The following is a 112,314-nucleotide window of genomic DNA, read 5'->3' on the forward strand; positions in this document are numbered from 1 at the left end:
CCCCTCGGGCCGCGGAGCCGAGCCCTGCCCGCCGGCTCCGTTCCTCGTCGGGGGCTGCTCTTCTCCCTCCTCCCGCCCGTCTCCGAGCCCCCGCGCTGCCGGGGGCCGTCGCAGCCTTTGGCCAGCAGTTGCTAGGCCCGGGGCGGGAGAGGACGGGGCTGGAGGAGAGCCTCCCGCGGGGCTGGGGGCGGCACGGCCCGCCGGCCCCAGGTGCCGGCTCTGCGTGGGCTGTCGGGGAAGCCGGAGGAGGAGAAGGATCAGGTCACGGCTGGTCCGAGCCCTGGGATGATTAAAAGATTACATGAAATGCGTTAGGCTGTGTAAGCTTTCCCTCCTCCCTGTGGTTTACCCATGCCTTCCCAAAACTTCTGCTTTCTGCCCTGTGTTATAGCATATATCCCAAGTCACTTCTTTGTTTTACAACTTGCAAAGTCATTTGTGAGCCTCCAGTTGTAAAGGTGTGGCTGTAAGGTATATTTGCTAAGGGTAATGTTTGTCTGTAATTTTCTGTTCTGAAAATTATCTGACGTATTTGTTGTCCTTTTGGAAAACAAAGTTTTATATTGTTAGTTCTTATAAAAGCTGTAATTATATGGTAGACAGAAGTACAGATAATGTCAGAAGAATCTTTTTCTGGCAAGGCTGGAATTAAGTATTCTCCACTTGATGAAGTAGTTGGCACAGCTAGTAAACTGTTAAAGCATCTAGTGTTTAGCATCTAGAGTTCTTTGATGTAAAAGTATAAAAGGATACTGGATTATGTGTGTCATGAGAGGTAACATTCTTAATCTTCTTACCATGTTTTCAGAGATATTGTCCAAGTGCTTACAGAAGGGTATCTTATTTGATTCAAAGTCTGGGCAGTCTGCTCTAACTTTTTTTTTTTTTTTTTTTTTCCCCGACTGCCAAAGCCAAAGTGTCGGGTGGTCTATGGACGAATAAGGAGTGAAAGCAGGAAGCAGTTGTCACAACTCGCCTGTCAAAATCAATTTACTAGGTAGGTAACAGTCCTGTGAACTGAGAAGGCTCCATATTGGGGGAAGTTTTATTTAGTGGTAAAAGCATTTCTGCAAATGTTTAGCCCTTTTATGTTTACATAGCACTTCTCAGCCGGGAAGATGCTAGGGTAGTTTAATGCTGCTATACATATGCAGTTTTGAAGGCAGCCATATGTGTTGAGCAGTGTGATATACAAAAGCTTTGTAGCATTTTGAGTGTGGGGCATATTTTATACCTGAGAAGTCAACACAGGCTTTTGGGAATGGGATGGGGGCAAGTGCCATTGGCTTTCTGTGTCAGGGCAGATCAAACCAAATGTCGTCCTCTAATCTTTCGTGCATTTATTGTTTACTGAGTCCTAAGCACAGCAGAGATGATGAAACAAAACTTATAATTCCAGATGTCTCCAGTTTTGGAGAAGAAATGTAGAAAGGAATTAAAAGCCCTTAAAATGGATGGGAAGTATTACTGCAGTGGATTCTTGTTTGATCATTGACAAAATGCTTAGTTGTGGGTAGCTAAGAGAGCTGTCTTTTGAAACAAAAGGTAAAGATGGTGATTTATTTACCCCTCAAAGTTTAAATGCTGAAACTGTTGTTTTGGAAATTAGTATTTTGATTATAAGGAATTTGGGTAATCCAGATATGTTTGCATTGATTGTCTTGTTCAATAAATGATTTAGATTAGGAGTAGGAGGAATGAAATTTGGCATCTCTTGAGATTTTTTTTTTTTTTTTGCTTATAGCTCTCAAGAAAAGCAGCAAATCACTAGGCTACCTCTAATTTCAGAATGCTTTTAATTAACTTTATGTTTATTTTAAATCTTAGTTTTTAAACTCAGTTGTTTGGAACGTGACATCCAGTTGCAGATTATGGCTCATCGATTTTCAAAAGAAGAATTAGATGAGCAGTTCGAAGAGTTTCTGAAAGAGGTATGTTTCAGGGAAAGGTCACATCCCTTTTCCCTGTTAAAATACAGGAGGAAAATTGAGTGTGGAAGAATATGAAATGGAAGATGCAGCTGTGCTTTTATCACATAATTCACATAGCTGTCTGGGTGTGTGTGGGTCTTTGTAAGGTCTTCGCTTCACTGCTAAACTTAATTCATACTGATTTGCTGTATTGAAATCAAGAGAACAGTTTTGTGATTAAATAAATATTTTGTTCCTGCTACGTTGTATCTTCAGAAAGAGCCCTTGCTTCTTGATTTTTGTTTCAGTTTAATTGTGTGTAGCAGATGTAGTAGCAGAAGCTCCAATAAAAATTGCACTTTGTACTGTGTAGTAAAGATCTGTAGTAACCAGAGGCTTCTTTTTCAAGAAGATTTTAGCTTTCCCAGGTGGGTCTGTAACTCTGCTTTGACCATGCAGCTTGTGAGGTGTTTTTACAGATACGGAGTAAATGTAACCTCAATGAGCAATACTAAATTGAGAGAATAGAAAACCAAAATGCCATCTGAAAATTAAGATTCACAAATAACTTAAAGGTAGATTTTGGCCTTTAATTTGATGATGTAATTGAGTTAACATTCTTGAATTCACTGAAATTATTAATGTTAGCAAAAATAGAAAATTAGGCTCTGCATTTCTGTCAAAGTTCTTACTGTTGTTATGAAGGGAGTTGCTCTGGGGAAGAGAAAGGAGATGTATTCTTTTATTTATTTTGCACATCTGACAAAGCTCTGCATATGACTGCTTCTAGTACTTTGTTCCTTGTTTGACATGCTCTTCTTGCTCCTCAGCTATTGCCGACATTGAGAATGTTCGAGTTAGGAAAAAAAAAATCAAAATAGCTGTATTGAATTATTCTAAGTAGTATTTGGCATGTTTCAGAGAATGTAACTTTTAATAACTCATGTCTTAATTGTTTTTTATCGTTTCAAACTAAAACTGTTTGTAAAGTGTTTAAACTTGCTTAAACACATAGACTGCCAATCCAGTCATTAAAAACATGCATTATTTTATGTTTTGCCAGCTAGATACAGACCCAAATAACAATGACATCATCTACTCTCTGTTACTTTATATGCACGCATCTTCTGTTATGTCCCTCCCTTTGCTTTTGTTTTTTATAAGAAATGGGCAGCCTTTTAATGTTAGAAGGATGAGAAACTGGTGTGCTCCATTGTTTGAAATCGCTGTGTAGGTGATGTTTGTGTTGAGAGTATAATGGTGGTGGGGGGCCAGGAATAGCAAAAACTGTTTCTTAGTAGTTTGAGGAAGACTTAATGTTGTTTAAGCAAATCTTTCTGAGAAGAAATGGATCAGGATGGTTTTTCCCTTTTAAATAACTCGTAGTTAGTGAAACTGCCTTTGTTTGGGGAGAGGACTGTGTGTATGTTTGCAATTAAAACATATAAAGTTAAAGAAAGACTGTAGATACAGTTGGATGATGCAGGTCTAATATAAGGATTAAACTGAAGTCTTGTGGCGTATGCACTATGAGTGAAGAGGATTTCTAGGCTTTTATCATTATACAAAAGGAAACACAAATGTTTGCCTGGTCACACTTATTCCCAACCCTGTGCGAAAATGGCCTGTTGTCATCCATAATTCTTCTCTTCCTCCTCCATTGTCTGTGTGCCTGTGATCTTTCCGCTCCCCACTACCAGTATCTTGCTTTAGTGTACTTCCCCTGTTGTCACTTTGATTTACGTATCGTCTGCCATATTGGCTTGACAGAGTTTTCTGAGTGTTGGCTGTGAAGTTCCCTTGGGACGTGCAGTGTGAGGAACTCTTTCTAATACACTGTGCTTCAATTAATTGCTTTTTTTGATGACACTTCAAGCAAAGCAAAGTTAGGAAAAAGCCATTGCCTGCTTCTAGTCTTCTAGGTTGACTTTTGTTCTACTTGATGTTCATGGACAGCTGAGAAGGAAGACTTTCAGAAGGAAAGGCTATACCATCATTATTAGAAAATCTGTAGAATAGTACCTGGGAGAGTAACACTACACATTAAACCATGTTTGAAAAACGTTTTTTATTGAAAGATCATATATATTAAAATACTATTTTCTACTAAAAATATAATTTGGACTAGACTTGTTTTATTGAAAAAGACTTGTTTCATGAAATAATTAGGACAACTGGTCGTGAAAGTCTGAGTGTTTTAGATCCAATCCTGTATTACCTATCTACTTTCTTAAGTTCCTTCATGTGTATAGGAGGTGGTAAGCTGATTATGTGCCATGTAGTTGTTCCAGTTCTTAAAATTTACTCTTTTGGCTTTTAAGTTGAGATTAAACAACTGACACTTCTTTTTTTTTTACTTTTCTTTTTTTTTGTGTGTGTCTGTGTTCCTGAAAGGCTGACAGGCTGTGTTATAGAGGAGGGGAAGGAAGAAATCGGTGCCACTTACTGGCACTGAAAAGCCATTACTGGTCCAAAAACTTGATTAATTGAAAAGGAAGGAAAAAAAACCTGTAAGTTTTGCTGTTGAGACAACTGACATGTTGGGAAAAATGCACTAGTATTTTTGTGTCAGCATTTCTTTCCCAGCTGCTGCAACTTTACTGTCTGCAGTTGACAAGATGGCTGGACATAGAAAGTTTCCAGAACTTGAGACCAACCTGTGGGAGTTTCAGTTTCTTTAGTTACGGTGCTCTAAGGAATATGAGCATCGTTGAAGTTCTGCTTGCAGAGTAGAGGATGCTGTTAGTCATGAAAGAAACAGCAAGCTATAACAGAGCTTGCATCACGCACCTGTCAGTACTTCTAGCTAGCAGGAGGCAGTCCGAGCTTTGGGGACAATGGCGCAGGTACTTGTGTTGTGACTAGTGTAAGGAAGTTCTTATTTATAGGACATTTATTAAGAACGTAAAGCTGTTTTGTTCTACGTCACTGAGACAACTTAAAGAAATTGCAGTACACCCTGTTGTCTAGCAGTTTCATAATTTATTAAAATTGTGTTTTATTAAAGTGCAAGGCTCAGAGTGCTTACATTTTCTTTCTGAGACTGTATGACAGGCATTTAGTTTTCTCAAGTGAAACTGCAAGCTCTAAAGATGTTATTGGTCAGAGATATTCATAAGAATATTGTTTTCTTATAATTATTTTTTTCTTAAATGGTAGTTTTGGATAATTGGCATTTGATTTATGGATGTTCTTGTTAGGCCCATATAAATTGAAGTATATATTGAGTATATAATAAAGGTAGGCTTTTATGGTAGTGCTTTTTATGCAACAGGAATCAGGCAGTGGACTGCAGAGGCTTGTTTTAATAAAACATCCTCTTGTGTTTTACATACTAAGTACCCACAATCCTGTTGCCTCTAGTATTCTGTTTATATTATCACATTTTCTTATTTGTGACTATTACAAAAGTGAAGCTTTTGAAATTTTCCCGTATGATTCATTTCATATGTGAATTCTTTGTTTCTTATGCTTCATGGCTTTTGCTAACTCTATTCACCGTGTTCTTTAAGAGACTTTAGGACAATTGGTTTCAACAATTATGGCTAAAAAATTAGATAAAAATAAAAAGTATGCCACTCCCCTTAACCCCATGTTTACAGAGTTTAAGCACAAAGAATACATAACAGGTAAGGTTGCAGTGCATTAGCTTAATGAAATATGTTTCCCTGTTCAAGGTCTGGACAGCTAATTATGGCTCTGAGCCTGCTGTAAGCCCCAAAGAGCTCTATTAAAGGAAAAGAGCAGAGATTAGTTTCTTTAAAAAAAAAGCTGCATCACTTCAAAAGAGTGCTGTTGTCTTGTGAAGTGTCCGTAGGTCTTTTCCTCCCTGTTACTCTTCAGTAATTTAAATTCATAGGATGTTCATATTCAGACTTTTTTTCTCCGTTGATTTAAGCCATCAGTCAAAATCAGCATGGATGATGAAAGCTTAATACAAAGAGTTGGAATGGCTCTGTCATTTCTATTAATTTCCATGAATACAAAGTATAAAATTAATTTCTGAAATCTGATTTGCTGGGAGCTGGAATGTTGCTTGTGAAGGTTTATTTTTAGAATATTAATAATGTTGTTCATGTACAAAGCAAGGCCACGGCAAAACTGTTTCTGCTCTACTTCATTATCTTTAGGGATGTAGTCAGGATTTTGGTTCTTACATGTTGTAAGTAATTAAAAGAGAGCTGATTATGCTGTTCATTTGAACATATACTCTACTAAGAGGTTAACTTTTAACATATCCAAATTCTGGCAGTGGGGTTATTATAATATGCAGTATTATGCCACATGAATATAGATATTGTTTCTTACTCAACTTTGTTATGCATATACAAAAAAAGCAGGCAGCGGGGAGTAAAGAGAGGCATCTGAACTCAGAAGTCCAGAATTGAGTGGCTGAAAGACAGTTAAACAATGTGAAAATATAAAAGCTGTCTTTAACCTTGTGTCCAATTGACTCAGTCTCTTTCAGATGATTCACTTGGAAATTCAAAGAAAAAATCCAGTATTCTTGAGACATTGGGACAGCCCAGGAAAAAAGAAACGAAGAAAAAGGATTCAGTGCCGTGGTGGATATCTGAGGAAGATTTGGATGATGGTGGTAAGTAATGTAGTTTTGCAATTTTTTGGCCACAGGGGGTCAGGCTAGTTCTTTCTCATGCTTCATATAGGCCTGTTTTCAGATTAAGTTGATGCCACTCAAGTGCTTGATAACATTACAATGCAAGTTTGTGAAGTATAAAACTCAAATGTAATTGTATTTTTTTAAAAGAGATCGTATTCAAGCTCTAAGCAAGCTTTCTGCTGTTTTTTCTGTAGCTTTCAAGTTATTAAAACTTGTAAAGAGTAAATACATTATAAATAGTAAGATAATTAGAAAATGTAACTTATGAATTCTGCTGAAATATTTTGTTTTGTAACAAACCTGTTCCTTGTACTGACATTTTGTAGATTTCTGTTTTCAAAACTGGAGAGGAAAAAGACCAATTTGTATAATCTTATGCTAATCGCAACATTTGTAATAGGTTGGGGAAGCACAGAAAAACTTTTCAACCGCAGCTGATTCAAAGCCATATGTCTGTCAGTATTCTCAACGTTTCACTTACCAAGAACCATGGCTCAGGGGGAAAAGGGCTGTGATGACATGATTGCCAGTTCAGGATGACTTGGTTACATACTTCTGGAAGAAAACATATTATTGTTTGCAAGCTTGCCACCTCTAGTTTTCCATTTCTTCATTGTTTTCTTATTGGGTAGTAAAGCGTATGGGTAGCTAAGTTTCCACAGGGTGATTGCCTCTTGTTCTTGTAGCAATTGGTGGCTTCTTATTTTCATGATTTGTATAACTTATAACTGGAGCTTAGCAGAAAGTTCCAGAAATCCGTTTTTCATATGACAGAGTTAAGACACTGCTGGTAGTCTCCAGTTTTAAGCATAGCACTGTCCTGTCAGTGTTGCCATAGTTAGGAGCCAAATTTTAGTCAGCAGTTGTGCCATTTAGGCATAACCCTAATAGGTGTTGTCTGGACTGCTTATCAGTTTCTGGCCTTTTAAGAGGTTGCTGGAAAACTCGGATGGATATGAGAGAGTTCCTATCAGGCAGTGCAACTACATATCAGGTAGTTATGAGACATTATGATGTCCTTACAAAAAAACAGAAGGACAGAGTGTTCTTGCTGGGCAAAGTGTGAGAACTAAGCAGTTAGCATGACCTCATTTTTCAACATACTATCAAAGAAAATTTTCAGGGGACTTTAGAAGTTCAGCATTCTTCCATGTTTTTTCTGAGGTGCTTGAGGCAACCCATAAAGCACTTTGATGCTTCTCATGTTACTTCAACCAAAAAACCCTGGAATAGGTACTTAAAGGGCAGGGTGATTTCAAGTGTTAGAGAACAGTGCTTGTATGGGTCAAGTACAATGCAAAGCAGAATCAGAAGAAATAATGTAATCATATCAAGTTGTTCCCATTCGAACCAATTCTACCACTTTTATTTTTTTAAATTAAGAATATCTTACCAGCTTTGTAGTTTGACTAGAGGTAAAGCTATTAGAACTGAAACATGCTTGATCTGCAGTTGTGGTGGGTTGGCCCTGGCCGGATGCCAGGTGCCCACCAAAGCCGCTCTATCACTCTACCTCCTCAGCTGGACAGGGGAGAGAAAATATGAGGAAAGGCTCATGGGTCGAGATAAGGGCAGGGAGAGATCATTCACCAATTACCGTCACAGGTAAAACAGACTCGACTTGGGGAAATTAGTTTAATTTATTACCAATCAAATCAGAGTAGGATAATGAGAAATAAAAGCTAAATCTTAAAACAGCTTCTCCCCACCCCTCCCTTCTTCCTGGGCTTAACTTTACTCCCGGATTTTCTCTACCTCCTCCCCCTGAGAGACACAGGGGGATGGGGAATGGGGATTGTGGTCAGTTCATCACACGTTGTCTCTGCTGCTCCTTCCTCCTCAGGGGAGGACTCCTCGCACTCTTCCCCTGCTCCAGCGTGGGGTCCCTCCCACAGGAGACAGTCCTCCATGAACTTCTCCAGCGTGGGTCCTTCCCACGGACTGCAGTTCTTCACAAACTGCTCCAGCGTGGGTCCCTTCCATGGGGTGCAGTCCTTCAGGAACAGACTGCTCCAGTGTGGGTCCCCCACAGGGTCACAAGCCCTGCCAGCAAACCTGCCCCAGTGTGGGCTCCTCTCTCCACGGGTCTGCAGGTCCTGCCAGCAGCCTGCTCCAGTGCAGGCCTCCCATGGGGTCACAGCCTCCTTTGGGCATCCACCTGCTCTGGTGTGGGGTCCACCATGGGCTGCAGGTGGGTATCTGCTCCACCGTTAACCTCCATGGGCTGCAGGGGGACAGCCTGCCTCACCATGGTCTTCACCACGGGCTGCAGGGGAATCTCTGCTCTGACACCTGGAGCACCTCCTGCCCCTCCTTCTTCACTGACTTTGCTCAGAGCTGTTCCTCTCACATATTCTCATTCCTGTCTCCGGCTGCAATTGCTGTTGTGCAGAAACTTTTTTCCCCTTCTTAAATATGTTATCCCAGAGGCACTACCACCGTCGCTGATGGGCTCGGCCTTGGCCAGCGGTGGGTCCATCTTGGAGCCGGCTGGCATTGGCTCTGTCGGACACAGGGGAAGCTTTTAGCAGTTTCTCACAGAAGCCACCCCTATAGCACCCCTGCTACCAAAACCTTGCCGTGCAAACCCGATACAGCAGTTTATTCACGTATAAAATAAAAAAAGAGTTCTGGTAAGCTTTTTAAGGTCTCTCTTAAAAAAAGCTTCTCCTTTAACAGGAAAGCATTCAGAAGGTGAGCCTACCCAGTTTTGCCAGTATGGAATCCATTTACTTGCAAAAGAAGCTAGCCTGTTCATATTCATACTCTTCATGATGAGGGGCTGGATTTTTTCGCAGAGAATTGAAAGTAATCTGTGTGTAATGCTTTTTGAATCAAAGGTCCAATACTTCTTGGCAGTTGGACATAATAAAATTGAGAACACAAGAGTAGTATGGTGCTCAGATGTATTAATAATTGATTATTATTATTAATAATAAGTTACTGCACGGGATGACTGAGAAGGAGATTATTTAGATTTTTAACTTTTCATAAGGTTATTAAATGTGCCCTAAATAGCAAAATAGTTGTCCTGCTTAAAAAAATAATAATATTGCTGTGATGATAACAAATACGGTAATAAGCTGAATTTATTTCTCAAAAGGGTAAGGTTGGCATTCTTTGAAATTTTCTGGAGATTCCTGTGTATTCTCCTAGTCTTGAACCTCCACATTGGTTGTTGATAGGACTCTTATTGACAGGCTGTCAGCTAATAGAATTAGTTTTTAAGTATTTTGTCAACATGAATCAAACTTACGTAAATGTATAAATCTTACGTCCACCCCCAGTGTGGCACTGCATTACAAATATATGCTTCATATGTATGAGTTGCTGTGTTTGGGTGGCACTGTATAGAGATGCTGTTATATTAACAGACTGGCTAATTAGCTTGAGTAATGCACTGACCTGATAAATTGTTTTCATTTTGAGTTACTTCAGTATCTATATCATGCTTTCTTAAAAGATGCAAGACAGATGACTGGAAGACAAAATATATGCTATACATTTATTTGTTGTCCGATTGTTTTTTCCAAAGCATCTTGTTGCACAAGTGCCAGGAAACAGGTAGAGATATAAACTAATAGCCTGTTTTCACTTGGTTTTGTAGATTGATGGTAAACAGCATAGACTATTTCTGTTCATTTGGCTAAGCAGTATAAAGTACATTTTAAAATAACTGAACTTGTTATTCTAGGCATGTTTGAACTCTTTGTTCTTCAGCTTTAAACTGAAATGTGCAAATTATGATTCAAGATACTGTCTTCCGTATTTGACAGGTTAAAGACATATCTCTAACTAATGTCCTTTCTACTTGCTTTTGTCGTTTAAATGATAAAAAGAAATTGGGTAATAAGAATTCCTGTCCTGTCTTGCTTGCCTGTCTGTTCTTGCTATTTGTCTTACTTTTCAAGATTCTCAAACAAGATTTGTTAAACTGAGAAAAGAGAAGAAACTGATGGAAAGCCATGCTGAAATAGTGGAAAATAGTGAACAAAAGAGTACCCATTCAGATTCCCAGTCTGGTATTTGATTAAATATGTTTTCTTAAATTTAGTCAATATCAGCCTTGTATTACTAGTGCGTTTCCTATAGAAAATCCTTTGCAAATCGTCCATTTGACCATAGTGTTCTTGCTAAAAGCAAGCTGCCACTTACTTCATTTGTCATTTCTAGAAGAAAGTAATAACTATGTGAACTTTTTCTCAGTTGTCATTACATCATGCATCACTACCTATAGTGATGTAGGAGGACAGACAATATTGAATGTAAGCCAATGTGGGGGGAGAATAACTTTGAAAATCTAAACAAAGTTCAGTATGTTTAGTAAACAGAAGATGTCTTACACTTTCTGTATTTCATACTCGAGAAATATTAATATTCACTGTTCTACTTGTTTAATTTCAAAGACTCCAGTCAGAGAAGCATTCTGTTTATTTGCTATTGATGTGATGCTTTTCCCTCTGCTGACCAGCAGGCTGCTCTGTGCATGCTGCCCCTGGAATAGAAGCAGTACAGTTGGTGTAATAATGACAAACTAAGTTGTTTATTCTACAGTATTATTTTAGTCAACCTAACTTCAGATTCAGCCGTTTACGTGAAGTCACTTTTTATGCTATCTGAAGAGAAACTCCAAAGAATAATAGAGTTATAAATGTTGATCCATTAAATAGTTTTGTGTGAATGGCAATAGCAATTAACTTGTATGTACTAGTTTAAATGTGGCTTTGGTGTTAAATTCAAGCAGATCAATAATATGTTGGACAGCCATGGCAAAGAAATATTTGGCATTTTGTCTTTAGATTGTGTTGGTGATCTACTATGTAGCCTATAGAACGTTTCCCTATGTGAGCTTTCTAGAGCGTATGTGCTGCCCTGTTTTCATAAGCCTCATTTGCATAGAATAGCTATAAAGCATCTCGGTCTGGCAGATAAACACTAAAACCGAATCTATTTCTCGAATTAGGCTTAATATTTGAAATATGAGCAACATAGGAGTTTGGCAGTTATTTCAAATTACTGTTTTAAAAGACATCAGGTGTTAGCGTTATTTACAGCAGGAGGCATGCTGTCAACACTTTCAGTTTCCCAGTAAATGTGAGAGAATATAAATCTAGAGAAGTGATACCTCACTAGTCGTCTTGGACATCGGTTGAGGGAATAAAGGACCTGACCACTGTATGAGCATGGATTTCATACTGTTTCTCTTTTCGCATTGCACCTGCCATGTGCTCACCAGCTTCCTTGAGTCATTTTGGATGTTTCTGAGTTGTGTTAGTTTCCAGTCACGTCTCCCCATAGTCCTGTTTCTAGATAGCATAAGTATTTGGCCTGATCCCCTAGACGACTCTTGCTCTCTCTTGTGTCAAGGTAAATTCAAAAAACCTGTAACTAAGAGTTTTCTCTGAATTAGCCAATTTAGAAGCCCCTTCCACCCTGACAACTTGAACAAGGAAAAGTCTAATACAGCGCATATGGCTACCCTAAGGTATATAAAGTATGTAGTGTGACTGTCGTCTAAGTATCATGAGAGAGCAGAGTTTTCAGCATAGGTGCTGTTACCTAAAACTTAATTCTACTAATGTGAATGGAAGGCATTTGGTTGTGTTTGCTTCTAAGCAAGTCCTCACAACGGTTTGATCAAACAACATGCAGTTCTTATACCTGACAGTGATAAAGACAGTAGTAATTCACATTTATGTACCTATGTTTTTCCACTTTTCTTTGAACGGATCTAGATGCTTTCTTTCAAAATTTGTAGTACAAAACTTCTTTTATTGTTGAAGTACTTTTACTAGTTTTCTTTGTTTTCAGGTAATATATTGAGCTAGAACAGTGTACTTGAATGCAAGGTATATGTGGAGCAAGAAGGAATTTGTCTTTTATAAAAATAAAGAGGAAAAAGTTTTATTCTCGAAGCTCTAAATATTAACTTTAATTTTTAGTTATAGCTAGAAAACTGTAGATAGTTCAATCTACAAGAAACTGAACTGCATTACTTTTTCAGAAGTGGCAATTTGAATTCTCACATCTTACTTTTCTCTTTATTCCCTGTCCATTATGTATAAAAACTGATATATGTTTGTGTACACTTAAAAGTAGTTCCCCCTAAACCTTCTTCCAGTGCATCTCGCAGCAAGGCTTTGTCTAAATTCAAAATGCTGGAAAAAATTCATAAGGACAAGAAAGATTCATACTTAAACAAAGAAGAAGGAAGCCTCACTTCTGACAGTCCAGACAATTCTGAGGGTAACAAATTTATTGTATTTTATATCATATTAAAAAACTCAGTTCTGACAGTCCTGGTCAGATTAAGGAGAAAAGAAGTTACTTTTTAAATAGATGTTTGTCATTGTCTGTAGGTTTGAGTCCTTTGTATTTATGTTTTTAAATTTTTCTCTGCAAGTGTGCTGGTTAAAAAAATATTTCTAAGTGAAACTCAGGTTCTTATTTTAATGAATTACAAGTGGCAGGGTTTTAAAAAAGAATACTGTATATGATTAGTCTTAAAAAATATTTCATGTGAAGATATGGGTAGCGAAATCTTTGAAGTTCAAGAAAACTGCTGCTTCAATAAGTTTTTATGAAAAGTAACAAATACCCCCCAAAAAACCAAATCACTCTTACAAGCTCCACAGAAATCAGTAGGTCTGTTCAAACAGCCAAAAAACACAGTGAAAAGAGACTTTGAAATCCATCCAAGTTGATATTTTTTCAAAGTTTGATAAGTTTCTCAGAGTTCAGGTTGTGTAGGTCTAGTAAAAAGACATTTTCGCCTTCATTAGAAATGGTAGTATCTCCTGTAATTGGTGGGGGGGTGTCTAGGAATTGGGAGTGGCCGAGTTGCAAAACTGAATGGCTTCAAAACAGTGTTTGATTTTCAGATTAGTCTGGGAGATGCTTTTCTAAAAAAGCTCTGGTCTGATTTAAACGGGCAAAATACTTCAGAAATACTAGCTTACATAAATCTCATGAAGCCTTCAAGATCAATGTAACTCTGTTCAGAAAGTTCATTGAGTTTGAGATGACTTAAGTAAAACAACTCAGGAAAAAGTTTTTCTCTAAAATGTTCTTTTAAACATTCTAATTGTCTTTTTACTGAAGTATATTCCCATCTCCTTTTTTGTAAATCTTACACAGGAGGGCAGTGACAGTTTATCTTTGATTCTACTAACATACTCTCATTGAAAAACGGGGTGTTGGAGGTCTGGTGGGATTGTGGCTAATCTAAAACTCTGCAAAAAAACTTGTGACCCAGCTGCAAGCTCCTGTTTGCTGTCTTGATAACTAGAATAGAGCGCCATCTAGGTAAATTACTTTAAATTACAGCATTTAGCTGCCAGAGAAATGGACTATTCGTGCTTTTTCACTTCTGTTCAGCACTTTGAGCTTTCCATTTCATACTTTTCAATGTAGTAGAAAAATGTATTTATTTAGACATTAACTTTGTACACAATGTGGAGCTTGACCTTTAATCAATGTCTCTGACATTTATTTGTTGCATGCAGGACAAGTCAGTCAGAGCTCTGTATCAGGGACGGAGCTGAAGTTAGATACAGGAATGTGTAAGTCCTTTCCAAGATGTAGAATCTTATGCACTTAGCCTCTCAAGAAAATGTGCGAGGGGACTTTGTCATTGCAAGTCAATAAAAAAACTCTATTCTACTTCTTAACAAGGAGGCTCTTATAATCAGAGTGCACGTGCTGAGGGCTGCCCAGTAGGGAAGGAGAAGGTGCTCAGACTCTTGCTTTCCCCACCCCGCCTCACCCTGGGTACATTTTTCAGTACTGAATGGAGAGGATTTTCCATTGTCAATACAGGCAAACATGGCATTTCTTAACAGGAACTTGGTTGAACCTGTATAGAGGACAGCGTAACAGCCCAGAGGTGAAGCACTTGATCAGCATGTGGAAGACTGGTTTAGTGTTCTTGATCTGAAGGTTATTGATGTACTCTTCTCCTGCAGTCTTCTGACAGCAGGAAATGAGCTGTTGTCAGTGTCTTCACCCCTCCTGGTACGTTCAGTACAAGGACACAGCTAGTCTGGATGTCATTTGGCTAGACAGAACAGAAAATTCTGAGTTTATTCTGCCAACTGGAGATTCATGTTGGAAAAGACGGACATGGTTTCTGTTCCCTTCTGTGAGAACAGTTAAATCATTTCCTGTGTCATTGGATAAAATGCATAAGCAGCTTTTCTCCTAGCCCTTCTCCTAAGAGAATGTCTAAAGAATCTAAGTATAGATGTGTGTGTTGTAGGGGCAGGCAGAAGGGACTTGGTACTGCTTTTTAACTGGTAATGTCCTGAAATATTTGGCTTTTAGTTTTCCATAAGGAAGTAGATAAGGCAGCGTTCTGTCTGAGAGCAGAATTCACATGTAAGGTTGGTAAGGTGATGATGAACCCTTACAACGATGAAATTACAGTGAGGAGAGCAACTGCCTGTTGTAGTTGCATAAACGTACAGAATGGAAGAACTGGGTGTTCATCAGTGATCTTTAGGTAACTTTGGTTACTATTTTTTTCCTTAAACCATTTAATTTGTAACAAATGAAGAGGGGGTGCTGGGCCAGTGGCTACAGTTTTCAAAAGTCTTTGGGTAGTAGATCAAATAAAATTAATAGGCTTTTAACAACGAAATGTTAATTTCTGTACAGGGTTTGTGTGTGTGATTGTCTTCCATAAGTAATGTTACAGTAAGTCAATTTTTACAGATGTTATATTTGCCCCATGCTGAACTATAGGTTTGTGTGCAAATATGAAGGATGGGAAGAAAATGTCTATAATAGACTAATTAATTGTAATTAAACAAGATTTACATATCTGGTAATAGAAACTGAAGATGAATGTGATTTGTGAGACTGGGTATCTTTGCAGTTGCAACATGGGCTTAAAATTGGTGGTTCTGGAAGATGACTAAAAGACTGAAGCGTCATACAAATAGCTTTTAGATGATAGTCAAGAATATTGCAACTTTTTTCCTAGGAATGCTTGGAGCCAATGGAAGCTTTGTCAAGATACAGAACACTTCACAGCCCATGGGGGAAACTGATGAGGATATGCATGTGGAAAAGATACAGCTTCAGAAAAGTAACGGGGTTGCTGTCTCCTTAAGTAGAGACAGCCTGGAGACAAATGGTGAGAACTGAGAGTGCAGCCATTTCATGAAGTTGGCTAGCTCTAAATAAACTATTATTATAAACTGTTTCCCTTTATTCATTGCAAGTCAGGATTCTTCACTTCTGTCAGCTGCATCTTGTGAACTGAAGGCTCCTGGCACTAGCTTGTGACTATTTGATACTGTTAATATTTTGTGAGTCTGTCTATAGTTGTTGTTAACTAGTACGACTATTCTATGTGGACATACAGCACAGACACAATTAGTTTATTCTTTGTGTTGAAATTTAGATTCAGTTTTAGCTTCTGGGCCTAATCAAAGTATTGTGGGAGTTGGATTGGATACCTTGGAAGAACAAGAAGAAAAAGACATCTTCTTTGCCAAACTTGAACGAGAAGCTTCCTCTACTATTGATTATTCAAGATTAAACAAAGAGCTGGATTCCAATGATTCTGTATTACTAGCACCATTTGTACGGTAATTTAGAGGGAAGAAAAGTTGTGGACTGTATTAGTGGGCACATGTGGCTTGGGTATCTGAATACCATGGCCTCTGAGATTTTGTGGGACGGGATCGTGTCTGATTTCAGTCATTTTTTTGTTTGTTGTGTGTTTTTTGGTTTGTGTGTTTTTTGGTTTTGAAGACAAGGACAGAAGTGAGCTTAATAAATAAAAGAAAGGAATAAGGTGAGAGCCTGACTTGGTGATGAGTGGACGTAGCTCACAGTCTTGTACATAACTTGATAGTTACAAGTTGATTTAACGTTGTAAGGTGTAATTAAATGAAAAGTTAACAACTGATAATAACAAGGAAGTAGATCAGGAAAGAGTCTGTGTCCCCTTAGACATGATGTTACAAATGAATCTAGAGGAAAGATACAAAATCTTCATAGACAAGTGCAATCCATTTATAATCAGTTATGTGAAAATAAGTTCAAACATATGTGGGAGAAACAGATGAAGGGGCGATTCAGGCTGCTGTTGATAAAAATACTGAGTGCAAAGGAAACTTCCAATATGAAAACAGTTGGAGGGTCAGAATTCTGGGGAGTTTTAGATAAGGACAAAACTTTAACTTTACAGGAAAAGGGGAAAGAAAGGAGAGTTTTTTTGTTGTTAATGCAGAACAAGAAGGTCAGAACAGGAAGCAAACCTGATGCTAAAAATTTCTTTGAGAAGCTAATGTTGATGCTGGAGGGAATGCAGAAAGGGAGTGATTTTAAGAGTTAGATTGAGAATTTTAACTATGGACAGTTGTAAAAACTTAAATATTTATTTTAATAATTGCTGACATTTATCCACCTTTCTTACCTATGATTTGGTATGAGGGACAAATTCAGGTTTTTAATTTTATTGCTCATTGTAAGAGGTATCAAAGTTTGGAACTGGAGAGAAAAAAACCCTATATTTGTTTGCTGTCCAATAAGAGAGTAAAATTTTCATTTTGTTTCTCAGAAATGAAGAAAGTGAAAAAAGAGAAGAATCCAGACATGAAGAGAAATCTGGTAATACCATCTTTCTAAATCATTAATTTGAAATTTATTTTTTTTTTTTACTGTTTGTACATTAAGAATTGTGAGCACCTTATTAAACAGAACATCACATGAAAGCTGTGGATTAGTGCTCCAGTTCAAATGCAAAGTCTTCAGAAAATCTCGCAGCAAGGTGTCAGAGGATAGCGTAGGATCTTCATCGTTGTGGTGGGATATAATTTAAAGATCTGGAAAAAGGAAATTGTACTACAGTCTCATAGCTTATTCTATACTCTGTGTTGCCTTTGGAGCTAGTCAGAAAACTTGACTCTTTCTAGGTTTCAGATTCACAAGACCATCCAGCATCCTCACTGAACTTTTTTGTTCTGAGTAATATGTAAACTTCTGTTGCCATATCACTCTGACCGTTGTGGGTAAAGCTTTTATTTATCTGAAAGCTAATGTAATTTTCATATTAATGATTTGAATTTCTCTGTAGTTCTCACATTGGCCTTTTAGTCTGCCTTTGCATTATGACTGTGCAGCTGGTGTTCAGACAGAGGGTTTCAGGGGTTTGCTTTTGGTCTGTGCTTTTTTGTTTTGAAGTGGATTTTTAATCTATTGTGACCGATGTCTAAAAGAAAAACAACAAAAAACCCCCAAGCAACTGTCGATAAAGAACTGAATTAAAAATGACCCTGATGTTGAAATACATCTTAATGTTTGAATTACTCCAGTGTCTTAACTGTTATCTGTATTTTTGTACTATCTTTTCATACCTGAGTTTAATCTCTGTAATCTGCAGTATTACTCTTACCTGATCTTTTCCCCAAATTTCTGTGCTACACTCCATCTTGCTTATTTGTCTTTCACTTGTCATCTCTCTTTATTTCACTCTTCATTGCTAACATAAGATAGAATGTATTCCTGTAATTTAATCAACAGATTGTATTTTCAAATTTATATATTTAGCTGAACTTTTGAGAGGTCCTGTTGTCAGGCTTGAATTTCTGAAACATAAAGAGGCTGTGTTTGTAAACCTTAAGGGCAGGAAATCTTTTCTCCTTGCAAGTTTGCTTACTCTGTAGATTGCAGGAGATCATGATAGTTGTAGCAGAAATGCTACAACAATTTGGTAGCCTTTTTCTGAGGAAAACGGTTGAAATTACTTGATTGTTACCATCAGTTTTATGAAATTGATACTTCTGATTTTTAGGAAAACAGTTTCTATGGAGTACCTCTAATGAGCAATCTGTGTGTTACGTGTGGTTTGGTTTAGTCTTTGTCAAACTGCTATTTCATGAAATAGCAAACGAAATAGTGGATAATACGTGTGCAGGAATAGTATAAGCACTGTGTGTGTCTTAAGTCAGTATGAGAAAACTGTTTTCAGCTGATCAGAATTCTCATGGTCCAAAACCAAAGAGAATGCTGAAATAGTCACTTTTCATAGAGTAGTTTTTACATAGTCTTACACATAGTTAGACTGTGTGTCAGTTGTATTGGTGACAAAACACAGAAAGAGCACATTACAAAGCAGTGTTTTGCAGTCTAGATTTAGGCGTTATAGATAATGCAGACACTGAAGCCTGTAACCACAGGAGCTGAGTGGCGGAGATACGGCAACAGGGAATTGGAACTTGTGGAAGGATCTAGGTGACTGAAGGAAAAGCATTTGGCTTGCTTGTAAAATTCGTTCTCTGACATACTTGTGTTTTTAAATAATGCTTACTCTTGAGAGTGGCTGTTGGGCCACCAAAGCAGGTCAGAGGAAGCAGAATAACAGATTCTGTACCTAAAAACTGCTGGAGTTGTCACGGTGGATGTAGACAGTCCTTTGTCTACTAGGGGGGAAATTACATCGTTTCACCCCTAAGTGAGAGAAAGTGATTGGATAAAAGGGCCAATTCAAGTATGCCTTGAGGAGACAGAGGTAAAGTATATCATAAGACAAACTTCTTTTGAATTCAGAGACATTATGTGTGACTTTTACCATAGTTTTAGTACCTCACTCAGTCTCAAAACCTTTCTGTTGCCTTTGTGAAAGGAGTAATAGTGGCAGTAGCTGTTCTTAGATGAGAGATTGGGGAAGAGGAAATGGCTTTCCCTTACTGCTTTATTTTCCTTGAATATTCATTCTATTTGATGTTTATTTCACTCTTCAGGCAGCTACAGTGAAGATTTTGAAGAAGAAACAGATGATAATCCTGTCTTTAAAACTGAGGGAAGTCAGATGAATCAAAATATTGTGTCAGGAGTTGATTTAAGTCCTCAAGAACAGGTATAACTTACTAAATGTTTGTATTACTTGCATGAATTGTAAAAGCTCTGCAATGTATAACTGTAAAAATAGTAAACCTTTATATAATATGTGCTATCTGAAAGAAAAGAATATCATGATCCTGGGACTATATTGTTCTATTAAGGACATACACTTTCCTGTGATAAATCACTGAAAGGATTAAGTTCTTCACAGGGTTTCCTGCTTATTCCTCCTTTGAATTAAGAACTGTGTATGGGAGTGCACAAATGATGAGCTCAGGTTGGAGTCTCAGCCTCAGAATGCGTAGTGATTAATCTCTCTCTTGGAGCTATTAAGGTGGTGTCTACACCAGCAAGTGATGTAGAGTGAGGGAAGTAGTTCTGTACAGAAAAGCAGTTTGGACAGAGGTCCCAAAATCTACACTGTATGAGCTTTGGGGCTATTGCTGTCGACTAGCTTAGTCAGGTCTTTTGATGTGCAGCACATGTGACTGGAGCGCATTGGGTGCATTCCTGGAGCACATGTTCTGATTTGTTTTTTTTATGAAAGGAGTCTATAGAGTGTGACACGTTCATCTATAATACATAAATGGGGTTTTTTTTATTCTTTTTAAGTAAGTTTATTAGAGTAGTATTTCTATTAAATGTTTGAAAAGAACAGATAGAATGGAAGTGCAGCGTACTTACTGCTACGTTATTTTCTTTCCTCAAATTACAATATAAGAGAACCAGGAAAGTGCAAGAACATTATTCCATTTATGCGAAGTAGCATTTAGTTCCTGGTCACTTGTGAGAGGTTTGGAGTACAGGATGCTGAGGACCTTTTGGCATCCTAAGGAGAGTTTTAGGGACGTGCATATTCTTGGAGCACCAAGAACTGCTTAGTTCTAAGTTCTAAGAACTGTTTTTAGGTTTTGGACCAACTTTTAAAGTTCGTCAGTTGTTTTTTTTTTTTTTTCCCTGAAATTCAAAAAGTAATTTTTTTTCTTTATTTTTGTTAGGAAGAAGCAAACACCGGCATGCTGGCTAAAGGTAAAATATAAACTTTAATCAGTAGGAGAATACTAAATACAACTTTTTGAAACTTTCTTACCTGGTTTTTACTGTTTTGATATTTTTCACCTGATTTTATTGTGTTCTACTGAAAGTCTGTTGGGCTGAAATGGTTAAAAATTAATCTATATGCTAGCACTTCAAAGTGATCATCAGTGTAATTTTTTATTTTACTACATCTAGTCAGTAGTTAGATTTTGATGCCTGCAATCAAGAGTTAATCAGTTTACCATTAATGGTGTTAGAATAATCTATATAGCATTTTTGTATGTTTAGTACATCAAGATAAGCTTTGGTATACTTCTAATTCCAGTGTAGACAGAGTATAAATAAGAGAATTGTGTTTTCTTTAACATTTATCTTCTTGGTTTTAGTTGTATTACTTGATTCACAAGATTCAACTACAGAACTTCAAAAGGCCATTGAAACGTCAGATGTAGCTCCTGGTGAACATTATCTGCCTGAAGAAGTCAGTGGAATTGAAATGAATGAAGCGGGTAAGGGTTGCTTTAAAAAAAAAAAAAAACAAGAAAAAAAAAACAACCAACCAACCAACCAAAAAACCAAACTACACACACCAAAACCCAAACCCCAAAATCTTACTTTAGTAGAATAGGTGGCTCTGATGTCTTCATTTGTTCTTAGGTTATCAGTGAACATGAAGCCCGTAGCTTTTAGTAACAAGTCTTGAAAAGAGGAGGAAATATTTCAGGAAGAAGTCATGTTTCTGCTAAAAAGACAGCTTTTTACACTTGGTTATTCATCGTAGCTAAAATTCTTTGACAGTATTGAACGCAATTATAAAATACTTTCTCTTACCAAACTTTGTGAACAGTGTATGTCACTTATATCCAGAGTATGGCTCTGATGGTATCTGTTTAAAATAGTTATATCACATACGCTGTTAGTTTTAGTACTGATAAAATATTGAGGTGGGGGAGGAGGGTAGAGAGGCATGCAAACTGTAGATGAGACTATTTAGTATGTACTAATTAACTTGGCAACTGTTTATTTTTATAGTAAAAATGAGATTTTAAAATATTTTTTTCATAACTGAAATCACTGTTCTCACCACATAATAGACCAAGCTAGTAACTGAAACACAGGCTCCAGTGGGATGTTTCCCAAAACAGAAAATCCTGTAGTCTCTCTTACAAGCCTGCATTTTTCACAGGCACTTCCTATGGGCAAACCACCAGTGACATGGAAGCATTACACCAAGCATACCATCATATTGATCAGTCTTTGGGAGACACTGAGGAGCAAAAACTGCATGATTCTGCAATGGCAGTCTCGGAATGCTTAGCGCAAGGTGTTTCACAAAATAATGACATCTATTCAAAAAACATGTCAACTATTGAATCAGGTAAACACCTCAAAGGAAGGCATGTATTGTACAAGCACGTAAAATGAGTGAACTAGTAATATCTTTAATACTTCATTTATGAAACATTTTTAAAAGTTGTCCCTTTTACAAATATTTTTCTAAGTTGTTTTTCATTCATTTATTTCTTTATTCTATTTTGCACTTATTAGATTTACCTACTGTGGAAGAATTGATGAAACCAATTAAAGGACATTCATGTAATATCAGAAGTTTTGATGTGGAGCCTGAGAGGTATTTATTTCAGAATACATTTTAAGAATTGTAATTAAGTCCATTAGCTGTGGAAAAACAGCTTACTAAATAACTCATCTGTCTCTTTCCCTAATTAAACAGTGAAATGTCATCATGTCTTGCACTGGCGTTATGGCATTTGCAGTGAATTGTAAAATGAATATACAGGATTAATTGGTTTAGAACAGGGATTCCCAAACTTTGAGTGATAAGGAGCAAAGTTTGCCAAGTCATTTGGAGGAGTGTTCCTCACTCTCACAGCTATCAAAGCTAGGGTCTCTGCTTTCTCAGTCTTCTGCTCTTTCCCCTCATACATGGATTTCAGCCCACATCCTATCCTAGCTCTCCAACCTCCATAATCTAAGATCAAATCCTCTTATTCTGCATGCTGTCGTGATTCTTACTAACCTATGCTCCATACCTTCTTCTGGTTTGCTCCAGCTGTTGTGTCTAGAGCAGAAAGCACAGGCCCTGGAACTGTCAGAAATAAGTTATGCTTAACAAATGAGTTTCGGGAGCTTATCGCATAGCAGCACCCAGCAGAAATTACCATTCATTGTTTTATTAGCATTAATTTCATGCTTGCAGGTGTTCATCTTGTAGCCGAGTTTGGTACCCCCACAAAAACAGTCACGGCTGGGAAATAGCTCTTGTTCCACAGCGTAGGAGTGAATCTATACAACTAAATCTGCAAGGTTGTTCTTAAAAGGAACCTAGTGGCTCTTTCAAATTCAAGCAGTCTTTACAGCTGATACCTAAAGGAAAAATCATAGAATACCAGCTTAGAAGGGACCTCAAGGATCATCTGGTCAAACCTTTCTAGCACAATCTAGATGAGATGGCCCAGCACCATGTCCAGCTGAGTCTTAAACGTGTTCAGTGTAATGGAGTCAACCACTTCCCTGGGGAGATTATTCCAATGATTGACTGTTCTCATTGTGAAAAATTTACCTCTCGTGTCCAATCGGAATCTCCCTGGCAATAACTTGTACCCGTTACCCCTTGTCCTCACCATGTGACTCCTTGTAAAAAGGGAGTCTCCATCTTCTTTGTAGCTCCCCTTTAAGTACTGGTACATGGTGATGAGATCACCTCTAAGCCTCCTTTTCTCAAGGCTGAACAAACCCAGCTCTCTCAGCCTGTCCTCATATGGCAGGCTTCCCAGACCCTTGGTCATCTTGGTGGCCCTTCCCTGGACCCCCTCCAGCCTGTCCACATCTTTTTTTGTGTAACGGGGACCAGAACTGTACACAGTATTCCAGGTGTGGCCTGACAAGCGCCGAGTAGAGAGGGATAATGACTTCTTTATCCCTGCTGGTGATGCCCTTTTTGATGCAACCCAGCATCCTATTGGCCTTCTTGGCCGCAGCAGCACACTGTTCGCTCATATTGAGCTTCCTGTCCACCAGGACCCCCAGGTCCCCTTCCACGGAGCTGCTCTCTAGCCAGGTGGATCCCAGTCTGAGCTGCACTCCTGGATTATGTTTTCCCAGGTGCAAGACTTTACACTTGTCCTTGTTAAACTTCATAAGGTTCTTGTTAGCCCACTCTTCCAGCCTATCCAGATCTTCCTGCAGGGTGTCTCTCCCTTCCAGAGTGTCTACTTCCTCACTCAATTTGGTGTCATCAGCAAACTTCATCAGGGTACACTTGATCCCATCATCCAGATCACTTATGAAGATATTGAATAGCGTTGGGCCCAGTATCGATCCCTGCGGGACCCCACTTGTGACGGGTTGCCAGCTTGAAAAAGAGCCATTTACCACCACCCTTTGGGTGCAGCCCATCAGCCAATTCCTCACCCACTGCACAGACCACTTGTCCAGGCCATAACGCATCAGTTTCTCCAGGAGGAGGCCGTGGGGAACTGTATCGAAAGCCTTGGAGAAGTCCAAGTAGACAATGTCGACTGCTCGCCCCATGTCAACTGAGCAGGTCACTTTATCATAGAAGGCCACCAGATTTGTCAGGCACGATCTGCCCTTGGTGAAGCCGTGTTGGCTTTTCCCAATCACGTGCTTCATTTGACTCGTGATGGCCCCCAGGAGGATCTGTTCCATGACTTTCCTGGGGATTGAAGTAAGACTGATGGGCCTATAATTACCCAGATCCTCCCTTGAGCCCTTCTTGTAGATAGGGGTAACATTTGCCTTCCTCCAGTCCTCTGGGACATCCCCCAGTCTCCACGACTTCTTGAAGATTATAGAGAGTGGCCCCGCAATGACATCAGCCAGCTCTCTCAGCACCCTCAGGTGGATAAAAATGGCCCACTTCTTCCAGAGTGGTAGAAAAGCAAAGGGCAAAAGTCTTATTATATATGACTTTATTCCTTTCTCTTGTAGTCCTGTGAAACTGGTAGGCAACCCAGCAAATGACCTCATCAGCCACTCACCCTTTAAGGAGCACCAGAATAATATGGTTTGGGAGACAAACTTATTTGAAAAATTTAACAGAGAAGAGACCATCTTTCTGCAGACAGCTGCGAATGACGATAACTTGCAGAGCGTGACTGAGAAAGAAATTCAGACCAGTGAAGTACAGCCTGATGTACTAAGAGAAAAAATAGTACAAGACACTCTGCTTTCACAAGGCAGCAAAACTAAACAAGTAAGTAGTATCAACCAGGTTTTTTTTATATGGAAATACATTTTAAATGTGTATATTTTTAGACTGCCTGTCATTTGATTATGCTCTGATGTTTAGAAATTGAGAGAGTGTTGAAACTTTCTTGAAACTCTCATGAAACTCTGTTTTTCTTGAAACTCTCATGTTACCATTGCTGCTGTTAGCGGTAGCCAAATCCAGTGGGCTTTGGGACCCACGGGATTCTTCCTGTCCCAGCCCAATATGTGCAAGCCTGCTGCGGTTCCATGTCCCCAGCTGCAGCTATTAGCGAGTCTGAGCACGTGTTCCCGTTGGGGTGACGTATATAAAGACACACAGCCTCAGAATAGAGAGCATACCTACAGAGAGGACAGTTCGAAATACAGTTCAATAAGAATATAGGACAGACTGGAATGATCAGTGTGGGGCCTAGTCAGACAAGTGTACTGACCAGCAACCTGGTCATGTCACCAGCTTCTTTAATCTTATTTTCCTTCTGTTTCCCACACTTGTTCCTGCTTGATCCACCTTAATCTCTCCCTTTACCCAGTTTTTGTCCTTTCCCTACACATCCTGTAGGTTTTGCACATTCTTACAATCCTCTCAAACATTCCATAACAAGATTTACATAATCCCAAATCTTCTCCCTGCATCCCCAAATTCTCTTCTCCTTTCATCCCCTAAATTAGCCCCACACTCCTTTAGGCAAGCACCTGCTCTGTCTGCAAGGCATTGCAGGGAGAGAGGTTGTTTGGCCGATTCATCCTGGTGGACTTCCCACCAGGGCCAACAGGCTAAGCTTTCTCATTTGCTGGTCTTAAGAGTTGTGTGCTCTGGTTTTGATGATCAAGCTTAGTAGGGTTCTTCTGCCTGCTGTTGTTCCTTTCTTCATCGCTGGGTTTCTGCATTCACTGTGATGAGCCTTTAGTCACCAGCTACCTGCTTTGGTAAGCTAAAGATCCGGTAATGTAATACAACTTCCCAGAACAATTAAATGGAGCCAGTACAAAATACTTGCGCTACGTATACTTCGGAAGTAGTAAAATTCTGCAAAATGACATACTGTTAATTTGGTTAAAAATAATGCTTCCCTCCGCTCCGAGTCTTACAGCTGTGTAATTCTGTTAACTGGTTCTATGTTCTTTTAGCAGTGAAAGTTACCTTCAGATTACACTAGAGCCTAAAACTTGTTTTAAACAAATGTGCTCTATCACAGGCTCTTCAGTCTTGTTCCGTGAAGAATGAAAGATCAGAATCAATGACGACTAAACCAATGTTATACAAGAATATGAGAAGTCCAGCACCTTTACATAAAAAGAAATCTTCATATGGTCCTCATGGGGTAGTTAGAAGTTCTGGGTATGGGAAACCCACTTCATTCTCAAAACAGTCTTTTCCAGTTAATGAGAAGAAAACACCAAAAGAAACTTTCAAAAAGACCAGTGTGAAAGCCAAAAGTCCTGCAGATAGAGCAAGATCTAAAGGTAATTCTGTTGTAAGAAGCCAGAATTTTAAGAGGCAGAGAGCTTTGCTGTTCATGCTTCACACTTAAAAAAAAAAAAAAAATCAAAATGTAGAAGACATTTAAAGCCAAATGCAATTAAGTACTGATTTTTTTCTGTATCAGCATTAAGTTGCTGGAAGAGAGACTTTTAAATAAAGCTTTGCACTGTAGTCTTGTTTCATTTCCACTCACATATAGCACCACTGTGTTTGAGACTTACCTGTTGTTCACCAGTAGGACTAAAACAATAGAAAAAGCTGGTGTGCAAAATTAAGTATCTACAATGTATATTTTGCATTACAGTAAATGCAAAGATTTGCTGACACATTAACTTCTGTGTGTGATGCCGAATTTCTACTCTCAGCTTCTTTTTATCTTTGCTTTCCTAGAGTACAAAGAAAGCACTAAAAAGAAAGTCATATTTTCTGTTCATGTCTCTTGTAACACTAAGGAAAGGAGAATACCAATGCAGTCCTGTGAAAGCTGAGTTGCAAGTAAAGGACTGAACTTTTTTATTTTTGAGTGAAGCCTGAAGAGTTTCATAAGATAATTCAGCTTAGTGTCTTTGCAGGCGATGTTTGCTATCTCTGAGGCATGGGAAAATAACTCAACAGATGCCCAGGTTTTAGCACACTTCTAGCATGTAATGCTTTTAAAAAACCTGCAGGTAGTGTTGGGAAAAGCAGTTTCGGATTATGTTGCCCGTCTCGGGGAGATGCTTCAGTGGCAGCTGTCAAAACTAAGGGACCTTAGTTCCTCAGTGCATTGCTGTGGCGCTTCCTGGAGAAGAGGAGGGTGTACAGGCAGATGGAGGTGGTGAGGTGAATGATGAGTCCCAAGAAAATGAGGCCACTAGCCTCATTCAAACATGTTCTTCCCTCTCTAGCTATAGCCATTCTCCATAGCAATTTTAGGTGACTTGAGAAGTTAATCTCACCAGGATGCATTCTGCAGGGACTTCTAAAGCTAGGAAGAGAATGGCATTGAATCAAACAATCCCCCGATCATCAGTGCGAAGGGAGCAGCTTTGTGAGGGGATAGTGTGAGAAATGTAAAAAGTATTAAGGGAAATGATCATTGCCTGTTTGTTTCCAGGTATGACATTCCTAAGCTGGAGCTCTTAGCTTAAATTGGTATAGGCAGAAATGAAATGGCAGTTGTAGTTACTATCTGTATTTCAGAAGACTTAAGATGTGAATAGTTCCATCTATGTTAGTTACTCTCTAGGGGGAACTTCAGTCATTTTTAATTTCCAGACAGGTTGCTATTTGATGCAACAAATAAATGTTGCATGTCTTTGTATGCTGTCTGCACTCCAAAGTCCATTTTGAAAACTGCTGTGTCTTACCTTCACCATAGCTTGAAATATGTTGTATTTCTGTATATTTAGATAACTGGCCACTTCTTGAGCAGAGAACTGAGGTTAACCTTGTTTCATGAAGGATTTATTATCCAGATACTTGTTTCAGTTGTTCCCTTGGGTTTTGTTTTATCTTGTCATCAGTTCCTTACTTTAAAAAAAAAAAAAACAAACCTACATTTTCCATGATGTCTCATTGCTCTCAAGTTTCTATATTTAATTCAAAATTCAGGTTGTAGAATACTTTATTTATATGCCTAAGGGGTGGATCACGTGAATAGATTTTTTTGAAACGACATTAAATTCTGAATTTAATTTTGTTCTATTTTACTTTCTGCCTAAATGAAGAAGTCTTATTTGCTACTAGGATAATAAGATCTGCAACAAATGAACCAGCTTCAAAGGGAAGTATTAACAGAGTTATGTCTGGCCAATCAGTTGTTAATAATCTTGGACACCAGGCTATGGATTATTGCAGGCAGTATCAGCATGTAAGTAATAATCAGTGATGCTCTTAATTATAGTATGTACAGCTTGGTTTGCAAGCCTATTTTGTCAAGGCTTTTAATAATTATCACAAAATTGGAAAATGCTGAAATATTCTATTTACTTAAAGTTGGAATGCTTATTAATTTCTAAAAATTACTATTTTGTGGTAGAAAAGGGGAAATTTTTAAATAAAACTTTAAGTAAAAGTATTCTGTTATGAATGTTAAGTAGTACTACTGTTTGGAGTTTTTTTTTCTATTTTCATTGCATTGAATATTTAATAGTCTCTTCTAACATCTCCAAAATGACTGAATTTGCAGCACCATGATGGATTTTCCTTCTTCCTTATAAACTGTATAAAAAATTATTCATTGAATACCTAAATCATTACTGCTTTTCAAAAAGTAAGATGCATAATAGAATAATTCCAGTAGCTGTGTACTGGCTCTCATATGAGAAGTGTATATTTCTTGTTGGTTTTTTGGCTTGTTTTCCTCATACATATTTTGGAAATGAGAAAGTAGCTCGTTAAAGTAAATACAAGATGTTTTGCTATGTTGTTTGGGTTTTTTTTCTTTTCAAGTGCCTTAAGTGGTTGCTAAGAGCCAGACAATCCAGTTAAATAAAATTGATGAGCAGAATTTTTGGTAAACATTCAGTTCAGTGTAATGTTTCCCTGAATTTTTCTCTTCACTAGGATTTATCATTTTCTCCTATCAAAAGTTGTGATAGAGAACTATATTTGCTAAAACGAGTACAAGTTGCAGAGGAGGACCTGAACACAGCTCGTGATTTGATTCAACAGCTAACCAGCACGGTTTCAGAAAAAGAGAAAGAAATAGAGACAAAGATAGTAGAACTGAAAACACAGCATGAAAAAGAGCTTTCTCGGTTGGGTCAGGAAAAATATGTTCTTCAGAGTAAGGTACTTTATCATCTTTTATCCCATTACTACAGAACGGGAGGAACATTGCTTCTGAAAATTAAATTAATGTTATTTTACATGAGTTGTTAATGAGCAGAAAATCCAGATTTACACACCCACTGCTAGTTTGTAAATGCATATCTGCTGTTACGTTTATCGCCCATAAGACATGATCTTTTTTGTTTGTTTGTTTTCTACGGAGATAAACTATGTTATCCCGAGTTCCTTTAGTTTGCTATTTTGAGAGTTCTGCAGCAGGTTTTTTGCAAAGATTTAACTTACTCTTATGTAAAAAAAAAAAAATTAATAAGAGATTAACAGATACCACTTGTTATAGATAACGTGTAAGACTATGTTGAGATGTTGTTCATTTTTTGATGCATTTTTCAATGTTGTGTTTTGTCTATATGGCATATTTCCAGGGTTATTCCACTATACCCTCCTGTCTAGATACATAAGAATATAAGAGGGAGGGTAAAACTAACTTTTCCCAAACTTTTTATACTTTGTTCCTGCTTTGTAACGGTTCTGTAAAACTCCAATAATAAGACTGGCTCATTGGTTTGCTTTCATATCTTAATGAAAAGATTGACCTATTTATATTGTAAAAGTGTAGCCTTGTAGAGAATTTCGTATTGCTAACAAAACTTTCTTCTGAATTGTGTGTCTTTTTCTTTCTGAAAGTTAAGAAGTATGGAAGAGCTGACTCAAGAAAAGGGGTGGACCCATCATACAGCAACATTTCCTGTCACTGAAGAAAAACTGGCACAAATACAAAAAGAAATTGAAGATCAAGAGGTCATTATTCAAGGTTATCAACAGGTATACCACACAGCATATTGAGCTGTGTTCTAGACAGTTTCAGAAACAAAATTGTTTAATGGTTGCTACTTTTCTGTTGAAAATGGTTATCTTGCTATCTGAAAAGTGGATGAAATTTAGGTGTGAAGGGCAAACATACATGTTTTGTATGTACAAACATATATTTGCACATTTAAAAAGTATTTCAGACATGTCTAGTTTGGGCTGTTTTTCCACGATTCCATGTAACTGTTCTAAATTGTAAAAATATACTGACTTGTCAGTTGAGAACTGGGAAAATACTTTATGGCCAATGAAGAACCACAATTTTTTTGCCCCAAATGTAGTAGAAAACTAGTATTTTTAAGCAAAATTAGAAATTTGGAGGGTTCTGGTTTTGGTGTTTTTCACAGGATCTGAGCAGCTGATTTCAAGGAAACCTTATTAGTGTGCCTGATGTTTATTACTTAGTCAGGTGTAGAAATGGATAATGCAAGCTTTAATAATCCTTTTGAATACTTGCAGCTGTAAAATCAAATAGGTTAGTTTAACCAGCTTCCAGCTGGCGCTCAGCAGCATTTCTTGGTATAGGCACAATGTCTTGCCAGTATGGCTGTGAGCATCCCGAATTGGTGGCGGTTTGTGTCCACAGGATTGGAGCATGGGCAGGCTGAGCTCTGATCTGTCAGCACCCATCCATGTATGTGCTTTTAGAATATAGTTGGGATAGCTTTGCAGGGGAACTGGCCTAGGTTCTCCAGAGTGAACAGACACTTGGACGAGATTGTAGAGGTCACTGTATACTACTTTAGCATAAGGATAATGAAAGTAGATATCCATTTTAGAAACTTAGTAATAAAACATTTAGTGTTTGCTTCCACTGTTTCAGTAGGCAAACTATGCAAATCATAGACAATTGTTCTTGAACTGGATAAAACAGTAATTTATGAACATTCTTTAACTTTGTCTGTCTCATCTTAGGAAAATGAGAGGTTATACAAACAAATGAAAGAGCTACAAATCCAAAACAAGAAAAATGAGGAACGAATGTTTAAGGAGAATCAGTGTTTAATGTCTGAATTAATAGCCCTAAGGTAGGCTCATTTAAACATCTGACCTAAAATCTCTGGAGTTTTCAGCTGTGTTTATTAATTTATTTATGAAGAATCATTGCAGAGTCTGTCAGGTGCAGGTTTTCCAGTGTTTCTTGGGTTTGTGGTTTTGTTTCTTCTTTTGAGAATTGATTTATGTTGATTATGGGCACTTAATCCTTAGTCATCTTGCTGGTGTTGAAGACTTGTGGGAAGACTAGAGTCTTCCATTTGGTGAATATTTCAATGCTAAAATTCAAATACTTTTATTCATATCAGAATATGCAATACGTATACTACACATGTTCTGCTATTACAGCTCTGCGCATGTGTCAAAATGTTTTGATACTGTTGTAAGATACACAGTAGATAGGGGCCACAAGAGATCCTGGTAGTGGATGAACCATTAGATTCACTGCACTGTAGGTCCTGTAAGATTTGCATCCTGTGCTAGTAATGAGGAAAAAACCTAGAAGTTGGATGTACTTCTAATTTACAAATCTTTGCTTGGAAGAGGCCCGTAGATGAGTTCCACTGATACAGAGTAGGTTTTGTTTCTCTCCCTTGTGTAGTCCCAACAAACAAGTTTGTGCAAGGTGATTTCACCTTACAGGTGAAATTTTTTGGTATAAAGATGTAGTACCAAGTTGCTTCTTTCTTTGTTTTGAGCCTGTGCGGATTGACTTTGTGGTACCATTTGGGGGGGGGGGGGGGGGAGTGTTTGTTTTTTAATTCACCACTGTTTGTATGCCAAGTCACCACATTGCATAACTGTTTTTGCTGTTGCTGTTTAGAGAAAAGATGGAGAAGACTAATATCCAGTCACGAATAGTGCAGGATTCTGAACCAGCCAGAAATCAGAGTTTCACAGAATTGATTTCAGAGCTTCGAGCAGCACAGGTAGGTGTGTACCAAGCCTATTTGTCATGTGTCCTTACAAAAAATGCATAACCATCCATATTGTAGGCTAATAATGTAAGTTAAGTAGTAGAGCATGCTACTTTTCTCGTGCTGATTATTTGCCACACTTCTATATCACAAATGTCTCATCAAATGAACTTTCAGAAGTAATCCCCTAAGACATAGATTCACTGAAAGAAGGGCAGTGCTGCCATGTTTACTGGCAATTCTGAAATATCTTGTGAGAGCTTGCAGAAAGCAGTGATATCTCTATAGCTTTCCCGCATAAGAGAAATCCAGAAAAGTGTTTATCCTTGCTCTGTCCCAAGTAAGTTCTAGAAAAGAACATCAGAGTGAAAAGAATCATTTGTTATTCACTCATGTAACTTTTTATGTAGTCCTACAGATGCTTGTGTTTTTGAGGGAGCATGTTTGGTAAGCGTCATGTTAAAATTAAGTTTTCAGGAACTTCTGTTGCTCTGCTTACTGCAAGTCAGGACTGTTCTGGTACATACTTCCTCTGATAGTTAGACCAGAAATTAAAAGCTGCTTCTTCTGTTTTGGGAAGGGGGTGGGGGTGGTGGTGTTTGTTTTTGTTTGGGTTTTTTTGTTTGGTTGGTTTTGGGGTTTTTTGTTTGTTTAAAAACAAAACAAAAAAAACCCAAACAAAAAACCCCAAACAAACAACAACTGTTTAGGTAGGTGATAAAAGGATCTGGATCCAGTTAGCTTCAGGACCAGTGGAGGCGTTCCTGGTCTGATAGAGCTGACTTGGAGTTCTTAAGGCTCCAGGGGCTCCCCCAGTTCCAGCCTCATAGGTGCCGCTGCCACACTTCCCGGCCCTTAGGTCCAGCCTGTAATGAGACTGAACACGAGATCCAAAGATGAAGAGACGCACACAGACAACACTAACACAGCCAGGCACACGGATAACAGAGAGAACAGTGCCTTTGCTCGCACCATGGAAATACTAACAGTACTCTTGGACAAAACACAAGGAGCACATACGGATTGATCTTATTCAGGAGATCAGGATAGGAGTTCAGTAGCAGTGACACACATACATGCACATGCTGGCCCTAGACTCTTGGTCTATTTACTGGCCAGCCCCAAAATCTCAGCCCCCCCCACCCCGTTGCTGCTCCCCGTACCCATGGATCCCTAGGACCAAGGGCCTCCGTCTCCAGAGGCTGGCTCTGAGACCTTTCGTCCTACTTAGTCTTGAAGTTTGCTAGTGATCACACATAAGCAAACAGAGCAGAATGCATGCAGAAAATGGTGAGAAATAGAATGTAGTAAGATGAACTGTTGGACAATACATCTGTCCATTTAAGCGACAGTCTTAAGTCTTAGAAATAAGTAAAGCCATTTTCTTTACTGACCATCTCAAAAGGCAGATGTTTTCTACTTCTAAGACAGTTATGTAAGACTTATTTAAAAAAATGGTATTTTTTTTATGTTTAGCTTAAGTTTTCCCATGCTCTGCTATAGCAAGGCCTGAGAATAATACCAAAACTAGAAAACGTCATTGCTGCTGTGCTCTGACGCAACTGTTGTGATTTAATTTTTATGGTGAAAAAGCATGTTCAGGTTTTTTGTATGACAATTTGTGTTTAGTTTTTCTTGTCTTACTGTTTTCTCTAAAACTCAGAAGGAAGAAACTAAATTACAAGAAGAGATAAGACGTCTCAAACAAGATAAGCAAGCTCTTGAGGTAGACTTGGGACAAGCAAAGAAGGAGAGAGATTTAGCAAAAGTCCAGATTGTATCCACATCAGGTAAAGCACCATCATTTTGTTGAATAATTTTGCCTAGCCTGTGCTTCACTAAATAAATATGTAACTAAAACTTGTTTATTATTAAAATATTACTTAGTCAAATGCATCTAGACCATTTCCAAATATCATCTAAACTTCTAATAAAAGCATAGAGCAAAGGATATGCTACAGTACCTTTGGCACTCTGTTAGAAAGCCTTTTCTTGTATCCAGCCAAGCCCTTTGTTGTTGCCTAAGTTTGATTTCTTGCCCATCTTCCACTGGGCATGGAAAACAGACGATTCCATTTATATGAAAACTCTGTTCTTAAGAAAAGATTTACTATGTTGCATCTTAGTCTCCCATGTAGATCTTGCCCATTTTTTACCTATAACTTATGCCTTGTGACTTTTTTTTTTTCTGACATTCTTATCAGAACTCTTTCCAGTTTGACTTTAGCTTTCTTAATGAGAGAGGGCCAGAAAGTGGACTCTTTCACTTCCAATATCGGGCATCACAAGTGCTAAGAGCTGTGGTATTTACCTCCATGTCTCTTCAAAATGTTTGGCCCTTAAATGAGAGGAGTATGATCAATACATATCTAAGCATATATTCTATATTGTCAATCATGGTAAACTGTGAACCACTGAGTACTACTATGTATGAGAGAGAAAAGGTTTTTTTTCAAATACTGTTGCATTTAAAATCCTAATTAGGGTCTGGTTTTAAAACCTTACTGCAGTAACAGGATTGTCAAAAGAGTAAATGTATGAAATGTGCTGAGGAGGATAGTGTTGACTAACTACTTCTTCAATACATAATTACTAATAAAACAATACTAAGGATGTTTTATTCTTGTAGGTGAGAAGTCTTATGAATTAAAAGTTATGGAAGAATCATACAAACAGGAAATTACTCATTTAAAGAGACGACTTCAGTGGTATGCAGAAAATCAAGATCTTCTGGATAAAGATGCAGCCCGTCTTAAAGATGCAAGAGAAGAAATTGAGAAACTAAAACTAGAGGTGATAATATCTAGCTTTATCTAAGAAGTTGGAACTTAAAATTATTTCTTTTCTAGTGATGAGTATAATGTAATTCTATCCTTCATAATAATCCCATTTTTTTCAAGAGAAAAACGTGTAAACTCTTTATAACCTTTAAATCAATCGCGGAGTCTTTGTATGGAAAATTGATATTACTCGATATGCAGTGAGAGTTGCAAGTGCAGAATGCTTTAAACCTGGTTTTGCTTCTGTTGGACATCTTGATAATGCTTCTGGAAACAAAAGTATTGTGTTTCCTTAAAACTTGCGAATTTCTCCACTAAGAAGAGGAAGTCCATTGTTACATTAACAACCTGGAACATCCCTTTTGTCATTCTCTTGTCCTCCTTTTAACTCCATGGTAGCCTAGGCAACACTTTTTTTTTCTCTTAAGTACCGGTTCTAAATTGTTCTTAGAAAAGTTCTCTGGTTGCTGTAGTAGGGAGGAAAAAGCCAAAACACTGGAAATACAAAGCAAGAAAAAATTAAAACACACATCTTGAATAGTTCTGAGATTTGTATTGCCTGCTTGTCAGTAGATTTGACTTAGGATTCACAGAAATAAAGAATTTTACCAGTGATAAAATATAATTCATCTTGGAATTTTTTCATGGTGTTTTATTAGAGAGATCACAGATGAAAGGAGGTGCTTCTGGAGGAGCAGCCAGGGAAGGAGATCCCTTAAACATATCAAACTTCGACCAATGTATCATTGCTGTGAAAGAAAATATTTTTATTTTCATTTTCTCCAGGACGGACTGGTGTTTAAAAACAATAAAGAGCTTTGACTTCATAGAAACAATCAGATTAGTCAAACTATGCTGGCATAAAAGCATTACTTATGCTAACATTGCCAATGTGAGAGAGAAATTAAGATAGGAATACTTCCAAGTATACAAGGTGTAATATCCCTGTACAATGATCATAGTGGCTGATAAAGGTAGGAAATTTTAGATTAAATTTTAGATTAAAGCTCTGAGTCTTTGTGGCCAGACTTTATGGCAGTGCAGGAGCATTAGCTATCCAGTTCCTTCCACTGATCCTGCAAGTCAGCATTTATTTCGGCACAACATAACATTGCTTTTTGGCTGTTTCTACATCTCATCACGGAGCATAGCCTTGCAAATCACAAACTATTTCCTTAACTCACCCTGAATTCATGTAATGCGCTGTAGTACTTTGTATTATAAGTTGTTAACCAAGCCTGCACACTGGAAGTATAGGAGAAAGAAGCAGATTTACTGGTCTGAAGACAAGAATGTCCCAGAGCTGAAGTTCTCTTCTAGATTTCCGTAGCTAGTTTCAGCTCCTTTGATCTTAAGTGGCTTGAAGAAGCTGTAACTTAGTTTAAGAACCTGAAGAACCAGTTAGTACAGAAATTAGTATTACCAGTTTTTAAGTTGCAGAATACTTCCATTATATTGTGTGTGTTTGAAATGCTTACTTTTGTACTACAGGACAATGTCTCTATATATTTCAATTTATTTTCTCATAAATTGGATAGGTTGAGAAGCTCAGAGCTGAAGCTGGAGATCAGTGTGTGCAACAGAAGAAACGTTTGCAAGATAGAGCAGCAGATGCTAAAAGAATTCAGGATCTTGAGCGACAAGTATGCAATAATAGAACTGTGTTTCGTTTAACCTTTATTTCAGATAAGGTCTCTTACAACACTTACCAGCCCTTTCATAAGGATAAAGCATTGAATGAAGCCCTATGATAAAGTGACTTGTGCTATGGAACACTCTTAACACAAAAAGCTGCAATTATTTACTTAGAAAGGGCTCTTCTGCTAGTATGTTCTAATAAGCTATTTACTGATAACCCTTTTAAAATCCTTTAGCATTAACATACTGTTTAGAGTTTCCTGGAAAGGGGCAAGAGGGCAAAAGCACACATAAGCTTTCCGTTTATTTTCTAAGACTCCTTCTGACCATGTTCAGTAATCCTTTAACATTATGACCAATTTCAACCAAGTTGATTCGAGAGTAGGGTGTTAAGTTTTATTGGATTCCTACGAGAATCATGAAACTGGGGGAGTAGGGACCTTAAAAGCCATGTTTCTACTGAGGAAAAGTCAGGTGGAAGTGGGCCTTTCTGAATTTTAGAAGATGGCAGCTGCATTTGGTAGGGATGTGGGACAAATGGGAAAGAGCCCCTATGGTATTCTAATGTGATAGATAACAGAGGGGCTTGTTATTAGTCTTGCATGCAACGTGTTAGTTTTATTTTATTGCAGACTCCAAAATAAAAGGCATATAATCTGTTGTTGGGAGAGTAATTTCAATACTGTTATGAAATATCTCTGTAGTAGTTGGAAAAGTAGAACATGCATGTAAGTCCAGAAAAAAGGCAAATACTTTAACAGCATTAAGAGCCATATACAATTTAAGTGCTAAGAAAGTAAATAAAAAGTCCATTTGACATAAGACAATCTGAAGTCCACAGAAATATTTTGTTTAAGATGATGTTTAAGGCAGTCAGTAAGAGATGATGAGTCTTGCTTTTCTGTAAATAATAACCTAAATGTAAACAATGTAAAAAAATCTCAACCTGTGCATTTCTAGTTTTTATTCTTCACCCAGCTTAAGTAGATAACATTTTTAACATTCTGTCACTTAGTTCATTTTTCATTAGAACTTTATTCTTTTTGACTTCTGACTTAATTTTTTTTTTGATAGATCAGAGAAATGGAAGGAATTCTAAAAAGGAGGTATCCAAATTCTTTGCCTGCTTTGATTTATGCTGCTGCTGCTGCTGAGAAAACTAATGATCTTTCAGCTAAAACAAACACAGTTGATTTTTTGGAGAGAAGAATAAAAAAGTTAGAAACAGAACTTGAAGGTAAAGATGATGAAGCTAAAAAAAGTCTCCGTGCCATGGAACAACAATTTCAAAAAATAAAGGTAAAAGTTGGAGGCTTGTTGAGTAGTCTACTCTGCAGGTAACAGTCACAAGGTTACTGGGGTCTAACAAAGAGTAGTGGTGAAAACTGAAGGCAAAGACCACATTCAGGGGAAAAAAAATTGAAAGAATTTATAACCAGAATTTCAGTAGCTTCAGCACCTAAGATAAAAAGAGCATTGAAATTGTCAGAGTAGTATTGAAACTGAAGGCAAGTTCTTGAGGCATAATAATTTAATTCTTACAATTAAGGTAAGTGGGTTTCATCCTGTGGGTCAGGATGAAAGCAGGTTTAGCTGCTCACCTAATTCCTTGCTGCACCAAAGGCTGTGGTTTCAAAGGCCTGCTGACAGCAGGGAATGTCTGGGAACACTAAACATTCTATCCAAAAATTACATCATTGCAAGTCTTAACTTACATTAGGAAGCATGGAAGTCTAGCATTTTACTTCGAGGAAGAGGTGAACTGTGCAGGTGCTTAATGAGCAGGAAGGGAAAGCATTGGCCAGTTGTTCCTCCTTTTCTCCATGTGAATACCTCATCATGCTTTCCTCAAAGGCTCTCCAGGCTATTAAGAAGCGTTAGGTTTTCCTCAGCTCATTAAGAAGAAAGATTCTGTGTCTCTCTGAATTCATACTTCTATATTCATACTTCTAAATAAATAAAAATAAAAATCTGTCCTGTTACAATTTAAGATGTTTTTTAAAAATGTGAAGTACAATTTTTAGGCATGTGACAGTAATGTTTGCAAACTGACACATGGAAAATACATAATGAGAGATTTTTAAAAAATTAAAGACTTCTTGCTGTATTAAAATAAGATGTTACTTTGCCTGTCTGAGTTGATAACATCTGAAGAGAACTCAATTATATAAAAATGAAATAGTTTCTTGTCAACCTAATTTTATTTCCCATAGTTAACTGCATTCATTGTGAGTAGAGGATTACTTTGTAGTAAATGTTTTGAGTAATTCTGTTCTACAGCAGACTTAAGTTTGCTTCACATAATTTTTTCACTCACTGATTTCTGAACTGATTGAGTAGTGTTGTTAGTAATACTGATGTGTATCCTCTCTTGTGAAATCTTGCTTCAGATGTGCAGTAACTTTAAAGAATAATAGGAAGAGCTAATAATAAAAGTACACTTGAGGAAACTGCTTTTTCTTCCCCCCCTCCCTTAGATACAGTATGAGCAAAGACTTGCAGAGCTTGAGCAACTGCTTGCCTACAAATTTATGAGCGAATCACCAAAACTGAAGGGTGATAAAGCCGGTTCTACAGAACTTGAACAGGAGCTTCAGAATCTAAAGAAGACCCATCAGATCACCATTAAAAACCTCCAGACAGAAATTGAAAACCTTAAAAGTCAAAATTCCCAATTAAAACTCAGAAGTAAAAAGGATAATAAAGACTTAGAGTCCCCGGACTCTCAAATGAAACAAGGTAACACAAAAGATAGACTGCTAAAACTAAATGAAGAACTGGTCACCAAAAATAGAGAAATACAAGACCTTACAAAAACTGTAGAGAAACTTCAAAAAGAAAGGATGATGATGTTGTCTGATAATAATTTGAGAAATAAAACCGGTAATAAGGAAAACTCGACAGAGATCTTGAAAAAGAATACCTCAGATAAAAGGAATTCCAGCAACAGTGAACCCTTTCTAAGCATTTTCAACAATGACAAAATATACCAACCGCATACCTTTTCCGATTCTAATCTCTCGGAAGTTCTGCAAGAAAATGCACAGCTGAAAGAGGAGCTAGAAAGATTGTCTCTAGAAATGAACCAGCAGAGGGTGAAGTCTCAAGCAACACTGGCTTATTCTGAAAATAACATACGAAGGTAAATGCTCAACATGTTCCTTTAAAAACCTTGTTAAAGTGTTGGCTGATACAGCATTGAAGTGACACGTTAATATGTCAGCCGTGTGTGAAGCTAGCTCATACTTGGCCAATGTTCTCTGTAAATTTCATTTTCACTGTTTGTTTTTGGTTTGGGGTTTTTTTTGAGTTTTTGGTTTGTTTTGGTTTTTTTGTGGGTTTGGTTTTTTTTAGAACAGTGCACTGTCATGATTCTTTCTATAGGCAAACCTATATTAATCCTTCTTATTAATGCTACAATTCATCATGGTTTTGAGTAAAAAGATCTTGGTATAAATCATTGTATTTTAGATGCTTTGTATTTGTGTTGTATAGCATTAATATTTGGTACACATACCTTCCTTCAAACTGGGGTATGCTTTCAGTGGGATTTATTTGACCAACTGTAGAAACTTTACACTTCACCTAGTCTCCCTTAGATCCCTTCGTAGTCAAAGTAGAGGAAATTGGCATATTTAGATTGTGACACATTCTGTTCTAAAATAGATACTTGAAATAGGAGAGCTGAATTATGATTTAAAAGCACTTATTTTCTCTCTCTTTTTTTTTTTTTTTTTTTTTTTTAATAAGAGGAGCCAAAAAAGGTGATTTGGCTGAGTTTTCTGTATTCTAGCTGCCTCTGGTTAAATGAGGCACGTATCCAGCATTGTGGGCTTCCCACCCTGTCATGCCTCCAGAGCAGTAGAAGTAACGGTGGTGCTATCTTGCGAGGTTTTGTTACGGAATTTCAAAGATATGCTGCCTTTAACCTTTTTTTATATTTTATATGTTCAAGTGAGAAACTTTGCCGCATTTTTGAAGAACTGTCTGTAGCTTCTTTACTAGATCTTATTTTTGTCTCTCTCTGTTCAGGATACAGGAAGACACAGCAGAATACATTGCATCTCTGAAAGCTTCTCATCAGAGGGAAGTGGAGAAGATTCTTTGCCAGCACGCAAAGGAGCATTCTGCTTCTAAAGTAGCTGAACTAAACAGCAGAATTTCAACACAAGAGGTAGGATACAGTAGATACATTCATCATATATAGATATTTATTTCTAGATTACTATAAACATTTTATCTTTCTTTGAAGTAGGATCTATTGTTTCAAAAATGGGCCTGTGCCACTGTGTTCAGAGAATCACGGAATGGCTGAGGTAGGGACAGACCTCTGGAGGTCATCCTGTCCAGCCCCCCTCCTCAAGCAGGGTAATCTAGAGCCAGCTGCTCAGGACCATGTCCAGATGGCTTTTGAATATCTCCAAGAAGGGAGATTCCACAACCTCTCTAGGCTTAGAGACCCAAACAAGTGCTTGGTCACCCTCACAGTAAAGAAGTTTTCCTTATGTTCAAACAGAACCTCCTGTATTTCAGTTTGTGGCCTTTGCTGCTTTTCCTGTCACTGGATACCACTGGAAAGAGCCTGGCTCTGTTGGCTTTGCACCCTCTCTTCAGATAGTTGTAAACATTGATGAGATCCCCCTGAGCCTTCTCTCCTCCAGGCTAAACAGTCTCAGCTCTCTCAGCCTTTCCTTATATGAGAGATGCTCCGGTCCCTTCATCATCTTGTGGCCCTTTGCAGACTCTCTCCAGTAGCTCCATGTCTCTGTCCCTGGGGAACCCAGAACTGGACACAGTACTCCAGGAGTGGCCCTACCAGAGCTAAGTAGAGGGGAAGGATCACCTTCCTTGACCAGCTGGCAACGTTCATACTAATACAGCCCAGGATGCCATTAGCCTTTTGTTCAACTCTGTGTCCACCAGGACACCCAGGTCCTTTTCTGCAAAGCTGGTTTCCAGCAGGGTGGCCCCAGCATATACTGGTGCCTGGGGTTGTTCCTCCCCAGGAGCAGGACTTTGCACTTCCCTTTGTTGAACTTCATGAGGTCCCTGTCAGCCCATTTCTCCAGCCTGTCAAGGACCCCCTGGGTGGCAGCACAACCCTCTGGTGTTATCAGCCACTCCTCCCAGTTTTACGTGATCTGCAAACTTGCTGAGGGTGTGCTCTGCCCCATCATCCAGATCATTAATGAAGATGTTGAACAGGATTAGACCCAGAACTGACAATTCTACACACCACACACCACCCGCCCCCAAATTACTGGCCTCCAGCTTGACTTCATTGCACTCATTGCCACCCTCTGGCCTAGCCATTTAAGTCAGTTTGCAGTCCACCTCACTGTCTGCTCATCCAACCCATACTTCATCAGCTTCTCTGTGAGGATCTTACAGGAGACAGTGTTGAAGGCCTTACTACTAAAATCCCGGTAGGCAAAGCCAGTCATTTCATGAGGGTTACGAGGTTGGTCAAGCATGATTTCCCCTTTGTGAATCCATGCTTACTACTCGTAATCACCTTCTTATCCTTTATGTGCCTGCCAGGTTTCCAGGATTAGTTGCTCAATCACTTTCCTACGGCGAGGTGAGGCTGACTAGCCTGTAGTTCCCTGCGTCCTCCTTCTTGCCCTTTTTGAAGGTAGGAGTGACATTTGCCCTCAGCACACATGGTTGCAGCTCATCAGGGCCATGGGCTTATGTATGTGCAGTTTGCATAAGTATTCCCTGACCAGATCATCTTCCACCAAGGGTGTGTCTTCTCATCCCAGACTTGCCCCCTAGTCTCTGGCGCCTTGGATTCCTGAAGGCCAGTCTTGCTAGTTAAGACTTAGGTGAAGAAGGCATTCAGTACCTCAGCCTCTTCCGTGTCCTCGGTCACCAGGGCCCCTGCCCCATTCATCAGCAGGCCTGCATTTTCTCTAGTCTTCTGTTAGCCGCTTAGGTACTTACAGAAGCCCTTCTTGTTGCCTTTGCCAGTCTCACCAGATTCAGTTCCAGGTGGGCTTGGGCTTTCCTAACCCCATCTCTGCATGCTCAGACAGTGTCTCTATATTCCTCCAGGGTTACCTGTCCTTGTTCCTACCGTCTGTATGCTTCCTTTTTATGTTTGAGTTTTGCCAGGAGTTTCTTGTTCATCCATGCAGGCCTCCTGGTGTTTTTGCCTGACTTTCTGCTTGTTGGGATGGACCACTCTTGAGCTTGGAGGAAGTGATCCTTGAATGTCAGCCAGCTTTCTTGGGTGCCTCTTCACCCCCTCAGGGCCCCATCCCATGGGATTCTTTCAAGCAGATCTTTGAAGAGGTCAAAGTCTGCTCTCCTGAAGTCCAGGGTTGTGATCATGCTTTTTGGCCTGCTCCCTCCTCTCAGGATCCTGAACTCCACCAGCTCATGGTCACTGCAGCCAAGGTTGCCTTTGACATTCACATCCCCAACAAACCCTTCCTTGTCTGTGAGTTTAAGGCCCAGCAAAGCACCTCTCCTCACTGGGTCCTCTGTCACTTGGCTCAGGAAGTTGTCGTCAGTACTCTCCCGGAACCTCCTGGATTGCTTATGCCGTGCTGTGTTGTTCCTCCAGCGGGTATCAGGGTGGTTGAAGTCCCCCATGAGGACCTGGGACTCCGATTATATTTGTGCATTAAAATTTTGGGAGTAGTTTTACACACATTATGAAGGTAGAAAGAGCTATTGCATTCGGATTATTTCAGAACTTTCTTTAACTGAGGAAAGTAACTTGAAGACTGAGACTTGCTTTCATCTACGATGTATGTACATGTGCACCATTTCACAATCCACGTAGAGGATTGTTAAATAACACACATGCACACGTGTTAGAGGTAGTATTGTTAATATATGCACTGCTTATACCTGCAGTACTACAATACTGATTGTATTTTTGGTGTATTTTTCCTGTATAGGTCTTCACATATTGTTAATGATGACTATTTTTAACCTTTTTGTAGATATTAATAAAACATCTCCAAGAACAAATCAGTGAACAACAGAGGCATCAGGAAGCCCTTCTAGTTTCACAAATGCGAGAGGAACTCTTACAAAAAGAGGTATATTTAAATTTGGATTGGGGGTACCTTATACTAATAAAAGAGTTTTCACTTTCATCCTTGTAAAGCCTCAAATAATATATAGGAAATAAGTCTTAGATACAGTATCTTTGTCAGTTGCTTCTACATCAATTGTACCTGAGAATGCAATATATTTTTCTAATGTGAACAAGAGAACAGCACAGCACAGAAAGAGGAACTTTGACCTCCTTTGATGATGATGATGATGATATTGTCATTATTATTATTATTATTGTCATCGTTATTATGTTAGAAATGTCTGACATCTGTATGAAAATTGATCAGCAGGTTAATCCAAGCATTCATAGCCTCTTCTTTGAGAGTTGTGATGGGTAGTAAATAGACCACAGTACTTTTTCTCTATTAAGAGGATATTTTATTATTGTTTTCAAATTCTTTGTTCGGATAAAGCCTTCCACTTTTCATCCTTCATTGCCATAAAACTGACTTAAGCAATTATATTCTTGGTTTTCTTCTTTGATATCTATGAAACTTGAGGTCTCTTAAGAAGAGGTTAGTTGTAATAGTTCTGAAATTCACTGGTTTGTGAGAGATGTAGCTAGTTTTTTCCTAATCTTCTATTAGTAGCATATAATCTAAAAATTACACTTGTTCATGTTTTCATTTTTGGGTTAATATTGTGGAAAATGGCTGCCTGTCTCCTAGCTCAAGCTTTTTGAACTATTGGCTATGCTTTTGTCATTCTTAAAATGCTGCCAATCTTTTTTTTTATCACCTCGTGGTCAGGAGGAGGATATAGCCTGTCTTGGCATCGTGCCTATGCTTAATTCACCATCTCCTTGATGCATGAACATTGCTAATTTTAACTTCATTTTGATAATACGGTAATTAACCTGCAAGTGTTATTAAAAATAATTCTCCTATTCTGTAAGGGACTGAGAACTCCAGACATTTAATCTTGTTTGCTACCCTTACTTAAAAGAAATAAAAGAATTACCAGTATGTGTTTAGTACATGCTTAATATAATTAATCTTAGACTCACTAAACTCATTCAGGATTTATCTTATCCATGAAAAATTCCACCTCTGTTGTGAAGTATTTATAGAAGAGAGAGGGTTTGTAGGGAGAGAAAAAAGATCTCCTATTAAACAAGCTCTGTATTTGCAGAATAAAGGCTGGGTTCATATTATGAATCTAATGATAGATGCCGCCTTTCCATACAAAGCTCGTTTCACTCCAGTGACCTCAGTGTATATGTAATACTTCCTCCTGGGAAAACAGGGCGAGAGTACAATGAGACAAATGTTATTCAACAGATTTGTTTCTTCTATGCCTGTTTGCTTTACAGATTATTAATGACAGTGATGGTTAAGAGGATGGTCATCTTGTCTGACCCACAAGTTACAGACTGAGTTCGAGATGCTGGCATTTAAGAAAATGTAATGGAGTGCCTTTGTTACAAAAGTCATTGCAGGACTATACAGAGAGAAATATCAAAGTAAAGCCTTGCTTTTGCCCTCTAGTATGATTGCTTTATTTCAGTAACAATCTGTGCTGCTTTTAAAATACATTTTAAGCATTAAATGGTTAAATAAGTTGAGCTGAAAAAAGGCAACCAAACCTGCAAATCTAATTAGTCATGACAGGGGAAACCACTGCCATTTGTAAGAGGGTTGAGAGTCCTTTGTCTAAAATGGTGGTATCTCAAAAAAGGCAAGCTTTTTTCCTGAGGCTCACTGAAAGATTGCTATTTGAGTATTAATTTCAGAAATGCTGTTCAGGAATGTTTTCCATTAACTATATACTTCTCTTGCATAACAGCTTACATGTAGCACAGCTTTGTATTTAACATAGTTCTGTTGCTGGCAAAATATATGGAACCCATTTTCTCCTGGGGCTTCTTCCCCCTCATAACATCTCTCCTGCATGAATTTTTCTTTAATTTAATTACATGCTTGAGATCGCACATCAGCACTTTCCTTCAGTGGGGCGACTTAGCAGACAAGCAGTAGCCACTCACTTTCACAGAACTTATGAAACTAAGACTTCTGCTCCTCTGACAAATGTGGCTGAAATTGGCCCACAGGTTCAAAGCTGCTGGAGAAGTGGACAGGAAAAATGTAATAGAATCATAGAATCATTAAGGTTGGAAAAGACCCTTAAGATCATCGAGTCCAACCGTTAACCTAGCACTGCCAAGTCCACCACTAAACCATGTCCTCAAGCACCATGTCTACCTGTCTTTTAAATACCTTCGGGGATGGAGACTCAACCACTTCCCTGGGCAGCCTGGTCCAATGCCTGACTGCCCTTTCAGTGAAGAAGTTTTTCCTAATATCCAATCTAAACTTCCCCTGGCGCAGCTTGAGGCCGTTTCCTCTCGTCCTATCGCTTGTTACTAGGGAGAAGAGACCGACCCCCACCTCGCTACAACCTTCTTTCAGGTAGCTGTAGAGAGCAATAAGGTCTCCCCTCAGCCTCCTTTTCTCCAGGCTAAACAACCCCAGCTCCCTCAGCCACTCCTCATAAGACTTGTGCTCCAGACCCTTCACCAGCTTCATTGCCCTTCTTTGGCCACGCTCCAGCACCTCGATGTCCTTCTTGTAGTGAGGGGCCCAAAACTGAACACAGTACTCGAGGTGCGGCCTCACCAGTGCTGAGTACAGGGGCACTATCACCTCCCTGGTCCTGCTGGCCACACTGTTCCTGATACAAACCAGGATGCCATTAGCCCTCTTGGCCACCTGGGCACACTGACGGCTCATATTCAACCAGCTGTTGCCCAGCACCCCAGGTCCTTTTCTGCCAGGCAGCTCTCCAGCCACTCCTCCCCCAGCCTGTAGCGTTGCGTGGGGTTGTTGTGACCCAAGTGCAGGACCCGGCACTGAGCCTTGTTGAATCTCATGCAGTTGACCCCGGCCCATCGATCCAGCCTGTCCAGGTCCCTCTGTAGGGCCTTCCTACCCTCCAGCAGATCGACACTTCCACCCAACTTGGTGTCATCTGCAAACTTACTGAGGGTGCACTCGATCCCCTCATCCAGATCATCAGTGGAGATACTGAACAGGACTGGCCCCAGTACTGAGCCCTGGGGAACACCACTCGTGACCGGCCGCCAACTGGATTTGACTCCATTCACCACCACTCTCTGGGCTCGGCCGTCCAGCCCGTTTTTAACCCAGCGCAGAGTGCACTTATCCAAGCCGTGAGCAGGCAGCTTCTCCAGGAGAATGCTGTGGGGGGCAGTGTCAAAGGCCTTACTAAAGTCCAAGTAGACACCATCCACAGCCTTCCCCTCATCCACTAAGCGGGTCTTGTTATTTTGTTGTTACAGGCCTTGTTATTTTAGAAAACCACATTAAAAATTGAAATAATAGTAAGCCATCTTGGAGACACTTCTGAGCAAGAGTGGCAACATCTTATGAAATACACAGTGCTTCCAGCTACTTGAATTCAGCAGCAGAGAGCCAAGGGCGGCTGAGTGCTTGAAAAGGGTTAGCAGTTCGTAGATATATTGGGTAAGGGGAGCTAATGGTCATAAAAAGAATAAAAGCTGCAAAGCTTTCACTTTAGTTTACTTATACACATTAAGAAAGTGACCAAAAAAGACTTAGGATGTTACATGAAGAAATATCAAGTTACTCAAAATAGGCAAAAAATGAGAATAAACCAGTAGGGATTTATAAGAAAACTTGCCTGAATTGCTGGAGGATTAGGAAATCAGTTGAAAGCCATTGGTAGATTTCATTTGACCTGGCAATTATCAGACCAAAGGGGGTTTGTAATCCTGCGTGCTAGCAGCGTGTCTTTTCTTCGTTTATTCCTTAGAAACACACTGGTACATTTTATATTTGATCTTTATCCAGGGTGTGAGAAGGGATTGTGTAAGAACATCTAATCATAATATTCTCTATTAATTTTTTAGTATGTTTAGAAGTATAAAAACTGACTGTGAATAATCACCTCATAACATATTATGACCAGGATCGGATTTATCAAAAAGGACTACATTTTCATATCCTCAGGCCACTGCCTACAAATGAAAGATCCTAATCTAAGTCCCTGAGCCCCTGTTTAAGCTGTTGAATCCAGAATTCTCTTTTGTCTTCCTTTCTGCAGCTTTTGAATGGAATGATTAAGCAACACAAATACACTTTGAAAGGAATCTGTTTTATACACTCCTTAACACAATGACAACAATTTTCATCAATTCTCTCAAACTGTAGGTGACAAAACTGTTGGAAGAACTGAGAGAGGCTAAGGAGAGCCAGAGTCCAGAAATGAAACATTTCTTGTGCCTGGAAAAGAAAATCAAGCATATAGAGACCAGACATGCAGAAAGAGAGCAAGAAATTCAAAAGGTACACCAGAGTATATCTGCATTTACTTCTCAAGAGCAATTTATTGGTTTAACTCTAATTTTATGGTATTTGCACAGGCCCGTTTAGCTCACACTGGTGGGGGGCAGGTACTTTTTGATAACAGCCATGGTTTTGTCCTTGGTGCCTGCTGATGCAAGTGGCTGCAGAGGCAGTGCCAGCCGCCGCCTCCTTGCTGTGGTAATTAAGACTACTTGTGCATGACTCGCCTGTCAGGTGCGTAACTTCCTCGCAACCTGATGTGAGGAGGTCTTGCTTTGGTAGAGGGCTGGACCATCTGACCTCTAGTAGTCCCTGGTATCATTATGGTATTTCACTTCAGTTACACAATGAAAGCTAGCTATTGAAAAATTGATGAGAGTTTGTAATACAGAGTTTGTTAAGCTATGATACATTCCTCAAGTGAACTGTAATTTTATTTTCTAGTGCTAGAAGTCCCATTCAAAAAAGCTGCATTAAAAGTATAGAACCATCTTGCGGCAGTGTGCCACATACTGTTTTTAATATGCAAAACAACAACAAAAAAGCCTTTATCCTCTACAAATTAAAATTTTGGATTTTGACTGTTGGATCTTTGTGATACAGCTTCTTGTATGAGACATTTGCGTCCCTTGAATGGGTAAAATAATTTTGTATCAATTCTTTCATCTTATTTTACGTCATGGCCTCCATCCTGATTTTTCATGGGTCTGGGCAGCTTCTGTCATCTGGAAACAGTTTTCAGGTTCATACAGATTTTTTTTTTTTTTCTCGACACTTTCATCACTTAAATATGTGATTGTCTTTATTAGTGTTTTAACTTAGGTTTTACTTAAATACATGAAGTCAAAGAAGGGCAGTTGGACTGGAAGATAATCAAACCTGTAGTTGTTCTTAGTTTGTGGAGTTTGTTCTAGAGTTTTGAACCGGATCTCAAGGAATACACTTTGATTGATTTACAGAATTGTTGGTGATACGGCATTTTATTCTCATACATTTCTACATCAGATATTTCATTTTCTTCCCAAAAAGAACTGTGCGTAAAAGAAGTCTGTGGATTAAGAATGAACCCTGCCACCACTGATGATTTTATTATTTTGGTTTGCATTCTGTCCTGCTAAAGACAACTGTAATACTGTTACTTTTTTATACTATTCTGTATAGTATAAAAAATATATACTATTCTGCTTTTGTATAACGTGAGAATTTCTCTACCGTTTCTGTGATCTGTCTCTGCTGAAATCATTACCTGACCCACAGTATTTACTAAGATGTTTTGCAATGTATTTAAAAAAAAATAGAAATAATAGCATACGCAACAATTACTGCGAAGTAATTTCATCTTGGCCTTGTTATGTATTAAGCTTTGGGTTTTGTTCGTCCTGGTTTTGCACTTTTAGTCACCTGCAGCGGGTCACCGAACAGTCCCCCAACTGAATGCTAACGAACTGAACAACGTACAAAAACTAATTGCTGACCAAGGAAATGCCAGGTTACCCTTAGTATCAAACTACAAATACAATAATTACGGCCTTTAAGTGGTAGACCTTTCCTTAAGGAACCTATTACAATTCATAGTGGTGTGGAGATTTTGATACCTCGTGACACTTTTTATTTGAGGTAATTTAATAAGATTGTGCCATGGATTCATGTCAAAATTAATCAAACTTTTATCTGCAGCAGCTTCAGACCTTTGTGACTACAGGATATTTTCTGATAATTCATAGAACTTGTGGCTTTTAAAAGTACAGTAGTAGCCCAGAACATGCCATTCAGATTTGGTTTGTGTCTCTTGCAGAGCATTCTTTTAATTAACACACTTAAATGGCAATTCAAAAGGTTCATTTTGGTTATAGAGGGATTTATGTTATATGCTCAGCTTTGTCTTAAATATTCAAACTGTTAATTGCTGCTTTGGAGAGGATAAGTTAAATTCTCCTGAGGCTCATTAGTCAGTAATGGATTCTACCCTTCCATCATTAACGCAGCTATTTAAAGGAGTTTATTGCTATCAGAATGATTTTTGTAATATTCAGAACAAATTGTTTCCACTTAATGTGAGCACTGGGCCTTGAGCATCAAATATAATGAAGTAAGTAAGTAAGGAAGTGGCACGTTTTTGCAAAGGGGCAGCGCTGGCTGAGTATTTAAGTAGGAAGTCCCAGTGCTGACTTGCTTCTAATTTGCAGGCAGCCCAGCGAACACAACATATTACTGAAGCCAGGCAAACCCGTGAGGTTGAGAAGTGGCGAAGACTGGCACAACGGAAGAATCAAGAACTGGAGAAATTCCGAGTGGAACTGGATTCCATGTTAGATGTTTTACGTGAACTGCAGAAACAAGGGGTTGTTATTCCCGCACCTAATCCCAGTGGATTCAGCATGACGGACAGCTGTTGGAGGACATGATTAGGTAGGAGTTGATTAGAGAAGCAGAATTTTAATATTCAAAGTCACGTATAGAGAATATTATTGAAAATCATTAATGTAACACTCATAAATTGAACTACATTCTGATCTTATCTGGAATCTTGCTTGTCCAAAGGTAGATTTGCACTGAGCAACACCCCAGTCATATTGTATGTCTTTCTTATATTTTATTAGGACTAAACTTACATGCAATTTTTAAAAAACGTCAGGAATATTGAGGTTATTCCATAAACTCAATTACCATTGAGAAATTCCATGTGATGCTTTTTCAGATATTGTAGAACATGTCTGAATATTTTAAGCTTTTGTTTATAACTTGTCTTATAGTGATTCCTTTGTGAACACTTTGAGTAATATGCTGTTTGGCTTCTGTTTTTACTGTATAGAGTTGTTATTTTTCGTTTGGTAGGGCATGAAAATCCTCCTTTGCCAACGTTTTGCTTCTCTCCCTCCAATTCATAAAACGTCCCTTCCCTTAAGACCCCTTTCAGCTTTGTGACGGATGGGAGGGCTGGAGCAGAGCAGGCATTCCGTGGCGATGCTCAAATTCAGACTATTCTCTGTTTGCAGAGATTTCCAGCTGTGCCGGTGAGAAGGATGGCGGAGGGGTTTAGCTGAATTGTTATGGGGCAGGTATGAAAAAAGCCTATAAAACACAGTGGGAGAGCAGTTACTGGTATGCCTTTTAAAAGGGAAGTCTGTATTAAGATTTTTTACAACGGACATAGTAGTATCTTTGTAGATGATCTTGACAGAACGAAGAGGCCAGTCAAATGTGAAGGCAATGTAGTAAAGCTCAAACTGCCGGGATATGTTGGTGGGCAAATTTAGTTAAAATACTGGGCAAGCTGGAAAAGAGGCCAGAAAAAAAATACCCAAACAAGTATAATCTTCAGGAGTGACGAAGACGACTAGCGTGCTCAAGCAGGAATAACCCACTACCCAAATACCGACTGTGGATGTAACTTTGCTGAACTGACAGGCATCACTGCAGGTAACAAGCTGAATGGCAGAGAGACCGTTGCCTTCTCCCTCTCCTCTTAGGCCCCGCTGGAGTTACAAGCCTAAGGGTAGAGCCTGTAAGATACTGGATAGCATAGGAGCAAGTCCTACTGCATCACTAACGTGTAACTTAGTGCTAAGCTTCTGGTCCCTTGTTTCAAGAAAGAGATGGACCACCTGGAGGGGAAAGAGCAGTCAGCAGTCTAGAAAATGTGGCCTTAGGAACCACTGAAGCCAGCGGGGCTGCCCTGCTCCAGAGAGGAGACTGGGGAGGGAGGATGAGGATGGCTATTAATTACACGCGTCGCTTATGGAGAACCTGCCGCCGAAAGGATAGAAAAAGGAGCAGCAGTAAGTCAGGAAATTCAAGATGGATAGCTATTTGGTTGCTGGAAGGACAAATTACTAGTTCGAAGTCTCAGCACGGCAAGTCCTTAAGCATTCCATGGCACATATATTGAAGTTGTGGCTCAATCAGCTATACGTCTTTAGGGCAAAGAGAAGATAAAAGCTAGGAATGTACTCTTCAGGTCCCCGTAGTGTTGGCTTGCAGTATTTGAGTCAAACGTGAAAGAGTTCAGGTCTGTGTGTATGCATTTACATATCATGCTTCTTCAGCCACCAGCAGTAAACATGCATTTTTGTCTTTTACAAGCATGTGATTGAGCATGCATAAAGAACAAAATCGTGTAACAACTTATACCGTAGAGGCACAGACAGTAATTAAGTGCAAGGATTTTTTTTTTTTTTTTTTAAGCCAACGCATACATAAAGTGAGAGAGAGTGTGTACACATATATAGAGATATTAAAAAAAGGATGGTCATCTGGCAATTAATATAATAATCTTCATTGTTTCATATTCAGGTATTGTCAGTATTTTTAGTATGGATGTTTTGTCCCCCAATAATGAAGTATTAGTCTGTATTCATAAAAATGTGTAAATACAATAATGCTTTGTATATAAAGTATCAGCTATGTGTAAATGTGCTGTATTTTCTTGACTTGAGACTGTTTTGCACATGAAAAGGATAAAATTGAATAATTTCAACTTACCATTTATTTCCTGTACAACTTGTTATCTGCATAACACTGTATTAAAGTGTGTGACCTGAAGTGAGATTTTTTTTTTTTTTTTTTCCAAATTACAGTAACCCTTGTGTTCCCGGAGAGGCCAGGTTCTGGATGTAGGTACGCCAGGGCACTGCCTAGGAGGGGAAGGCCTAGGGGAAGCACTTCTGGGTGCTGGAACCTCTCTCTCTCAAACATATAATCCCTAGGTCAGCAAGAGGGGGTTGCTGTAGTGTTCCTGCCGTTCATTCAAACACCTTTTAAAATTCTTATATTCAGTTCTCAGCAAATGCTGGTATCTTACATAGTTTGAATTAAATTTCAAATCAAATTCTCTCTCTGAGCCTATCTCACTGAGCAGGGACAGCATTATTTGCCATTACTGTGAGCTGTAATATGGTTCATACTGTGTTCTTACACGTATTTATGTTGTTGTACGCCCACTGAAGCATGGTCTTTTGTTTTTAGGCATTTACCACGAAGTAGGCGCTCTACACAGTACCAGACTATCTCTGGTCTTGAATGGCTGTAGTCATGGTGCTCTTTTTGGAGAACTAAGGTTCAAGTTTTAACTTCTCTGCTAAAGTTATTAGTTCTTGACTCTCCAGCAGGGGAAAATACCCTGAAACAGAGCAAAGGCTGACAAAACAGGGCATTTGCTTTTACTGTATTCCACTGAGGAGTCCAGTGGGATCTTTCAGATGATAGTAACAGAATTATAGACTCCTCATGTTTGTTTTCCCCCTTCTTATGCCATACTCCTTCATCGTGCATTTCCAGGAGGCATTATAATGGATGGATTAAAAGAATCTTAAACACCGTTTCTTTGAATCATTGCCTTATGTTTAGCTCGACTTCATTTGTTTACAGCAAAGCAGCTGGAGTATAATAATTTGAATTGTCATGTTTGAAGCTTTTGGGAAACTAAATGAGTGCTGGGTGACTAGATTACAGAGAAGACATCTGCTTCAAGAGAGGAAAACAGGGTGTGCAGAACAACAGCTCTCATCATGGCACTTGTGGCAGAGACATAAGCAGTGTGTTCTACTTCAAGTTCTCCCAAATACATGTCAAAATTGTTCATGTAACAAACTAAAATAGGTTATCATGGATGAAGACTTTATTTGATAGTACGCAACACATTTTGAAGTCTGCCACTATATCCAGCATTTAACCTATTCTGGAAAAAAAGAAGGAAAACAGATCTGTATACTAGCACTAACAGTGCAAATCCAGTTCTGCAGGGAAGGGGGCCATGCATCAAGGGCTACCCTGACTCTTGAACAGAAAGTCCTCTGATAACTTTGAACCATAATGTTTAGCCTTTCGTACCGCTAACTACATACCTCATGTCCAAAACTAAGAAAGCACAGGCCTCTTGCTCCTGTCGGAGAGCACGTGGTTCTCTGGCTCTGTGCTGCCCTTGCTGCCTGTCGATACCTGAGGCTACCAGGTAAGTTCAGTCCAGCTCTGCAGTATCTCCAGTCGGTTTATTTAGCTTTGTCATCTTTCACTGCCAGCAGGAGAGGGCAGAGTAGAAGGGAAGAGCACACCTGAATTCTTCCTTTGCCAGTGGCTTGTGACAAGTTTTGTGGGGTTCTCTTCATCACAGAGTGGCAAAAAATGTCAGCATTAAAGTATTCAAAATGTACAGCTCAGGTGCATAAATACTAAATTGCATGACAAATATACATCATTTACTTCACCTTTTAGTCTCAGAGACCGTGTATCATGGGATTTTAGTAGAGAAGTTCATGGTTTTACCTTTCCCTTTCTTTTCTCTATGAGCAAGCATTTTCTGATTTTACATTGTAGTGGTTTTTTTGGTTTTTGTTTTTTTTTTTTTTAAAAAGGTACATAACAAAGTTGTTTACACAGAAGAACATTTCACAAATATTCACCTTTGAAAACTGGAATACATAACATGACTTAGTAAGCTCTTACAGAATACACGTTGATGCAAGCAAACATATGTAATTATCTTAGGGGAACTCTCCATGAAGTTAAATCTACCACAGGTGATGGATTTATAGCGAGTTTTGAGAAGAGGCTCTGAAGCAGATAGCCCAAGCAGTAAGAAAACTTACAATAATTCCATTTTCAAACACCATTAAATTCCAAGTACTCGAAGGATTACCCTGGTCAAAACACTTTCTATTCACTTCATAGAGAACCAACTCATGTTGGCTGGAAAAAGACAACTTTTTTTAAACATGGTACACAAAGTTGGTTATTACACCAATCCCCTTTTCCCTGAGGCAAAACATCATGTCTATCAATCAGTTCTTAAAAAGGAAAAAGAATGAACAGCGTTAAAAGAACTGCTTTTGAAGACTGCAGAAAGTTTCTGCATTTGCCTTTGACTCTGCTTTAATGCAGAGGCAGAGCAAAAATCTGCATCAGACTGTATTGCTGCCACAGTGCTGCTGAAGTCACGTGGGGGCTGGGCAGCGGGGACTGCCAGGTCTTTCTTCTGCAAAAAGCAGCATGAAGGACTTTTTAAAGATAGAAGGGAAAGAAGAACCATCAGGGAAGAACAGAAGCAGGAACCAAACGCTTAAATACCTTTACAGGATTAATACGTGCCTCAGAAGGACACTACGAATGCAATTCAAGTGCGTTGTGAGTTAAGTTGGTATTACCCCTTGATCATCTTCTGAAATAACTTTCCCCTAGGCAGTGTCGCCAGCATCCATACACATGAATACTTCTCCTTTCTCCCCAAAATAGCAGTTATGCACCCAAACAAAAGCCACAAAGATTTCAGGTAGCAGAAGAAAAGCTCAGGTTAGCCCACTGGGAAGAGCAAGCTTTTCTTTTTCTAAAACCAGACCTGCATTATTTTGAAACCTAGTTTTAAATGCTTTAAAATTAAGGTCCATTTCTCGATTGCAGAGGAGAAGGATTCTACACAGCTTTCCCCCTCATTTAAGCAGCATTTCTGTTTTCAAGCATGGCAAAGGAAAAAAATAAAAAATAGATCAAACATCACTGAAGGCTGCTCACTCATCCAGAAATAGGCTATAAAGGCCACATTTAGAAGTCCCAGAGCTTGTTAGCAAGAACAATATTGAGCTTCAGTTCAGACAAAGCTTAACCATCAGATAGCTAACAATTGTTTGAGGTGCCTCAGCAGGAAGCAGTTGCCACATTCAGAAGGCAGATTTCCCAAATTTCTTAATTTGGGAAGAGAAAAGCAAAGTCCAGACCTACAGCCTTCATACTTGCGGTTAAGTACTTACTGTTAAAGGAGGCCTTTTCTGCACCTGAAGCAGCACACTGGAGCTATGCTCATTTAGAACGGCATTCACTTCAGTCTTCTCTTGGGAACTATTTTCAACAATATCTGCTAGTTTTAAACAGTCTCTGCTTTAAGTATAACCCCATTATTTTAAACACTAGGAAGTAGTGCAAGAACTACATTTGAAAACAGGAAATTTAGGTATAAGTGGTTTATAATAAGAGCACAGGAGATAGATAAAAACAAAAGAGGCTTCCCCCACTCTTTGTATTCTTTAAATGCACAAGCCATTCACTATTTTTTCTATTTGCCAGGGGAAGGAAGAAGGAATTAATCAATATTTAAGTGTCTGAAGGATGCATCAGCAGGCCATTGCTACATTTTCACTATGACACAAACATGTTGTATACAAAGCAGGCTAGTTTCAAGCAAACCCAGTTAGGCACAGTATCTTGAATCCACTAGTTTCATTTTAGTTAAGAACCTCCTGCAGAGCACTCTTACTCCAAATCCAGCAAAGGATCTGAACCCAGTTCCTCTGCATCCTACGTGCTTGCTCTAAAACCACTTGCCCATTAGTTACCATCTTTTGAAGAAAGCTGAAACGTAATTTAAGTACTGGCTAACGTTCAGAATCTTATTCTTTCTCTAAAAAATAAACTTAAAGGTTGAAATTACACCTATTCAGTTCCTTAACAAACCCTTCCCTGGGAGAACAGCTGTGGTTGCAACACTATCCCAACTGAGTACAAAAAGAAGATGGAGGAAGTGCAGCTCAGCCATGCTTTTGGAGCTGGTCCTCTCAACAACTCAAAGCCTGCTAGCCCTTCACTGGCCCACTGGTCAAAAAAAGAGCCATTTAGAGAGTCAAAAAGCATGAACCTTCGTTCAGCCTGTAAGCAAAGCGTAACACCAGCTTAACATGCCACCATCATTTTCATATAGTAACTCTGTTGGCAAAAGAAGAATAGCTTTTATCTGATTTCCTGTGATTTAGCTACTGAATCCTGCACTTACCAAACTGGAAGTTTGCATCAGCAATTAAAAAAACAGAGACAAAAAAAAAAAAAACCACACACACCAGCAAACAACCCTCAAATTACTGTTTGTGTGTAGAACACTAATTCCAGGTCATCACTGGGCAGCTGTCAGAATGTCACTCTGAAGTACTATAATTACAGACACCAATTTGCTTTTACTCAGCAGCAGATGGTGGTAGCATTTTGTAAACCTTGTAACCAAACAATTTAATATGCAAGGTATTCCCTCTGGAAGCTTTGTAAATTGGGTTTAACCTGTACCAAAAAGCAGTTAGGAATCAGAAATTGAACTTAACGCCAAGCAGATATCCATTGTGCCACTCAGTTTCACGTGTCCTTTTTGGGAGCGGCAGAAGCTGCAGAACCTCCCGAGGGGCTGCCTGTTTATTCCTTGCTTCAGTCTTAATTCGAGGTTTACACTTTTCTTGGCCAAGGAGTTTTCTTACACCTCCCAATGCCAGGCTCCAGCCTTCACAGTCCCTGCAAATTATTACGGTATCCTTCAGAAGCTGGACATAAGCAGTCATTTAAAAACAAACAACAAAACAAACAAACAAAAAAAAACATTAGGAAGCAAAAATAATGCTGGGCAAAAGGTTTAGACCACAGAAGGCATCAGAATAAAGTATTCAGTGTTTTACTTCTTGTCTAAACAGTTCTGTCAGCACAGCCAGTCTTACATACAATAACAAGCATAGGTCTGAAATACCTTCTCTATCAAAATACCAGAAGGCCAAGAAAGGCTTCAAACTGGACAATAATGGGAATGTTTACCTTAAAGTAAAAGACTTTTCAGTCAAGGATCCGATGGGAAGATTGCATGACCGATTTGCTTTCTAAAATGATTGGTGGCTCTGAGATGAGGAGATCATCCTCACCTAGTGAAGAGTTCTGCTCAGTGTTCACAAAGTTAGGAATGTTAAATTTTGTAAGACAATTTAGGTCCTCCTCAAACATTCCACTGCTCCTGGGAACTTCCTGGAAGTGGATATTACTCTCCCGACCTGGACCTTTCCGACTTTGTTTTGCTTTGTCCAAATGTTCCACCTCATTAATACTGAAATGGAAAAGTGACCGGGATTCTTCAGCTATTTGACGAGAAAAGACCCTCTCTGATTCTAGAGGTCTTCCAAAATCTGCCACAAAGCTATTCATGCGAAATCTTTTTTCAGAAGGTTCTGCATTGCTAAGGAGGAAAAAGAAAAATACAGTAAGCGAGAAAGTAGAACTATTAAGAGTTCTTAACACCAAATTTGGTTCCAGCAACCATTATGATCAGGAAGAAAGGAAACCCTACAGTTTATCAACAACAGACTTTAAAAGCCAGCACTATTATTTTCTGCTGAAGCTATTTTAAGTCTTGATTTGTTGTGATAATTTTCCATGGGAATAAGTTATCAATGCCAGCACTCTTCAACAGCACTTCTAGTCAATATACTTTAATAATCAGCTCACTGAATGAGCTCAGAAATACTCTTCAGTATTTCCTCTTGACATCAAGTAGTATCAAGTAGGAACAAGTTTTTTAAAATGGCTTATAGAACACTTTGAGAAAAATCTTTGATAGAGAATATCTTTCCGAGATACAGGCAGCACTGCTGTTACTAAAGGCATAATTTGAGTGGTTGGTTGTCCAGACATCAAACCATCTTTTCCACCGACTTCAGTCAATGACATTCAGATTTCCAAATCAGGAGAGCTGGAACTAAAGACTGCTATAAAGACTGGCAGTCTTAATTCAGACAGCCCAGGAAGGACATCTTAACGTCTGTCTTGGGAGTTTTCCAGAAGTGTTAGCTCAAACCAGCTCCAATCTGCATAGACATGCATGGCATGGAGCCATGAACAGCTGAGAGTGAGAAAAGCTCAAGCGAGATGGAAGTTTTACAGATACATTCTTTGTCAGGCTGAATTTATATGCTATCATCACAAAATGCAAGTTATTTGCATCTGAAAGGCAGCAGAGGCATTCAGAGGGTGAGTAGCAAAAAATCTAAACATTCTCACAATATAAGTTTTGTTAAGTAAGAATTAATAAATCATACTTTTTACATGTGAACATGTAGCATGTAACACTGGAGCCAGATAGTTGGACCCCTAAGGGTGCACACAGCACTTAGAGATTTTCAGAGAAACATGGTACTTTAAGTACCTCCAGCCTGCAGCAGGAGGTAAGTGCCTACATGCTTCTGAAAGCCTCTGAAGGCACCTTCAGAAATCTGCCCCTAAAACCTTCCAGTTCAAAGGATACCTGCCATTAGTCTTTCAGTTAACTTAAAGATCCTTGCTTCTCAAATGCTAATTTACTTCCATTACATGATACAAGAACTGTCCTAATCAGTTACACTAGCCTTCAAAGCAGTCCTATAGTTTATCAAAACTATATTGGCTTATTCTGCATTTCGAAGTGAAGCATGTAGAAGCATAACGTTTAAATTGATGCAAGACAGACCAGTAACTAAGTAATCATCTACTGTATACACACCAAGAGGCAAACGGACTGGAATAATACTGTGGTAGCCTTCAAACTGACATTTATGATTTATAATACAACAGAGATCACCACTCTGAATTTAAGTTGCATATAGTTTTCCAAGTCTGTCACCAAGAGTTTCTATGTAGTATTGTGGCACAGACAGTGGAGGTGGCAAATCGGCACAGAAAGACCGACAAGCATTATAAGCCTCGGAAGAAATAACTTTGGAAGAAAGCTTAACATGCCTCCATTAGAGAAGTAAAACCAGTTCATCGGTGTGGAAAGTGCTTTATAATCCAGTCAGCTATGAAAGAGCAAAGGCTGACTGTAGAGAGGGGCTCACAAAACTGGCAATGGCAACCTACTCTAAATGGAAGAATAGAGGATGCAAAGAAACTTTATAATGAACCAGGATGTTGCGGACATATGACAGAGAACAATCCTGTGCTAATGTGTTACCGCAAACCAGTCCAAAAAACCTTCTAACGCCAATTTGGCATTTAGAAAGTAGGCGTTCTTTATTGCAGCGCTGGATGCACGGGGGATATCTCCGCCTAACATGCATAGCGTCATACAAAACTACAGCATATTTATCAGGTTACATGATTAGTATAAACCTGCCTAAATTTACACTTACTGGTTAGTGACTAACATTGCATACACTATTGGTTTACTGTATTTAAATTAGCCTCACTTGCTATGTAAATTAGCATGCATGCTCCTTTCAGGTGTGGGGGGGCAAATCTTTTTGGTCCTGCATTGAGTCGGTGGTCGCGATCTCCCCTTGCCGCATTTACCTTTCAACCTTTTACCCAGTTCCTGCAGTTTTATCAAACGTCATGGTTCTCTAGCCACTGTCCAATCTTTGGTGCCAAGATGTTCCCTTTTATCGGTCTGTTAGCTCTTCTTCAAGGCTAGAGCTGTTAGCTTTCCACAGTTTGTTACTTATACACACACTTTCATGTCTTTTAGCTCCCTCCCAAATTCCTTTCCCAAGGCACAAGTGGCTAGTAGTTTTGCTGACTGGAAAATTACTGTTTCTGTTTAGCTTTAGAAACTATTTACAACAGCATGTCGGTTTGCGTGGTACGCCCTGTGTACTCATGCACCATGCGTACGCTATGTGTGGGTGCACGCAGTGTCTGTGAGCACTTCATGATACCCTAGCTAGGGTATCAAATGAGGAGAGAACACATGATCTAAAATGCAGTCGTATTTTCAGATTCTGAGATTCCCAACACCACTATCCTCCTGTATTTTGGGAAGGAATTTTTTTAAACTAGACCAGAAACTTGCATATTCTTGTTCATTACAGTATGCAAGTGTGCCTCAGTGTGTATCTTTTCAGAGCACTCAAAATAAGAAGTCCCAGTTTTTGTGTGGAAGGGAGCACAGCCACGTGGACAATCAAATCCCTTTTGCAATATTTGGGCCAACGGGACTCTCAGAGTCCCAGAAGCTGCCAACAAGAGATCAGGAAGGTGAACGTCAGACACCTTGAGCATCACACATCCTGAAAACCACGCAAAACAAGCAGTTCCCAATGAACTAACCCAAGCTCCCTTTTCTGGGAATCTTCCAGCCTACGATGCTGGGTTCTAGTCTGCTGGATTCAGTGTTCAGTTCTGGACTCTGCCCACTGGACTTTAGTGCACTGTCAGGGTACAGACCATTTTGCCCAGTATACCCTTCTACCAGAGGCATACTGGTTTGGGACTGACACTTGACATTCCTCTCTAGCTTAAACACCCGTTCTCTCAACACTCCCTGAACTGACCTGAGGTACTTGGCAAACCATGGAAAGGAATAAGTACCCAATCCTCCAAAATAACAGGGTTCGGCATCCTAAAGGGAACTTGGGGCATCTAAACAGATCCTTAATACCGATCCAGAAGCGCTACCATGAACCTGAGAAATCTTCCTGAATATGTTTTCAGCAAACACATGTATGTATCTGTAGAAGTTTTTGTTTCAGTGGATCTGCATTTCTGAGTGGATTTCACGCCAGAATCCTTAACCAAAACCAACTGATTTCTTAAAAAAAAAAAACATCAGTCATTTCACCTTTACTGCAACTAATTGTACAACCTGCCTCAATAGCTGCACAAAGCTTTGAGATTACATCAGCCAAGATTTTGTACAGATACGTTACATGAACACGTGCATTTGCTGCACAAATGTGTTTTTAAGGACATTTTTAAATGCAGAAACAAACATAGTGTACTATCTTTTCCCAAGCGATGAATGAGAGTACTTTTCAGGCAGAAATTCAGAAAGACTGTCAACGCAATTTTTTGTCGCACAAGCTAATGTTCTACACATACTAATATGCAAAGAAACAAGAGAAGTGCAACAGGCATCATTTTCATAACTAAATTTCTACCTCTCCCCATCCATATCCTGACCCTTTTCTTCTGGTCTGAGAATGTACCCAACGCTGAACATCTTGTACAATTTTGAAAAGTACATGCTATCATACCCCTTTATACTGAGCCAAGAAAAGCATGCTACTAGAAAAATCAGAGCATTCTACTTTGGATCCATCCATCTGAACCCAGTTACACTTATCTCTCACATTAATGGTACTTTAAAGAACAGCCAAATTGACTTACTGAAGTCAGAGACATGTCCATCAATCAGGCTGGCTTTCTCCCAAGACCCAGGAATCCCATTAACATCTATTTCTAAAGGAGGGCTGCAAGACAGCCCAGTAATGAAACAATGAGTCATGAAGAACCCAGTCAGATATAAAGACAGAAGATGCAGGCAAATTAAAACCACAGTCTGCACTGGTTTTTACAGGTAGGTATTTATGTTCTCCAGTTTTTATATATGTGTATAAAAAAAAAAAAAACAGGAAACAACAGTATTCACTGCCTTTAGCATATTCCTGGATGTTCTATTTCTAGTACCGTACACAGAGGGTTACCAAGTCTCAAAAAAAATAGTGCTCAAATTTTTTAAAGGTGCCAACTCAGCACACATAATAAGTGGGCAAGCATTCAAGCATACAGCTCGCAAAGCTGCATGGAAGTTTAAAACAAATACACAAAGGAAATGACTGGGCTCTCTTCAGCAACTGAAGAGAAATCATATTAAGATTTAGGCTGGAAGGGACCTCTGGAGGTCTCCAGCCCAACGCCCTGACGAAGGCAAGGCCAACTCTGAACTCAGATCAGGTTATCTGAATGTAGAGTTGACCAAAGATGGAGGTTTCACAAACTGTGAAACAGGCAGCCTGTTCCAAGAAAATTGATGAAGAAAGCAGGAACACAGTGGGAGATATCAAGCAGCCCTCTGCTACCTGAAAGTACATTTTTACAAGTGTACAAACTTTTGACAAATATCCATATTAAATTCTCTTTGTTGTATATTTGACTTCTTCGCTTCTTCCCCTCTCATATTATTCACGTGGGATACAGACTCAGATGCTCAGCTAAGAAAGAAGATCTCCAGGGAAAATAAGCAGCACACCAACACTTACAAGGACTTTAAAAATATATTTGGGAGCAGGGTCTGGCTACTTTATAACAATCTTTAAGGGAGGCAAAAAAAACAGCCATGAAATTCAGCAAGTCACTTCTGGGAAGCTGAATTCTTCTGCCTCTATTTCCTTCTCACAGAAGCAAAAATTTAGGAGCACAGAAGAGGCTCACAATAAACATGTCCTCCCTAATAGGGCTCTGCCTCTAGAGATGTGCTATTACATGAAGTTTCTGAGCCAGTCTACATATGACTAAATAGCAAAGGGCCTTCAGCAGGCAGAGATAGGCAGGCTGCTTTAGGAAGTCATAAGCACTAACGATTGCCTTTCACAATCAGCTTATCATTACTACCTGCCTGCAAGCAATCTCACTCTCCAGAGAGCCTTTTTATTTCTACTTTATGGCATGCAAGCCTGAGAGATGTGGGTTCAAACTTTCTCAGAGGAAAGGACGCTGACAACTTGTGTGCTGTGCAAATGCAGATAAATGACTGAGGCAAGGCATGGTCTGCACATACTTATCAGCTGGAAAAAGCAAGAAAAAGAGATTTCTTTGTGACTCTCAGGGGATCCTGGTGTTAAACACGTGTGGGCTGATCTGTACTTCAGCATCTACTGGAATTTCTCAGCAAAAACTAAGACACTCTGGCACTAGGGGAGCTATACGGTTAAGGGAAGATTTTGTAAATACTACCAATATCTACCTTTTGGACTTGAACACACAAACATGTGGAAACCCTCCAGACTTCAAACTTCCTCAATTTAACACCTGCACTGCATTTTATTTGTATATACTCTGTCAATATGCACATTGCTCTGTTCCACTCCATCATAACGTGAGCCTACCTAGAATGACCCCATTTATTTGCAGAACAGTAATCTAAAGCCACCTTTGGCAGCCTACCCACCAACTCCATTTTAGCATGAAAATGCATACATGCAGCTATTCCCTTCTTACGGCATGCCAACTGACTATTTGCTAAATAGGGAATGCATTAATAACAATTCTGCAGAACTGCTCTCCTAGAAGTGCTTGGAACAAAGATTATTTGAAACAATGACAGACAGCACCCTTTCACAAGAACAGAGAGGAACAAGGTGGTGCTAAGTCAGTGCAACATCAGTGCTGTCGCTGCTTGTGTGGGTGCTGCAAAAGAACAGACACACCATTCAGCAGGCTGGATTTGTTATTCCAGTTTTCAGACTCACTCTTGATGTGGTGTTCCTGTCTTCGTCAGCAGGGTCAGGACAAAAAACATGAAGATGACAAAAACTGCAAGACCAACCCAAAATCCAATCACAATGGAATCTGGTGAAAAAGAGAAAACAAGATGATCAGTATTTCACCTGCACTTGCAGAAAGTTCCCTTCCACATGCAGCATGACTGCAAAACCCAAAAGACTTTGCATCTTATTCCTGGATGGCAAAGAAGGAGGACAATCAGATTTATCTTTATCTATTTTTAAACAGAAAGTCGCCTCTGAAGCTCTCGTCTCTAGCCTGAATTTTACTGATGTCTGGACAAACCAAAAACAAGCTGAAAGAGGGAAGACACTGAATTCTCTTGGTTAGTAAAAGAGGAGCAGCTCCCTTTGTGATGCCTGGCCCATGTCCAAGCATTACTTTGGAAACAACTTCAGTGCTAGAACTCAGGAGAGAGGATTATTTGATTTTCATCAAAAACCTCTATCGCTGTAGAACTGAACTCCTGCTATTTTAAATTATTTAAAATGTACCTACTGTTCTCATTTATAGCAAATGGGCCTGTAGATAAATTGTCAGTCCTACTTAAAATAAATCTATGCCCATTTACAACACCAGAAAACAAGGAATCAGCTATCCTGCCTGTTGCTTAACTGCAACAGTTCATCACACTCCCACTGTGAAATATCTTCCACATTAAAAGGCAGATCTGGAAACTGGAAACCAATTCAAACCATTTGCTCTTTCTCTGCAAAGTCAAAGTGCCTGCTGCAACTTGAGATCTTCTCCCTGTGAAAATACTTTATCATAACCAAGTCACTCCTCAATCCCTTTTTCTGGTAAGCTACGGAGGTTAAGTTTCAAGTCTGTCACTGCAAGGTTTATTCCATCTCTCCTCTACCACATCCCCCCCCCCCCCCAACACCCTTTGTAAAATAACTGGAGGGTGGTTCGAGTATAGATTTCCATGATGGCGGGGGGAGTTCGTAATATTCCTTTTTGCTTAAAGCACACTGGTGTAAGTTTATTTCTGTAATTCCATGCATTATGAGCCCTAAATTATTTTCAGTATCATTCTATAAGTATAGCCTGTATTCAGTGGTTCAAGATGCATCTTGTGTTTGGCCTTACTAATACACAATAGCTCATGATTATCTACCATCCTACCGACTTTTCAGTACCTGAAAATTTAATCTAAAAAGAAATACTCGCATTAAAAAAAATCACCACTTAACCATTTACAGCTATTATTACCTACCAATTAGTCAGACATACTTCAATGATATGCAGCTGCATTGATAACCAGAATGTAAAGTCTGATCAAGTAAGACATCTTAAAAATATGCACACAGATTATATTGATCAAGCTGCAAAACTTAACTCATCAACTAAGGAAAAAACTAAAGAAAAAAATAAATCAAGATTCTGATAAACTGCTACTCCCCACAAAAATCACACCTGACAGCATTGTGTGCTCCTGTAATTCATGAATAACAAGCCTGTCTTGTGGTTTGTTTGGTGTTTCCACCCCCAACAGAATTCCTAAATTTACTGAACATAAGGCTACATCTTCCTTGCTTTATTGTGACTCCTGACACACTTCCAACCCTCTGCTTTATCAATTACATTCTTTGGATTTGGTTAAAATTAAAGCAGGTGGCCTGAGTTCTCTTCAGTATTTCATTTAGGTCTCACTCATTTAAGTGCAAATTATCCAAACCTACTAACTTCTAAACATTTATTCAAAATAAACAGTATATAACACAACATTCATTCAAAAAATATGGTATGTAGGACAACATTTATAATACTGTCCCAAGCTACAAATAGATTGGGAAAGTATCCTATGACTTTCCCAAGTTACAATATCAGCCTTCCTTTCCTTCCTAACACAGACTCATAACATCCTGGCAGCAGTTCTGATCATTCCTACCTATTTGACCTCTCTCTAATGTTACTGAGGTTTCTTCTGATCCAAAGGCACAAAAAAGGATTTTGTTTGTATCTCTGCCACTCACAGATATTTCCTGGCTATCTTTGTCTACTTACTTTCTAAATTTTAATTTACAAAGCATCTGGTGCCTGCTTTTCTGGATTTTTCTGATTTCTAGTTCCTGCCTTCACTTCTCCTCAGGCAGAACATACTTTTTGATTGTAAAACAGGTGATTTTTTTTTTTTTTTGCAGTCATATATTTGAAAAGTCACTGTGACATCTGAACACCTCATCTTCTCCCCATCTGCCCTTTTTTTTTTTAATAAATGTATTTTTTTGTATTATATTGTTTTGTGAGTATTTTTTCTTCACAGGTCACTTTGCATAAATTTTTCTCTGCTTTCAGAAAACAGGCTTCTGAATTCCTTTGTACATGCATTAAATTATTAGGAACCTCCACTTGCCTACAATTAATTAAATCAACATTAATCCAAAAGTGGCCTCCAACTTGTGGAATTCATCTTGCCGTATGGTTCTAAACAGTGCCCTCTCATGTTGGGTAAAATACCTTGTGTATCAAAAATAAATTTAAAAAAAAAAAAATCACATACCTCTAATTTTAAGAAGGGCCAGTGATGTTTTACAGCTGGCCAACTGCCAGCCTGCATCACTGAAACCGGCATCCACTCCCTGTTAAGTTCTCCAAAGTAAGTTACAGGTATTCATTAACACTCCTTCTCCACTTTTGCTGTTTTATTCTCTCTTAGACTCTTTTCTGGCCTTTGGTAGCGTTCACATTCATATATCCAACAGCATTCAAAGACCATCCCACCATAAAGGTGCTTCCTGCTCTCACAGCAGTGCAGTAAAAGTGCCCTACTCAGCCACTTCTAATTTTCAGTACTCGGACTGGATGAGCTGATGTTCCCTAAATGGAGTGGTACCACTGACATTTTCTCCCTGCACCACACACCTCCCCACCAACTGGCCAGGCCGTTTATCCCCTTGGCTTCGTTACAGCTCACAGTACAACCGTACAATATACTTATGAGCCAACAGCACCATTTTAACTTTACACTGTAAGCCAGATCACTGAAGCAGCCTCTCTCATTGCTTTCACCTCAGTTTATATTACTGATTTGAATTCCACCATTACTAAAAGTTACAATAGCACACCTGAAGGAGACAGTATTTCCAAGTGGTAATATGTCTACAAAGCCTCAACCCCACCATTTGTGACACCGCCTCTACAAAATTTATCTTTGTTAGCAGAAGCTGAAACTAAGCCTACTTGTAGCTGTGCCAAAGGCTATGAGAGTTAAGATTTCTTAAATGGCCACAAAAAAAAAAAAGCCAATAAATCAAAAAATGAGCATTTGCAAATATTCAAAGTCTCCCTCCTAATACAACCCCAGTGTAATCTCTCCTCCTTCCTCCTCAGGTTAGGATTTCAGTGAAGTTATATGTCTGACCACATTGCCTGCACATTCCTCAACAGTCTCAACACAGCTGGAAATAGCTAGAACAAGAAACATACCAAGAACATACCATGTCAAGAAATATCATGCCATACACAACATAGACATAGACTGTTCCTTTACTAGGTTAAACCTAGCCCTCTGAGAATGCATGCTGTAACACCAGAGTAAACAGAACAAACTCCAATCTATCAGTTAAAAAAAAAAAAAAAAACAAAACAAACAAAAAAAACCCAAATCAAACCCCAACCAGAAGGGACTTCTTAGGTCACTGATTCAATACTGCTATTAATCTCTTTCTTTCATCAGTACATGAAGCTCCCCCTGAAAAGCAGCTTCTTCTGTCCCATTCTCTTATTAAAGTTGTCCAGAACCCTCCCGCTCTACAAACAGCACAGCCAGACAGCAAGGCTGAGCTGCCACACTTAGCATGGCAATCACTTCAATAGCAATCCAAGATCCATTTTGCCACTATACCTTCTGCAATCCAGAGGTAACTATCACTTATATTTTTTTCTCCTGTCACACTCTTCGGCACACCAAGCTAAAAAGAAGGCATGTACATAACACTGCAGCTAATCTTAGTAATCAGTAATCTTTGTCATCAGGTTTGGCCTCTGATTAAGTGGAAGAATGGAATATATATCAGAAACATGATAAAAGCTAACCTATATTTTTCAAGTACCTACCATTTGTAAAAATACAATCAGTAATCAGCAGACTTTGGAAAAAAGCAAAAAGGTGAAGTACAATTCAGGCTAAAAAGCAACTTCTGCTCTAGTTCTTTTAAAAGTTATTAAGAGTTTCTTCTGACCCTTACAGAGTCTCCCCAAAACCTTCTGACGGTGCACAGCCAAGGGAGATCAGCCTTTCTGGGCTACTGATTGCCACTGCAAGCACTCCTCTTCCCCAGCCTGAATCCTCATCACGATGAATGAGGCAGAAAGTATGTATTCCACCCTGGGCCAGTGCTCCAGCACTGGATGGAGACCCTTCCCCAAGACTTTCAAGACTGGTACTCAAACCCTCTCACAGTATATCCAGCTCAAAAACAAAGAAACAAAATGATTTGTTTCTCTTTGCTAAAGTGCTTGCAAGACACCTCCAGCAATTCTGAGTTAGTCTCTGTTACTTTTTTTTTAACCCACACCCATCTCCCCCCCCCCCCCCCCAAAAAAAAAAAAGATTTCATAAAAGTCAAAGCCATGGCCTTGACTTTAGATAAATGTTGGTCCAGCTGTACTAGCTTGTCCTAGCTAAATTTCCTCTCAATTCCTACCCAGTTTTTGCCTCTCTGGTCCCTGTCCTCCACTTGTTACTTCTACTGTAAAACAGCTCCAGTATTAGTAGAATGCTGAATTTAGCACACTCCTCCTATGAAGCCTCAATGACAAAAAGTTTCTTCAGAAAGAGAAATTTGTTCTTTTGTTTTAAATCTTTTATAGCCTCAAATTTATTTTCTATGAAGAAAAACAAAAGCAGTAAGGCTGCCCACCACTGCCCTTTCAGCATTAACAGCAACAAGAACAGAGCAAAACGCATCATACCAAGTAGTCACCAGAAGCAGCTGTATTTGCTGTTACAAACTGTTCCTGATCCTCTGATATTCCTCAGTATTGACAAATTTCTACCACAGGCAAGAAATCCATGGTTCTCATGCACAAGAAAAGCAGCCAATGAAAAGACATAGAATCATAAACAATTATAATAATCTAATAAACAGAGTAATAACTAATTGCTGAGAATCCAAAAAATTAGGAGAAGAGATATTTTTGTACTATAACCAGTTACAAATGAAGAGTAGGAACATTCAGATGGGCAAGCTCAGCTGCAATAAAGTGTATCTCTGCTGAACTTACATTTATGAGCCTTCAGGCCTTCAAAAGACACTGGTCCATACTCATAGTACTCGTACTCCCAGGTGTAATCAGAGTTAGACAAGGCCTGCTGGGAGGTTCTGTTAGAAATCAGCCTCAGGGCAGACATCTTGCACCTCAATAAATATATACCTGTGGATACGAAATGCGTTAATAGAGTCTACATACTTCTAGTGCATCTTTTGATTTTATACAGAATCCTTTCTTATTTATGGGATCTCTTCCTCACCACTGTTCCCAAGAAGAGCCACTCGTGCTCACAAAGGCTCTCTCTCACCTGTTCCTTTAAAATCCAGTATCACTGCCCCATCAGACAAGGCCATCACATTCCCTCCCATTCCTTCCCCAGTCTTTGCTGGCCAGCCACTGGTCAACACAAGAGCTTCTCTTCAGGGGAAAGAAGAGAATCTATGTTCACTTCCACACAGATGCCTGTCAGTCTACACAGGTATCAAACCCAGGCTCCTCAGATTGAATACAGCTTTTATAGGTCAAAAATAGTAAATACCAAAGCCCACCAGCCTCAGCAGCTTAGGGTGAATGCTGCCATGAAAATCTGGATGGAGAAACAGCTCAAAGGGTTATATCATCCATATTTGTATGGATGGTAACCAGCTGGCAGCTGGTTACCAGCAGTACCCCTCAGGCTGATACTGGGCTAATAGCATTTAACATCTTCCTTAAAGATCTGGACAATTAAATGGAGTGCACTTGTAGCAAGTTCCGGATTATATGGGGACAGTCAAGAAGACTGCTACTCGGAGGGACCTGGACAAGCTGGAGAAAGGGACTGACAGGAACCTCATGAGGATCACCACTGCAAATGCAAAGTCCTGCATCTTGGAGGGAGTAATCCCATGCAGTAGTACAGGCTGGGGGCTGGCTGCTGGGGAGCAGCGCTGCAGAGAAGGACCAGCGATGGACAAGCAGCTGAAAGTGAGTCAGCAATACGCCTTGTGACAAAGAAGGCCAAGTGTGTACTGGGCTGAATTAACAAGACTGTAGCCAGCAGGTCAAGAGAAGTGTTTATTCTTCTCTACTCACCACTGGTAAGACTGTAACTGGGGTACTGTTATCTGGTTTTGGTATCCCCAATAACAGAAAGACATGGACATGCTGGGGCAAGTCCAGTGGAAGGCCATCAGGATGGTCAGGGAGCTGAAGCACAGGATGCACAAGAGCCTAAGGGAACTGGGTTTGTTCAGCATGGAGAAGAGAAGGCTCCTGCGAGACCCTAGTGCTGTCTACAGTTACAATTCCAGTCAGAGGGTGCAGAGATGACAGAGCCAGGCTCTTCTCAGAGGTGCAGAGTAAGAGGACAAGAAGCAATGGACACAAATTGGGAAATGGAAAATTTAAATTAGATACAAGGAAAAATTTACCTGATCTAGTTGAACACGCTTTGAGAAGGAGGCTGGGCCAGATGACCACCAGAGGTCCCTTCCAACCTAAATTTCTCTGTTCTAATAAACAGCTTCAATATGCCACTATTGAAGGAAAATAAGGCAGGAGTGTTTTTCCCCACGGATTAACAAAAACTGCAATGCAACATTAAGCATCACTAAATTGTCTTGATAGATATTTCTGTCATTACCACAACGCTGCACTAGGGATTTGCGTTTTGCAGAGTAATTTTTTCAGAATATTAAGACAGTTTTATACATACCAAAAGAGAGCACATCTCTGTGCAAAACATCTGCTGCAGCAGCTGGAGTCAGGACATCCAACTTGAAACATATTACAAAATACTTTTTGTAAAAGCAAACTGAGCTTTGGGTAATTTTGCATTCAATTAAAACCCAGCAGGGTGAAGACTTCATGCAGTTCATAAAACTGTTGCAATTAGTTGTCCTGTAGACAATGAAACTTCTCAGAACAAAGTCAAATCCAGACGAAATTTCTCAAAAAGGGCCCTAAATAGCCATGCCACCCAAAATAACTGAATCTTCAGTCCTTCCTAAGGATAATTAGATTGACTAATGCTGTGCGAGTAAAGCACGTCATTCAAATGCTAAGGGAGCCATACATAAAGAACAGGAATCAGGCACAAAATTAGGAACACAAATTCACAAGGGGAATATGAACAGCTTTTCAAATTTGTAAAAAAGTTCTTTCTGCAACCATTTGACCATGAGTAAATGCTGGCAGGAATGTCCCAAAACAATTTTAAATAAACAGTGAAGTATGCCTGAAAAAGTAAACTTCATACCCAGTTACAATGTTTAGAACCTTAAACACATACCAAAACTTGACCAGCAAGTGATAAATCCTTTAAAACAAGAAATGGATCTATTTCTCAACTCAAACCAACTTGGGTTTCACAATGAGCAATTTCCCAACAGGAAGAGGGTGGGGGGAGAGCAGGGAGAGAAGTGACCAACCCCATTTGCTTGGGTAAGGATAAGGAGCTTCACATTAACTTCACTCTCCTTTAGCCACTCAGAAAGCTACCAGCAAGAATAAATAGCCCGAAGCATAGAGGAGGAAGAAAAAAGATGGCTGTAATGGACACTCCAGTTCATGGCTGAGGATATTTCCCACCCTCAACTTCCAACCCTTAAAGAACATGACAGAAAGAGGCAAGTGTAACTTTAAATGACTGTGTTAAGAATAAAGTTCCTCCTTTCCTTTCCTGGTGACTAGAAAAACCTTCTTATTTCCTGGAATCAAAGCAAGAATGTCTAATTAAGCTTTAGGCAGAGTTTTTCTTGGTTTTAATTAACTAAGGTAACCGCTGCCTTCTGGGAGAAGCAAGCCTAAGCACAGACAATAACCTAAGATTCTTGTTCTAGTTTGCTCCCATCTCAGCTCTGTCAGTTGTCTCTTACAAGACTTCGTTTCATATTGTGACTGAGCCCTAAGAGTCTACATGGTGCTGCACAGGGTTCCCACCATCTTTTTCCCCTTCTCCTCAATGTTTTGTTGATGATGTGTCTCTTGCCCAATGTTATTAGCACGTTCCTGTTTAAGCACTGCTTTTCTCTTTTATAGCCTTCTAGAGAAGCCTTTCATTTAAATATTCCTCATATGGCATCACCAATGTTCATTGTCACCTCCTTGCCTTTAGTATTACAAAAAGAGCTGAACAGTAATCTGCAGGCAGAAAACTTCAGAGTAGAGTATATGAACAGTACGAAAATGTTTCTTCTTCCACCTCAAGTGCGGGAAGATTGGATCAATTGGGCCACATGCAGATCTCTCTCCTGATCTAGTCACTAGTGTCCATTTATGATTTACAGGGAGAATAGCCACTTCTAGGACACAAAGAATCTGTCCTGTTTTAGTCTCAGGTTAAGACTAGAATCTCCAGCACCTTACCCCTGACTACAAGTGTTTCTAGACTTACTTCCAGTGTAGACAAGCCACTATCGGAGCGAGAGGTGCTAACTGAAACCTGGGTCACCAGCTCCCAGGCTAAACCTTTGCCTCAGGATTTGTGGGAAATATAAAATATGCCTCTAAATGATCCAGTAGAGCTAAGCATAAACATTGTCCCAAACTAGCTTGCAGCTCACTTGTAAGCTTTGTCTGTCCAAATGCCTCCAAAACCTCAGCCTGAAACACGTTAAAGCAAACCTTTTCTACTTAAAAAGCCAGCCTAGCATGGTGGAACAAGGACCAGCACAGCACAAGTAGTGAACATTAAGACCCTGCATCTCCCGAAGAAGAGCAAAGCAGGGTGAGCTGGCATGCTAGCAGCCTGTCACATGCATCTGCCAGGCTGCAGCAGGTCACGGAGGGACTGCGGGTGCCAGATAAGGGCTTCTAGGAAGGAATTCCCCCAGGAGATGCACTCAAGCACTCTTTCTGCCAGGAGTGGACAGCAGTGATTCATCCCACAGCTCTGAGTCACGACAGGGAGCTGCTCTAATTGACCTTGCTGAGGGTTTTTTTGTGGGGGCACTGGAGTTGTTTAAGGCAAACATGAAAGCCCCTCTGTTGACTTTGATGTGTAGCAGGGCTGTGTTCAACACTGCCAGCCAGGAAATTCAGGCAGGTCAGTCTCCTGGAAACTAAAAAGGGCAAGTGCTCATGGACTTCTTCTGGAGCATTGGGTTGGTCTCTGCAGATAAAGGATGTCAACAGGTACCCAGACACTCCCCACAGAGACACGACTGCAACTCCTGGAGTTGAATTATACCTTCATGAGAACTCGTGAAAGTTTGTAAGGTCACAGCTTGCCTGCCAGCAGTACCTGAGCAAGCCAGTTTGACCCTTGGGCTATATGTGCACAAAATCCACATCTTTGAAATGCAACAGTGGGGCATCAAACACTGCTACAGTTAGACTATTTGCTTTAATCTGGACATCATTAGCAGATTGCACAATGCTTACAGCCACTTACCTTTCAAACTGAGTCACTGTAAAGGCAAAACTGGGCACACACTGTATCTGAAGCACAACTTCATGGCTTATACCACCACTGGGGCCACAAAGGCAAATCTGGTTTTGTGTACATCTGGAACCGGCCTTGTATGTAATCAGCAACAACCACCTCTGAACCTGACCTGCATGCACAAGAATAAATCCACGTGGTCTGGTCAATGTACTGTTCATTTCTGGAGCAAAAGAAACTACCAATATGGTAGAAACAAGCAACTTGGTAAATTTACAATCAAAAACTATATTTGTTTTCTACATACTTCCATTCTGCTTACTGCCATAGAGTCTAAGCACTTTACAGTCTTCATAAAATAAATGAACAAACTGTTGGCCCCCTGCGAACTGTGAAGATCCCAAAAGCCAGGCAGGAAAAAAAAAAAAAAAAAAAAAAACCAAAAAACAAACAACCAACAAACCAAAACTGTGAGAAGTCCTAGCCTGAGAAAGCTTAGCACTACACCCTGATGCATCAGCTCCATCAGCTAGGCAGTACAATTAACCCAGAAGTTGTTTAGCTATGAGAAGTTAACAACGCAGGCTGTTCCCATACACTGTAAGTCCTCATACCAGCAACAACATTCCACATGGGGGAAGAAGGGAATCACTCACCACCACCACCACCACATTCCTTTTTACTCCATCCCAAGGACTAAGAGGTGAGGTCAGAGGGAAAGAAGTCAACAAGGAAAGCAAGCACAAACTTATTTACCCTGCACTGCCTGAGCTGAAAGGTAATACAGACCCCATCTTTCTACAACCCTACTACATGGCTACTGCTTCAAACAAGCTGTGCCACTCCCAGCCACTGACAAGAAAGGAGTCTGCAGGAAATACTTAACCAAACGGTCCTTGCTTCTTGCTAATTCTCAAGATCGTAGATGTGCAGGATTTGAGATCAAACTCGTGGTCTTTCCAGGGGAATACCAAATCTTCCTGCCTGTAACAAAAGAGAGGAAAGCAAGCTATACTAAACAAGTGAAATTTCGCAACAAAAATAGAAAGATAACTGAAAACTGACTGTACAATTAAAAAAAAAAAAAAAAAAAAAACCCAAAACAATCATACATGCTAACTGTGAGTGCATAACACCTGGGACTTTTCTTGGAGAGGAAAGAAAGTACCACTATTAATGTTTGTTATCTTCGTGATTGGTGCTCACCAACAGCATCATATGCATGAGCTGTTGCACTAAAATAGCAAGAATGACATTGCATTCGTCACAAAAGGACTTTATAACAATGGTAAAAAAAAAATGCTGGTTTAGTCACTGCTTATCCTGGGAACTAAGGATGAGAAATGACAAAGTTAGACATCTGTGCCTCATACCACTCTATTACACATCATTTAACATACATTTTATTATCCTTATAACTGTGCAATGTAAACTAGACTCCAAGAATAAACTGCTTATACACCACACATATAAATTCTCATGAAAATGTCTTATTTTCCATGTACTAATGCTTAATGTCTTGCACTGTGTGCACTGCAGTGTAAAAGGAGGTCTCCACGCCATTATATACAATTTGCATGCTAATTGTATAGCTACTGTTTGTACTTAATTTCAAAGCGATGACTTTATGACCTTAAAGAAAAATTTAACAAATAAAAGACCAAAACAGTTTGCCAAGTATTTTCCTAAAAGATAATAAAGATATATGCAAGCACTAATGCCTGCTTAGTAGTTCAACTCAAGTAGGGGCCACCTGGAAGTAAAGTAGAAACTAATATGAAAGCATACTGTACTATGAGTTCAAAGATAACTATATGGATTTGACAATAGATAGAGCAAACATTATACAAGCTCACTCATAAGCCTTGTCTGAGAAGACAGCTGAATTATACCTAACGCAGCATCACAGAAGCTATGCATTCCTTCTGCTCTTAAAAAGTTTCAGCCCTGCACTGACAGTCAAGGGACATGGAACAGCTAGTACAGAGCTATTGCGACTTGCTCCCAAAACGCACTGAAGCAAATAGCTTAGCTTAACTCCAGTACCAAAAGCCTTAAAAATTACAGCCAGAATATACAGTCTTAAGAGACAGTATTATCTACAAATAATAAAGAGATGTTAGCCATAATTCCATTTATTTCCTGCAGCTAGGGCAGAATTACACAATCAATCCATCATCCGGCTTCATTGTATGCAGTTGAGCTTCAGCTGAGCTCAGGAAACATTTCATTTTGACATGCAAGATGGCAAAAACTGATATATTACAAGAATTCACCCTTCCACCCAAATAATACATCTCTACACACAAAAAAAAAAACCAAACCACACAACCAAACAACTTGACAGTTATTATAGTCACAGCAGAAAACAAGGCTAAACCTTCCTTTTAAGTAAAGAAAAGTCTATTTTTCTAAAGAGAAAACAAACAGATAAAACCGTATCTGAATAACAGGTTTAAATTTCTAAGCATTTGTTAAAGAGGGAAGATTAACTTTTCAGCAGTCTTTTCCCCAGACATGCCCCAGCTGAACCTCCACTCAACCTACTTCTGGAGGGCAGCAGGCTCACAGACGTGGCTGCAGACACAAAGGCTGCAGTCAGAAGAGAGCTCCGGGTATTGCTGAGCCCATCTTCCTCTCCCCACTAAAAGTCGACCAGCTCTCAAATGCGCACATATGGCAGCTTCAAAACACAAGTTCCCTCAAGACCAACCAGACCAGAAGAAGCCCTATCAGTAAGCACTAAGGTACTGAGACCTTTCAGTCCTATAACATTACAAATGCCAACACCAGTGGTACATATAAGTATATTCAACTCTTTCCAAAAGAAAGTCTTTCCCTCAGCTGTTTATAATACTGCCATTTTTAACCTTTCACACTTTAGACTGATTTGTTATAGAAAACCATCCAGTGAACGAGCTCTGGCATATCCACTAATGAGGTAAGAGTAAACCATAGAGCAGGTTTGTAACTGGCCTGGCCTGAATGCCTCTGCTTTTCGGCTGCACTATCTTCCTGAATTTTCCTGGCTTGGCAAAGTAGTCTTTTTTTTTTTTTATTTTATTAAATGTCTCTTTTTATTAGCTTTATTCCCACAGAAAGCTCAGCACTGAGATGGAGATGTTTTGGTTTCCTTACTAACCCTTAAGTCTGTCAATCCGATGACTTATTCTGAGTAGAGAGAAAGGAAAGCTTCCCCCTCTCCACATTCTTACTGATCAGCCCACCGCAGGTCAACAGGAATGGCTCCATCAGATAAGTTAGCTGTAAGAGTTGTTTTAAAATACCTTCTATGTGTGTTATAATGTAGGAAACTATTTTAAAAAGCAGCCTCAACTAAAAGAAGACATTTTACATTTAAAAGGAAAAAAAAAAAAAAAAATCTCTCTGTGAAGAGGATTTACATCAATGCACGTAACCCTACACATAGGGTTACTAGACTAGATGTACTCAAATTGGCTAAGTCCACAAGTCATGAAGAAACACTGGAAGCATAGTACTCAGCATAGCCAAAAGAATAATTGAATCCAAGAACAGAGGCACCAGGAAGTATTTCAAATAACCACACCTAAACTGACCACTTGTAACAGGGGCAAGGCTGAAGGAAGGAACTACTCTTGTGTGATTGCTTCTGGGAAACTCGGCGCTGATCAACAGCTGAAATTACCCGGGCTCCCTTCGTGTCAGTTACCTGGGCCTGAAGACGCCCTATGCCACGCGGCGGAGGTGCTGCTGCTGTAGATGCCACCCTTACCAAACCTGCAGGGCACTCCATCGCAACGCACCGGCCCCTGGATTTAAATGCAGAGCAGATGTTCATAGGGTTGCACAGCCAAGATAATGGATGGGTGCATTCAGGCCTTATTTTGTAGCTCTGTTTTAGCTTTGCATCAGTGAAAAAACACCAAAGCACTGAGGCTGACAAGCAGAGTGGAAGCTGAGTACATTTCCCCTCTCCCATTAGAGAAAAAGAGTCTCATCTTCACATAATGTCCATCTGGTCTGAAGCACAGGCCACAGCACACCTCTCACAGCACCTCTTCACTTCTCAGTGGTTCTCCCCACAGAAATGGTTTTGTTCCCAGTCTGCGCTGAAGCCAGCAGAAGATAAGCTGGCAGAGATGAAAAAAAAACCCCGGTATGATAAACCATTTGTTCAGAGCTACTCCCACACTTGGGTGTCTCACAGCTGTGGTTTGACTGTGCTATGGTAGAAAAATGTTCGGTTTATGCTCTCTCCCACACAGGGTCTGTAAAGCCGTAATCTCTCAGACGTGAAGCAATGCCTGAGCTTTTCAATTTGAAAAGTCAGTTATGTATTACGTTTCCTCAAGAACTAACAAAATAAAATAAAAAAATACAGCTTTTCTTGAAAACTTCCACACTTGAATGACAAACATTTTCTGAACTTTTGTAGTTAGCCTACAATACGATGCAGAAATTTTGCCTTCATCGGTCCAGTGAGAATTTCAAACAGTCACTGAAATACAGCTCTTTATTAAAAGTCAAACTGGTTTGGGATTTTTCCAAACCAGAACTGGTTTTTTTTTTTCCTGTCTTTAGATCTAATTCGTCCCTCCAGTGCTGCTGAAGAAGCAAACAATTTACTGTAGTGCCTCAAATACAAATTTCTTTTCAGATAAATCAGACAGCAGTACACAACTAACAAGCACACATCTGAATTCTCCCATTCTTAATCCCTGCCATGTCTCTGTGCTACACCGGGCTATGAACATGTAACTAGAGACCAAGGAAACATCATTAAAACAGTACAAGCAAGGCCCGTTGCAGTGAGTATGCAGAATAAAGCCTTCATTTATTTGTACTAAAAAGTGTACTAAAATTTTCCCAGTAATAGTTCGTATTATTGGTTCAAAGACTGGAAATTTTATTTAAACTGTTGAACAAGCTGCAAGAGTGTCATCTGTGCTTCACCTTAAAACCTCTTCCACCACAAAGTGTATGTGGACAACCAACAAAAGAACAGGCAGTAAACAACTCTGTCCAGCTCTTAATATTCTGGATTTTTTTTTTCCCCTTCAAAAAAACCCCAGTATTCTCTTGCAATAGCTTGATTTATTTTATACATTCTTGCTTGCAATTGATACACCCAGAATGTCTCATTATTTTCGGCAAGAACGGAGCCAGACTGTCCTCAGCCAATGGGGAGTTGCCGTTCCCCTGGCATCTTTCCAGGTGCTTACTCCTGTGGTAAAAAAATGATCTTGACTCTCTGATTAGGAACCTGAATAGGAAACCACAAATGGACAAGAAAAAAACAAGCAGTATTTGAGACTATTACCTGATTATCTCCAAGCAGAAACCAAAACATCTATTTATTTCCACAGTAGTTACGTAAATCTGCATCCCTATGTACACAGCCTCTGGGCAGCTCAAATGAGAGTAACAGACAGGAACAGAGGGAGCAGCTCCAAAACAGAGCAGTAGGGTGGGAAACACACCTGGAAATAGAAGTGCCTCAATATTTTTGCAAACAAACCCCAACCAGCCTTGCTGAGGCAGTTTATGACAGCATTGCCACTGCTGTCCCATCCCTCTACCAGCTATGCCTGTCACAGGAGAAGTGGCAAACTAATGTTGTGCCTACACTTCCAGTCACTGTCCAGCATTAAGTGCTGGACAAGGTTGATAAACCAGGATGAGCAAGGCAAATGTCAGGGAACAGAGTCTGTTCAAAGCGAAGTTTTGCTGGCTTGTCATTGAGGTGATCATCTCCAGCAAAAAGAAGGGCAGACAGCTCAGGAGAGGAACCTGAACTGCCCACCACACCAGTCACTGTCAACAGAGGCTGCTCACCAGAGGAAGAGATTGCTAAGACAACGACTGTTAAGAAACAGACCGTTAAGTGAGGGGGGAAGAGTATGAGAATCAGCAGAAGACTAGGGAAGAGCCCATGGGGGAAAGGGAAGAGGGCAAGACTGAGAATAGGAGAAGTAATCTAAGGCTGCATGGAGGAGAAACATTCATACCTTCAGCCTGAAAGCACAAAGAAAGATGTCATCTGGAAAACAAACAAACAAACGAATAAACAAAAAACCCACAACAAACACATCTTGCCTTTTTTTGTTTTTGCAAACATTTTAGATTTAATTTTAAAGCTCATTCAAATGCTCAGCAGTCAGAGCAGAACACAACATACAGTCTGGAAGGACTGAAAATAATTTCCACGTATTCCAAGCAATCTATGTGCCTTCCAGCTGTTTTCCCTCTGAATACACAGACTTCTTAACACCAGAAGGAATCACTCCGTTACCAATTCAGAAACGTGACACTAGCTTTCCGCAGGTGGCGTCTTCCACGGCACCCAAACGAAAAGTGCCACCTCAAGCTTTTTTTGTTATTTCGAATAAAATAAAAATTAGAGGAGTACTTCAGACCTTACGGCTTGCGAAAGTCTCGGCTTTGAAACCCCGCAGCCGCCCGTTAGCGCAGGCTGAACTACAGGCACTCGGGGCAGCGGCACCCCACGCCGCCCCCCCGGGAGCACCCGCTCACCCACCCACCCGCGCACCGGCAGCCGCGGCGGCGGGCCCTACCGCGGGGCGGGGCGGGGAGGCGCGGAGCGGGCACGGCGGGGCAGCGCCGCCCCGTCCCTGCCGCCCTCCGCTGGCTCACCCCTCCGCCGCAGCGCCGTCCCCTCGCCGCCCTTACCCGCACCGGGCACGTCCTGCCCGCGCCCCCGAGCGCGCTGCAACCGCCGAAGCGCCGCTCCGTCCCGGGCGAAAGGCGCAGCCGCCCAGGAACGCCCTCGCCCCGCCGCCCCGGGACGAGGCAGCGCGGAGGGGCAGGCGGGCGGAGGAAGCCCGCCCTCTTACCTGACCGGGCGGCGGCAACGGCCGCGCCGCGCGCCAGCCGAGCCGGACCGCGCCCCGCCACAGCCAATGAATCAGCAGCATCCGCGGCGCCCCAGCCCGCCCGGGCGGCATGGCACGGCCACGTGACGCGCCCGGGCCAATGGGCAGCGCGGGCGGGAGCGGCCCGCGGGCGGCCGCAGGTGCGGGCCGCGCTCGGCGGCGTGAGGCGGGCGGGCGTCGAAGGGACGGGGAGGGAAGGGAGTGCAGCAGGGAGCTGCACGGCTTCCGACAGGGGCAGAGTGTGGTTGGCGGTAATCCCCGCGTGTCGCTTGCCTCGCAGGAGCCCACGTATCTCAAGGAGGAACGTTAATTTTGAAGGGTGAGGAGAGCCGAGAAGGACGGCCTGTCACCACCGGAAGTGGAGGGGCCAGCTCGTTTGCACATGGGTAGGCCCAAGGCCGCCCATGGGGAGCCACTGCGAGTGGGGCCCTTGGCCCTGGGCAGCCAGGCCTGCTGGCACCAGGCCTGCTCCCAGTGGGGGGCAGTGAGGGTTGTGAGGGGTGCTGTCTCAGCCACCAGGAGGTGAAGGGCAGTGCCTCAAAACCACAGGGATTGCATGGCCTCTCACACCACTTCCACCTTACGAACTGCAGCTTCTTAAAACAAAGAGACCTTTAAGACTATGTGAAATCAGTAGCTCACTCTGCTGCTTGCAGTTATCAAAGCACAGGAAGTGACAGAATCGTTGATGGTTGGTAGCACATCTGGAGATCATCTAGGCCTGCCGAAGCAGGGTCAGCTAGAACGTGTTGCTCAGGACATGAGTTAGGTCTTCAGTATCTCCAAGGTTGGAGACTCCACAACCTCTCTGGGCAACCTGTCCTGGTGTTTGATCACCCTCGCTGCAAAAAAACATTTTTCTCATGTTTAATGGAAGTTCATGTTGTTTCAATTTGTGCCCATTGCCTCTTGTCCTGTCACTGGACACCACTGAGAGGAATCTCAGTCCAACTTCTTTACTCCCACCATCAGTTATTTATGCACATTGGTAAGAGCACCCTGAGCCTTCTCTAGGCTAAGCAATCACAGCTCCCTTAATTTCTTCTCATATGTCACATGCTCCAGTCCCTTCACCATCTTCATGGCTTTTAATCATCTTTGTGGCAATCAAGTGCTATAATGAATGACATCACTTAATTTTCAATCCGGTACTAGGAAACAAGTCTCACACACCTATCAAACGAAGCCAACAGCCTACTGCAATACCCACCCTCAAATGTTATAGTGGATCCTTGCTAGCGCTCTGGCACTTACTGTTTAGCATCAGCCTCGCTATGTGGTTCATACCCATTTGTCTTCTTGCACTTGAATGCAGGTCGTATGCAAGTAAGGGCATCTGTGAAACCACTGTTTTTCATATGTTTCTTTCCAGGCAGGACTGTGATCTTGGACAGTGCTGTGTCTCTCCAGCAATGGTCATAAAAGCTGTCAATACTGTCATCTTCATCTCAAAAATATAGAACTGATGCTTATGCATCACCATGATTATGATCACAAAAGTGAATAAGCAAAATGGGAAGCTGGGAGCCTCCCATCTCCTGCTAATTCCACTGATGTTGAAAAGGCAGAATGACTCAGGCTTTTGTTCACTTTTTCTTAGCCTTAAAAAAAAATTAGCATTCAAATTCCCTCTAAAAGAAAGAAGCTTCATGTGGCCGATACCCCACTTCCACCACATTTCCCATGCTTTGTCCTTTAAGGAAAGATTTTGGAGCTTTTATACCAAATGCAGAAGAGGCCAAACAAAAACAAACCACAGCTAGACTAATGAAACAGAATTGTAGCATTTTCTCAAGATTCTTAATTTTGCTTCTAACACATTATTAGTGAAAACGCAGAATTAGTGACTATTCAGTAATAGCAACATGGCTGCGATTGCGGCGGAAGAAACGTAGCGTTCTTTCCTGATGAGATGTGGAACTGCAGGTGCACAAACTCCAAGTGTAGATAAGGGTGCTGCACAATCTTTTTTCCATTCCTTCTGTCATTTCATTTTCTGTCTCTTCATGCACATCATTAGTGACTCTTCCTCCTAATGGAGCCAGCACTGGGAATTTTTAAGAGGCAAAGGAATTCAGCTGAGGGAAAAGGAGAGGCAGCGCAGGCATTCACATTGCGGCTGACCAGAATGAGCATGGAGACTCGTCTGCAGCAGCTGCCCTCTTACAGCTCAGCAGTTGCGACAGCAGCCCAGGGTTTAGTGACACACAGCTAGAGACCGCATTTACAATTAAAGCACAAATTCTGCAGAAATTCATTCTACCGGTCCTTCTCACTTGCCAAATTGTTAGATTCATGTGTATTTAGTAGCTGCCTGGGGTTCAGCAGCCATCTAGAAAGCAACAGCAAAGTGAAAAAAAGCCTTCTTCACTGTAGCTTGCTTAGAATTGACACAGAAAAAAAGCAGTCTTGAAAAGGAACATTATTACAGAGTTAAGAGCTCTGCGATTCTTCCAGATCTGTGTTAAACGTAAGGCAACAGAGGGACTTTCCTGCACCGCTTATGACAAGTAGGACTATGTTACAAGAATAAAGTTTGGTTGCATTTGTATGTTAATAAAAATGGTATAAAGAAACAAACTTCAGCATATTTACCATTTTTCTGTACTACACTCTCAAAGAAACTTCTCAAGGTTGCAGATCTACGAACAGCCTGCCCTAGTTGGCTTCCCAGTGCTGTTTATAGGCAAATGTACTTACAAATTCAGGGTTCAAAGTTGCCAAAAATTGATTTTAGTATTCTGTCAAACTCTCTGGAGTTCCTTTGTTTGTCAAGTTTTGAAAGAAATAGTATTATAGGGGAAAGCATATTTTATGTACCTTACAACATGAAACTAAATTTAAAGCTAAAACTAAAACATCCATGAATGGAGAGTGAAGTTTTAAGAGAAGCCACCCGTGCGGGTTTTAATTCAGTCACATTAGTAGAAATCAGATGCAAATTTACAGATATATGTAACACTAATAAAAAGTGGGGGAGTAATGAACTATATTCATATCTTGTAGCCATATCACTTTCACAAATGATAATTTTTAAGATGGAATTAATACTAAGTTGAGGTTGCAGAGAAACTATGGGGAAACTCCCTGCTCTGCAAGTGGAATAGCTTCTGAGAGACTCTTCTTGCCCAGAGCAGCAGCAGGAGAATCCACCTTCCTCCATTAGAGCATTGTCGTGGTTTAACCCCGGCCGGCAACTACGCACCACGCAGCCGCTCGCTCACGCCCCCCACCCCAGTGGGATGGGGGAGAGAATTGGAAGGGTGAAAGTCAGAAAACTCGTGGGTTGAGATAAGAACGGTTTAATAATTGAAGTAAAATTAAATAGAATAGTAGTAGTAGTAATAATAATCATCATATACAATAATAATATACAAAGCAAGTGATACACTATACAATTGCTCACCACCCGCTGACTGATGCCCAGCCAGTCCCTGAGCAGCGATCGCTGCCCCCCGGCCAACTCCCCCAGTTTATGTACTGAGCATGACGCCGTACGGTATGGCATAGCCCTTTGGCCAGTCTGGGTCAGCTGTCCTGGCTGTGCTCCCTCCCAGCTTCTTGTGCACTGGGCTGAGCATGGGAAGCTGAACAGTCCTTCACTAGTGTAAGCACTACTTAGCAACAACTAAAACATCAGTGTGTTATCAACATTATTCTCATCCTAAATTCAAAACACAGCACTGTACCAGCTACTAGGAAGAAAAATCAACTCTATCCCAGCTGAAACCAGGACAAGCATCTTTTGGTGCTCTTACGCTCAACTACTGAAAACCACTGTCTCATTTCCAGTTGGAGTTTGAAGCTCTTAGTACCATTTCTGTGCTAAAAAGCAAGTTGGTTCCCGGTATATTCTTATGGTAATTGTGTAATTATAATTAACGTTCTTTGGATAAGGTTCATAGTCCTGAACACCGCATCCCTTTTTTCCCATTTCAATTTTTCAGTGAAGGTAGATCAGAACTTCGGCAATATTCCAGCATCAGCCACACGAGAGGTAAACATCACATCTCTACTGATCCTGAGTATTCCCCTTTGAAGTAAGGCATAGAGCTGACATAACTCCTTCATAACAGCAGTTATGTCCTTTACTGACAGTTTTGTCCTTTAAAACGTCTTCAGAATCACAAATTTCTAGCATATACTCCTTTTTTCTTTACGTGTGACCTTCAGTCGGTGTTCCTCTCCCTACGAACTGAATGGTCTAAACTACCTTTTAATACTAAAAAAATCAAGTAAGCTCATGCCTGTGCTACCTTGCTACTGATAGCTGTTTAGAACCTGAACCAGCTCTAACCCCATCTGATATGTGCTTACTGGCATTTTAATGTGATTAGTTTTCTTATCTGAACACAGTGCAGATATTATATGTAACTTGCAGTTATTTTTATGAGCCAAACTTGTAATCTAATTGAAAAACTGATTTATAATTGTTAGATATACCCTAATTCCCTTAAAAATACTAAGTGATACTTAGGCTTGGAATAAACCCATGCCTCTTTTTACTGTCAGAGGTTAAAACAAACAGCACTCTGACAGCCAGCAAATATCATAGTAATCAGATTCTTGGACAATTGTCCCACCCCCCAACATTTGCAGTTACCTCTCAGTCAATTTTAACTTCTGAAAAGAAAGAATAAATTGCCCATAATACTTGTAGTCTCTGCTTTAATTTATTAGATTAATCCTGCGCCAGTCTTTATGCTCTTTTGCCCACCTGTGGCAAGCTATCTAGGCTCTGCCTGTACAGATCCTCTCGTCTAGTCCTTTTGTTAATGCGTTAGCACAGCATCCCTTTTTCTTGGTATTTTGCTCACAGAATAAAATCTTTTCAGCTCCCATGTTTCATCCTAATTTATGGAGCATCTTTTCTTGTTCCTGGAACAGCTCCTGTTTCTGGGAGGAGTAGAGGGGAAAAAAAAAAACCTCAAAGGTTTCCAGTTCATTCTTGTATGCAAAGCAAGGAGAGAGTGACAGGCAGACTTCATTCCAATAAATTCCAGGTATTGTTTTCTAAATATTATGTTGGCTATGAAGCAGCTTTATTCCAACAAAACTACTCATGAGTCACAGGCATTACATCCTAGTTTCTTTTACAGATTACGATTCTGTCATACTTTAGCAAAATAATCAGCAGTGCCTGCCAAGCCCAGTATTAGTAAGTAACAACACAGAAATGTGCTCCACGTCACTGAAATTTAAACAGCTACAGCACGTAGTTCAAAGCCTTACCAGGAAGCCGTGTTCACCCTCTGTATCTGATAAGCCGCGGCAACTGGTAGGAATCACGACTATGCCTAACTGCCCTAAGCAATAGCTCTTCCAGGTTACATATGCTTTATTTTACAGACTGAGAAACAGGTAAACCTAATTTGCTTTTACTGCACGGGTTCTGCTGTGCTGCGCGGAGGAGCAGTTCTGCAGTGGAAGCCGAGGCAGGTGTGTCTTTCCAGTGACTCTGTACTGAAAGGGAAGGAGGGACCCGAAGTTAGTTCTGCCTTCAGACATCAGCCTCACAAGTCCTCACAGACCCTTGCGCTGCAGTTCAAGTGTCCCTGAAGTTGTCTGTAAGGAACTGGCTGCTCTGAGGCTGGAGGAGAGGAAATCTCTCCGCTGGAAGTATCCCCAGACGCTTCCCCTTCCTAGCGAGGGTAGCTCTCTCTGCAGCTCTTCTGTTCTCTTTCCACAGATTCTTCCCTAGGCAGGGATGACCTGCCTAGCATATTGATATCGGCATGCCTTGCAGGTATTGACACAGAAATTTGGATTGTCACAGGCTTTACTTCACCCACTGCCCTGCTCAGTCCGTGTTCTCCCTCTTGTAGCTCAAGTCATAGCTCAGGTGGGCCTGAGAGTGGTGCATTCTCTCCTGCGGGGGATAAATGGGCATGTGCTCAGACAGGTGGAGACGGCAAAGGCAGGGCATGAAAATAATTTCTCATTCCCTTAGACATGAGAGAGATGACGTTCAGATATTCATTCTCTGGTCCTATACAAAGGCTGTCGTCTTATGCTTAACCCTTAGAGCAGGTTGTGAAGCTTCAGTTTAGCCTAGAATTTGTAGTATTTTTCTTCCTGTTGGCTCCTCCTTAGTAGAGGAGAGCACATAACCTACAGCGGGTATCACTCTCTGCCAGAAATATTTGCTCTTAGAAGATGCACAATCACTTGTTCACTGCTGGAGAGAGGATCTTGAACAACCAGGGCTGCACCTCTTGAGAAATAGTGTCACTGAACCACCACGCAACTCACCATAAAAAATTATTACAATACTTTCTGGGAGGCATTGTTTGCTGCAAGAGACAATTTCTTTTGTTAAATAAACCAATATAATCGGATAGACAAACTAACATGCACAAAGCTCTTCTTCTGGTCTGAAGGAGAAGCTGCGTCCTCAAAGCTAAGTACAATTTGAATGAGATTTTAACTTGATTTATGTTAATCTGTTAAATGGTTTGAAAGAAAAGGTGGCTGATACCTGTAAAGCAGAGGGGGATACTAGAAAGACGCAAGGCTGTAAGGCTGGTAGCTCCAAAAAAAGAGAGAAGTAGTTTACTCCTCACAGGGTAGATCTGTAAGGGGTAAACTGAGGGCGGGAAGTAGGCAGAAGGAGTATATACCACAAAACCAGCTTTCTTTTTAGTCTGTGGTTTTCAGTATGCAGTATGGTTATGAACTGTACTTGCCAGACTCTTCTGGTTAAGGTAAATATCTTGAGGGTCATGAGAAAGGTGAAAGGAGCACTTCTCTGAAAATGTTGACAGTATGACAGTAAGGAGGTGTTTGTTCTGTGCTGATTGCACAGCGGCAATTTGATTTCTTCAAAATTCATAGCCCAATGCACCCACTTCTACAAAAACAGCAACTGTCCAACATAACCAGTACAGATACTGAACAGTCACTGTAATGGCAACTTTCATTTAAGAAGGATGTTCCTCTAGGGTAACACATCACAGTTTTGGGGAGCCCCTTAAATAGAGCTTACTATATCATAAAAGCAAACCCTGTTTATGATACATGCACGGCTGTCACATAGCACCAATACTGGTGGGTGCCTGGAAGAAATACGCAATCAAGGGTGAATCACCATCTATAGTGAAAGAAAAGATCATTGGTGGGAAGGAATTGCCTCCTTCCCTCAAGGTGATCGGTAGAGACTCCTAAAATCTTAACAGTTTCCATTTCTGTAAGGCACTTCAAAATACCAAACATAACTTATGAACTCATCTCTCATTTAACCTCCAATGAAAATTTTGCTCTTTAACAGGTTTGCTGTTTTAAAAAATTCATTTTCGATCCTCAGTTGATATAAACCCACAGCTCACTGAAGTCTGCATGTAACGTACTGGCTTTTAGCTACCTTCAGCTTTGAAAAGTTTCCTTTGATAAAACTACATATCCTTCCACTACAATTATTTTTTTTAGCCTCTAATCTTTGTGAGTCATGTTTCTTCAAAGAAATAAACTCTCTGCTTGGACTAGGATAAGGCTCAGAAATAGCTATTAATATTTAAGTAAGTAAGTGCTATTTGAATAGCAAAGTACCTTTCATCTGAAGGCCTCAGACTTTTGGCCAGCTTCAGATCTGACTCTTGAGTTCAACAGAGTACATTTAAGCTGCCTACTGTGTCAGAGAGAAGACCACATGCTGTTTTATCTTCTGCCAGATGAGACTAAAGTGCTCCAGAGGCCAAACAATCTCAGCAGATGGAGAGCATGGAGAACAAGGATGATCGATACAGGAATCCTGCTGGCCACCACAAGGATGGGAGGTCAGAACTAAGTGAGGAGTATTCATTCCTGCTCCTTGAATAAGGCTGCCCCCATCATAGAGGGCTTGGTAGTAAATCGAAAAGGCTGCACTTGCTAACCTGCCGGCCTTTCTTAGCTGAGGGTCTGGCACTTGGATCATCCAACAGTTCCAAGATTACTTCACAGTATGGAAATGTTTTGCTCTGCAGCATTGAAAACCTCGATAGGTAGCATGCAGCCTTACTTCAGTGAAAGTCTCTTGTGTCAAAGGCTATACAAGTATGGAATTTATAAGTCTGTGCTCCATACGGAGATTTTGTATCCATTCAAGATCTTTGGTATGGAAAAAACACCTCTCTCCAGCTCACTTAGGTCAAAAACTCAGTCCACTGGCCCTGCCAGACCTAATACAAGGGACACTGTGTTTCCAAGTCAGCACCGTTCCCAAGATCCTCACTGGCAACTTGTTCTCAAATGGAACCTAATGGGACAGCAGAGCGAGGGACAGAGGTGGGTGCCACCAGGTTCGAATACCATGCCGCCCTCTGTGTACTCCAGACAAACACACACATGCATGACCGCTCCCAAGAAAGAGTAAAACAAAAACCACTGCCACAAGAACATACTATACTCAAGCATATGGTTTAGAAAGCTAAGCCAGAAGTTGAATACCAGGTACATTTAAACTGTCAAATACGAAAAGGCCCTCCAGTGACAATAGGCCTGATGATACACTAGTTCTTGTGCTAGGCTGGTCTTTGAGAAGGGAGTGAAGTTCAAACATCTCCATAATATAAATAATAGGCAACTTTATGGATTCATACTATACACCTCATAACAAAACTAACAGACTTTATCTGTATTCATCAAAAGAAAATAAGATTTTAGTATTTAAAAGAACATAACAGTTATAAATTGGTATCAGCTTGACAGGGATATAACTGTGAAACAATTCACAGTACTGGTTTGATGATTAGTGTGGGTGGAAGCAATATGCCTGAAGTCTCCTCATGAGAGACATAATTAATGCTGAGGTGCTTCTCTCCAGCAAGAGCTTATTATTAACTTCTTGCCACTTTTATATATCTTCAAGAAGACTAGTTTTTAGATTACATGGGAGGGAATGAAAACAATACTGATAATATCCCTACATCTTTTTTATAACTCAAGTTCCTGGTAAGCAAGTTATCATCTTTTAATAAGTCCATTATGATAATGAAAAGTGACCAATCTCCTCTGAGCTTGTAGAGTACAACATGCAGAAAAAAAGGTTGACATACAAGAAAAGCGAGCTAAGGAACTCCAAATGAAGTTGAAGAACTTCAGTTCTTCATTTCCTTTTTTTTAACATAGACCTTGGCGGTAGCTCCAGATATTGAAGTTTCATTGTAGGACGCATAGTACAAGTCCTACATGGGACAGGGCAGGCCCTGTCCTGAAGCACGTAGGGCTTAAACGGGAGAGGAGGGATGTTATAGCAAGATTTCCAAAGAGACAATTGAGAAGCCCGAAGTAGAAAAATACAGTCACACTTTGTGTCCAGGGAAAGACACTCCAGATACCAATCCCAAGGGGGAAGAATAAAAATGCACTAGAAAGTCTGTTCCCAAATCTTACCTTGTGAGTAAGATTAAATCATCCATCATTAGCAGTGAGAAAGTAAACTCTGGTGAATTGCTGATGGATGTGTCCTGCCACTGTGCTACACTGATTGATTTCAGCTGGTATCAAATATTTCTGTGACTTTCCAGGAGAAAAGTCAAATATAGGAATACAATATGTTTAAACTTCATTTTCTTACCATCTTTACAAAAGCAACAAGGGCACAAAAGCAAGATATGTTGGGAGAACATAAGCCTGGACATACCAGCACAACCCCATGGATAAGAACACCTCACTCAGATTTTGGGGGCAGATGGGCCATCGTTTCCTTCTCTCATCTAAATGACGACACACAAAGGTGCCTTTGCTGCAAGCCAAGCCTGATGTTTCAGGAAGCCTGACTACCTCAAACCTGAGATCACCGACATTTACGCTCCAAGTCTGAAGCATAGCCTCAAGCTTACTTTAGAGTCTCTTTGGACTATGAAAGCTTTGGCTAGCCTGTCAAACGCTTACTTGAAATTTCACTGCCAACATGTTGTGGGCTAGCCTCAGTAGACAGCTAAACACCACCCAGCCGCTCGCTCACTTCCCCACAGTGGGATGGGGGAGAGAATCAGAAGGGTAAATTTGAGAAAACGCATGGGCTGAGATAAAGACAGTTTCATATGTAAAGCAAAAGCTGTGTGTGCAAGTGAGGGAAGATAAGGAATTAATTCACTACTTCCCATCAGCAGGCAGATGTTTAGCCATTTCCAGGAAAGCAGGGCTCATCTCATGCAACAGCTACTTGGGAAGACAGACACCATAAGTCTGAATGTTTCCCCCTTCCTCCTTCTTTCCCCAGCTTTTTGTTGCTGAGCGTGACATCATATGAGATGGAACATCCCTCTGGTCAGTTGGGGTCAGCTGTCCCAGCTGTGTCCCCTCCCAAATTCTTGTGCACCCCCAGCCCACTCGCTGGTGTGTGGGGGTGAGAAACAGAAAAGGCCTTGACTCTGTGTAAGCACTGCTCAGCAATAGCTAAAACATCCCAGTTATCAACACTGTTTTCAGCACAAATCCAAAACATAGAATCATACAAGCCGCTATGAAGAAAATTATCCCAGCCAAAATGAGTACGCATGAGGAGAAGATTAGGCCAGTTAAACACATGTCCGCGTGCTTTTTGCATGCAAAAAGACCATATTCTGCCTGCTCACTAAGTCAACCAGAAGTTACTTGGCCATGATAGTGTATCAACGAACATGAGCTAGTATCTCTTTGGAGCTATGTAGATGTAGCTTAAGTGAGTAGTTCACATGCAGTTTGCAGGATAACGTATCTATCAGTAAGAAGATATAGATGAAGCTCTATGTGTTGGTTTGCAAGAGCAGAGACTTTTCACAGCTCTCAAGACATCTCCAGACATCGTCTGTATTCGGCAAGGGTTCAGCCAGTTACAGAATCCACTGAAATGCTCTTGCACTGAGACCTGATTTGAACTTACTTTCCTTACTTGCATCTTTTGACATACATATCTATCTTTGGGAACAATCTTTTCAAACCTTGCATTTGGTATCAGAAAAGAAACAAAGTGGCGGCTGAACTAGCCACAACAGTACCAGCTAGTACTGAAAACTGGGGGAGTGGCGGCACAAAGTCCGTTCCTTGGCTGAGAAGCTGACTCAAAGGTTTCCAACACTGATGGACAACACCGGAAAGAATTTATGTCATGAAAATTATTCATAAGCAAAATACTGGGCAACAGCCAAGAAAGGTGGAGGAAAGATTGCTAAAGCTGGGAAGTACAATGTGTATTAAGTATTAAAATAATAGGAGAGTGAAGGGAGCAAGTGAGTTAGACAATAAACAAGTGATAGGTGGAGCCCTAAATAAATTTAATCAGACAGTAAAAATCGTGACAAATTTTGAAGAAGAAAAGAGTGAAAGGAAAATGCCAAGAGGTTGGAAATGAAATAAAGGTGCAGAGAGAGAGCAATGGATTAAAATTGCCTTAATTCAAAAATGAAACCATAGGGGGAAAATTTATCATTGGACTGGGGAAAAGAGATAAAGAGCTCTCTCTCCTCCTTCATTCAGCATGCAATTTGGACAAGTCAGCTTCAAAGCACAGGAGAAAATTATTTGTAGCCACAATGTGTATGGTTCTTTGAGCCTAATACTAAGCTTTTCTGTAGTACCCTCCCACTGCCACACCACTGGAGCAGACGGTGTGGAGCTGAGGCACAGATTTGAAGGGTCTTGCCTAAGCGGTCCATGGCTAAGCCAGGAGCAGAAACCAGCTGGTACTTGAGAAACCATGAGCTGAAACCAGCTGGTGCTTGAGACCATTCTTTCTCACTCCTGCAAGACTCTGGCCTACATACTGGCATGTTGGATGACTGGTCATCCCAAAGCAGCTAGCACTAGAAGAAGACCAGGGCTTTATAAGTCAATGTTTACAGCTGTGGATAGGACCAAGACCCATGCATATGTGCCTAGATGCTCATGCCTGTTTATTTTCAGAAGCTCTATGACTTTCACCAGACAGCTGCTTAGTGTTTGCACTGGTAGGGTCCATCATATAAGAGTTGTTTGGCTTCAAAGATCTGCTATATACATGCTAATGATTACTATACCTTCTGATGCTGTGGAGAACATATACTGTTACGTGTGGAATGAGTTACCTCTGGGAGATGAAAACATTGCAGCCATGTTGGTGTGGCTCTGTGTTAGGAATAATGAGCCTTAGTAAGAGACATGCTAACGAGTCAGCGTCAGTGCCGTGCAGACACAGCTTTGGGGATATAAACTGGTGCTCCGTGTACTTTCTAGCTCAGCTGGTGCTAGCTGAAATATGCTTAGTAAGGGCAGTGGAGACATAGTGATGGAGGGCTTGTAACTTGGGATCAACATTGTTAGCTGCTTTTTTCTTTCTACTTATTTCAATTCTTGTATAGGTGTGTACAGCCAGGGCTTCAGAAACTCACATAGCTTGATTTGAAGTGGAAGCTGTCTTTCGAATGCAGTAATGTTGTGTTGTGGGTTAACCCTGGCAGGCAGCTAAGCACCATGCAACTGCTCGCTCACTTCCCCCTCCACCTCCAGTGGAAGAGGAAAGGAAGAGTAAAAGCAAGAGTAAAAGCAAGAAAACTTGTGGGTCAAGGTAAAAATTGTTTAGTAAGCAAAGGAGAAGTGGAAGAAGAGAGAAAGAAAACAAAACAAAACAAGTGATGCAAAGGCAATCACTCACCACCTCCCATGGGTGGACCAATGCCCAGCCACGAGCAATAAAAAGATGGCTCATCTCCCTAACCCCCGTCTTGTCCATTTTGTTGCTGAGCATGACATTATATGGTGTGGAATATCTCCTTGGTTACTTTGAGTCATCTGCCTGGTTGTGTCCCCTCCCAAACCCTTGCACACTCCCTATCTGTTCACTGGCAGCGGGGGATATGCAGACTGAGAAACAGAAAAGGCCTTGACGCTGTGCAAACACTGTTTAGCAACAGCTAAAACATTAGTGTGTTATCAACACTGTTGTGGTCACAAATCCAAAACAAAGCACCATATGAGCGGCTATAGAGAAAATTAAGTCCATTGCAGCCAGACCCAGTACGCCACACGAGCTGAATGTTACTTTAAGGGGTGTATGTTGGAAAGATGCTGTTTAACATTAGTCTCCCAGAAGAACTCCCATGCCAGGTCTGTTTAGGTCACCATGCTCTGTACTGGGTACCTCTGACCTCTGCTTCCCCATTGTGTCCTAACAAGAACAGAAGACAACAACAAAATTCTGAAGTAAATGTAAAACTTATTTTTTAAAGCATAGAGTTATCTAAGTTTCTAAAACACTGATATGATCTCAGCAAGCACTAATACTTCTGTATTCTAGAAGGGATTAATCTAAATCCTACATTTAGGCAACTAGTTGAACAGCTGATCTAGGTTTGCCCTACAGGAAAGGGGGAGGGAAAGATGGGAGTTACTGCCCAGTGGAAATGTGTCTGTCTGCAATTAGGTGAACCATGCTCTGTAGGCGCCCTGTCCCATCCTTCTCTCCTTGGCTGTAAGCAGCGGTGAGCTGAACACCCTAGACTTGGCTTCTGGATAGTTAAGGAAGATGAATCATGCCTCTCACCTTTCTGTCACCCCCAGCTACATATAAAGATAGAATACCTTTCCGTTCATTGATGTTTTTGTTTGAAGACAGAGCGACAATGGCAATTACTGAAAGAAACAGATGCGTGGGGTGGGAGAAATTACATTTCCTACAACATGCATAACGATGAGGATTGTCACAGTTTTGGGGCACTCGTAATCAGAAAACGAATTAAAAACTCTGGCTCATACACCATGTGACAGCGAGCAGATTACATTGCTGTGCAACTGATGAAGAAAGTTCAGATCTTACCCTCTCAGAACAGGAGAGTAATATTAGATTCACTTCTGGATGAGCCTTTTTTTTTTTCTCTTCCCCTGCTGTTAGGGATGTCGTAACACTTAAAAAGGAGCAGGGTATGTTGTATAGCTTACAATTTTCCCATCCCAATGGGAGGGAAAATTTTTCTTAAGTTGCGATGTAAAGAATAAGAAGCTGCAGTTCTGTTAAATCTTTGCTTTATTACAATGAAAGCATCTTTTTTTGCCTATCCATCAATGCCACGTTTAACTCTCAGATGTTTAAATCTTACAGTTTGGGGTTTTCAGTTAGTAGATTCATACACAAAGATTTGCTGTTCAATTTAACAACAAACAGCAGTTGTCCACTCATCTGCTTGCTGAATATGATCATTTATCAACCAAGTTAATGGACAATGTCTGGGTACTGCCTAACTTACAGCAGTGGCAGGTTTACAAGTGTTAGCTGTTAGAAATAACTACAGGATACAACTGACAATAAATAAGAAAAGTCTTGAAGGTGTCAAAAACAGCTGATGAAAAAAGTTGTGTGTGTCCTGGCACTCAGGCACTTCAGCCTTTTCTTGCCCGTATCCCATCTCCTTGTCCAGACTGGTCTGTTCTGTACTTACCTTTTCACTCTGGAGAAGACTGTTAAAATAACAGCTGGGAAGGGAACATGGAAATCAGAAGGGATAGCAGTAAGCTCCAGGAAATCCCTGACGGTTGAAGATCTACCCCAAACCAAGGTTCACCTTGTCAATGAAGGCTCACTGGGGAACCGAATGTTAGCTCCAGGTCGGCAAGACTCAGTAAAGACATTTGCAGTAGTCCACACTACAGGGCAATGATCACTTTGGAAAAAATATCTTGTCTTGAAAGAGGAGAGAAAAAAATTAGCTAAAAAGAAACTTCTTGCAGATGTCACTCTTCAGCAGCAATCTACCAGAGTCTGGTTTACAAGAGTATCATGCTGCATAGCAGATAAAATAACAATTTAAATATAAATATCAGGCTGGTGTTTCTTGAACTGAACTAATGGCAATACCAGCCAAGTAATTTTATTTACCAGATGTTTCAGAAAGTGACTTGCACAGACGGTGAGGATAGGTGCATAGCGTCAGTGATAACTCTTCAATGGTAGGCTGTAGAAGCAAAGAGCAGCGTAAACACAGTCTTGACGCATTTGCTCTGTTATTTTAAGTACCTTACTGAGAGTGAGGAGTGTAAGAGAGACACATAGAGTAATTGGAATAAATATAAGATAGTTTTCCAGGAGATGTGGCCGCAAGGCAGAATAGACATTTTGGATCTAGCCCCTTGCAGACACAGAGGTCAACGACCAACAGTAGGCAGGCAGGACACACAAGGTGCTCACCTCAGACTCCCAGGCCCTTTGAACAGATCAGAGTTTCTTGACAGCAGCAATCGAATAAAATATCCAAGAAGAGATTTGAAAGGAAGATGGAACATATTACAGAAACAGATCTTCCATCCCTCACCCCAAACATGCTTTACCAGCGGCTACGGCCCTAGACTGCCTACTGCCACTGCTCGAGGAGAACATGATTTACTATGATCTCAGAGCACTAGCAGAGACTCTGCTTTAGAAGACGATGGACACAGAGCCTGTTTTCTGCAAATACCGTATATACATTCAGGTCTCTGCACTTACTTACCTGCAACAAAAGCTGAAACGAAGGCCCCGCACCCACGTCTCCCAGGGGTTCACGCAAACGGTATGTGTACACTTTGCAGTGCTCCTTGGGATGAGACAAGTTATTCACCACCACAGAACTGAATTTGTTTTCAGAAGTCAGCACTTCTTCAGTAATGGGAATGCTTGTAATCATTAGTTCCTTTTCTTCCATGAGATAAAGGACTTACTTAAATTATGCCATTCTGACAGTGTCTGCGGTAATTATACCTCTGCAATACAGAACAGATTATTTTCAGAGACAAGATAGTTTTTATTAAAAACCAGTTTCGAGGTTTGTTTTCAACAGCAACCTAGACTTGAAAAAAACTGCTATTCTTACAAAAGAAGCAGGGGAGATCTGAAACAAATTAGTCATTCGATTAAATTCTGTCATGCCAAATATATTTTTTCCCAATGGGAAGAGGGGAGGGAGAAGACATAGACTTACTGCCTATGTTCATCAAAGAGTCCCCTACAGGCCCAGATGACAATGGGAGAATACACATTCAGGGCCCGACCTCGGGCTCACTGAAACTGAGGGAAAAAAGAAGGTAACGTTTTGCACCTTGGCATCACCCCTGGATTCCTGCAGGCACATTACAGAATTTCATGCCGGTTTCATTTTCTTTTTCAAACACTTCTTAGAGCATCACATTCCCATCTCTAAACACCCTTGTGAACATGTCAGCAGAATAACACTCGTCGGTCAAAACATTTACATTTAGCTCAGCTCTTTTCTCTGGTTATTTAGCTTGGCATTTTTTCAAGCAATACTCTGAGGCACTCTGAAATTGGGGGTTGTGTTAAGTTCATGTTTTCCTCAACACCTGTATTTCTCTTATGCTGCCATTCCGTCTCTTCAGTGAAGGTTGAGGTGGGGGAGGAAGAGAGAAGAAATAAAGTGTTTGCTGCCCTTCACCTCCACCAACACATGAAATCACCCCGAGCTAGTAACAAGACAGCGTGCACCATTTCAAGTCCGCGTTTTCACAGGTGACAGATACCGAAGATCCCAAGTCAACTTCAGATAAGTGCACTGCAGTGATCATCCTTGTTTCATTCTAGTTTTAACTACCAGCCAGGCTGGGTAGTACATTCTGTCCCAGCACAGACATCTATACAGTCAATTGTGTTTCTCCAAAAAGGATCCATCAAAATCAGCATGCTCAGCAGGAAACAAGCTAGCTGATGATCCCATAGATGGACACAAAGCCAGCCCCTCTCAAAAAGGCACTAAATGAGGGAACACCGCATCCCCTAAGGAGTCCCAGCCACGGTGCCTCACCTGAACGTAGCTCTCCACGTCTAAGCCAGCACAGTCCTGGGACAGAAGGCACACTTGGGCTGTTTCAAGGTCACAGGTTAGTCACTGCTGCCCTACAGCTCAGTGCTGATGACTGCTTTGAGAAGCAGGACATGCCAATCCTGTTTCTCCACAGGCAGAAGGGACTGAAGGTCTCCCGCATTTAGGAATGCTGCCCTACTCACTAGTGGCTAATAGGTTTCCTACCCCAAAGAAGCAGTGTTTTCAAACTAAGCAGTTTCGCAAGTACTAGGACAGACACTACCACCGCATCAGCCAGAAGTAGTTTTTTCCAGTGCCTAGCGGTTCACATTCTAGTTGCTGGTGCCACCATTGCTAAAACTCTTTTCATCACCTTGCAACACACAAACCTGGATTGGAAAGAAGAGTTCACTCACTAAACCTTACAATCAGGAGCATCTTTTAGTTCCAAGGGGATGGATGACTAGTGGACATAGAAGTAGGCTAAGCCAATTGTACCTCAGTTTGCTTTTCCAAGAGTCTGAAGCCAAAGCATCTGCTGAGGTACAACACAGGCTGCATCCATATTTGATCAGGACCATCCCTTTCTGAAAACAGTGCCAAAGAAGAAGCATGGGCAAGCCTTATCTTCCATCACACAGAGCAATGAGTACAACAGCTGCTCTACAAAAGTCTTGGCTAAGGTTTATTTCCAGCACAAACAGGACAGGCAGCTTTGCTGAGCAACAGCATTAACTATCTTCTTGGGGCTACTGGAAGCAATCTTTAACAAGCCTAGGGGAAAGGCCTTCTCTACAACAGGGCTGTCTTTGAGGACCCTCTTCCCAAGAGACTACCTGCCTTCCTTTCTACTAAAATCTTTGCCTGGGGCCTGGTTCCCAAGACGTTTGTGTAAGGGCACTGACAGGATAGCAGGTCCCACCCTGCTGTCAGAGGGCTTTTACTTTCTTGGCATCCTGGCAAAGTTCCCCAGTGCTAGCTGGCCAGCGATGGCCAGCAACTTTTCATTTTGTGAGGAACAAGTAGCCAATTTGATGAGGCAAGCGTGAGAAGACTGAAGCACCTTTGTTAAACGGAGTTCTCAACCTAGCTTTGAGATATGAGCAGAAGGTCAGGACTGGGGATGAAAGAGGAATGTCCTGCTGATGTTGCTGTTTGTGGCCTCACAAAAGACCAGCAAGGTCAGAAAACCCCATCAGAGCGAGGATAACCCTTGCTTCCTAAGCTCAATGTGCATTGAGCTAAGTGTGCATAGAGCCCTAAACAACGAGGGGACTTTCTGCAGTCGCAGGATCAGTCGCCTCCAATGTATAACAGGAAAGGAGAAACCCCTGTGCCCGAGTGATGATCTATCCTGCACAAGGCGCATGCTCACCTGTCAAGCAGCACGAATTAAGAGATACTCCCAGATAACCCCACTTCTCTGGGTCTTGGTCTGTCAGCTCCTTTTTCTAGTGTTCAGGTTGTGTGAGCATCCCAATACACAATTCACAAGCGTTGCTGCCATGCTTTGAATTAGTTTAACTCTTAACAGCTTTACCAAGAGATTCCACTGCATTAAAAAATGTACATAGTCATTATTTATTGAGTAAAAATTCACTGTCTTTTCATTTCACTGTACAGAGCTTAAAAGGATATAAATTCTGAACTCGCCTCACACTCGTACTCTCTAGAGTACATAAAATTTATTTGCAAACACTGCCACGATACCAGTCTATTTGAAAGAGGGAAATAAAAGCAAACGTGCTTTCACTTAGGAAGCCGTCTGGACTGCCAAAACCGCTGCATGCCATTAGCAATACAACTGTGCGTGGAATACAGACAAAAAATGTATTCTGTGCTGCTTTCTGTAGGATTTTGTCCACCTGAGACATACTCTGGTCTTGTCAGTGTCCTGTTTTATTAAACATGACATTCTTCTGTTGGCTTTATTCCCAGTGACGGGAATCTGATCTAAGTGTTGCTCCAAACCACCCATGGCATGTTCCAGCTGTTTTCTCTCATATGCTGAACAACACTTTCATTACTATGGTGACTATCCAGTTGTAACAGGATTAGGGTAGCAAATAACTTTTGATATTTATTTCTTAATTTCTTCAAATCCAAGGGAACTCTTGCTTATACTGCTATATCTACATACATTCTGAGGAGCATAGATGTTCACTAATTATTGAATCTCTATATAGCCATGCCTGCAAAAGGATAAAAAACCCCTGCAACTGCCAAGAAACCCACATGCCATGCTGTCAAAGGGATCTCTGCCATATGCAGGGGCAAGGCTACATGGATTTTCCAGGTTCATGGCATAAACTTGGTTTCAGGGTCGAACTACAGAAACTAATACTGAGAATCAAAGCCAGACACCTTAAAAAAGCTCTGGTGCATTCAGCTGCCTGTCAGATCAGGACATCTCACTGTCTTGCTTTGATAGACCATTTGGCTTTCTTATAGATTAAACTGTTTCAATGTAATCCAAGCTGTCCATCGGTCTCAGTTTGTGGCTTCCAGTTTAACAGCTACAGTTCAATGACACCATGAAACCAACCACTGACGCAGCACAGACAAAAGCAGGAGCATTAAATCTGCTGCCCAATTTGGCCGGAGGACACGTTGGGATATCAAAGTAGAGTTCACCGTAAGTTCTCTCAGTGGTAGCTGATGGGCTGGTGAAGCTGAAACAGGTGTCTCTGTAGTACTAGTCGTCATTAAAAGGTTAATAACTGATGAAAATGTATTTCAAGCAGTTCAGTTATTTTTAATCGTCCTTAGCTTGCAGTACACAAATTTCATTAATTTTCCTGCTACCTTGAAGAATGAACAAAATTAGAATTTCTAATTAAAAAATACACAATTATGCACAGGATTCTTTCGTCAATTCTGACAAAGGATGAAAAGGGAAAGGAGCTGCACTCGATTTTTCTTTGGTGGCACTTTGAAGTAGTCATAGTAATAATCAGGAAGAGACTACATAAAAGTTCAGCTTGTACTTACAAGTTCTGTTGCCAGATATTTATTAGTTATGAATGGTTAAAAAATTCTTTTCCAAAGCAATTATTTTCTGGCCTGGGAAAACCTCTTTAGTAGCCATAGATACACAGACACGTTTTATTACAAAATTATTCTTATTTTAATAAGAGAATGCCAGGGAACGCTACACAGATGTAAGTGTTCACCAGGATAAGTTACATCTTCATTACAAGGCCGTATAGAGAGAGACTGGCAAATCTCTCCCTTAAATAGGCAAGACACCATGTTCTTATGTCCTCAACATGTCCTAAAGGGTTGTGGGGTTTTTTTTAACCTCAACAAGACGTGGTTTGCTGGGAGATGCTATTTCTTTTAGACAAACTGAAACAGAAAAAAAAATGAGGCCACACCAGCTTTACGTCTGAAATAGAGAGAGGAGACTTCAAGCTGGAATTGGAGACAGTTGATCTGAGTTTAACTGATTCTGTTCATCAGTTACTCAGCTTAAGAGGAGAGGAGAGCGATCAGCGTGGAGCAGAGGAGAGCGGTGCCCGAGGGGAGCGGTGAGCGCAGTGTTAGTCGCAGGGGACAGAGACACACACACAAGTCATTAGTGCTGTGGAGCATATAAGCTACGTTCATGTGTATGAGGTGGTTGGAGCCCTTAAATTGGAGGGAGTAGGTGCAGAGAGACATTTTGAAACAGCAGCACTGATGAGGTAAGCTAAGCTAGAGATTAGTGGCACTGGACAAAGTGATGTATAGAAAGTCTGGACAACAATTTACCCAAACACCCTGTATAAGGAGAAAATGGTATGCAATTTGATAGAAATTCCCTTCCTCCCTTGTCCTTTTTCACTGGCCGTTTGTGGTTCTGCAGGACACCATTGCAGAGGCCTGATCAAAGGTCCCCTTGAGTGGAGTTTTTTGAGAGGTAATGTCTCACATAAAAGTAAACCCTTTCAATCCAAGCTAAAGTTCAGAGAAAATCCTAAATACTTTCAACATAGTTCTACTGTCCTGCAAAAAGAGAAAAAGAAAGGTAAATGATTTCCCCCTGAAAGGGGATTGATACAACTCTAAAACCACGGTGGACTGCCCAGCCATTCCAGTCTGCCTCCTCTCCCATGCAGCACGTAAAGCCCTTTCAGCAACCCTTGCCTACCCAAATTGGGTTTAGCCAGTTAAGAGAATTCAGTCCTGTATATGCAAGGAGACAAGAAAGCCTACTACTGAGATACCCCAGATTTTGTCACTTAATGTTAAGTGACAAAGTAGTATAATTTGTGAAACATCTCTCAAATTTTCTAGAAGATGAGTTCAAAAAGCAACCAAAACCTTATAGGTTCACACCTAAAACAACTGATTTTTTTTTTTTTTTAATGTGAATAAAACACCTGATAAAGTTGTTTGCATCATCAACCAAGAGAAATGCTGGCTTTCAATTAGGGGGAGACCAAAGTTATATGACTGAAAATCCATTAGGCCTGCTCTTTCAGAGCAGTGAGTGGTTTGCTTAAACTAGTGCATATGGTGGGCCAAACACCTACCTGCTCTGCAAACTGGCTTCCTGCAGGAGCTGGCACGCTCCACGTGTTCTCCAGTACACATCAGTCCCAGCCCCTGAAGACTGCGAGACGAGGCCCTGCGCTTCTCCTTACACAACTGACCACTTATCAGTAGATGCAAGAGGAGGTGCAAGGTTTGCAAAGCATTTTGGCAGCGTCCCTCTTTACTGCGTTCACAGAAGTCCAAAGATAGTGGAGGACCAGCCCTATAGTACCAGTATCCCTCACATTAAGAGCCTGAACAGAGTCAAAGCAGCCTCCACAGAGCTGCGTGGCTTCCAGGATGCAAGCTTGGGAGGGCTGGTCAAGTCCCTGGCTGTCTCTCAAGAAGAAGACATAGCAGTAATTCAGCATGTAGCTTCGTCTGAAGCTTTGCTGGCAAGTTTTCTACGGTTTGTGAAAAGAACAGCAGAGAAGACCTTAAATTATTGAACTTGTTTCACTAGTTTCAAAATATGCAGAGGAATCTCTGCATGTAAGTCCTACTACCCAGGAAATCTATTATTTAAGATTTCAGTATTCAGTATTGTTTACAGGAATAAAATGTCACAGGATTTTCTGCACCAAAAATGAACATTGTTCATTTAGCAAGTGTACTGGAGAAGTCCTGTTAATAGACTTATTTTGCCTAGGAAGAATGGTGTAGAATCTTGAAAGGACAGTAGATGGATTTAAGATGGTTATTTAAACACTTTTTTTGGACTTAAACCTGCTGCCATATAGAATCTACTCTGCTTTTATTCATTCATCTTGTTGAATGGCTAAGGGCAGAAGGTAGGGGAAGACCGTCTTACTTAAAACTCGCAGTGACTGTGGCATTTAGGAGCAAACCCCACTGCTCCAAACAGTCTGAGCTATCGGAGGCATTGGATGCGCTTCTGAACAGTGGTTCAGCCTGCTGCGGAGGTAGCTCTTCCTTGAGACACATACGGCAATTGCTCAAGCCGGTGGGCACCAAGGTGCTCAGCTGCTCTTCGTGCTTCTTAGAGTTAGCTTTTCTGCCCCCGCACTCGGGTACCTACCTTCAAGTTCCTAATTTTTAGAAGTCTTGCCCCAAAAATTTAAAGCACAGTTACATTTTATGTATCTTCTTTTCTCTCTCCTCCCAGCAGTCTAAGAGCATCTGTGGAGGCCTTTCATCATTTAGAGCATTAACAACTGTATGGAACATTCAACACAGTAAAGGCTTTTTTTCATTTTATATTGCACAGAAACCCCTAAGTTATAACCTTCCTGGCCATCATTTCTTTCCTTTCATCTCCCAAACAGCTGACGTTTCAAGCTGTCACTCATATCTCCCGTATTGCCACCTTGGAGCATGCATCAGAGCAGCACCACCCTGGCTTCTCCTGCATGCTTTTCCTTGCAATGACCACTATTCGAGGTGTAGTTTTCACAGCTTTCACTGAAGCGGATGCCTCCTCTCTAAAATGGTTTCTCTCCCCTTCACCTTTTTTGGAGCTGATGCTCAAAATTTTGCTTTGTGTTCTGCACTGACCTACGTTTAATCGAGAGGGACACAGTTCAAAGCAGAGATGAACAAGACCAGAAGGGGAAGGAAGCCGACCCCCTTCTCCCCATCCTGAGCTGGTCAATCGGTTTAGCAACTTTTTTGCATCCCTATTGGGAACGAGCCAGTCATTCCTTCTGACTTAGTGAGGAGAAAGTTCATGTCATACTGTGCTTTAACTAACATAGCTGGTTTTAAATATACATTGCCAAAAGCTTCTCTTGCATGACTAACAGTCTAGTCAATTAGAGCAGCATGAAGTTATTCTTCTGCCACATAATCTAGCGTCTATTCCCCACCCCCTGTTTTCTGCCAGGTGGATATGTATGTATCTGTGTATCTTCCTGCAAGTGTCTCAAACTTCTTGTTTTACTTGCTTTTAAATTCACCATGACTAGATCTTCCTCGCCTCATCTCAGTGCATTTTAAATGGGTTCTTTATTTCAAACAGGAGAAAATATTTCCAACAGATCCTTGTTTTCTACCTGCAGGTACAAATACAGACAGGATTGCCAAGCACATACGTTTCAATTAGACACATTTGCAAGTTGATGACAAAAACCAGACATCCCTCTTTGACCTCTACAAGCCCAATCATCAATAACAGAATCAATAAATCCATCGGGAAGCTACAAAACACGCCAGGCAAGCTCACTCCTCGCGGTTGAGTGCAGAAGGATATGCAAGCTGGGAGGGGTATTCTGCCATTTTAAGGTTTAATACCATCATCTGCACCCTGGAGCACTCTCCACTCCTTTCTGGGGCATCCAGCACCGGCTCCTGGCAGATGCCAGACGCTCAGACTTAGCAGCCAGCACAGGCTTGACACTTTTCTGCACCTACCAGAATTTCTTACCTGTGTTGCCACAGCAACTCAGCATGCCCGGTTTGTGTGAAGACAGGCATCTGTTTCCATAGGAACAAAGCATCCAGGTCTGGGCTGAGACTCCGGCTTGGGAAAACGTGAAAATTGGCCAGTAAAAGGAAAAATCAAAGAATGAAAGGCAGGTAGTTAACTAAGAGGCGAATCTGTATTGCATACGCATAGGACCCTATGGAAAGACAGACAGGGAATATTTACTCTGGCCCAGGGCTAAGTAAATTGGAACTATGACTGGAACATAAGGTCACTGATCACACACACCAAGACAGCTCTATAAAAACATGAATTGAGTTTTTTCCCCCCGGCTATTGACAAATGTAACATTTACAATATCTGCTCAAGAAGTTGAAATGTGGGACAGGGGTAAGGAGAGTTTTGTTTTTTTTTTTAATCCAAATTTCTCCACATTTATGCTGTCGGCCTAGGAAAATCACATAGCCCTGAGCAGACTTACATACCTGTAGAAAATGAAGCAAGATTATTTTTCCTAAGGATTTTGTAAAAATAATAAGACCATTTAAAGTAAGATCAGGAAAATTATAAAACTGTTAATCTTTTAGTAGTATATTGATTTTTTTAAAAAAATAAAAATATACAGGAAAAATCTACCTTGAAGACAGTTTAAAAAAAATGAAAAAAAGATTTTTTAAACCTGATTTCACAGTACTTTGCAAGTATTGTCACAGAAAGACTCCAAAGAGATACATCCAGACTCCAGGTACGCTTGGAAACACCTCTGCTTCAGTTCCAATCGGATATTATTACTTTACATCACTAGTGATCAAAAGACCTATATGATGAGAGGAGATTTAGAGACATATGCTGGAAGATCACCTCCATACATGTCTATATGTCCACTTCTTTAGAGGTTCAGCAACAGGTTATGGTTATTTTTGAAAAATTCTTATCAAAGATAGCAAAATATGGTGGGGAAGCTTGTAGCTCACCCCATCTCACGTAGAAGGGGACTGCCACATCCCTCTCTCACTGACACTCAATCCTATTAAAAACAAAATCCAAGCAAAAAATAAACCCATGACTGCACGTTAGCCTAAAACCTGGGGAATTAAAGGTTGGTTATCTCCAAAACATGAGTAGCTCAGATTGGTAACCAGTTATTGACAATTTCTTCATTGCCATGTTACTGATCAGTCTCTGAAAACTGTTTGCATTCCCCATGCAGAAAGGCTTTTATGTATATTCAGAGGAAAATAGACTTCGGAGGCAGCTAGCTGTGCTTCAGACACGTAGGAAGCATTGCCTGACAGGCATGAACTGAAGGGGAAAAAAAAAGAAGTCGCTGTGTATAGGTCTGGCTTGCCACTGAGCATCGCAAATGGCACTGGGCACCCTGAATCCCACACCCAGCTCAGGTGAATCAGCTCTCAGACCTGCGCAAGCTGTGCTGATTTGAGCTGTAGTGATTACAAAGGGAGCTCAGAAACAGCTCAGCTGCAGTCACTTCATTTTAGGCATCTCGGTTTCAAGTGAAATCCTGCTCTGGGGAGATTCTTAAAATATACAGCCAAAACTCTGAACTGTAAGGTGTTTAATTTTTTTAAATATTTTTTTTCTGTCATCCCCCCCCAAGTTTTTAATATGTAATAATGTATAGGAATGAAAGAATGGGAAAATGTATCAATTTGACAAAAAGAGTTCAATATGATCCTACAAAGAAAAAAAATTACTGCAAGTTAGTGCTTATATGAGCCAAGATAATTGTTTTGTGTGTAAAACACATGCTGATATTCATCTAACTGCAGGACATGTCCTGCCCCCCCCCGCCCCCCCCCAAAAAAAAGTGCCATCGATTAGAGCACGACTAAAAGGCAGAACATGTATTGCATTTGCCTGCCTGCTGCTAGTTTTCCTGCCTTTACCTCTTTGGAATTAAACTCTTCTTGGGCTCATGATGAACTGATCAGACTTTGACCATGGATCCTAGGGGTGGGAAAGCCTCAGATGAGCGTGGTGATGGGACCGTCTTGCCTCAAAATTGGCTGGTACCAAGAGGACAGGTTCTACTTGAGCAGCGGGTGACAAGAGCTACAGCGCATCAGTTCTGTGCATGAAAATCAAGTTCACTTTTTAGTTACAGTTGTGGTATAGCAGGGTATCAGTACCCGTGTACTTCTGTGCACACCCAGCACACTTAAACCCTCATAACTGAAAAGTCACAATTAATTGACTCGTCATTACAGGAGCTCAGCAGATGGGAATTTGAGGTAGTTCTTGAAATTGCCCCAGGTGGCTCCCACTGTATCTCATCCAGTTGGTGTGCTTAAAACGTGTTGATTAACATCCAGGGCGGTCCCTGCTATGGAATTGATCAACTTTGTATATAGATAAGATGTTTGTAAATAGTTAATAGGAATTGTTCCTGCAGAAACAGTAATGCAAGACCAAGGAGAGTCTTTTCTGCGTAGTTAAGGTATTTAAAGAGATGCTTTGTCTATACTGAAGACAATCAATAGCAATGCATCGTGCAGGACTGGTTTTGAGAGTCTCGGCTGATGACACCGCTGCAAAGCCCATTGCAAGAGACTCCTGTTGCCATCCAGTCAGCAATGGAGTGTCCTGGCTGGGAGATCCGATTCCCCACCACAGGCCAAGTTCCCACTAAATTACATTTTCTTTTTTTAACACACACCATCTATGAGTATCTGAGCAATCGCAGCTACTTACTTTGCCCTTCGCCTTGTGTCAGCCTTGATATTCATCTCACTCCTCTTGGCGAGCTGAATCAACTCAATGTGGTAAAGAACTTACCCAGAAGAAGAAACCGATGAGAAAGCACTAGTTTAAGGAGCTGAAGGACCTCCTCAAGGCTCTTCACTGAGCAGAGTTGCCCACAGCTTGCAGGAGAAGCCTTGGGGGACAGCACCACCCCTTTCCCCAGCACCCAGCTCTGGGCTCAGCTCAGCCACGTGGGGAAGCACAGGCGGCAGTTCACCTGCTGCAGCTAATTGCCGGGGGTTCCTCCTAATGGTCGTCTTTGCTTTGACCTACTCATTAGAGGTGCACAAGATTTATCCCTTCGCTGTTTTATCAAAGGAAAACTGTTCGGCCGAGTCCAGCGACTTCACTGACAAGGCTTTTCCCCCTCTTATTTGTAATACATGAAGTATAGTTTCATATACACTAACACACTGCTTTCCAGCTATACTATTTGATTTTTACCGTCTCTGCAAGCTTTCACCTGTACTCTCTAATCACCCAGTTCTGGTCTATTAGGATTTACTTTTGTAAAAACCTGTCATCAGTATACATAAACAGTACCTACATTCTATCACTCTCAGCAAAGAGAAAATTACTTGAATTGTGAATGAATTCTTTTTTGCTGTTTCCCTAAAGAATACTTCTCTACCTTCTATTAACTATTTCTATCTCTAAAACCATTAAATATGATACATAGTCTTAATCTGATTTGCAGGTATTAAGAGAGTGACACATTAAAAAAGCCAGACACATCAACTGAATATCCATACAACTCTAAATCATAAGAATTCCTCCTTTTTATGAATATAATTTTTCCTAAGTAGACTAGCTACCATACCATAAGTAAGGGGATGTTATGAAGAAAATACATTGTGCTGGATACTCAAGTATTCAAATTAACAGATTTTGTCCAGTAATCCAATACCATAGGCAAAGTTGCTTGTTATTTATTTACAAAAACACATATATGACTACAACATTCCAATGGATGTTTGCTTCAAAGAAAAAATCAGCTACTGCTGCTATCGTCCTTACTGCAAAACAACAGGTTAAGTGAATACAGATGTGAAAAATTATGATAAACAGAGGAGGGATGTGGTCTTCAGAACACGATGGGTGAGTTACACTCTTTAACAACAGAATCGGCATGAAACTGCACTATGGATTAACAGGAATTGTTACCATGAAAAAGTAAGTTTGTGCAAGGTTAATTACAAGAGAAAACCAGACTGTCAGCAGCTCCATTTTAACAGCCACCTAAGGCTGCGATGCTACCTAATGCAAACAGGCAGACCACGAGCATCACTGCCTTCAAAAAACCATTTTCACCTGTTAATATAAATTAGCTTTGATTTTAGATGTTCAGCCTGATGTCCATCACTTTATAAACTTTATAATAAATTCCTGATCTGCAACAAGTCTTTCAAGTACTAGAACAATGTAAGTAAAACTTAAAAGTTACACTTCAGCCACTTTTTTAAGCAAATAGTATCATGTCTAGGTTAGAAAGTTGAAATAATGTCAAATGGCCATTTGTTGCTAAGATACTCGTGCAAAGCAAGTTATGAGTAATAACAGATCTATTCAAACCTTCAAAGGAAATCGGAGGCTTTCAGAAGTATGACAATTCGTTCTAAATTACATCTTAAAAATCCTCAAAGTGCCTGAAGTTTTGAGAGCATATCTTGGGGGAAACAAGCAACTCTGCTCATCTCACCAGAAAGTCCACTTTGGAACTTGGAAAGGAGTGTCCCTCCACTACAGAGGTCAAATTACGACTGCTCTCAACTACACACTTGGATGTGATCTGGATTTCAGTCGCTGCAAAAAGATGCTTAAATAGGTATTTTCCCAATTGGAAATGTAGAATGCCATGCTTAAAGAGGTCCTCCTGAAGTGGTCTAGAAGGGATCACTGTAGGGATATCATCCTTGACAAGGTCAGAGCAATGAAGACTGTAGGTGGAATACAAACATTTGGGGACTATTCTCCTTTTTCCCAACCATGCAGCTCAAAGAGCCACGTTACAGACCTATCTGCGAGAGAAAATTGAGAGAGAGGAAATGCGGCAGTCTTCTACAACAGCATTTTATGAGAGTGAGTTCACAGAAAATAGTTTGTTTCTGAAAATTCCCATTCAAATTGTGATTTCATGTGCAGATTTTGTGGGCGTAACTTCCACAAATCTGTGCGGTAGGTTTATGTTTTAGTTTGGTTTTGGTTGTTAGGTTTTTAAAACTGCAAAATCAGGATGGAGCAGTCTGATGTTAAAGGCAGAAGATGTATTTCCCAGATATTGACAGTATACCTTCTTGTGAGGGAGGAGAAGATACTGTTTATTTCAACTACATGTAGCGTGAGCCACCAATGTTAAAAGGTCACCGACGCATAAAATTTATGACCATCTTTTAAAATAAGGTGGGTGTTGCACAGTTTTGTAATGCAGGAATTTTTCTAGAAAAGCAGCTAAGGGCTAGTATGATAAAAGATACACCTACATGGAGGTTTCTGTGGCTTCTCCCCAAAATCAATTTCGATCAGAAAAAAAAATGCATGAGAGGAGACAACAGAGCAAATTTTTCCACCTTACTATGTAATGAATCTCCTCCAGAAGAGCTGGAACAACTGATGCAGTGATATAATAAACACTGTGTAAACAAAACATTAGAATGGGGGTTTTTTGTTACTTAAGACCTACTGAATAATTGCATTCTTCAAATTCAAATTTACTGGGTAGTTTTATTAAGGATGCTTTGCTATAAACAATTCTTTCTTAATGAACACACAAACATTTCCTTCAGCAGCAGCAGAGAACTGATCAACTACGCCACTTCACATTGGCTCCGACCTTGTTTTAATCCATCTCTGAATATGTAAGTATTGCAGAACTAGAACTGATACACCTGCAAATTGGATTTTCCTACAAGCAACTGTCTTCCTCACATTTACTAAAGGCAACAAAACCCAAGAAGCTGAGTTTTTAAAAATACAACTGGCAAACAATTGTTACAATTTATCATCCCTTTTCGTTATCAGCAGCGTGCAGCAGCTACCTATAAAACAGTCTTAGTAATGGATTACAATGTATGCTTGGGATTTCAATCTGTATGTCTTCAGCAACAAAATGCAATATAAACACTGTATTAACTATTGTATTTTTCATGTTGCTCACGTGTGGAAAAACTTAAATATTTAATGAATATTCTCTTGACAGACTTGTTAATATACTGTACTCAAGTATTTACTTCTTCAAGCTACTGTTTTAATTACACAAAGTATGCATCTATAGCTGTAAATGTAACAAATCACATGAAGAGTTTATCCAAGAATATGTTCCAAACAAAGAGCCGGGAGACTGCAGATGTCCCTATTTCCCCATAAATTATTTTTCCATACAAGCTCCCTGTTTGACCCTGAGAACACAGTAATTAAGCGAGTGCCTTTTGATAAACGTTTCAAATTTCCTTTCGGAAAATTAAAAAGGGTTTGTTTCTTGGTGAAATACCATCCAGAGATGGCACAGAGCATCAATTCAAGGAGTGTTTATCTGACATTAACCAGATAATAGGAGAATATTATTCTGATGTTGTCTTCCACTTTTAGTCTTATTTCCTAGGAAAATGCAGCTCTTTTCGGGTCAATCCCTGCACAGCACAAGAGCCTATTCCCTCTCTCCTCTTCCCATCCCGTAACTGAATCTATAGGCCAGCTTCGATAGAGGCCGGGTAGTGTATCATTTTGCTGAGCACGAACTTACTGTAAAAGTCATTTTAACCAACTGAAAGCTTATGGGAAGATCCATTCAATTTCAACAAGGCAAGTCACTGAACTAATGCTAAAGAACTGAAATTTGTACCAGTAGAGGACAAAACAACCCCTGTTTTTCAGGAAATTAACACATTCCACGCCCACAGATGTGCAAATTCTTAAAAACTTACACCATAGGCTGACAATCTAGCTTCATCTAACATCAGTTACAAATACTGGATATATGTATGGGTTTTTTTTTTTAACTCCCAGGAAGTATTGATCTCTTTCTCTGTAACAAAAAACCATAGAATATAACCACCAGAAGGTGCAAGGTAACCTTAGGTACTTGTTGAGCACTAGATGCCACCACAACACAATTGTAGTGCAGATACATTAAAAAAAACCCAAACCAAACACTTCAACAAAAAAAAAAAAAGAGAATAAATTGTTACCCACACTAATTGATTATAATTTGTGACAGTCAAAATACCGAAATATGAAGCTCTGCGTAAGAGTATGAGTTCTGTATTACTTAAAACAGATAATTTGACAATTCTATTTGATCATCCCAAAAGAAAGCAGAAACACTCGCTCACTATTTAATGCTCAACATGTCGCACCTCAGGACCATCAGCCTTTTTCTCTCCCCCAGTGCAATGGGATCCCCGCAGCGCACGGGTCCAAATGATAACTTCATGTCGATTCATGGCTCATCTCGTGCAGGAATTTCCAGCCTCTCCCCTTTACCAGACCAGATTTCCAGGAAAAACACAGTTTCAACGAGCCCTGGAAATAGACTCCTCTTTTCCTTGTGGACAGATGCAGCCCAAGATCCAGGAAGTTTACCCCAACGCCATGAAGATCTGAGCTGGAAGAACCACCACAGCACACCACCTCTGCACTCAATGTCTTGTTGGACTTGCAAGGGCAGCTACCAATTTGATTGCTTTCCTTGCTTCATATTTAAGATCCATGTGCCTTATGACACTGAACATAACCAATCGCATCAGGGTCTTCCTTGCTTCAGGATGACAGTCCTAAAGTCTCCAAGAACACAATTTCCTTCAAGCTGCAATTGTTAGCAGCAATTATCACTAGTAACCAGACTGGAAACAAACTTCCAGAAACCAAAGGGGATGCACGCTAACTGCATGAGCTTCTAGACCTACTGAAGTAGTTCCATATCCATGATCACCTCCTGGACTGCAGGAAGCCTTCAAGAAGCCATTGTCTATTCACAAATATGGCCTGTGTCCTAAGGCAAAGGAGAAAGTCATTGATGTACTGTGTCACAACAGCTACTTATCCAAAACACTGCCTTTTGTCCTTCTGGATGAAGGCAGATAAGGACAATCAAAGCACAAAGGGCAGGATGTAGGCAAAGTAACCTGTTAAAACCAAAAAGCCTGAGAGGGAGGCAATTAATGAAATTATTTTACACCGGAGACCATCCCATCAGATCTTGGGTGACAGGAGCATGAGAAATTCCTCAGCATCCTATGGATGATGTAAGGTTTAGTCATTAACACCAAAATGTAATTTTTTAAGTCACCACAGTAATCTTGCGTTTGTGACAGAAAAAATGATAAAATTCAATGAGTGCTTTGCTCTTCCAGTGTAGCACTGGTGTTTCTGCTCAGCAGAAGAGAAACTTGTCCAGAGCTTTGTAGTAGAAATCTCCACAAATAATGCATTGCAAAATTATAACTGAAAACATTTAGATCCTTCTAGATGATAAAACGATGACACTAACACTGTCTCTTCTGAAATAACTTGTGACCTATGGGCAATGACTGACAACCAGATCCTTTTCTAACTTCCAGTCTAAGAAACGAGAGAGCACTGAAGAGACGACAGCTCAATTTAGCATAGCCAGTCACTGTCAGATAGCAATTTAACCTTTTTAAAGGGCATTTTTCATGAATGCTGAAGTATTAATGCCACAACCACAAGTCTGGCTTCTCAGGAGGAAGAAATACCCATTCAACACAACAGCAGGATGCAAACAGTGCTAGATGTCAAACGAAACAATGCCTACAATTACTATTACTGACAACATCTAGAAAGGGGGTAGCTGCTTTGCTGCTTTTTTCTCCAAACTATTATTAGACAGCAGGTAACTGCCTCATGATAACATCCTTTTAGTAATGGAGTAAAAAAACCCGCAGATTCAAATAACCTCATTTAATACTACTGCAACCTGTCAAATACTTTTAGGTACTTCT

The 112,314-nt window shown here is 40.4% G+C and overlaps 2 protein-coding genes across 2 annotated transcripts; one reads left to right on the plus strand and one right to left on the minus strand.

Moving 5' to 3' along the window:
• Positions 1 to 910: 910 nt before the first annotated feature.
• CEP162 (centrosomal protein 162) lies at positions 911 to 49,935 on the plus strand (the record flags this gene model as incomplete). Its single annotated transcript, XM_082305568.1, has 28 exons — positions 911 to 997; positions 1,828 to 1,931; positions 6,369 to 6,507; positions 10,443 to 10,553; positions 15,515 to 15,667; positions 15,938 to 16,124; positions 17,102 to 17,151; positions 19,284 to 19,348; positions 20,382 to 20,412; positions 20,808 to 20,930; positions 21,608 to 21,799; positions 21,970 to 22,051; positions 24,394 to 24,658; positions 25,872 to 26,139; positions 27,868 to 28,010; positions 28,706 to 28,933; positions 29,618 to 29,755; positions 30,716 to 30,828; positions 31,620 to 31,725; positions 33,377 to 33,503; positions 34,343 to 34,506; positions 36,032 to 36,136; positions 37,206 to 37,430; positions 38,609 to 39,273; positions 40,164 to 40,305; positions 43,088 to 43,186; positions 47,396 to 47,530; positions 49,717 to 49,935. The coding sequence occupies exons 2-28, from the start codon at positions 1,872 to 1,874 to the stop codon at positions 49,933 to 49,935; spliced, it is 4,335 nt and encodes a 1,444-aa protein (XP_082161694.1). The 5' UTR covers positions 911 to 997; positions 1,828 to 1,871.
• Positions 49,936 to 57,100: 7,165 nt separating this feature from the next.
• MRAP2 (melanocortin 2 receptor accessory protein 2) lies at positions 57,101 to 68,870 on the minus strand (the record flags this gene model as incomplete). The annotated part of the gene is made up of 3 exons (XM_082305674.1): positions 57,101 to 57,494; positions 63,478 to 63,577; positions 68,744 to 68,870. 3 exons carry the CDS (start codon positions 68,868 to 68,870, stop codon positions 57,101 to 57,103), a joined length of 621 nt encoding a protein of 206 aa, XP_082161800.1.
• Positions 68,871 to 112,314: the final 43,444 nt, after the last annotated feature.

This window comes from Platalea leucorodia, assembly GCF_965183815.1.
Source record: "Platalea leucorodia genome assembly, chromosome: 3".
Classification (NCBI taxonomy): Eukaryota; Metazoa; Chordata; class Aves; order Pelecaniformes; family Threskiornithidae; genus Platalea; species Platalea leucorodia.